Source organism: Rattus rattus, chromosome 16, assembly GCF_011064425.1.
Source record: "Rattus rattus isolate New Zealand chromosome 16, Rrattus_CSIRO_v1, whole genome shotgun sequence".
Lineage (NCBI taxonomy): Eukaryota > Metazoa > Chordata > Mammalia > Rodentia > Muridae > Rattus > Rattus rattus.
Genome location: NC_046169.1, coordinates 31,036,726 through 31,140,754, shown reverse-complemented (window position 1 = coordinate 31,140,754; position 104,029 = coordinate 31,036,726). Strand labels below are relative to the sequence as shown.

Below are 104,029 nucleotides of genomic sequence, written 5' to 3'. Positions count from 1 at the left end.
GCTCCGAAAAAAAGAAAAGGAAAAAAAAAAAAGATTCTTGTTGTTAGACGCATTCTGCTCTGTCAATTGCCCAGAATTCTGCCCTTCCGTGGTCAGAACTGAAGAGCTGCTTCTCGACGCAGACCGAATGACGTCACGTACGGCTGACGTCATGTACAACTCAGGGTGGATTTCACTTCTCCCTTTACAGGGAAGCATCTTCCAAACTCTTCCCAATTTCAGGTTGGCCATGCAAGGTTTTTTTTTTTTTATTAACTGTTTCAATAATAAAACTTGATTTAAATTCATTCGTTTAAGTCTTCTCTTTGATTCCTTTGTTTCAGAAGAGTCCCAAATCTTAATGAATTCATTCACTTTCTCCGTCATAGGTGGTGCGAACACAGACAATAATCAGATGGTTTGAGCAATGAAAACTTGAAACCTGCGGTACATATCATGACGAAGGCAGGTGATGCTCTGAGGTCCCTTACTGGGAGAATTTGGCTTACACGGGAAGAGCAGAGTGTTCTACCCGAAGAAGGAAAAATTTAGCTAAAATTTGCAGAGAAACTCCTTGTTAACTAGAATTCCAAATGGGGCAGGGTAGAGCATTCCAGGTACTGATAACAGCATGTGTCCTACCAGGGGTCCTTATCACAAGCCTGATAAGGAATATGCTAAAACAGGATGGTAGCCTTAACTGGTTTTAAGCAAGAACCTGGTAAGATCGCATTTAACATCTAAAAGCTCACTCTGAACCAGGCCTGGTGGCTCATACCTCCCAGCTCTTGGAGACAGAGGAAGGCAGATCTCTGAGTTCAAGGCCAACCTGGTCTACATGGAAAATTCCAGGCCAGCCAAAGGAACATAGGGAGACCCTATCTCAACACACACAACAAATGAATAGAAACAAAAGATCATTCTGGGGGCTGGGGATTTAGCTCAGTGGTAGAGCGCTTACCTAGGAAGCAAAAGGCCCTGGGTTCGGTCCCCAGCTCCGAAAAAAAGAAAAAAAAAAAAAAAAAAGATCATTCTGGAGTAGAAGGTTGAGCTCATTGGAGGAACTTGTCTTGTGTGTTTGAAGCTCCAGGTTTGAGATTTAGTACTGACAGGGAAAAAAAGAAATCACCGTGTAGAAAATATGAGTGAAGGTAGATATGGTTTTAGTTTTTATTTCAGTCTTTCCTGAAACTTTTTCCTCCCCTTACCTTGCTCCTCTCAGAAAGCCACAAAAGGACAAGCATCCAGAGAAAAGTGGGGATGGGCTCTGGTGGGCTTTGATTTTAGAAATGTCCCCACTCTGGATTGGTGAGAATACTGAGTTTCAGGCCAGGGACAGACTTATGCATCACGTGGAGACATGAAAAGCAATCAACAGGGGTTGGGGATTTAGTTCAGTGGTAGAGCGCTTGCCTAGCAAGCTCAAGGCCCTGGGTTTGGTCCTCAGCTCCAAAAAAAAAAAAAAAAAAAAAAAAAAAAAAAAAAAAAAGCAATCAACAGAATCCACCAGAGCATCCCTGCTCACTTATGGAACTGACCAAATAAACCTAATTCGTTCTTCCTCAGAATTGGGTCTCTTTTCTAGTTAGCATCAGTGGTCAAGTGGACACATCAAAAAAAAAAAATCATCTGAGAGGAAAGCTTCAATCCACAAGACTGGCTTGTGGGCATGTCTTCGGGGGGGATCGTCTGGGTTACTAGTAGATGTGAGAGGGCCCAGTCCACTGTGGGCGGTACAATCCCTAGGCAGGTGGTCCTGGGCTGTACAAGAGCTATCTAAGCATGAGCCTGTGAATATGTGAACCAAGTAAGAATCAGTAAGCAGGGCTGGAGAGATGGCTCAGTGGTTAAGAGCCCCGACTGCTCTTCCAGAGGTCCTGAGTTCAATTCCCAGCAACCACATGGTGGCTCACAACCATCTGTAATGAGATCTGATGCCCTCTTCTGGTGTGTCTGAAGACAGCTACAGTGTACTTATATATGATAAATGAATAAATCTTTAAAAAAAAAGAATCAGTAAGCAGTGTCCCTCCATGGTCTCTGCTCAGGTCTTCTCTATCATCCCTCTTTGATGGATCACAACCTCCCCAAGTTGCCCTTAGTCGAGAGTGTTTTATTACAGCAACAGAGAGAGAGAGACTGGAACTGCACTTCACCCTCCAGATACTGCAAAGCCAGCGAATTATTCACCCAGCTTTGGGTAAAAAGCTCATGCGACCCTGATGGCATGTGGTGATCTCTTCCCTTGAGTTGCCCTTTCCAGAGCTGTGAGTACCTGTGGGTGATGAATTGTTGCTGATCTTAGCCGTTCAGTGCTGGGTGTTGTGTGGTTGTGGTTTTCCTCCTATTATCTCACAGAGCCTGGGATCCCATTTTTCAAAACAGAGCTCGGAGAGAAGCAGACTACATAGATTCAACTGCAATCTTGGGGGCCTGACAGGGCTGTGAGGTGTGGGCAGGCCCCACTAGCTGAAATAAAGTAATATATCTAGTGAGATCCCGCTGAGACCTGACCCATTCTCCAGACTGACAAGAAAGTACATGAAGACCAAATGGGGAAGGGCTGAGAAAAGTCTTAAATGGGACAAGGGGGCTGTCTGGTAGAAAAGTCTTAAAAGGCAGAAAGGTTAAGGCTAGGCTGAGTTACATGGGGTTGGGGGGGTTTTTAGCTCAGTGGTAGAGCGCTTGCCTGGGAAGCGCAAGGCCCTGGGTTGGGTCCCCAGCTCAAAAAAAAAAGAACAAAAAAAGAGAAAAGGGCATAGGTGGTGTCTGCAATTCCAACCTTGGAAGGTAGAGACAGTGTGCTCCCAGAGCAAGCTGGCCAGTGAGGCTGTATCTGTGAGCCCTGGGTTTGACTGAGAGGCCCCTCCTCCGTGAATTCAGATGAAAGGACAAAGAAACTGAATTTCCACATCAACCCTGGGCCTCCATGGGCATGACCGTGCACACATGCCTATAAATACGCAAAATATGCAAAACACATATAAACACACACAGAAGACAGGAGAAGGGGAAGAGTAGAACACTCTTGGGCGAGGAGATTTAGAGAGAGAGAGAGAGAGAGAGAGAGAGAGAGAGAGAGAGAAGAGAAGAAAGAAGAAGAAGAAGAAGAAGAAGAAGAGGAAGAGGAGGGAGGAGGAGGAGGAGGAGGAGGAGGAGGAAGGAAGGAAGAAGAAGAAGAAGAAGAAGAAGAAGAAGAAGAAGAAGAAGAAGAAGAAGAAGAAGAAGAAGAAGAAGAAGAAGAAGAGAGAATGAGAATATAACTTAACATATGGAAAGCCCTGACTTCAAGTCCCAGCACTGCAAGTAACAACCCTGGGCTCACTGGTGGAAGGGGGAACCCTAGGGAGGCGACATCATTTAGAAGTCTGCTGGACCACATGGGTGACCCAATAAGCCACCCGGTGCTGACAGAAAGGAAGAGAAGAATCTGAAAACACTTTCAAAACATTTTCTTGCTGAGCATGATAGCATGCACCTCTAATCCCAGCACTCAGGAGGCAGAGGCAGGTGGATCTCTGTGAGTTCAATGCCAGCCTGGTCTACAGAGTGGGTTCCAGGACAGCCAAAGCTACATAGTGAGGCCCTGTCTCAAAAACAAAACAAGCAAAGAGAAATCAAGCAATCGATATAGATCGTTAAGATGGCCTCAACTGCTGTCTTAGTTAGGGTTTCATTCCTGGGAAGAGACACCATGACCAAGGCAACTCTTACTAAGGAAAACATTTAATTGGGGCTGGTGTACAGTTTCAGAGGTTCAATCCAGTCATCACAGAGGGAAGCATAGCAGTATGCAGGCAGATGTGATGCAGGAGGAGTCAAGAGCTCTACATCTTCATCCAAAAGCAGTCAGGAGGAACCTCTCCTCCACAAGCAGCCAGGAGGAGACTGTCTACCACAGGTAGCCAGGAGGAGGCTCTGGATCACACTGGCCAGACTTGAGCGTAGATATGAGACCTCTAAGCCCCTCCTCCACAGTGATACACTTTCTCTAACAAGGCTACACCTCCTCCAATAAGGCCATACTTCTTAATGGTGCCACTCCCTGGGCCAAGCGTATTCAAACCACCACACTCCACTCCCTGGCTCCAATAGGCTTGTTTGAACACATGAGTCTGTGGGGGCCATATCTAGCCGTCACACAATGCAAAATACAGTTAGTCCAGTTTCAAAAGTCCCCATAGTCTATCACAGTCTTAACAACGTTTAAAAATTCAAAGTCTCTTCTGAGATTCATGTACTCTCTTAACTGTATTCTCCTATAAATCAAAAAGCAGATCATATACTTCCAACACCACAGGATATATATTACCATTCCAAAATGTCACGGTGAGGAAATACCGAACCAAAGCAAGACCCCAAACCAGATGTGCAAACCTTAAACTGTGCTTCTCCATGTCCAATTTCAACTCCTTTCCATCTTTGCTGACTGCAGCACAGTTCTTTCTCTTGGGCTGGTTCCACTCCCTATTAGCAGCTTTCCATGGCTGATATCCCATGACTTTGGTATCTCTAACATCTTGGGGTCTCCAAGGCAACTTCAATGTCACAGCTTCTTGTTCCAATGTCTGGTATCCACACATGATCCTTTGGGCTCCTCCAAAGGGTTTGGGTCACTTCTCCAGCTCTGCCCTCTGTAGTACCTTGGGCTCTGGCTGTGCCCACTCCACCGCTGCTACTGTTCTTGGTGGTCATCCCATGGTGCTGGCATCTCCAAATGCTGGGGTCTTCTGCTGCAAACAGGCTGAACCTTCATCAGTACCTTCATCAATAGCCTCTCATAGGCTCTCTTCATGGTGCCAAGACTCAACTTCTTTGCATGAGCCCTTCGGTCCTGGGCCTTCAACTGCCACTGAGTCTGCACCTTCATCAATGGCCTCTCCTGGCCTCTCTCAGTGCCAAACCTCAGCTGTTCTCCCTGACCCCTTCATGGCTTCAAACCCAGTACCACCTGAGTGATTCTTACACATCACCAGGTCCAGTTGCCTGCATGAGGTTCTTCTCTGGAACACAGCTTCTTTATACTCTCAGAACACTCTTTCCAGAAGATTTCGCCTCAATGATGCTGGTCTCTTCTTAATCACCACTAACTTTTTTTAGCACCAGTAACCAAAATCAATTGTCCCTGTACACCCTCCCACCCGCTTCTATTCTCGACTCTAACCCCAGAGCTACATGGCCAAAGCTGCCGAATTCTGCTGCTTGCCAGTCCTGGAACCTGGTCCCCTTGTTCTATTACGGCTTCACAAGTTTTCGGTTTTCGGTGATTTCCTTTACTGCCTAAGCGTGGCTGTCCTGGAACTTGCTCTGTAGACTGACTTTGAACTCCTCCTCCTAACAGTGAACAACACCTCCTAACAGTACCACTTCCCAAGGGCCAAACATATCCACACCATCATGGCTGGCAAACCTGTCATTACAGCAAGGCCAGTCCAGGATACACAGTGAGACATTGTCTTTAAATAAAAAGCTCAACAGACAGAAAAATAAATGAGTCCTATCGTCAACACTTGTAATGGCTCCTGTTGGTGGTCAACTTGGCTACATCTGGAATTAACCAAAACCTGAACATGGAGGGCACAACTGCGAGTCATTTTTAGCTTACTTGGAAGTAGGAAGATCTACTTCTAGCCCAGATCTTTGAGGCAAAAGGACACACCACCTTTAATCCAGATAGTTTGAGCTGGGGAAACTAAGCTCTAATCTCTCCCACACTTTCTGCTGAAAAACCTCTTAAAAAAAAAAACAAAAACAAAAACAAAAAACAAGGAAGAGGGAAGCTTTTGCTCATGCCTTCCTTGCTGGCAAGTTCATTTCCTCTCCACCGGCATCAGAGTCTATGACTTCAGGTTCCAGTGTGAATGGAAGACCAGCTGAGACATCCAGCCTCATGAACTGCTTGCTACTGGATTCTTGGACTTTCTGTTCACAGCCGGCCATTGTTGGAGTAGCTGTACCACACCCTGTAAGTCATTCTAATAAATCCTTTATATAGCAGGCAGAGCATTCTGTAAGTTCTGTTACTGTCGAGAACCCTGACTAATACAACGCCAAATACATGTTTAGGTAGATGAGGAACAGCCTGGCTCCTCCTTGGCACACGAATGTGTCGTGGAAAAGGACAAACCCAATCCTTAAGAGATGTCAGAAAAGGTTAGTGGATCCCTGTTATCCAGAAATCAAACAAAGGCTCTCTCGCACATTTTCCTATATGAATTTGTTCTTGTCTAAGTCAACAAAACCATGCTGAGTAAGCACTCTATGACGGCGCTACACCCTTAGCCCTTGGTCCTCGTTCTCCTGTGTGTTTGTGGGTGTGGCATGCATGTGGGTGACATGTGTACACACTCAGGTGCTCCTGGAGGCCACAGGATTCATGCTGGGTGTTCACGCTCTCCTCCGTGTTCCCTCGAGGCAGGGTGTCTCTCTCGTGGAACCATGACTTGGACTCCTTAACTGCAGGGCCCAAGCAATCCTCCTCTCTATGCCCACAGCACTGGTTTATAGGCACAACTACCGTGAGGCCTGGCTTTTAACATGGCTTTTGGGGATTTGAACTCAGGTCTTCACACTTGCTTGGCAAGAGCCCAGACCTGCTGAGTCCTCTCCCCAGCCCGAAGTCCTTAGGGTTTTGTTTGTTGTTGTTGTTGTTGTTGTGTTGTTTTGTTTTGTTTTAAGATAAGGCTTTGCTATGTAGCACAGGCTAGCCCTTGAACTCAGGCTCCTCATGACTCATGCTCCTGAATGTTGGGGTTACAGACATGGGCCATCACAGCCTGTGGCGTGACAAATAATTCTGAATACAAAAATCTAATATTCGAGTTTAGTGATTCCATAAAGAGCTGAACATAGACTCGTCCCACGAGTCATCAGTTCTGCTTCTAGGCACACGCCCTGTGGCTGAGGGGAATCACTCAGGACTGTTTGAGCAGCAGTTAACCAGAGCGGTTAATAAGTAAAAACTAACAGGATCTGGGAGGAGCTGGGAAGGGAAGAATATGGTGAAAAGATACTGTATAAATTCCCCCCCCCAGAAAAATAACAATATTGTCTGAGTAAAAACAACCTGAAGGAATGAAGGGATTTTCTCTTTTAGACATGGTGTCACAATGTAGACCAGGCTGGCCCATAACTCACTATGTAGATCAGGCTGGCCTTGAACTCACGGGATACTACTACTTCCTCCTCCTCCTCTGCCTCCCCCCACCCCCATTTTCCATTCCCTTCCTTCTCTTTTCCATTTCCTTTCTTTTCTTCCCTTCTGAGTCTCAATCTCAGGTTTGGTTTGATTGAATACTACCAATGCGTCCATATTTCATTTGGAAAATATTCTACTGGGAATGACATCTTGGTCAGGAAGCCAGGAAAGGGGGAGAATGGAACGTTTAAGGAAAGACAGAGCTGGGACTGGCAGAGATGGGCTAAACCAATGGTGGAGGCATTACGGAAATCTTACTTTTGGCTTTGTTGGTGTGGAATTGCAGGCTTTCCCTACCCTGAGGCATTGATTTGGTCCTCATCCTGCAGCTCCTCAGATAAGATACGAAGGACAAAGTCCACAGACTTCAGCTCCCTGGGGGTGAGCCAGACTGGCAGGCAGATGTGCCCTGTACCTGCAGAGTCCAGGATCCTGCCGTTCTCTGGGGTAGCCTTTGCTGGCCCAGGTTCCCCTGGGTTGGCTATGGTGACACTGCAAAGCAGAGTGACTCTGTAACCAAGCACAGAGGAATCCCACCTTGTAAGCCCAAAGCCAGAATCCCACAGCCAAGACGTGAAAGACGGGAGCATTCGTTGCCCACAGCAGGCAAGGAGACCACAGGGTTATTTCTAAAGTGACACCCTGTGGGACAAAGAGGCATAAGGGCGACACATGTATTTCTCAGCACGCTCCCTTTAGGAGTTCGTCCTGCACACGCTGAGCTAAGGAGTGCATTCTTGAATATGTTCAGTTTAAGGTCCCGATTTTACAAAGAAAAGAGAGTGGAAGGAATTTAGGGTGTGCTTACCTCCAAGTCGTGGAGATCAAAGGAATGGACAATAACACCTCAAGCCATTATCACCTAAGTCGTTTGTTTGACTTTTATTCTAGGTTTGGGCGCTTTGCCTGCATGTATACATGTGTATCTGGTGCTATCGGATGTCAGGAGAAAGGGTCAGACCTACTGAAACTGGGGTTACAGATAGTTGTAAACCACCACGCTGGTGCTGGGAACCGAACCCAGGTCCTCTCGAAACCAGCAAGTGGCCTTAACCATTGAGCCATCTCTCCAGCTTGCTTTGTTCCTATTGCTTTGGCTTTCATTTCCCTTCTTAGACGGACCTAGCTATCCTGCCTTGCATGTGTATCTGTGCAGCGTGTGCACGCCTGGTGCCCGAGGAAGCAGCACGGGCATCCGTTCCGAAGACAGCATGGCTGGATTCTCTGCATCTGGTGTCACGGCTTGTTGTGAGCTCCTATGTGGACGCTGGGAACCAAACCTGGGCTCTCTGGGAGAGCAACGAGTTCACTTAACTACTAAGCTGTCTCTCTGGCCTCTTGGTGTTTTGTTTGCTTTTAAACACACTTTATTCACTCTGCGTGTGTGTGCCTGGCTTTACATGTACCATGGTGTATACATGTGGTCAGAGGACAACACATTGATCGAGTCAGCTCTCTCCTACCAGTGTATAGCTTCTGGGGGCAGAACTCAGTTGCCCAGCTAGTGACAAGCACCTGAGGTGACACTGAGCCATCTCTCTGGCCCTGCCAGAAAGTCTTAGCTGAGGTAAAAGAGAGGCTCCTTTGAAGGTGCATTAGCCCCAGAGGCTCCCCCTAAAGGTGTGTGTCTTGCTTGCTTGGCAAGTTGGGAAACTGCCACACCAGTCAGTACAGTGGGCTATCACTGTGTTTTGCTGGGTGAAGACTTCTGAATGGAGCCCAGAGGCCCCCATCAAGAAAGGGTTGGGATGGACTGACTGTTCTGGAAATGAAGGAGGCACCTTGAGGAAAGCGGGCAGCCGAAGCAGCTGTCTGAGAAACAGATCCACACACGGAATCGGAGCAGAAAGGGGTGAGGAGAGCAAACAGAAGGTTTTAGAAGAAGGCGGAGTCCTCTTGGGAAACCGACTCCAACTAACTTGGATCTACAGAAACCTACAGTTACAAAATAAATAACTGGATGGGTACGCGGGTCTTGTTTTACGATGGGATTGGTGAGACAGATTCCTTTCAATAGCATTTGAGTGAAATTGCTGGAGGCTGACTCTTCTGTCTTTGAGATAGACGCCGTGACCATAGCAACTCTTATAAAGGAAAACGTTCGACTGGGGCTGGCTTACAGTTCCGGAGACTTAGTCCATTATCATCATTGGAAGACATTTGGTGTGCAGGCAGACATGGTGCTGGAGGAGGAGCTAAGAGTTCTAGAACTTGATCTACAGGCAGCAGTGGGAGACTGACATACTAGGCCTATCTTGAACATAGGGTACCTCAAAGCCTTCCTCCAACAAGGCCACACCCACTCCAACAAGGCCACACCCATCCCAACGAGGCCACACCCATCCCAACAAGGCCACACCCACTCCAACAAGGCCACACCCATCCCAACAGGGTGATTTCCTCCTTCCTACTACTCCTTGTGGCCCAAGCATTCAAATACAAGAGTCTAGGGAGCCATTCCTATTCAAACCAACACACTATGTAACCCAGGCTGAACTGAAACTTGTTATGTTGCTCAGGCTGGTCTTGAACTTACAATTCTCCTTCGAAGACAGAGGAGCTATCCAGAGCTCTGCTCTGAGCTACATAGACCTGTCTAGAATTCATCTTGGTTTTCTTATGCGTGAAAGGAGAGATTGGGTCTGAATATGATCTCTTGGGTCCTCTTCATTTTAAAATGCTCTCTCCACTGTAAAATAAAAAGTTCGATTTATACTTGACATTAATATATAGAATTAAAGATAACAAAAACACTACAAGTCAAAGCGGGTAGACAAAACCAAAACGGAGCTTCCAACAGAAAGAAGCCTGCGGCTCTACAGGATTCATCAGGAAACTGGAAAGCTGAGAAAAGTAATCTAATCACTGAGCTTGGCACGCTGAAGAGCGGTGGCAACGATCGTAGGAAATCAGAGGGAAATACTAGGGTGGAAATCCGTGAAATGAAAATTTCAGAAAGCCAAAAGCTGATCTCATAAAAAAAGACTATGAAGATAGAAGGGTTTCAGAGGTGTGTCTAGGAAAAAAGCACAGAAGAGACTTTCTAAAGCACCAAGACTATTACAGACACTCATGGTGAGGAACCCGAGCGGTTTTCCCTGGCCGCTCTGACTCATCTGCATTGTCCGCTGTCTGCCTCTTGGCACTGGAATAAAAGCTCCCAGAGACAAGGACTTTTTGTCTCCTTCGTTCACAGAGAAACCGAGGCCCAGCCGTGGCTAGCACGGGCCACAGCTGAGCATCTTCTGCATACATACATGCAGGCCTCCACTAGGCCGACATACTGAGGCTGTGCAGGCCCCTCCTAAACGAGCCTTTCTGTTCGTCTCTGGCGGCTCTGCCCAGCTAGAAGAGAAAGTGGAACTAGGGAAAGGTCAGGGGATCAGGGTCTATCAATGGCTCATTGTCACTGAACCTTGCTTGTTGCTCGGAGCCACTGGAGAACTATGAATGCCTGGCTCAGAGAGACACGACTGGGCACGTCATACGTCAGAGACGCAAAGAAGGAAAATAAGAGGTTTCTGAACATTTTTAAATGCTGAATTACCGTATAATCAAGTGAATGTATGCCCAGGAAAAGAACAGAAAACGCATTCAAGGGGTCCCGTGGGTTGTGTTCATAACAGCATGGCTTACGAAGGAGGGAAGCAAGCCAGTGTCTCCCAGTGAATCAATGGATAAACAACATGTGGCAAAGCCACCCGATGGAATGGCATTCGGCCACGAAAAGGGCAGAATATTGATTCACACAAAAACAGTGGATAAATCTCAAAGCGCCGTGTTGAATGAAGAAACATGCCAGGTCACACATCACAAACCTATTTATAGGAAATATCCAGAAAGGATAAGTCCATGGAAACAGAGAGAAAGCCAGAGTATGGGTTGTCAGAACCCAGGGGACAGGAAAACGGGGGCTGACGGTTTTACGGAAACAAGGCTTCTGTTCGGGGTAATGAGGCTTAGCACGTGATACGCATTTGTAATCCTGGCACTCAGGCAGAGGCTAAGCAGGAGAGTTACAAGTTCAAGGCCTGTAGGTTGATGGCTTTATGCAGGAAGGCAGGTACAGAATAGAACGAGGCCTGTCATTGGACGAGAAGGAAGGATGGGCAGGACAAAAGTTTTAGGAAAAGGAGAGGGACCCAGAACAGGAGGGAGGTGGATCATGGAGAAGGAGCTGGGAGAACATGGCGGCAGATGTTAAGATTCTTCTCTGCATGGGTTGGGGATTTAGCTCAGCGGAAGAGCGCTTGCCTAGCGAGCGCAAGGCCCTGGGTTCGGTCCCCAGCTCCAAAAAAAAAAAAAAAAAGATTCTTCTCTGCGCATAGTTACAGGCTGTTATGACTATTTTTAAGGGATGGGTGTGTACAGGACTTTGTGCTGTCTAGATGGGCAAATTATATCTTATCAATTAGATCAGAGGTTATCGTGTGGTGCGTTCTTTCATGTGGAGACTTAATTGAGTTCAAGAGAATATGTGGTGGTGGGACGCGCCAAGCCCACCACGGAATTGGGATGTGTGTGTCTGGTGTGGTAACAACCTGCGAAGGGAACTTCGAGTGAAAGCAAAAGAGCGCGGCTCGAGGACCGCCTGGGTCAGAGAGTACTTGGGGGCAGGCAGTATGGAGCCGCTGAGATAAATTAGCGTGCCATTTTCCTTTTTTACCGCAACAAAGGCCAGCCTGGGACACACAGGAAGACCATGTCTCAAAAATTAAACAGCCTAATTTAATACTTACATTCTGAGGAATGGACAGTGGGAAAATACTAGTCTCAAACCATTATGTGTCTGTACTAGCAGAAGTCTGTGTTTACAGTGAAAACCCTGCAATTTATCATATACAAGAGCCTCTCCGGTTAAGAGCACTGACTGCTCTCCCAGAGGTCCTGAGTTCAATTCCCAGCAACCACATGGTGGCTCACAACCATCTGTAATGGGATCTGATGCCCTCTTCTGGTGTGTCTGCTGGTTACAGTATGCTCATAAAAATAAAAAAAAATAAATCTTTAAAAACAAAACAAAACAGGAGCCTCTCGTCTGAGATAACCCAACCGCGGATCCATAACATGGCGTGCTTCTTTTGAATTAATTTGGGGTTGGTGCGTGTTCAGAAACCTTTCCCTGTTGCCATTTTCCCCCCACAAAGCCTACATTGAACTCTGCAATCCCTGGAGAATAATAACCACAGTTTAGGAAGTTCTTCTGATAGTCTGTTAATATTTCTTTAATTCATGTGTTGGAAAGAATCGAGTTGTTTTTGAAAAAAAAAAAAGTTTCCAGCCAAGAATATGCTTTATTCTAGTTCACCAATAGAAAATAGACTTACTGGGGTTGGGGATTTAGCTCAGTGGTAGAGCGCTTGCCTAGCAAGCGCAAGGCCCTGGGTTCAGTCCCCAGCTCCGAAAAAAAAAGAAAAGAAAAAAAAATACACTTACTGATGGAATTTTAACATATTAAGTATTGGACCTCTATTCTGCTCCAGTCACAGCCAGAGTGTTCCCCTGCGTGCAAGGGTGAACAGGGACATGTTGGCAGCAAGCCTCTTGCGTATCGCTGACTCTCGCTCGGTGGTCGCTTATGTGATGTTGCAGCCATATGAACAATGCCAACCAGCCAGGGCTTCCAGGGACTAAGCCGCTACCCAAAGACTATACATGGACTGACCCTGGGCTCCAACTGCATAGGTAGCAATGAATAGCCTAGTAAGAGCACCAGTGGAAGGGGAAGCCCTTGGTCCTGCCAAGACTGAAGCCCCAGTGAACGTGATTGTTGGGGGAAGGGCGGTAATGGGGGGGGGATGGGGAGGGGAACACCCATATAGAAGGAAAAGGGGAGGGGTTAGGGGATGTTGGCGTGGAAACCGGGAAAGGGAATAACATTTGAAATGTAAATAATAAATACCCAATTTAATAAAGACGGAAAAAAAAAAGACGGGGAAGGAGTAGGGAAAACCTGGGGGTGCGCCTAAAATCCCAACACTCGAAAGGCTAAGATAGGAGACCTGTTGGGGGTTCAAGGTTAGAGTGAGGTACAAAGTGGGGTTTGTTTTATTATTTATTTATTTATTTACTTATTATTTACTGTAGTTTTGTGGTTTCATTTAAACACAAAACATCCATGCAGGCCATCTATTCATCTTCTCCACTGCGTAGGCTGGCGCTGGGATTGGTGACTCTGAAGGTCAGCTGTGCCGCTCTCTCTACGATGGCTTTTCGGTTCTTAGAGGACACACCGTGAGCAACCTCAGCCCAGTCAGATTTGTTGCCCACCAGCAGCACTTCCAGCTCCTTGACATTGTGTACCAGAAACTTCCGGAAGCCGCTAGGCAGCACGTGATTGGTTTTCTTGTTGCCATGGTAACCAATGTTGGGCATCAGGATCTGGCCCTTGAATTTTTCTCTGCACTCTATTGCTGATACCTCTGGGTTTCTGCCAGTTCCTCTTAATTTTGACATATCAGTCTGACTGGGGTGGGAGGAACTTCTTGGTTCTCTTTTTGATGATCTCAGGCTTCACCAGAGGCCAGAGGGCAGCAGCCATGATGCCACAAAATGTGGCAACCGTCTCATTGGTAGTACAGGGGAAGAAGGTGGTTTTTGTTTTATTTTAGAAATTTTTGAGACAGGCCCTTACTACATAGCCCTGGCTGGCTAGGAATTCTGTACATACATCAAGCTAGCCTCAAACTCTTAGAGACCAGCCTGCTTCTGCATCCAGAGTACTGTATTTAAAGGGATGCGCGGCCATACTGGGCTTACTGGGTGATTTTTAAGACTCTGGGCTATTGAGTGAGAATTTTTGTCTCAAACTAAATAAATGAGCCTGTCATTTGGTAAAGTGCTTGCAGTGAACAGAAGAACCTGAGTTCGGATTCTAAGTTTACTCATATAGAAAGTCAAGCACAGAGGGGCAGACTGTCATTCTGCAGCTGACAGGGGAGGCTGACAGGAGGATCCCTGGGGCTGCCTGGCCAGCCCTTCTAGCCAATCAGTGAAAGGAAAAAACAAAAAACAAACGGAAAAGCAATTGATGAAGACACCCAATGTTGACCTGGTCTCCACATTCACATGAACCCTCCCGGCAAATTCTAAAACCCTAAGAGAATTCTTTGGGATTAGCCTGGGTTGTAGCATGTAGTTTCTACTATCCTGATTTAAGCTCTAGTCGGACCCTGCTATCAGCCCTGCCCAGGTTCCCTTGGGTTCGCGGATGAAACACACACACACACACACACACACACACACACACACCGAGACACACATACATGTTTATACATGCTCACACATGCTCATACACGTGAGTGCACACACACACTTTATCTTTTTTTTTTTTTGGTTCTTTTTTTTTTTTTTTTGGAGCTGGGGACCCGAACCCAGGGCCTTGCGCTTCCTAGGCAAGCGCTCTACCACTGAGCTAAATCCCCAACTCCCACTTTATCTTATTTTTAATATGCTTTTAGCTCAATACCCGGGCTTTCCCAAGCCTCCCTCCACTATCGCACCCTTCTTTCCACTCCCATCTCAACATCGACCTCTAAATCTGCCCTCACTTTAGTTACTCAGTTACCTTTAGTCATAGCTCAGCAGTCCTGCCTCGTCTGTCCAACCATTGGCTGCTTGATTGATCATCTTTATTGGTCAATCAAGAACCAACTGGGGAACAGGACCTTGAGCATTCATTTCCGATCAGAGCGTCAGAACCAACCCATATATATATATATGCAGGCTTAGAGATTATTCTTACCTACATTCAAATAACCAAAACCCAAAAATAAAATGTGGTTGAGGGTTCCATAGTCTTGTGATCCTTCTCTCTTAGCTGCCAGCTTTAACAACTATTTTATCTTAGGACAGAGATGGAGAGAGGCCCAAGAAACAGGAAAACCAAGGCGACTCGAAGGGCTTATCAGATATAATGAGTTTGAGTTTTTATCATCAGTAAAGCAAGAGTCTGAATACCAATCGCTACTATGATGCTTTGCAAACAGAAATTGTTGCTAAGAGCCAAAGGAGCCTGGGTCCCCAGTGTGTCTAGGTCAGGGCAGTTAGAGGCTGTTTACTTTGCTAACAATGGCTGAGGGACTGGAAAGAGTAACACAGACTCCCTTTCTATTTGTCTTCAGACCAAAAGCAAACAATTAAAAAAAAGCAGATGGGTTTTTATAAGGAGATGAGCCCCGTCCAAGGCACACACAACTCCCATAGCCTTGTTTTGTTTTGGTTCAAATCCTCCCCTAAGTTTGAAGCTGTACTGACAGGAGCACAAGATGTTCACCTTGAGAAGCTACACTTCCTGTTGGCTCTTGCAACAGCCCTTCTTTCCCAGAAGATCTAGATCAGCTTTAAACAGTCCGTACTCCACTTAGCTACCATTTCCAGAAGGAAACACAAAATGCTTGGAATGGACAAGGGGACATGGGGTGGGGTCAATCAGTTACCCTCAACCTTAGTTTTTGAGTCAAGGTCTCTCCCTGAACTTGGAGCTCACTGGGTTACCTGAGATGTCCAATAAACACCAGGGATCCCCACGTCTCTGCTTTTCCCAGTGCTGGGTTTGCAGACACACTCCATTCTTGGGTGTAAGGGATCTGAATCCATGATGTTATATTTTCCAAGACAAGTACTTTGCCAAGTGAGCCATCTCCCCAGCCCCCCAAACTCCAGATTTTTAACCCTATCCTCCCTAAAAGAGAATACATTCTTCTAGGTGCTTTCTTGAAGTTGGCTAGATTAAGTCAAAATGTCAGCAATCACTCCCATTTACATTCAGGCTTTCTTTTCTTTTCTTGGAGGGAGCAGGATCTCACCCCGTGACCAAGCTGGCCTGACTAACAATCCTCTAACTCAGCCTGCAGGGTCCTGGAACTGTAGGCATACACTACACACCTGACCTCGGCATCTGCTTCTCCAGTGTGAGCACTAAAAGTGCCCATAGCCCAGGGGAGACTAGACAGCTAGTCACCTAAGGCTGCCCGTCATTGGCAGCCGAACCTTACCCAACAGGCACACCCTAAGTGGGATCGGCACTGTAAGTTTTCAAGGGGAATCTGTGTAGCTTCGGTGTAGTTCACAGCCTTTGACTCTGGGCTGTTCCCTCTTAGCACTTCATTTTCTCTGTTACGTGATTCTGTAATTCCCCACCCATCAGATAGGAGGAATGCTGGCAGAACAGAAATCTGCCAATGGGCTTCTGCCTACAGTATATAGGGAACGTTTACATCCCAAAGAGACAACCATCTTTTAAAATAAATGAAAAGAGCTGAGCGGACATTTCTCCAGCAATGTACGAATGACCAATAAGAACATGAGAGGAAGCATCACGTGGTGTCTGTCCTTATGATGTTATCAATCACTATGAAAATGCAAATGAAACAGGTAAACACATATATATCCAAGTATCGGTGGATTATATCCATATTAGTTTATTTCGGGGCAACTAAAGGATGTTAAAGATTTATTTACTTTATGTGAGTACACTGTCCCTGTCTTCAGACATACCAGAAGAAGGCATCTGGTCTCATTACAGATGGTTGTGAGCCACCATGTGGTTGCTGGGATTTGAACTCAGGACCTCTGCAAGAGCAGTCAGTGCTCTAACCACTGAGCCACCTCTCCAGGCCCTAAAGAATGTTAAATAGTGATGATATATTTAGCCTCTTTGTGCCAAGTGAGCGAACCTTCCATCTTTAAATGCCTAGGCATTCCGGTATTCTTTTGTGAGCGACACTTGGGAGCAGTGGTAATTGTTTCTTTTGACAAGCCCTTGTGGCTGTATACCACAGTGGCAAATGCCAGCCTTTGAATGCTCAACAACCAAATGACACCCTAAAGCATACCTGGGTGTGTCAATGGCCCCAGACTCTTGGCTCTGCTTTTTTATAGAGATCCATTTCTTTTTATGGACTGCTAATTTATTTATTGCTTCTTACTATTAGCTGCCTCAGGCTGTGCCTCCCACTTCTGCCTAATTTTCTGCATTCATACAAACATTTGTTCTAACACCTACATCTCTGGTGACATTTTCAATCTGTTGGATCCTAGCACCAACAACCAGCGTTTTTTTGTTTTTGTGTGTGTGTGTGTGTGTGTGTGTGTGTGTGAGAGAGAGAGAGAGAGAGAGAGAGAGAGAGAGAGAGAGAGAGAGAGAGAGAGAAGGTTTTGCATAGCCCAAGATAGCCTCAAACTTCATAGGTAGTCAAGGATGCCCCTGAACTCTGGATCCTCCGACGCTATCTCCGAGTGCTGGGATTACAGATGTGTGCCGAGGTGCCCAGCGCCCTGTTTATGTGATTCTAAATTTTAGAAGGCTTACATTTAGAGACAAGTACTCAGCAGTAAAGTACTTGCTCTGCCTGGGTTTGATACTCAGCACGAACATTTACTGTAAGGTTATATAGGCAGGCTCTTTCCAGAACAAAAGCGAACCAAGAGGGCAGGGCAAGGATGTGGGACCTCAGCAGAAAGCCGGACACCCTATTCTCAGCCCCGCTCTCCTATGCTAATCTGTTTCACTTTGGCCTTTACAGCCGGCCTTTCCGCCCTCTTCTGTAGGTGACGCTTATGTCAACGGTTCCAGATGCCTGCAGAGAACAAAGAGCTCCCTATACCAAACGCCCAAGAGACTCAGACTGGTCAGGCTTGGGGCAGGCTGCCATCTGTGACCCAATCAGCTGTGGCCAGGGGGATAAGGTCAAACAACAATAAAAAAAAAAAAAAAAAAAAAATGGCTGCCGGGCCACCCATGGGAAAGGGACAAAACAAAAAAAGGGAGGGAAGAAATGGCTTAGCAACTGACATAGAAACCAAATATTCATATTCACTATTTAAACTGTTTTACCTAAAATAAACACACCCTTTGTGAGGTCTTGGGGAGTGCACTCTGTGAGTAAACAAGGGTTCTGGGGCTGCTGTTTTAAGTTACCAACCTTTTGTTTCTCCTCCTGCCTTGACTGTTTACTCCTGACTCCTCCTTTACTATTATTACTAGGCAGATATAACACAATGCCACGACATTTGATCTCTCAAAAGGTACTACTTGGCAGGTGAGGTGGTAGGTGCTTGTAACCCAGGCACTTGGAAGGCAGAGGCAGAAAGGATACAAGTTATCCTCCACTAGAAAGCAAGTTTAAGGCTAGCCTGGGCTACATGAGATCCTGTCGCAAACAAAATATATAACCTTTTTTAAAAATTATCTAGGAGGGTAGGGAGATTCCTGCCCTGAAAACATAGGACCTGAGTTTGCTCCCCAGAACACGCATAAAAACTAGACGTGGCAGCATACACCTGTAATTCCAGCACTTGGAAGGTGGAGACAGGTGGATTCTTGGGGCTCACTAAACAGTCAGCTTAGCCAAACTGGCAACTCTTCAGTTGTAGTGGGAAATCTTGTCTCAAATACCCATGTGGGAATCCAGGTAGTGGTGAAGCACGCCTTTAATCGCAGCACTCAGTAGGCAGAGGCAGACGGGGTCTCTGCAAGTTTGAGGCCAGCCTGGTCTACAGAGTTCCAGGACAGCCAGGAATACATACTGAAAACTCTTGTTTAGAAAAATCTCTCTGGCTTCTACAAGTACATACTTGTACTGGCATAAACATAGCATGTACACACACACACACACACACACACACACACACCCTGCCCCAGAACTTGTGATCCTCCTGCTGCCTGGACTCCCAAGAGCTGGCGTTACTACACTACCATGCTCGGCCATGGGTCTTGGCAGAAGCTTCTCCATTCATTTCATGGGAGACAATTAGGTTATCTTCTTCCTGGTTTTTTGTTTTTTTTTTAAAGATTTATTCATTTATTATATATAAGTACACTGTAGCTGTCTTCAGATACACCAGAAGAGGGCATCGGATCTCATTACAGATGGTTGTGAGCCACCATGTGGTTGCTGGGAATTGAACTCAGGACCTCTGGAAGAGCAGTCAGTGCTCTTAACCACTGAGCCATCTCTCCAGCCCTTCTTCCTGGTTTTTTTTTTGTTTGTTTGTTTGTTTTTGGTTTTTTTTTTTTTTTTTGTTTTTTTTTGTTTTTTTTTTTTTTTTTTTTTTTTGGTTCTTTTTTTCGGAGCTGGGGACCAAACCCAGGGCCTTGCGCTTCCTAGGTAAGCGCTCTACTACTGAGCTAAATCCCCAACCCCTCTTCCTGGTTTTTTATAAGTGCTGCTATGAACATTCCTATGAGGTTTGGTGGAAACAATCTTTTTTTTAAATCTCTGTAGCATAGGGTGTGGTGTCTGTAATCCCAGGGCTCAGGAGGCTCCAGGAGGAAGGAAACTGCAAATCCCAGGCTAGTGTGGGCTGCAGCGTGAGATGCCAGGACCCTCTCTCCTGGCCACCACCGCCAGATCCCTTCTGCTCTGCATGCAACCGGTCCACCCAGCCAAGTCTTTCACATCTGTCTCCAGGGTCTAGCCTTGGAAATGGATGGAACTATGAAAGAGATGATACTGAGGGGTGCTAGAGAGATGGCTCAGTGGTTAGGAGCACTGACTGCTCTTCCAGAGGTCCTGAGTTCAATTCCCAGCAACCACATGGTGGCTCACAACCATCTGTAACCATCGTCATCATTTTAAAACGACAAAAATCTCTCTGAAATAAATACTCAGGACTGGATTTGATGGATTGAGAGTGGTAATTCAGTGTTCACCATTGAATCACCTGAATCACTCCTCCTCCAGGCATCCATTCTTAAAAAATTATTTATTCAGTGGGTGTGGGCAGTGTGTTTGCATGTTATATCCTCACAGCAAGTGCTTGCCTGATGCCCGAGGAGGGAACAAATCCCCTGGGACTAGAGTTACGGTCCATCTTTAAAAAAAAAAAAAAACAAACAAACTAGATTTTATCGTGTGTAGGAGTGTTTTGCCTGTGTGTATGTATGTGCACCTCGGGTATGCCTGTTGCCCACTGAGGGGGAAAGACGATGCCAGATCCAATGAGACTGGAGTCACACAGGTGGTCGAGAGCCTCCGTGCGGTGCACGGAGAGTCAAACCCGTCAGCACTCTTATTTGCGGAGCCAGCTCTACAGCCTGAAGGCCTATCTTTTTTACAAAGCGTTGCGAGTAGGGACGAAATGGTATTTCAATGTGACCGTGTACCTTTTTTTGTTTCTCTAACGACTAATCACACTGTGTACCTTTCGGAGTCCTTCCTAACCATGTAACCCTGGCGGGACTCCAGCTTGTAACGCAGCCAAAGATGATCCTCAACTCCTGGTCCTGCTCCACCTTCCAAGCGCTGAGACTACAGGTGTGCACCTGGGTGGGCGAAGGCTTGTTCGACTTTCTATTGCCTGTTTTTATATCGTGTAACCGTTTTAAGTAACAGTACTTGGAATATTCCAGGTTCTGAGCTTTTATGAGAGGTGCGCTTCCTCTGTTTTATGAGGTCTTTATACTGACTTGCCTCTTTTGAGGCCAAAACTGTAAATCGTGACAAAGTACAGGTACGTTTTTTTCCCTTTTGTTTTGTTTTCTGTGCTTCTGTTTTATCTTTTAAAAAGGGGGGAAAATCGTTTCATAATTCAAGGTTCAAAGTTCTGTACCTAGGTCTTTATTGAAGAGGTTTGAGCTCAGATATTTGTGCCCTTTGTGGCTGTTAGATTTAATTTTATATAACATGGGAGCAGGCATTCAACTTCCGTCTTTTGCAAGAGGCTATCCTCTGGCTGGAGTCATCTGTTGAAGCCTACTCTTTCCTCCTTGGATTGTGCTGGCATCCTTACTGAAAAACTCTTACTGAAAAATCCCTGAGTTGCTCAATACCAACCACGCTCAGTCAAGCACATGACAGACAGAAAAAGCAACTGAACTCGATTAAAATCTGAGATGCGGGGGCTGAAGAAATGGCTCAGGCGTTAAGCTGACACGCTGTCCATGCTGAGGACCAAGGTTCACGTCAAGCACTCAGGTCAGGTGGTCCACACACAGCGCTGCAGCTCCAAGGAATCTTCTCCTGGCCTCTGTGGGAGAACGCACGAAGCCCTCCCAATAAAGGGTTGGGGAAGTGGCTTGGTGGTTAGGAGTGTACTGCTCTTCCAGAGAGCATTGTGGCTTTTGCTTACTGTGTAAAGATTATCCCTGTATTATTCAAATGCTGTTCCCTGGGCTCTTATCTCTGTTGCAGTCAGGACGTTGGCACTGTAAATGCTTATTCTAAGATTCTCCATCTTGGTTCTTCTTTTCTTTCCCACCCCCACCCCCCTTTACAAAACCGTTGTCCCCGCCTTACTTTTTACTGTCCAATTACAGGCCTCGCCTGAACTTGTGCCGGCCCTCACCTGCATATAGACATCAACTTACATCCTCCCGTCTCAAGTGTATGTAAACATTCCTCTCCATTTAGTCTCTTTATCTGTCAATAAAAGCTGATCAACCAATAAAAACTGAGTAGAGAATAGGGCTGGGCTTCTGCCAGTGGGGGAGGGTGGCGTGGGGAGGAGGGAGGGGGAGGAGGGAGGCAAAGAGTAATCACCACCTGGAGAGGGTCCAGGAGATACCATGAGAGCAGCTTGAAGCAGAGACAGCCAGAGCAATAGTAAAAATCCAAGTATCTGGGGGATTTTGGCTGGGAGACAGGCAGATTATCTTAGAGAATCAGAACGGATTAAGAACTGCTTAGATACTGTGCTGCAAAGCCTATTAAATGAATCTAATAGTTTCCGTCTCATTTGAGAGCTGGCTAGGATAGAGAAGAAAACCTTAACACTTGTGAAAATGGCTCATGACACACATCAGGTAGTTTATGACTGCCCACAACTCCAGTCCCACGGGATCCAGTGTCCCCCGGCACATGTGTCATACGCACACAAGTACCCGTAACAGAAAATAAGTCCTTTAAAAATGAATACATGATTTTTTTAAAGATATCACAAAATAAGAAGCAGTCAGGGCTGGCAATGTAACTCCAGAGCCTTTGTCTTGCATATGAAAACGCAGAATGATTAAGAGGGGAATTAAGGAAATGTCACGTGGCTTCTTCTTGTGTCTCAGAATTTTTGTAAACAATGTATTAGGAGGGGGCGGGCACATACCATGGCACACGTGGAAGACATTCATGCAAGTTTGTTCTTCTTCCACCACGGGGGTCCTAGGGATTAAACTCAGGTTGTGAAGTTTGCCAGTATCTATGCCTACTCACTGACTGTAGAGGGAAACAGGGTCTCACTCTATACTTAGAACTCGGTATACAGACCAGGCTGGTTTTGAACTTGTGCCGATCCTCCCAGCTCTGCTTTCAGACTGCTGGGATTAGAGACGCCATACCGGGATGGTATGTTTTTAAGACTAAGCCATAGATTAAAACGTATAATCATTCAAATCGCATGATGAGTCTCTGGTAACACGGCGCTATGATTTGTGTGTGAAGAGTTCTCCTAAAGCCTTCATGTGTTGAAGGGTTCTTCCCCACACGGGAGATAGAACACTTTGAGAGGACTGGATTCTGGGAGCGATATGAGCGAATCCTAACATTGGGAGATGGTACAAAGGAGGGGAAGCCAGTTGGAGTAACTAATTCACTGGAAGCTGGTGTTGGAAAGACACGTCTTGTCCCCATGCCTTTCCATAAGGTCAACTCCACCATGCTCTCTCAGATCAGAGGGGCCAACTCTGATGGAAGCCTCTGAAACCATGAGCCTAGATACATCTTCCTCCCTTTTGTTTCAGGTTTCCGACACAGTGACCAAAAGCTGAAGCGAACACATATGGAATAAAAGATTTGCAAAGGGGTTGGGGATTTAGCTCAGTGGTAGAGCGCTTGCCTAGGAAGCGCAAGGCCCTGGGTTCGGTCCCCAGCTCCGAAAAAAAGAACCAAAAAAAAAAAAAAAAAAAGATTTGCAAAAATGAAAAGAACCGTTTGGAGTCTGATTAGAACCTAAAATCTCTCCTATGTGACCTGCTAGATTTATACTGCACAGGGCTGAGACGCTCTCCTCCTACGCTCACTGCACTGTACCTGGTGTAAGGAAGATACCTATTAACACTTCTTGGATGTATCTGTTACACTAAATATAAAATACCTATAAAAACACGGCTCAAGGGAATGGATGTATGTGACACGTAACAATGGCCTCTTTCCACTCACTGGCTTGAATTTTTCCAGTTCTCCCTAAGCTTGTGATGAGACATCCTCAGTGGCAAGATGGCTTCAAGGACACCTACCATGCTCGGGCTGTTTCCTTTTCTCAGAGGCAACTAAGTTATCGGACTTGGGGCAGGGACACCGCCTGACTTCAGTTCTAGGAGGGTATATGGTGGCATGTGTGGCTGACTACTACAGACGTCCCTTGGTTCTCTAGGAATGTAACTCTTACCCACGTTCCCCTGGGGCACGGCTTGTTCTGCATCCAAACTGCTGAGGTGTCCTTTGCAACAGGGAGGAACCCATCTGCCTCTCAATCCTAGGCCTGAGGGGGTCATTACCCTTGTTACTCTCGAGTTGACCCTGCTCCCTGGCCCCCTGCCCCCTGCCCCTGAGGTAATTCGTCCCTTAGGGCTAAGGCACTCTGGCTTGTTAGTCTCGCCCCTTGAGGGGGTCACGGGTCGGGGCGTCACCCCGGGGTGGCGGCGGGGGAGGAGACGCGATCCTCAGGCCGCGCACCGCCTATTTCCGGGCGTCGCAGCGAGCCTGCCCGAGCTGCTGGGCGGAGCTGCGGCCCGGAGCCGGCGGTGGCGAGAGGACCCGCAGTGGCCACGGCGCGGAGCGGTCGGCGGAGCCATGGCGGGCTGCTGCTCCGTGCTCGGGTCCTTCCTGTTCGAGTACGACACGCCGCGCATCGTGCTCATCCGCAGCCGTAAAGTGGGGCTCATGAACCGCGCGGTGCAGCTGCTCATCCTAGCTTACGTCATCGGGTGAGCGGGCCTGGGGAGGGGCCGCGGCTGGGGGAACCCAGACTGCCGGAGACCTGGCAGCGCCCCCTGGCTCGCCCTCGGAGCCCGGGGCACCCGCTGAACCGGCCAAGCCCCTCCTCCTCCTCCCCAAGTTCAAGGGGCAGCGACACGCCCTCGCCGGGCTCTAGCCACCTGGAACCGGCTTGAACGGGACACTGGGGACAACTGGAGGTCTTACGAGCTGAGCCTTGTCTTAGCTAGACCGTCACCCCATCTTTCTTGCACCCTTACCTTCCGACTTGCTCCATGATGCTCTTTGACTTGGTGGAGGGACTGCGCAGGGAGGGCTGAACTCTTAACGCCACAGTCTTCCCTTCGCTTCCAAGGCTCGTGATTTTCATTCGGTACTTTCTGGGTCTGTGGTTTCGGTTCCTTTAAGAAGCGTCTGATAACCCAGGACCCTTGAGATGTCACACTTCCCAAAAGTGTCCTAAGGGGTCACTCACTTCCTTTGCCTTGTTGGATTGGTTGGGAATATGAGTACCTGCCTGATTTTGATTCTAAACTCTGCTCCCCAAATACTGTTTATATATACCCTCCCACCACTTGGCATTATTAAATGGTTAATTTTAATTGGACGCACCTGTAAGAATTTAATACACCCCAGGAGAGGTGGTGAACGCTATCTTGCCTCCGGGACCCAATTTCAAGGTATTCAAGTGTCAACAGCTGCTAGCGTGACAGGTGGATCTGTTTCCTTATTCTTTCTAAAGGGCCTAAAAGCACGGGTCCCTAAACTACACATTGGAATCACCTAGAATCCACAGAAAACATAGATTGCCCGTTCACAAGCTGACACAGAGGGCTTGCCAACCTCAGTGCTGGACCACACTCACCTGAGAAATTTTTGTGTGGTCTTGGATAGATGAATGGGGTTCACAGGTGGTTGGAAAGATGGCTCAGTGGTTAAGAATGCCTAAGACACAGCCTTTAATCCTAGGACTGGGTAGAGGGAGAGGCGGAGGATATCTGTGAGTTCAAAGCCAGCCTGGTCTACCAGAATTACATAGTGTCTCAGATAAATAACAAGCCAGCAGGTCTCCTGCTTGGTGTGAGGTCTGGAGTCTGTTCAGACCGCCTTAGGGCATTCACAAGAGTGCAGGTTTCCCCTCACAAGGTTGCAGGTTCCAGCATCTAGAAGCAGTAGACACTAGGTAGAATTTGCTGACGCCGGGTTTCGGTAACCAATATGTCTGCAATCCCAGCATTTATGTATGGGCCTTGAGGCAGAAAGATGTTGAGTTTAAAGCTAGCCTGGCCTACATGAGATCCTGTCTCCAAACAAGTCCTATGTAGATAAAGTGTGTCTCCCCCAGCTGGGGCCCGAACCCAGGGCCTTGTGCTTGCTAGTCAAGCGCTCTACCGCTGAGCTAAATCCCCAACCCCGATAAAGTGAGTCTTAAGATGAGGCCTTGGATTTATTCAGTCTCTGACACCTGAAACACCTGGACAGTTAGTTTGGACTTGTTGAGTGTCTGAGGGAGTAGTTTCCAGGGTTCAGGATGAACTCTCGAGTAGTGAGATATGCAGCTAGCCAACTCGGATTGGAAGGATCTGGAATCAGGAGCTCTCGGCTTTTGCTTTTCTGGGCTAATCTGTTCACTGATGAGAGTCTGTGGCTGTTGTCATTTTAAGAGGGCCATGTGCAGCCACTGAGTGCTATCTCAATTAAAATGCACTCAAGCTAAAAACAAACAAAAACCAAAAAAAGAAAAAACAACAACAACAAAAAAAAAACCTACTAGGTTTTGAAGGTATTTCCAATATAGTAAACCAAGAAAGTTAAATATCAGTACTTTTCCCCGGGGGATACCAAGGGCCTTTTGCATACCAGACTAGCTTTGTGCTATCGTTTGTTTAAATGCTGCCTTGGTTTTTGATTACGTATCTGTGTATGAGTGAGGGAACATGCCACATGTGGAGGCCAGAGGACAACTTTTAGGAGTCGGTTCCCCCCTTCCATTGTAGGTTCCGGGGATGGAACTCAGGTCCTTAGACCTGCACAGTGTTCACTTTTACCCGCTGAAACCACCCCACCAGCCTGTATTGTGAGAAGGTTGTGGGACTTGGGTTGAACAGGTTCATGTAGCCCAGGCTATCCTACACTGAACTCCCAATCCTGCCTCCATCTCCCAAGTGCAGGAATACGGGTGTACACTACCAAGTCAGTTCCACTCTGATACTTTAGAAATTGATGATGTCTCAGGGTGTTGGAGGCACAGGTCTTTAATCCCATCGCCTGGGGAGACAGAGGAAGGTAGATCTCTTGAGTTCGAGGCTAGCTGGTTCTACAGAATGAGTTTTGGGACAGCCAGGGCTACACAGAGAAATCCTGCCCCCACCCCCAAAAAATTCTATATTGGACCACATAAAAATATGTCATTAATTGTTTCTGTCCTGTTCTTTTCTTCTTTTTTTTTTTTTTTTTTTTTTTTTTTTTTGAGCTGGGGACCCGAACCCAGGGGCCTTGCGCTTGCTGGCAAGCGCCCTACCACTGAGCCAAATCCCCAACCCCTCCTGTTCTTTTCTTTAAAGACAAGATCTGTAATTCTCTGGCGGGTAACATGATATGAGTTCTAGGCTGGTCTAGAACTCATAGCTCTGCCTCTTAGGTGCTGAGATTAGAAGCATTCACCAGCACACCTGTTTCCAATCGTGGACTCTTACCGTGGAACTACGCTCCCTACCCTACCCTCCTGTATTCCATTTCTGTTGGGCAGCATAGTGGTGGGGTCTCCTTACACAGAAGCGCCTGTCCCGATCGATCACCTCTAAATCAATAGTGCTTTCACTTTCACCCATCGTCACCACGACCAACATTGACTCATGGTATAAATTCAGGACTTGGTTTTTGTTTTTTTTTTCTTTTTTTTTTTTTCGGAGCTGGGGACCGAACCCAGGGCCTTGCGCTTGCTAGGCAAGCGCTCTACCACTGAGCTACATCCCCAACCCCTCAGGACTTGGTTTTAAGCTTTTAGCTTTGTTGTTTTGAGACAGAGCCCAGCTCTGCAGCCTGGGTAACCCTGCACTCACTAAGGAACCCAGGCTGGCCTAGGAATCCGCAAAGTGAGTTTATGCCTTGGCCTCCTGAGTGCTAGGAGACTCATCACACCCTGGCCTTTCTTTGTTAACTTCCTGGCTCCATTAATCTTGGTGAAACGTGGTGACCTCTTTCTGGGTGAAGCGAGTCTCTCCTCAGAATTCCCTGTGATCTTCTCCACGTGACGAGCAAATAACTAAGCCTGTGGTGATGGCGTCCTCTCCCCTTCCTGATTCAGCACCTCGGTGTACAGAGTCAGGAAACCCTCTTTCTGCCCTCACCTCTCCACCAGAGTGGATTACAGGGAAGCACTGGTGCTGTTGGCTTCCTGGAAGCCCCGTAGGAGAGGACGCGGTGGGAGAGAAACCATCTTAAGGATGGGCAGAGGATCGAGGATCAAACAAACCCAGGAGTAACCCAAGAGCCAGGCAGTAGGGGTGCACACCTTTAGTCCCAGCACTCAGCACGCAGAGGCCAACGGATCTCTGATTGGAAGCCAGCCTGGTCTACAGAGTAGGTTGCAAGGCAGCCAGGGCTACAAAGAGAAACCCGATTTTAAGAAAGAGAGAGAGAGAGAGAGAGAGAGAGAGAGAGAGAAGGTAACCGAGTTCCTATTTCTGAAGTCGCTCGAGGTGTATCTGGAGCAACACAGACTGTAGCAATGTGACGGCAGCTTAGCAATGTTCAGACTGCCTGGCAGTGCTTAAGATAACTGCTCTCTTCTTATTAACTTATCTCCCTGAAACCCTGTGAAGTTCTGTTATCCTTCAGTGTAAAGGCAGGACAAGCTGAGGTGCGAAGCAATTAAGTGACCCAGTGCAGTGACCTCGTCACACAGACAGATGCCTTCAGGTGTGTAGTTAACTCAGCCCAGGGGCAATGCCCTTCCTTCAGAAGGAACAGGAGATGACCAGAATCCCTGAGGGGAAAAGATGGGACTGTAAAACATTTCCCCGAGGGGCTGAGGGGAGAGCTCAGACAGTGAAGTACTCAATGCACAAAGCTGGACGACCAGAGTTTGATCCCTGAATGAGGTGCTGAATCACACGCCTGTAATCCCAGCCCTGGGGAGGCAGACACAGCTAGGACCCTGGGACTCAATGGCTTAGCCTAATCATCCAGCCCCAGTTAGATCCTGTCTCAAAGAGACTAGGTGGAAGCCAGCCGTGGCGGCAGCGCGTGTCCTTAATCCCAGCACTCAGGAGGCAGAAGCAGGTGAATTTTAGGGAGTTCAAGGCCAGCCTGGGCTATAGTGAATACCATCAGGGTCCACACAGCAAGACTGTGTCTGAAAAAGTGCTTGCTAGGCTGATGTAGAAGTGCACGCCTTTAGTCCCGGTAATCGGAAGGCAGAGGCAGGCAAATCTCTGTGAGTTCGAGGCCAGCCTGGTTTACAGAGGACAGCCAGGGCTACTCAGAGAAACCCTGTCTAAAAAAAAAAAAAAAAAAAAAAAACCAAAGTGACTGCTATTACAAGCCCAACAACTTGAATCTGGTCCCCAGAATCTGCGAGGGAGAAAATCAACTTCTAAAAGTTGTCGTCTGACTTTGACATGGGAGCCGCACCCACCCACAAATACCCACACACTACACACCAACCAACAGCTGGGTAGAGCGGCTCACCCTACAGTCCCAGCGCTTGGGAGTCTGAGGTGGGAAGATTGCTACCTTAGAGTCTGAGTCTACCCTGAGCCTCAAAGCCGGCACCTGATCAGCCAGGGCTACGTAGCAAAAGCCTGTCTTAAACACCCAAAGTTGCCTCAAAGATAAGGTTCTCTTGTCTGGAGACAATAGCGTCTCAGAAGTTTTTCTGGCTTGGGTTCAAATCCCTCCCCTGCCGCTTGCCAGCGATATGACCATAGGAGCGCTTGGCTTAGACATTCTTTGTCCCTGCTCCTATCTATACATTGTAGGTAAGAACAAAGCTGGGGGGTTGGGGATTTGGCTCAGTGGTAGAGCGCTTGTCTAGGAAGCGCAAGGTCCTGGGTTCAATCCCCAGCTCCGAAAAAAAAAAAAAAAAAAAAAACAAAGCTATGTGCCCCATAAAGTGGTTGGGACTAAGTGACCTACTGTGTGCAAATCAAGCGGAAACTATTGTTCTAATAACCTACTATTGGTGAGTCCCATAGATCAGAGTGTTTATAGAGGCTCTTCAGACATCCAGGAATAAAGGTAACGTTCACTCTGCATCTCCTGGATACTCAACGACTGAGCTTGCCAATCCCGACCTTCATTTCCCACAAAATAACCAGTGGGGCTACTACGCCTCTTCACGGTAGCGGAGGGTAGACGTTGGGCAGCTTTTTCCAGTCACATAGTCGGTAAATGCCACACTTCAGTCCTGTGGCTATTGGAGACTCCACAGTGCCAGTTCGAATTTACCGTCCCGGGGGTTGGGGATTTAGCTCAGTGGTAGAGCACTTGCCTAGCAAGCGGAAGGCCCTGGATTCGGTCCTCAGCTCCGGAAAAGGAAAAAAAAAAAAAAAAAGAAAAAAGAAAAAAAAATTTACCGTCCCTATGACCTACTGTCTTTCGCAGGTGGGTGTTCGTGTGGGAAAAGGGCTACCAGGAAACGGACTCCGTGGTCAGCTCAGTGACAACCAAAGCCAAAGGTGTGGCTGTGACCAACACCTCTCAGCTTGGATTCCGGATCTGGGACGTGGCGGACTATGTGATTCCAGCTCAGGTATGGCTTGGAGTGACATCTGTGCGCAGGAAGCCCTTTGCTGACTTTGTCCACCTACAGTGAGTGGCCCCAGTTCGCCACCTCCAGGCCCAGGTTGTTTTAGCCCAAGCAGGCAATACAGCCACCAGATCTCCCTGGGATGTCATTTCTTCCACAGAACCCTTGAGAGCTCTAGAGAGAGCTCTGTGGTGTGGCTGGCTCCAACCCAATACTCTGTCTTTCCCACACCTTCCTGTCTCCAAGCTCTCGAGAGTAAGGAAGCAGAGGTCTTTAGTCTTGGGAGGTGAATCTGGAAACAGTACCTTCTGTGTTATGGGTTTACTCTCCTATCTTACACCCACAAGGTAAAGCTTGTCAGAGGGTATAAAGAACAAAAACGAACCACCCTGCAGTTAAAGATCACACACCCAAACTGGAAGGAAATGGTCAAATGATTCCACCAGGAACAGAGAGAAAGGTATCGCTGCCTGAGACATCCTAATCTATACCCCGTCAATCCACACGGACGCACGTTAACGTTTCAGTCTCTTTTTTTCTAGTGCCAGAGGCCTCACACATGCTAGGCAAGCACTCTACTGCTGAGTCAGATCTCCAGCCCAAAAGCTGCAGGTTAAACGTTGACTCGGCTATGGGCCCCTTGGCCAGGCCCCGCCCTCCAGTCACCTTCCACAGGGCTCGTGTGCTGACAGCTGATGGGCTGGCTTGGTGTGTTTGGTGGCCACATTGAGTGAGCTGTGAGCACTTAGCTTGGAGCTAGGAGAGGGAAAGCAAGGACTTCAAGCTAGTCTCTTCCAAAGGACCTGGGTTCAGTTTTCAGCACCTCTGTGGTGGCTCACAACCATTGGCAGTTCCCCAGTTCTAGGGGATCTGATGGCCTCTTCTGACTTCTGCTGATACCATTATGTTACTGGCTCCCAGACTCTTCTCTAGAGTCTTTTGGTATTTATTTGTTTTCGAATGTCTCACTATGTTTGCCCTGATCTGATGAACCCAGAACTTACTGTGTAAACAGATCGGCCTTGAACTCACAGATCCTTCTGTCTCAGCTTCTTGCTCTAATTAAAGGCATACACACCACCACACCCAGCCTTTAGCATGCTCCCCTCCCAACCCCCTCCTCCAGCCAAGGAGCGAACCCAGGACCTTGCGCTTGCTAGGCGATCATCCTACCACTGAGCTAAATTCCCAGCCCCTTTGGCATGAACAAGTGCCTGTGTGTGTTCCTGCAGTGTAGCACCTGTGTGCAGTACCAGCAGAAGTCAGATGGCGTCAGATCCCCCTGGAACTGGGGTTGCAGGATAGTTGTGAGCTGCCTGGTAGGCGCTGGGAGCTGGATCCAGGTTCTCTAGAGGAGCAGCCAGTGCTCTTAGCCGCAGAGGCATCTCTCCAGCCCCTACTTCTTCTCTGTATGTGTGGAATTGGACATGGATTCCAGGGCCTTGTGACTGCTAGGCTAGTAGTCTACCACTGACCTACGTCCCCACCCTCCCCAGCATGTTTTCGAGGTCTGCGTAAGCAGCGAGCGTGTATCAGCATCTTACCACGCTTATGGCCAAAGGCTAATTCCATTGAATGGATAGAACATAGCTAGTTTTCCAGACGCTTTAGGCCTTTGGCTTGTTTCTACCTTTCGCCTGTTGTGGAAGTGCTGTTAGAAACATTTTTGTGCAGCCGTCTGTTTCGGGTGCTTTTTTTACTCCCTATTTTATCTCTATGTTATAAAACTCCATGGAGGTTTAACAAGGGACCATAGATTTGTTTTTTAAATTGTGTTCTTAAAATAATAATAATGTTATTAATAATATTTAATTATTAATAATAAAATCAATGTTATTATTGTTACTATTTTAGATGTTTGAGAGTTTTGCTTAGATAGGTCAGAAGAGGGCAATCAGATCCCTTGGAACTGAAGTTGCAGATGCTTTCGAGCCACCTGGGGTGGGTGTGAGGAACTGAACTTGTATTCTCTGCAGAAGCAGCCGGTGTCCTTAACCTCAGAGCCCCCTCTCCGTCTCCTTCAATTACATTCTTAAGGAAATTTCTGGACAGGTTTCCTGGTGCAAACCTGTAATCCCAGCCCTTGGGTAGTGGAGACAGGAGGATCAGGAGATCAAGAGCAGCTTGGGCTATATACAGTTGGAGGCCACCCTGGGCTACGTGAGACCCTGTCTCAGTCGCCCCTCCTCCACACAAAAAAGGACTGACTGACTTTCTTTCTTTCTTTCTTTCTTTCTTTCTTTCTTTCTTTCTTTCTTTCTCTCTCTCTCTTTCTTTCTTTCTTCCTTTCTTCCTTTCTTCTTTCTTTCTTTCATGTTCTCTTTGACTTCTAGCTTTCTGATTGTTAATACTCAAATGCTTTCCTTGTTTTAGGTATATCTTATTTGATTTTATATGTATAGGTGTTTTGCCTTGCATGTATGTCTGCACACTTCTTTTGTGCCTGGTGCCTGTGGAGGCCAGAAAAAGGTGGCAGGTTCCTTGGAACTAGAGTCATTGACCCTTGTGAGCCGCCAATCTAGATGCCGGGAATCGAACTCTGGAAGAGCAGCCAGTACCCTTAACCACGGAGCGATCACTCCAGCCCCATCTGCCTGCCTTCTCGGCCCCACTCACCTCTTCTTAGGGAGACTCAATAGGGTTCTCTCCTCCCCACAGGAGGAAAACTCCCTCTTCATCATGACCAACATGATCGTCACCGTGAACCAGACACAGAGCACCTGTCCAGAGGTAGGTGGCTCTTTGGGAAAGCCCCTCGGTGCTCCACACCGGCGACTGCTCGTGGCAAAGTGTGTACAGGCCACACGGAACCTGTCTGTGTCCATCCCTTTTCCAGATTCCTGATAAGACCAGCATTTGTAATTCAGACGCCGACTGCACTCCCGGCTCCGTGGACACCCACAGCAGTGGTAGGGATGAGTAGCTCGTGCAGCTGGGACATCTCGGCCGATGCTGGACCTGGGGAAAGTCACACTTCCTGTGGCGCATCTGCAATAGAGAAATTGCAGAAATAAGACTCTGCCCCACCCACTTCCCCACCCCGGGACACAGCTCAATGGTAGAGAGCACAGGCTTGGCTAAGATGAGCCCCTCCCCCACTGTGTGAACCTAGGGGAACCTGCTGTGAGAGCAGTTCCAGGGGCCTTCTTAGCCTTCCCTGTGTTGCGCCCCTCTCTGTGACTCCATGTCACTTTGGCAGCTCTGTGGCCAGCCCTGAGGCAGCCCCTCTTGTTCCACTTCCATTTTGAGACACGGTCTAAATCCTCTAACTTACTAAAGATGGCTGCCCAGGATCCTCTGGGTGTCCTAGTGTACCACACAGGGATAGAAGATGGGCGACAAGACTCCCATGCCCCCGGACCTGCCCTCTCTTCACAGGAGTTGGGACTGGAAGATGTGTTCCTTTCAATGAGTCTGTGAAGACCTGTGAGGTGGCCGCATGGTGCCCAGTGGAGAACGACGTTGGCGTGCCAACGTGAGTCCTACCCAAGGCTCCCAACCTTGGTTTTCAGCCTGGAGGGAGGTGACAGAGAGGGTGAGGTGAGCCTCTGTGCTGAATTCTGTGTGCACTCTTGTCCCGAGTGGGGCTGTTCTACCCCGAGAGAGTGGTTGTCAACCACAGATCGAGGAGACCACAAGGGTTTGTCACTTGCGACAAGGCTGCAGGTGGCTTACGTGTGCTGGAGCACTGTCCGTTGCAAATAGCCGATAGGAAACAGTTCTCCGGTTTTGGTCTTTTTTCCCCCTTTATTTTTTCCTTGGGGTGGGGGTTCTTTTTTGTGACACAGGGTTTCTCTGTGTAGCCCTGGTTGTCCTTGAACTCACTCTGTAGACCAGGCTGGGTTCGAATTCAGAGATCTGCCTGCCTCTGCCTCCCAAGTGCTGGGATGAAAGATGTGCGTAACCACCATTCCGCTGGTCTATTTTTTTTTTTTTTAAAGAGCCTCATTATATACCCTGGGATGGCTTTGAATTTTTTTAAATAATTTTTAATTACATCTGTGTGTGTATACATAACAAGGTTTGGAAAATTAACTTGCGAGTCGTCTCTCTCCTCCTGCCATTTCGGACCAGGAATGGAAGTCCAATCCTTTGGCGCTGCAGCCCATTACTTTACCCCCTGAGCAGTGTCAGCAGCCACGCCCTGAACTCTTGATCTCCTGCCTCAGCTTTCTAAGTATTGGGAATACCGGCATAAGCTATCATAACCTGGCTTGGGGTGTCTCAGGCACCGTGCCCACATACACCCAACCCCAACCCCCACACACACATCCAGCGCATTTCAGTTAGTCCATCTAACAGAAAAGACTGAGCCAAGCTATATCCGGGGATCACAGAGGACCAGGTCCCTTCTGCCTCTGCCTTCCTCAAGGTAGCTTCTTCTGCAGCCCTGGGCTTATGTCTCCCATCCTGTTTGTGCAGCCTGGACGTGTCCGTCACTGTGTCACCTGTGACTCTCAACCCATAATATGACCTTTGCTTCTTAGCTTGGACTTGGGTCACATATCTGCCTCTGGAGCTGGGTCCACCATCAATACAGCCCAAAAAGTACAGGCTGAGGCGGGGGCAGGCGTAGCTTGCAAAGGAAACTGGGGGCTCTGTTGCCAAGGAAATGAGGTAGTGAAATCACAAAAGCTACATCATAAACAATAGAGGTTCCAGGGGCCCTGGGCACCATCTCCCCAGTCACTTCTGTGCTTGGCACGGGTGGAGGCAGAGGCTGCACGTAGAGACCTGCATGTAGCCTGGGTTTCTGTGGTGTTCCGTCCTGTGGGAGACCTGAGGAGCAGGAAGCTGTGGCCGCTCAGCCTGGATGTGCTGCCCCTGGGGGAACCCTGTCAGCTCAGGCACAGGGGAGCAGCAAAAGGAGAGGGATCCTGGGGTTTGGGTCCTGGAAAGGATCTTTGAGAACTGGAGTGTCCAAGCTGGGGCCACTGGCCACTGGCCGCTGTTGAGGTTTTTTGAGATACCGGGTCTAAAGTAACGTGTACCATTGATGTGACATGTTGTGGCTTCTGAAAACTACGACCGAGACAAATGGCCTAATATCTGGTTATATTAGCCACATAATATATTCCAAGTCCTGTGACATGTTGGGATAGTATATACTAAATGTCACTTCCCTTTTACATTTAAAAAAATTTTTTTAAAGATTTATTTTTTTATTTTATGTACAGCATTCTGCCTGCATGTGTGACTGCAGGCCAGAAGAGGGCACCAGACCCCATTACAGATGGTTGTGAGCCACCATGTGGTTGCTGGGAATTGAACTCATGACCTCTGGAAGAGCAGTCAGTGCTCTTAACCACTGAGCCATCTCTCCAGCCCACATTTAAAAATTTCTTAAAGAGGCTGGGCATGACAGTGCATGCCTTTAATCCCGGCACTCAGGAGGTAGAGGGAGGTAGATTTCTTGTGAATTTGAGGCCAGCCTGGTCTGTGTAGTGAGTTCCAGGACAGCCAGGGCTATGTAAAGAAACCTTCCCTCAAAACCACAAATTAATTAGTTAATTATATTTCTTCAAGATTCTTTTTAAAAATTGCATGTGTATGTCTATCAAGTGCCTGCGGTACCCAGATCTGGAGTTAAAAGCAGCTGCGGTCCCCCTGACCTCAGGTGAAAGGGTCCCTAACCACTGAGCTGCCTCTTACCATGTCCTTTACTTACAAAAAGCTTTTCAAATGAAAATATAATACCATTTCTCTCCCTTCCTCCATCCACTCCTCCTGTATAACTGCCCTCTCAAAGGCTTGCTTTTATTGTTATTCTACACACACACACACACACACACACACACACACACACAGACACACACACACACACGCACGCACCGGCACAGACACACACAGATACACACAGACACAGACGCACACACACACACACACACAAATATAACCTGGTCTGCCAGGCCAGTAAGGTGGCTCAGCAGAAAAGGCCACTTGCAGCTGAGCCGAGTTCTAGTCCTAGAACGCACATGGTTGAAGGAGGGAACCAGCTTGCACTGGTCGTCTGACCTCTGTGCATGAACACAGGGTTAATTTTTTGTGTAAATGTGGCCTCCAGAAAACTTGAAGTGTGGTGTAGAAACAGCCATGGTGGTGCGTGCCCGGGATTCCAGCACTCAGGAAGCTTAGGCAGGGGGGTGGCAAGTCCAAGACCAGTCTGGGTGATCTATGGAGACTCTGTCCAAAGAAATAAGAAATCACACTGGGTGGTGATGGCGCACGCCGTTAACCCCAGCACTCAGGCATCAAGGGCAGGTGGGATCTCTATGAGTTTGGGGCCAGCCTGGTTGGTCTACAGAGTTCCAGGACAGCCAGGACTACACAGTGAAACCCTGTCTCCAGAAATCTAAACACTGGAAAGAGAAGAAATCACACGGCTAAAGTTGTGTTTGATAACGTATTTAGACCAGACAGCACCGTTTCAGGTCTGAGAAGTCACACGAAAAGGTTGTGCTTCTGGCACAGGCTTCTGAGCCTCCTGCTGTAGAGGTGTGCTTGGGGTTCACTGGCCAGCTAGCCTAGTCTGATTGGTGAGCTCCAGGCCAATAAGAGACCTTGTCTCAGCGATGGATTGTGTTCATGAGGAAGACACCTCCAGGTATGCATGCAGACATAAAACCTGCATGCACAACAAGGCACTTAAAGGAGATGTCTCCATTCCTTCTTATTCAGTCCCTTCCTTTGAGTCAAGGAGGAAACCCTGACTTCGGATATCTTGGTTATCACCTCCTGATTTGTGTATCTTACTAAGAATCAGATCCAGACCACACACCCTGCACAGACAATCATATTAACTACAAGTTTTAACATCACTTCTCTGGGAGTTAATTGAGAGCAGCTCAATTTTTATGGATGCATACTAACTGTGGTATGCCCATACAATGGAATATTACTTTGCCTTTAAAAAGAATGAGGTTCGGGTTGGGGATTTAGCTCAGCGGTAGAGCACTTGCCTAGCGAGCGCAAGGCCCTGGGTTCGGTCCCCAGCTCCGAAAAAAAGAAAAAAAAAAAAAAAGAATGAGGTTCACCTAAGAACTTCCTCCGAATAGGTAACCCTCCTGGCTCACTCTTCCCAGTGCTGGCAGAGCAGATATGAGCCATAACGGACTAAAGGGGCTCATTTTTTTTTCCTTTTTTTCGGAGCTGGGGACCGAACCCAGGGCCTTGCACTTGCTAGGCAAGCGCTCTACCACTGAGCTAAATCCCCAACCCCAGGGGGCTCATTTTTAAATGGCTAATGCTCTTTAGTTGAATCTCACTTCATTTGTGAAAAAGAAAAGAGCTGCTTATAGGGTACACCAGTATTAGGGGTACGATACAGAAAAATGACATAAATGGAAAAACCCTGTCGTGACTCCTCCCTCTGGATAAGGAATGGGGACTTCGAGTTTGAACCAGCTCCAGGCCCTCACTTAGCATCAGAAGTGTCCCGCTCGCCCCCCCCACCCCACCCCCCACCCCCGGTCAAGTGGCCCTTGGTGGCTTTGCTGCTGATGCGTGGCTGAGATGAGCGGCTCCATTTATAACTTCAAAGGTCTCGTCTGCTTCAGCTGAGGCCTCCTCCACAGAGGGGGTCAGACCGACCCTTCTGGGTTCTTACAGAACGAGTCACTTTGGGAACAGACTCACCTTGTATTGTCAGCCGCAGGCTGAGGTGGCACCTTTTAGAGCTCTCTGGCAGTACGGTTTCCTTGTCAGCAAGAATGTCCCTGCTGGTGAACTCCTCTGTGTTTTGACTTATAAAACCAGATCTAGCAAGCACCCATAACCCACGAACACCTTCAAAGGCAAACAGGACAGCAGCTGCTGGGGGAGTCACAGTGGTCACAGCCAGCACCCTGTCCATTGAACACTTTGGACAGGAAGTTCTGCCCCTTCAGAGGAAGGCCTGGTGACCTAGTGTGACACAAAAGAGAATAGAAAATGCCAGATGCTCCCATTCTCCGTGCCGGAGTGGCACTGTGAACGGTCGGGAAGGGAAGGGTTGCACAGCCATGCGCGCGTGTATAATAACCATTACAGTTCTCTTCCAGGCCGGCTTTCTTAAAGGCTGCAGAAAACTTCACCCTCTTGGTAAAGAACAACATCTGGTACCCCAAGTTTAACTTCAGCAAGTAAGTGGGGGCCGGGCACGTGCATTCTCAAGCCTCTCGATAGAACTTCAGGCTCTCTCTCCCCCTGAGGTTGTCCCGCTCAGACTCTCTGCTTCCTCCCTGACTTCAGGAGGAACATCCTCCCCAACATCACCACGTCCTACCTCAAATCGTGCATTTACAATGCTCAAACGGATCCCTTCTGCCCCATATTCCGTCTTGGCACAATCGTGGAGGACGCGGGACATAGCTTCCAGGAGATGGCAGTTGAGGTAGGTGGCCAGCATGGCTTCTCGTATCTTCTCGGCCCCAGCATGGGCCTGAGTTCTTGAAAGCCTAGCTTTTCTCTCCTGCTTTCCCCCACAGGGAGGCATCATGGGTATCCAGATCAAGTGGGACTGCAACCTGGACAGAGCCGCCTCCCTTTGCCTGCCCAGATATTCCTTCCGGCGCCTGGACACCCGGGACCTGGAACACAATGTGTCTCCTGGCTACAATTTCAGGTACACCCACATGGTAGGAGGACGCACAAATGTGGGTCGAGCCTGGGCTGCACCGTGAGAGCTGCATTCAAATCTGCTGTCTGAGAATGCTGCCCTCTCCGTCTCCCTGGGACCTAGGAACAGACAACACGGAACGGCCTGAAAGAACAGATTTTTATTCTCTGAGAGTTCTGAAACCCGAAGCCTGTAGTCTGCATTGCTGTAAACTCTATGGTCAGACCCTTCCTTCCTCAAGTGTTTGGCAGCTATAGCAGCCCTTGGCTTATGCATGTGTCACCGCCTCTGTGGTCATGTGGTTTTCTTCCCCATTATGTCCCCTCTGTGTAGCGAAGGATCACCTTGAAATCCTGAACCCCCACTATCCCCCCAAGTGCTGCGTTTAGAGGTATGCACTCCCACATCCGCCTTCTCTGTCCTTTTTACGGATGGCCAGGAACTTGCTGTGTAGACCAGGCTGGTTCAAACTCCAGAAATAGGACTGCCTTAGCCTCCTGAGTGCTGGGTTGAAGGTGTACCTGGCCTAGTCTCTCTTCTTGTACATGAGATTTAGGGTCAACCTTAATCTAGCACGACTTCACTTTAATTACATCTGCAAAATAAGGTCACCTTTGCGGGATGTAGGTGGAGATGAACTTTAGAAGGGACACTATTAAATCCAGGAGACCCTGGGAAGGTGAAGAGAGGTCTGAGAAGCCCCTTTGCCATTTTCTAAAAGCAGTCAAATCCTGTGTACAGTTAAGGAGCATTTGCTAGGTCGGGTTTTTAAAGTTGCCCTTGACTCCCCCTAGTGGTAGCTTGTGGTATCAACATTGCGTGGGGTAGTGAGAAGAAGACTAGGGCAGCTAGCTATTCGAACTCTCCCCGGGGGGTCAGATTTGTATTGTCCCATCCCTGTTCCTGCAGGGTCCTTAGGGACCACTGTGGAGACCTCCAGCTTGGGTTGGAATCCTAGAGCTGAGATGTTGACAGATCCCACAGGACACCCAGCCCCTCGCCTCTGCCTGCACCAGTCTCCCCTGAGGGTCCCCAGCCTGGACCATAACATAGAAGTTGTGGACCGCATAAACCCCAGGCTTCAGGCCTGAGGTTCTGGAGAATGCTCACTAAGGCTGGGGCGTCGCAGAACAGCAGTTGGGGCGAGCTTTCTTCAGAGCTAATGAGGATCTAAAACCGAGTGGTTGCCTATTTAAGAACAGATTGACCTTTTAGTTCCTGGACTGCTGGGGTTACAGACTTCCCTGGCTTGCACTCTGTAGCTTGGAGGGTGGGTTGTATAGCTGTTATGTCAGCTCAGTTGTGTATCTCAACCCACCCAGCAGATGGTAGCCAGAGAGGAGCCCTGAGGCATGGCGTATCCCACCTGGAGCCAAGCTTCCAGGCTGAGGCGAGCGACCGGGCTGGCTCGGTCCCCATCCTTCAATGCAGTCCTGCAGATCCCCACCGGCTGAAGAGTTCTCTGTTAGCACGCAGGGTTCAGAAAAGCCATTCAGATCAAGAGGCTTCCCATCCTGGGGGAGGATGCTGATGGAAGGGGAGTCACTCTGCTCCTCCATAGGGCTCCTGGTCCCTCCTGCCACATGCCTCACAATAACCGGGAGGCTGGCCCGCGGTGCTTGGTGTCTGTGAAGCCACCAGAGCAGCCCATTAGCCAAGACCAGTTGTGCCCGGGGACCCGGGTCCGGCTCTAACGGTCTCCCCATCCCCTCCCGTCTCTGCCTCCAGGTTTGCCAAGTACTACAGGGACCTGGCCGGCAACGAGCAGCGCACACTCACCAAGGCATACGGCATCCGCTTTGACATCATCGTGTTTGGAAAGGTGGGCCCTCCTTTGAGCCCCGCTTGGAGAGCGAGCCTCCCACTGTCCTCCTTTCCGTCATCACCCCCGTCTCCTCCTGTCTTACGCAGGCTGGGAAGTTTGACATCATCCCTACCATGATCAACGTTGGCTCTGGCTTGGCGCTCCTCGGGGTGGTGAGTGGCTAGAGTTGTTTCCCCGTCTGGGCCTTTCCCGCTTAGTGAGCACTGTCCGTCCCCTAACCTTAGACTTGACTACACCAGATGCCTCTAGGGGCGAGGAGGAAGATTCCCTAGAAACCCCACCTCTGAGACCAAGCCCCACGGTCAGAGTCTAGTCTGATCCAGAGAAATGGAGATGCCTTTCCTCCCTGGTCGATTAGACCTCCAAGGAAGAGGGTCTTAGAAAGCGACGGCTAAAACAAAAATCCTGGTTCGTTCTGTGCTAAATCAGGCGACGGTGCTCTGTGACGTCATAGTCCTCTACTGCATGAAGAAGAAATACTACTACCGGGACAAGAAATATAAGTATGTGGAGGACTACGAGCAGGTAGGCACCTGTACCCGGGACGGGCGCGAAGTGCGACACCTTGCCTTTGTCTCTTGTCCCCATGGAGACCACCAAGCGAAGGCCCCCCCTACATACAAAGGCTGGCACCGGCCAGCGGATCACCCCAGCTACACCTGTGCTAGCATGTATTTCCTTTCTTCAGCTGGGCTCCCTCTCTAAAACCCAGCTGTCTTTCACCTTGGCACTTACCGCAGTCACACCTTGACTGGGATAGTGGGCAGCAGGCCAGCATCTCCATCCACACCGTGCACACGCTCCTCTTGTGGAATGAGGGGTTTGTACCCTACTGTGAGACCCTCCAGAACCAACTCGAGACCTCTCTGTTGTTCCAGATCCTTCCATAAGCCCTCAGGAAAAGCACCAAGCTGCTGTCCGCCGTCCGTCGGTGGCTGGGCACATGGTGGCAACACAGTCTGGGTAGTTACTGGTTCTCTCCTCTTCGCAGGGTCTTTCGGGGGAGATGAACCAGTGACGCCTAACGCTACATTTCCACCCCGCTCGGCCCGCGAAGCAGAAAGATGGGGAGAGATGGCTACTGTGTCTGTCACTCTAGAGAAAGCTCCAGGGTTTCAGCTCAGTTCTCCACTCCACAAATACTCAGGGTTGCCCAAGCACGTCTCATTGAGCCCGGTTCTGCTCTGCTGCTCAGATGGGCTTCGGATACAAGATCCTCCTGCTTCCGCCTCTAGGAATGCTGGGATCATACACGTTCACTGCAACGCCCATTTCCCATGGGAGTTTTGGCATTTTTTACATTTTACCTTTCCTTTGTATACATCTAAGGCTGGCCTCAGACGCAAGACGTTCTTCCACCCTATACACCCTTTTAATCTCACTGTGTGTGGGAAGGGGGTCGTTTGCACACGACGCACGGTGGATGTCCGGTGTGCTGTTGGTTGGGCCACCTGTGGCTTATACAGTGTGAGCGTATGGAGGTAGGCGGGGTCTGAGAGCAGAGACACTGCTGTGGCTTACGTACAGGCCCAGGCCTCTGAGGCACAGCGGCTCTGTCCACGCACTTTATTTCTAAGGAAGGAGGCTCTCCCAGGTGCTGTCAGCAGGCCTGGGACACTATTCCTCTTCCTTATAATCAGAGAAGTTGTCCTTGTAGCAAAGGCAGGGTTAGCTTTTCCTTTTATAAGGGCTGTGTTGAAACGACCTAGGACCAAACATTAAAAGAAATAATTTTTTAAAGATCCTTGTCTGTTGTCTCTCGGCGTGTGAGCCGTCCCCTAAACCTTAGATTAGCCGTCCCCATAACCTTCTGTTATGAAAGTTGTCAACGTACGAATGGAGTCACCAAAGAAGTGGTCAGGCTGGGGTGGGAGGTCTTTGTGTGGTATCTGCCTGGTAGTAAGTGAGTGGTGTATATGCACGGTCTTGCAGTGAGGGCCACTTCTAGGAGCAGCTAGAGTCCCTAACCACTGCTTTGGTCACTGCCCGAGATAAATGAGTGACCAGAACTTGTCCCTCACAACAACAGGATGTAGGTCTTCTTTTACCTTTCAAAGTTTGCCTTGGCTGTCTGGCTGTACCTACATGCCACCTCTGTCCTGCCCTGGCCCACAGGGCACTCAACATCCCGCACTGCACCCTCCACCATCTCTAAAGAGGCTCTTTGCCTTGGAGAACCTCCTGCTGTCGGTATTTGATTGTGACAGCCTCTGCGGTAAATTCTACGGTGGGCTAGCCTGCCATACTCAGGAGAGCTCAGACTGCTTCTGGCAAGAAGTTTTGTTTTTAAATGTGCTGAGGTTAGGGGAGGCAAGGCTTATGAAATGGTTTTTAACAAAACTCTGGTTTGTGTGGCTTTTTTGTTTTGTTTTGTTTTTTTGGGAAAGGTTTTCTCTGTGTAGCTTTGGTCATCTTGGAACTCAAGCTGTAGACTAGGCTGGCTCCGAGCTCACGCCTGCCTCTGCCTCTGCCTCTAAGTGCTGAGATTAAAAGGGTTGGGGATTTAGCTCAGTGGTAGAGCACTTGCCTAGCAAATGCAAGGCCCTGGGTTCAGTCCCCAGCTCCGAAAAAAAAAAAAAAAAAAAAAGCGTGCATCACCACTGCTGGTCTGTTGTAAGAGGTCACATCATGGCTGGAGAGGGCTCTGTGGTTAAGAGCCCCTGCTGTCCTTACAGAGGACCTGAATTTGGTTTCCTGCACTCACATCAGGAGTGTCACAACTGACTGTAACTCCACCTCTAAGGGGATCTGACCTCTGCCTCTCTCCTTCACAGGCAACCATGACACATGCATACACAGACAGACAGACAGACAGACAGACAGACAGACACACACACACACACACACACACACACACACACACACACAGGGATGTTTCTTTTTTTAGGTTCCATGTAAACACAGATCAAATGGAACGGGACGTTTTAGGGATGCTGGTACGGTTAGACTATATCCCCACCCCACCCCCCAAATTCACATCTTAGAAACTGGATCTCTAGTGTGAGAAGATGAGGAGAGGCAGCCTCTGGGAAGGGACTGAGCCACAAACACTCCTTCACGAATGGGTTTAAGGGCTTTATCAAAAGGGCTGCGTGCTGGCTGGTTTTGTGTGTCGACTTGACACAAGCTGGAGTTATCACAGAGAAAGGAGTCTCAGTTGTGGAAAGGCCTCCATGAGACCCAGCTGTAAGGCATTTTCTCAATTAGTGATCAAGGAGGAAGGACCCAGCCCACTGTGGGTGGTGCCGTCCCTGGGGGCTGGTCGTCTTGGGTTCTATAAGAAAGCAAGCTGAGCAAGCCAGTAAGTGACATCCCTCCATGGCCTCTGCATCAGCTCCTGCTTCCTGCCCTGCTTGAGTTCCAGTCCCGACTTACTTTGGTGATGAACAACAATGTGGAAGTGTAAGCTGAATAAACCCTTTCCTCCCCAACTTGCTTCTTGGTCCTGATGTTTGTGCAGGAACAGTAACCCTGACTAAGACAGGCTTAACAGGGGGACCCATGCCTTCGTGGTCCTTCTGTGTGTTAGCATCATCCTAGAAACAGAGGCGGCCTCAGCAGACCTAGTATCTGCAGGAATGGTGTCCTTGGCTTCCAGACATTTCGAGAGTTTCTATTTGGAAATCAGGCCAGTTTGGGGCACTCTGTTACATCAACAGTCCCAGTCTGGGTCATGCTTTGTTCACTAAGAAGCCATGATGACGCCACCTCACTTTAGGGTGTGAGGGATGGATATTTGGGGTACTGTTTACTTTGCTCATCCAGGGCCATCTTGTATTCAGTGGCATCTACTCACTGGTACAGCCTGGTACTACCTCGTAAGTGTGGGAGTCAGTGACAGGATCTCTCACTCGTATGACTTCCTGGAGCCCCTACAGCCTGCGCAGTGACGAGCCCTGAGAAATGGCTTCTCCACACCCTCAGGTTCTCCACGGCATTTCTAGACAGGAACCTTCTCTTGGCTCCCGGCCTCTGTTCCTTCCTTCTAGGTAGACTCTCACTATGCAGCCCAGACTGGCCTTGAACTTGGAATCCTCCTGCCTCTACTTCCCAAGTACCGGGATGACAGGCATGCATACCACACCTAACAACAGCCCATATTTCCACAGCATGGATTGGGACTTCTCAGATTTCGCCTCCTGTGCCCCCTCTCCCCCATAACAGAGAGTAAAGAGTCCAGATGTCCCCCTATCCAACCTCACGCTCCCACCACTGGGTGGCGCTCACCCGGGAGCAGTTTACGTGGGACCCCAGAATGTGCATCCTACCCTGCTTCCGAGAACTGTGGACGTGTCTGGTCTCAGAACTGCACTGAATAACGACACCCTAGGACATGCCTACAGGAAGGAATCCACCAGCTAGCTGGGTGAGCTGTGACTTGGCCATCTGTCTTGCTGTCAACGTGTGGGAAGGAACACCACCAAGGAACGGCCACCAACCGAAGAGCCCCCCCGAGAGGCCCAGGCTTCGCACCATTTTGCTGTCTGTTTATTTTCAAGTTTACAGAGAAGCTCGATCACCTGTGGAAAAAAACAACCGAAAGCTCGTCTTGGAAGTTCATGTTCTTGTAAGTGATAAATACATAGTATTTAACTTTATACACCTGATAAAAGGGAAGTGCATAGTAGAGAGGTCAAGGGGTAATCAAACAGAAGCGGAGGGCACTGGTCACCAGATATGAAAGTCCAAAGTCCCACGGAACTCGGCCCACAGAGCTGGAGAAGACGGAAACCAACCATCTTCCCTAGCACCTCGGGAGCAAACGGAGGCGGTGGTTCCTCGTTGGCAATGTTGTGCCCTCTGGAAGATGGGCGAGAGCTGCAGGCCTAACGGGGCGTCGACTTGAACAGATGTTCTCCCAAGTCCACAAAGGTCCAAGGACGAGAATTCTGTCCTGTGGAGAGGCCGGACCAGTAGGCAGGTGGCCTCTGCAGCCCCATGGGAGAAGAAGGGCTCTGTATGGTGTCCGGGAGCCTGTGAGACCCATGGGGGAGGCAATAAAGACAGAAAAAGAGGAACGGGGCTTTGTGCTTCCTTCGAGGCCATAGGTGCAGGCCAAGGTTGCTTATACAGGAATCGTGGGTGAACCAGCCACGGAAGGACTCATGGGCATCCCATCTGCCCGGGGAGAAAAGCCACTCTGACAGCTTCTCTCCTCGCTAATGTTGCTTTTACAAACAATGCTTGTGCTCTGATGCGCTGGTTCTGGCTGGACCTCTTATACTCCCCACGGCAGCTAGCTGGGCTGGATGGGGCGTGCGGGAGGGTGGGAGGGGAGGGGTCACTCCTTTCCACAGCCTTCTTTGGTGATTCGTTAAGAAAAAAGTTACCCATGCAGACCTCTCAGTTCCTTCTGCCTGACCAGCTGGTGCTGTCTGATTGCTGGCAATCCTAAGACATCCTGGGACTGTGCCGTGGTCTGGAGAAACGAACGGCATTGCCCAGAAGGGGTGTGTAAACACAAGAAGAATTCTGCAGTGCTCTGTCTGTATAAGCCACTAGGGCAGGCCACTCAGCCAAGCCAGGGTCCAGGCAGATAGGCTGGGACTGAGCTGTATGACCTGGTGGCTTTAACCACAAGGTGCTTATTGCAAACTAACCGAACCCCATCTTTGGCCAGAAGGGGTAGAGCCACTGGATTGTTTCTCCTTAGACTTTAAAAAGGGAAAGTGACAGGAAGTCCTTGGTCACACAGACCCTCCCCACACAGCAGTCTTTGCCCAAATTCTAACTGCTTATGTGGCTAGGGAAAGTGGCTACACCACAATCAAGAGCTTAAGAAACCCTATGGAAGCCAGGAATGCCTGGACTCTGCACAAGCCAGAAGGCCGTCTTCTGGGCCCCAGTACTAGCAAGAGGGCAATCACCAGATCATTCCGAAGCCCTGGAAACCAGTCTGGAAGACCCCTTGAGCTTCCTGTTTTCTCCTGGGGCCCTGGAGAAAACTTCAACCCAAACTTCAACCAAACTTCCAATGTTGGCTTAAAGTTAAAAAGGTTCAGGATTGCTCTCTAGGCCTCCGGCTACAAAAAAAAAAAAACAAAAACAAAAACAAAAAAAAAAAAAAAAAAAAAAAAAAAAAAAAACACGAAGGCCCAGTGCCCTGAGCAACGTTCTGGGTTTTGACACTTTGCTCTACAATGGCACCCTGATATCACTGTGGTTCGCACTGAAGCTTCGACTAAGGATAGTCATTTGTGCCTACGCTGGGTGACGACCTTGCCTAAGTGGCCCACAGGAAACTGAGGTTTCAGTGACTGTGTGGAAGAGGAAAGAAAGCTTACAGCCTCTAGAATACACAAGTAGTGTGTGCACAGGCACAGGTTTCATTGGCTCTCCGTCCCTGTCACACAGCCGTAGGGAGGGGCACAGATCCTGGAAGCCTCGCTATGTAACTTCTGAACTGCTCCAGAGTTCTGGCTAGTTGAAGACTTGGAGACGTCTGTCGAGCCTTAAGCCATGTACTATACATGAAAGAGCAGATGTCACCCTGAAGTTTTTTTGCCAATTTACAGACAGAGTTAGCTTAGCTGACGACCTCAGAAACCCATTTTGAGCAGCTAACATGAAGAAATGTGTCCGGCCCTCCCCCTCGCCCCGGACAAACCTTTGCCACCACTGTGGCTTAATGTCTTTCGGAGTTGCAAAGTACCCCTTGAACATTTCAACGTCAAGCCCTTTTAGTTTTCCTGACTATAAGTTTACCCATTAAAAAAAAAAAAAAAAAAAAAACACTTAAAAAGTCCTCATTACAAACGAATGACATCGAAGGTTCCTGCAGCTACTGAGGGCTAGCCCTGTCTTTCCACGGTCCTGGAAGGTGCCCAGGCATGGGGTTTGTATGTGGGTCGCACCGATCCTTCTAATCCCCCTCAGTGTAGCCCTAGCCGGTTTCCCCACTCGATTCCATGAAGCTCAAACCCCACATACATTCACCTGGTCCATCTGACATGGTTCTGAATCCACAATGGGGGTGGGGGTGGGTGGGGTTTTTTGTTTGTTTGTTTGTTCTTTTGTTTTTTGGCATAAAAACGTTTTAAAAAGAAATTGTCCCAAAATGCATGTTGGTTTCGGTTTGCAACTCCTCACACCCGCCGGTCCGGCCAGCCAGCGGCCAAAGTCGACGACGACGTCATGGAGTCTTTTTTTTTTTTCTTTGTCCCCTTAAACAACAAAGGGAGAGAAAAAAAGAAAAGAAAAGAAAAACCACAAGAAAAACAACAGCAACAACGAAAAGAAACAAAAACAAAAACAAAAAACTGATAACCAGAGATGACAGTCAAGGCTCTACACACGTGCTTGGTTTCCGTAGGACATGCTGCTATGGAAACGCAGGGTGCAGCAGCCCCGTGCAGGGCCACACAGCCAGGCATGCGAGGTCAGGTGGTCCGCGCAGCTACTCCGGCTCCATGGCCTCCTCGGGCTGCAGTGGAGGCGTGCGTGGCGGGGAGCCAGGGGCCGGAGCCCCGCGACTTTCCACGCAGGGACCACCTTTCACAAGAGCACTTCCTCCTCCCCCACAGGGGCTGGCTCTGGGCCCCGGAGGCTGTCTTCGCTGCCTTGCTTCCTGCTCGCCGAACAGAAAATCAGCATTAAGGCTTGGAGAAATCATGGCCGAGCCCTGACCGACTCCCACCTTTGCATGCCTCTGCTCCCAAGTGTTAGAGCTGCTCTTTTAGAGGCTCTCCCCGTTTCTACTGTTCACTTCAAATATTTCAAAGCCGACTTGGCCTCCCCTATAGAGAAGCAAGATTTACCTGAAAGACCAAAGAACCATAGAACAGGTGCCAAGGTACCTATGGAACACCCCAAATCACCATAGGGTCCCCCAGTGGGCTGTGTTCTCTGAGGTCTACAGAGCACTCTCTCCTTTCTCTACCCTCTAGGCTAGGAGTGTCTGTAGAGCCCAAACTGTGACGCCACTGTTAAGTCCTGGGACAGTGGCAAGGACGTGAATTGGTCCGGTACATGGGACCTTCAGGAAAAGCCTTCAACACCCAGCCTACCACCCTAGGCTCACAGGAAGACTCTTGGGAAGGAAGGGAAGACCACCCCCTTCTCAGAAGAGTCCCTCATAACCCCACTAGACCTGCCGGGTGTGCAAGCCATGGATGGGGTTCACCAGACGGAAGGGGAGCCCTGTGGAGTGGACTCAGCTCCAGGCTTCCTTCGAGCAGAGTTTACCTGTGAGGAAAAGCCTTGCCACTCAGGGCTACTGTCCAACTCTCAACAATGATCTGTGTACTCTACCCAAACGGGGGACTCTGTCCCTACACAGGGATGGTAAACTGATACCCACGTGTCCCTAAGGAAGAACCACCTACATTTGGGAGTTACGTTATCTGGTCTTTTTATTTCCAGAGGTGACTTCCTGGGAAGAATATCTTCCCCTAAAGGTGCAGACAGGCCTAGGCCCAGGATCTCCCACGAATAAGCCCTACAAATATCCAGCCCTCACAGGTAACCTAGGTGATGCTGTGTCCCCTGAGTAAGGAAAGGAGGGGCTGAATAGCACTGAGGGGAGCTCAAGTCTGTTGGAATACTGCCATGTTGATCTCACTGAAAACAAACAAACAAAAAGAAACAAAGGACAGGCTGGCCCACAGTCCAGTTAGGCAAGTCCTCAAGAGAAAGGGTCCCATGCCTCATGAACACAGAGGTGGGCTACAGGTCATCTGGGAACAAGATGGGGATAAGGCAGCCATCTGCCTAGCTGCTAATTCAGACACATCTTCCTGGCTCTCCTCTCAAAACACCAGTCCCAAACGGCAGGTGTTTTCTTACAACACCCGAGCCCCTGGCTCCTAGGATACAGGAGCCTCATGAATGCCCTCAGATAAGGCCATTCCCAACGAAGAGAAAAGCAATTCCCACTTGATTCAAAGGACCACAGCAAGTTCATTCGTTCCTGACAGCCTACACAGAAACGCTGTCCACCAATGGATCCAAATATTGCCGTCCAGCTAAATACTACTCAGTTATGAAAAGGCAGGGAGTGCTGGCACGTGCTGCACCGTGGGCGAGCCTTGAAGACACGTCGCAGAGACAGGCCAGACATGAAAGGCCACATGCTGCACCACCCATTTACAAAAGCCCTGCAGAATGGACAAAGCCGTAGAAAATTGGCCGGGCACCAGTGAATGCTGGGAAATGAGACTTGGGTGGATGCAGCTCGGAGGACACAGGTCCCCTCTGGGGCTGAAACTACTCTGGTGGCCAGGAGACTCCACCGCACACTATACAGTGATGGGCTACGGAGTGTTAATTATTTGTGGGTAGAACAGAGCTTCCCGTTTGCTTCTCGGGGCTGGGGATGACGAAACCCACGGCTTGGTGCGTGCGCTTCACCAAAGAGCTACGGCCCCAGCCTTTGACAAAGCCGCTGTGTGTCTGTGTTCATGTTCACATGTGTATGCGGGCCAGAAGTTAACTGGAGGCCATTCCCCCAGGTACTGTCTGAGGAAAAACTTTGTTCTTTGATGCTAGGCTAAACAGTGACTTCTAGGAATCGGCCTGTCTCCACCTCCCGAGGAAACTCATGCCGCTACCTGGCATTTTACAGAGCACCGAACTCAAGACCTCATGCTTGCCTGAGAAACATTAACAAACGAATGATCCCCCTGACCCTCATAAGCTAGTTTTAACAACAGAAGCAGGGGTTGGGGATTTAGCTTAGTGGTAGAGCGCTTGCCTAGCAAGCACAAGGCCCTGTTGGTCCCCAGCTCCGAAAAAAAAAAAAAAAAAAAAAAAAAAAAAAAAAAACAACAGAAGCGGCTGAAAGGAGTTCCCGGTAGACTCTGGCAACCTTATCAGGGTCAGTGAGAAGGACCCAGGGATCTCTACCCTAATCCAGGCCCCCGGGGGAGCAGGGTTACCAAACAAGCCCACCCAACCTTACAGGGACAAAAGCGTTCATCTGCTTCAGAAGTTGTAGGTTGCGCTGGCCTAGATACGCAGGCAGGAAGGAGAAAGATCTAGATCCTGCTAAGGTTATTTCTAGCTTTTAACCCACCCGAGGAGCCGTGGTGAGGAGCCACAGAGTGCAGCAGGCCTGACCTACGCTCCGTGTGCATAATTAGATCGCAGCCCCAGAGCCACGAACGGACTCTCATTGCCAGTGACGTGCACGAGTGTGCGGCTATCCAGCGGGGCCTGCAGACCTGGGTGAGTTCACAGGCATTCCGGGTGGAGCGCCATGCACCACAGCCCAGCCCGCATGCAGGACGAGCCGCGGGACCCAAGCCCCTGGATGCCCCTCACTGTAACCCCAGACGCCCTCGGTGAGCCAGGCACAGCAGCCCAGGCTGAAGGCACATCTGCCTGCTGGAGACGCCCGCGTGCTCTGCAGCTGCCCGCCCCCAGGCCCCAGCGGAGGGAGGCAACGGTACAGGCAGGTAGACAGCAGGCATTACCTTGGGCTCAGACAAGGGCTCCCACTCCCTGGTTGGTTTTTTGCTGGAATTGCCAGAGGAAGGGAAAAGGGAAGTGAGAAGAGACCTTGGGGATGCCCCCAAACTCGAGACAGTAGACCCCCTGCATTTTCCAGAGAGCCTGTACCAGCGTGGGCATTTTGAGCAGGTAAATGGACCCGTGTATTTGCCTAGAAAGTCCCAGGGTGAAACCATTTGGCTCGTCCGTCACGCGTTCCTGCGGCCACAGAGCGCTACCACCCAGAGACCCCCCAGTGAAAGAGTAAGTCCTCAGAGGAAGGTAGAGCTCCAGGGTGGGTACACTGCCAACAGGTGGATGCTGGCTGTGTAGGGGCAGCCCAGACATAGCTTCTAGTACCCCTCCCCAACACTGGAAGGAAGATGGCGGTCACTCACGTGAGCAGGTTTCCGGGTGCTGACAAGGAACGCTCCTCTCGCCGGCTACCTTCAAATGGGTTCCCAAAAGAGCGTTTCCGAATCATGGTCTTCACTAGGATCTGAGGGAGGAGAAGGAAGAGCAATGATGGCTGGGCCACACAGGGAGACTCCACATACCATCTCCCCCTCTCTGGTCCCTGCCAGCTCCCATGATTCTCGCAGACCCTTCCTACCCAGAAGCTGCCAGCCAGAGCCATCCTGAGCCTAGGGACAGCTTGTTGCCTGGCTCCCCTAAGATCCAAACTCCTGGCTTTAATGTGTGGTTTGTCCTAATTCGGTTCCAGCCTACACAACCTCAAGACCCTGTGGTCCAGAGCTGGCTGTGTCATTGCTGGAAGTCGCCCGGGACCACCCTACTCCACTCCAACAAGAAACAAGCTTTCATATCATAATTCTTGGGGAAGAGATGATGTGTGTTCAAAACTGAGATGGGATTCACACAGAGACACTTACCATTGTAAGAGTTCAGAACCTCTAAAGCCTGCCAAAACCTACGGATGCTCAAGTCCCTTACACAGATTTCAGTATCTGTCTATAACCTTGGCATATTCCCCAGTGTACTTAACCCATCTCTAACTACTTATAACACAGAACGCTATACAGCTGACATTTAGACCCTATCAGTTAGGGCATGACAACAAGTCAGGTCTACATGTGTGATCCAAACCTCATTTTCCAGTCTCAGGTATTTTTGGCCAGTGGTCGGTTGCATTTATGATGTGGAAACCAAGTACCATGCAACTGAATGGTCTTAGTTCATGCACATCACCTTGATCCAGTTTTGGATTTATATTACCCTGAGGGAAAACCCCATACCTGCATCCTTTCCCTACAGCCCTTGGGAACCTCGAATCTTCCTGTCTGTATGGATTCACTCAGTCTGGGCCCTCCCTATAATAGAACGTACACTGGCCTTTTGCGTCTGTTTCTCTTTTTTTTTTTTTTGGTTCTTTTTTTTTGGAGCTGGGGATCGAACCCAGGGCTTGAGTCTGTTTCTTAATTAAAACATTTTGTGTGTATGAATGCCTTCCCTGCATGTATGTGTGTGCACTGTGTACACGCCCTGCCTGCACATATGTGTGTGCACTATGTACATGCCTGGATACATGTATGTGTGTGCACTGTATATAAGCCTGGATGCACATGTGTGCACTGTGTACATGCCCTGTCTGCACATATGTGTGTGCACTGTGTACATGCCTGGATACATGTATGTGTGTGCACTGTATATAAGCCTGGATGCACATGTGTGCACTGTGTACATGCCCTGTCTGCACATATGTGTGTGCACTGTGTACATGCCTAGATGCATGTATGTGTGCATTGTGCACATGCCTTGCCTGCATATATGTGTGTAACTTTATATATATAGCCTGGATGCATGTATGTGCACTGTGTACATGCCTTTTGCCTGCACATATGCGTGTGTGCTGTGTACATCCTTGTCTATACATATGTGTGAACCATGTACATGCCTGGATGCATGTATGTGTGTACACTGTGTACATGCCTGGTCACAGAAGAGGGTGCCAATTCCCATGGAAATATAGTTGTAGATAGATGTGGGCTGCCATGTGGGTGTAAGAGCAGGAAGTGTCCTTAACCACTGAGCCATCTCTCCAGTTCCTACAAAGGGTTTTAAGTCTGTGCATCACACGCATGCCCGGTACCTACAGAAGCCGGAAGTGTCAGACCCCCTGGAACTGGAGTCACTCAGAGTTGTGAGCTGTCACATGCGTGGGTGCTGGGAACTGAATCTGGAAGGAGGAGCAGCCAGTGCTCCTAACTGCTAAGCCATCTTTCCAGCCCCTACAAAAGTTTTCGGATCTTTTCTGTGTGGTGGTGGTGGTGTGCACATGCACGCATGGAGGTCAGAGGTCCACCCTGCTGTTAAGGCCTCTCCCTCCACCTTGTTTGAGAGAGGGTCTCTCTAGCTTTTCACTGCTGTGTATGCCAGGCTGGCTGGCAAGAGCCTTTCCAGAGGATTCCCCTATCTGCCTCACACCTCCTAGCAAGGGTGTTCTGACATTACTCTGACTTTTGACATGGGCTCTGGGGACCTGAACTCAAGTTGTTGGGCTTGTGTGGCATCCCAAACATGTCTGTAAGTCCAGCTCCGAGGGGCCTGACACCCTCCTCTGGTCTCCACGTGTGCATGAACGTTCACACAAGCAACTAGAATTTTAAAAATACTCAAACGTAAAGGAAGGAGGGGGGAGCACTGATTTACAATGTGGTTGAAATACTCAGATGTCCACCAGCTAGAAAGTGTAAGACTGGTGGCGCAAAGTTTAAGACTGGTGGAGCATCTATGAAGGAACAAGCACCAATACTACCACAACACAGGGCAGCCTTGGGAATGTGACACTAGCAAAGGAAGCCAGACACAAAAGGCCACACAGTACAGAATCCCACTGATACCAAGTGTCCAGCACAGATCAACAGAGGAAAAAAGCAGAGTGGTAGCCACCTGCCATGGGGAGGGGAGGGGTGGGGAACTGGGGTTTGGGAGAGGATTGTGCTGCAAGTGTCCCGAATGCCAATAAATAGAGAAGACACACACACACACACACACACACACACACACACACACACACACACCACACACCGGATAGCATGACAGCTCCCAGCACAGCAAAGTGCCAAGGGATTCTGGGTCGAGCCAGCTCCTTCCCTCTGAGCCTTGGGAGGTGTTCCTCCCTAGTTGCCCTTCCCCATGCCTCTGATCCCACAGGGAGGTTGCGCTCTGGGTCCATCTTTCTTATGAGGTTGGAGCCTCAAGAACCGGTGCCAGCTCATCTTTGTCATCTCAAGCCTGGCATGTGACAGGCACTCAGTATTTCCCAAGGGACAGGTGCATAGAGAAGGCTAGACCTCATAACCACGCCCCACACACACCCCTCCCTGCTCCAGCTCGCCTAATCCTAACCCTGCAGGCTCTCCTGTGCTCTCGGAACCACATTCCTTCAGCAGTGTGGGCTTTCTGGAAGCTTCTGCCTGTCACTTTGTCCCCTCTCAGCAGGTTACACCCCACCTTTCTGCATTCATCCGTTTTTTTTCTTTTCTTCTAATTTTTGTTTATGTGATTGAGTGGTTTGCCTGAGTAGAGTTCGTGTGTACGTGTGTGCGTGTGTACGTGCGTGCGTGCATACCACTGGCATTGCCGGTGCCTGCAAAGGCCAGAAGAGGCTTCAGGTCCCCTAGAAGTGGAGCTGTGGGTCCTCTGAGACTCAAAGCGGGGTCCTCTGCAAGAACAGCCAGTGCTCTCAATCCCCGAGCCTCCCCTCGCTCCAGCCCCTTTATTTACTTAAGAGAAGACCCTTTTCGATCCATGGCAGGGCCTAGTGTCCCTATCTCAGAGACATTCCCTGCAGCCCCTCCACTGAACCAGACAAGTACTCCTTGGCATGACCATCTCCCAAGGAAGGCAGGGAACACGTGGGTGGCGCTCACAGCTCTTCCCTGAGGAACCACTTACAAATGGCTAAAGAAGCATTTCTCCACGGAAAAATACCTACTGCAGACCCCCAGGCCAGACGCTTTCCCCCAAGAGTGTCTGGGGAACACAACTACCCACAGTGGAATGGGGTCCGACTCAACTTCCTCTCCCACCACAGGCACAGGACCTGGGAGTGAAGAGTAGACTAGGAAGGGCGAGTGGGCGTGGTTATGTGAGTGGGCGTGGTCATGCGGAGCCCCGGGCTGGAGAAGAAACACGGATGACTGCCCAGCCCTGGAGCTCAAGTTCCAAAGGAGGCAAGAGTCAGTATGGGATAAGCAGGAGAGAGCAGGTAAGCAAACAGCAGGAGTCAACTCTCAAATTCCCAAAGGGACCCTTGAGCCCAGTCCTAACTTTGCAGAGCCCAGGGCCTGCTAGTCTCCGGGGGTGGGGCGGCGACTCAAGCCGGCAAAACATAATCTGGGCTTCTGATTATGAAGGGTATGGGTGCTTAGAGCATGAACCCCTGGGCCTCCCATCTCTCTCCGAGGGCCAGAAACCCTCCTAAGAGGCTGGCAGTGGGGTAGCTCCTACAGTCTCCAAGGTGAAGACTACTCCTTCAAGCTTCCTTTTCCAGGGGCAAAACCCAGATTCAAGACCACAAAAAGGAGTCCAGTGTCTTCCCAGCAAAACCCTGTGTTGCAAGATCTGGAAGAACTTTCTGCAGTGGGAGGTGGGAACCCCTGACCCTGAGAAACACATGGGAAATGTGGGTCGCTCCTAGTTAGCTGCTCCAGAGACCAAAAACCTCACCAGCTGGGGACCCCATCTTGGATGCTTTGACTCCAAGTGATTGCAACTCTGGCCTGTTTGTCCTCATCTTCCTGGCTCCTCTCCCCTAATGTGCTCTGAAAGCAGGAATTTAAAGAGCAGTACGGTGCCTGCAGTGGGTTGCCCGGCTCTACAGAAATACCGGAATCCCAGGGTTACCTAGCCTGAGTGGCTGAGTCAGGAGTAGCCCCCAACAGGATCCTGATAGGCATCTAGCCTGCGGCCAGCCCTGCCCTCTCTAGCCCTGCCTCAGGCTCTCTCAGCTCCTGCTCTTGGTCGGTGGGCCTGCCCGCCTTACCACAGTTGCCAGGCTGGGAATGTGTTTGACTGAATTCTCGACCTCCTCTTCGGTCACCTCGACCAGTGTGCAGTTCTCGTCCTCCGACGGCAGTGGCTCGGCCCCGTGCCTCGTGACCCAAGGGTGCAGCTTCAACGAATGACAGGAGGGGTAAGGGACAGGTGCCACTGGTTCCTGAGAGGCCCTGTCAGCGAGCAGAGCCAAGGAGGGCATGCAGGAGGGAGAGGCCAGGGCCTGGGGTCTGGCATGCGGGAGGAGCTTGGGATCTAGGCATAGAGGTGGTGAGTGAGACGGGAGGAAATGAGAAAAGGCACAGATGGAGAACGGGAGGGGCCGCAGTGCTGTGATGTGTGCAGAGACAGTTCTCCACCCCACCCCCAAACCCCCATCATGAAAGGAACAACCAGATTTTGGCATTAGCTTGGCCCAGCTACCCAGGAGCGGCCGCTGATCCCCGCCAACTCTCCTGACAACAGAGGCGCTGCTCTGAACAAATGTTTCCCCAGTCCACAGAAGAGGAAACAGAGTCATGGTAGGTCCAGATGGAAGGGCACACTCACAAGGGGACCCAGGCCCCCTCTCCAGGGTCCAAGTCCTTATCTGGGACTTCTGGGCCCTCTTAGACACCCGTGCGATTCAAGTGAGCCAGGCACTTGAGAAGCCCAGGAGCGCGCTCGAGATTTCTTTCTTTCTGTTTTCAGATTCGGTCTCAGAGTGGGCTCTGACCCACTACGTAGCTGAGGGACAACCTTAAATTTCTGACCCTGCCTCTACCCGCAAAACGCTGTGATTGTAGGCATGCATTAACACCACCCAGTATACGGAATCAGAGACAAGAGCCCAGGGCTTCACGCTTACCAATTCTATCAACGGAGCAACATCCCAAGCCTCATCTTGAGATTTTTTTTTAAAACGGTCAGATGTGCATATGTGCCATCGACAGGGGTGTGTGGGGTGTTGGGCGAGGTCTCTGCTGATGGTACTTTCTACCCCAAGGTAGAAGTCATCAAGGAAAGGATGAACTGCCCACTAACATTCCCTGACTCTGTTGTTCCTCCAAGGGACTGGCCCATATCTTCAACAGGGCCATGAGAGGACAGCCCAGAGCCCAGAACACACAGAGGCCCCAAGATCACTCTTTGAGAGGCGGACGCCATCAGCACAAGCTAATGGGAGCAAGCACAGGCAGCCCAGCTGATTGGTCACGGACCCCATTCCCTCATCACAGTGGATGTAACCAGCAACACTCGTCCCTGCCCGAAGCAGCACCCAGCAGCCCAGAGGCTCCAGGACGTGGAAGGCGGTGATGCAGGAGGGTGTGGTGCTATGGAGAGGTCTGAGCCAAAAACGTTTCCAAGCACAGGACACCGGCCTTCACAGCCAGTAGCAGCCAAGTACCTTGATTTCAGGCACCACGATCCTGGACTCTGGGTTCTTGTCCAACATCCGGGTGATCAGATCTTTCAAGTCTTCGGCTATGTCAGGCCTGGGGATGACGACAGTCACAGGTAGGTCACAGAAAACTCAAGAATCCTGACCACTAAGGAATCAGGAGGTGGCGTGATCAACAGAGAGGCACTACTCACTGGTCTGGAAACTCCAGGGCCTGACTCTTGATCTTACTGTGCAAACACATGATTCGTTCATCCATGAAAGGGCACTGTGGAGAGGCCAGGGAGTGTGGTGCTCAGTGGTTGCCACCTGTATCCTTCAGAGCCCATCTGTGCTGTGTCGTTCCTCAGGGATCACAGCAGTGGCCCAGGCTGGGGAGGGGCCAGGACCTATTCCCCTTCACTCTGCCCCCAGATCAGTAGAGGATGGGAATGTCTAGTAGGTGTCAAGCCCTTACCGACCACACTACTGACCTGCTTTGTTTCGAAGCTTCAATTTCCTACTGACACAAAAGCAAACACTCTTCCCCTCCCACCTACCCAGAGAGCAATAAGGAAGCTGAGAGTAATATGTGTGTGCACATGTGTGAGTGTGAGTGTGTCTGTGTGTGTGATTACGAGTGTGTGTTTGTATGTGTGATTATGTGTGAGAAAGAGTGTGTGTGTGTGTGATTATGAGTGTATGTGTGATTGTGTGTGTGTGTGAGATAGAGAAAGAGACAGAGTGTGTGTGTGTGTGTGTGAGATAGAGAAAGAGACAGAGAGAGTGTATGTGTGATTATGAGTGTTTATATGTGTGTGTGTGAGAGAGAGAGTGTGTGTGTGATTATGAGTGTCTGTATGTGTGATTGTGTGTGTGTATGTGTGAGATAGAGAAAGAGATAGAGAGAGTGTATGTGTGATTATGAGTGTTTATATGTGTATGTGTGTGTGTATGATTATGAGAGTGTATGTGTGTGTGATTATGAGTGTTTGTATGTGTGTGTATGTGTGTGAGAGAGTGTGTGTGTGTGTGTGTGTGATTATGAGAGTGTATGTGTGTATGATTGAGTGTTTGTATGTATGATTGTGTGTGAGAAAGAGAGACAGAGTGTGTGTGTGTGTGTGTGTGTGTGTGTGTGTGAGTGTGTGTGTTAGTTATGAGGATTTACCCTGGTTCAGGAGCCATAGGAGACTTTGTGTGACTACACACAGCCAATCCATGGTGCCCTCTACCTAAAATGATCTCCCCATCAAGTGCATGGCTTTTGGCTTTTTCTCTCCAGTCATGTCTGACCAAAACTGCCTATGAGTGGTCCCCTGCCGAGCAGACCTACCTCATTCTTGCCAACCACGCCATCCCTAGCTGGGCACCTAATCTGACAAGACAGTCATTTACTGATAATTCCTTTCCACTGAATCCTCAATGACACCGGCTTAGGGCTTCCTGGCTGGCTCTTTCTCAGAATGTCCTTGGCACAGTAAAGATCTACTGAACTAATGAAAATTCAGGTTGGTTCCGTCTAACCTCTCAGGGCTAGGGTGCAGCTCGGTGGTTCAAAGGGTGCTTAGTATGCACAAGGCCTGGGTTTGACTGACATCCGAGAGAAGGTAGGAATGATGAAAACAGACATATGGATACTATAATATGGTGGAAGAATCCAGGTGGTGGGGTTATGGAGTGGGTGTAGTGGTTGGAATATGTTTGGCACATAGGAAGTGGCACTATTAGGAGGTGTGGCCTTGCTGGAATGGGTGTGGCCTTATTGGAGGAAGTGCATCACTATGGGCCTGAGTTCTGAAGCTTCGCCCAGTGCTCTTGGTTGACTCTGCCCAGAGTCAGTCTCTCTTGGTTGCCTTCTAATCAAGATGCAGAACTCTGAAGTCCTCTACCAGCATGGTGCCTTCCTGCACCCTGCCATGCTTCCTGCTATGATAATAATGGACTGAACCTCTAAAACTGTAAGCCAGCCCCAGCTAAATGTTTACTCTTATAAGAGTTGCCTTAGTCATGGTGTCTCTTTATAGTAATGGAAACCCTAAGTAAGACATGGGTTTTTACTACAGAATTTACTCAACCTTATGTTGAACTGAAAATTGTTCTAAAGATATACTTTTTATTATATATGTGTGTGTGTGTGTGCGTGTGTGTGTGTTGTGTGTGTGTGTGTCTGCATGTAAATATGTGCCACTTGAGTGCAGTGCCCTGGGAGACCAGTAGAGGGAGGGAGAAACCCTGGAACTCAAGTTTAAGCCCCTTGTGAGCAGTCGTAGAGATGTTGGGAACCAACCTGTCCTCTCTGCGTGCTCTCTGCTAGGCCATCTCAGCCCCAAGAAAAAAATTTCCAAACAAATACTGAGGGAAAATAGTCTTTAAAAAAAAAAAAAGATAAAATTATTCCTTCCCTCCCTCCTCCACCTTCCTTCTTCCTTCCTTCCTTTGAGGCAGAATCTCTCTCTCTTTACCCCTAGTGGTCCTGAAAGTCTGAAAACCAGACTGGCCTCAAATTCAGAGATCCCCCTGCCTCTGCTTCCCAGGTACCGGGATTAAAAGTGTGTCCCAGCCACCATGCCAGGCTTTGAGACACAATTTGTAAGCTTTCCTCTACAGGAGCACAAGCTCAAAAAGGAAAGGTGCAAAAATCAGACTGAACTTTACAGTTAAAAGAGGTGCCTTTCCAGGCATAGCGGGGCATGCCTTTCATCCCAGCACTCTGGAGGCAGAAGTAAGAGGACCTCTGTAAGTTGAAGGTCAGCCTGGTCTACAAAATGAATTCCAGGAAAGCCAGGGCTACAGAGAAACCAAAACAAACAAAACCAAAAACACTCCCTAAGTCAATAATGCTCTACAAACCATGGTTCCCATTCTATCCCTGGCAAGAGTAGCTAGGAACACCGATGTAAAGAACATCAAATCAGTACTAAGCTGCAAAGAATACAGTGATTGATTAGTGATGTCTGTCTCAGGCTCAGGAATAGACAGAGGTAGTACAGTGTGCATTTGCCTTAAACTCATCAAGTATCTACAATCTCCACAGTCTTTGTTGATCCTCCTGTTTCTTTCGACCATTTCCATACAAATGAAAACACTGTAGAGATATGCAGATTCCAAAGAATATCTTTTTTTAATCTATTCATTCAGCTGTGGAGATGTAATCTGCAAATGACAACTGTCTCCTTGCAAGGCAACCAGCCATTCACAACACTCAGAAGACAGGACACACCACCTCTTACCTGACCAAAAACAAAGCAGTATAGTGTCACACCCATGGCCCAAACATCCAAGGCCTGCAAGGGAAAGAGAGCTCAGTGTGATGAGTTGTTTTTGCAGGTCCAATAACTAAGTCTCCAACCTCCCTGGCTAAACCACCTTCTCTTAATCTACACAGGTGGAACAAAGCCTGTTTCTTAGCACTGTTGGTTGGGACGACACACAGGCCTGGCCAAGGACAGCACAGCACCCTGCAGCCATAGTGGTTGGTTTGAATTTCTTTGCTGTTGCTGTTCAGTGAGCAAAGCTACAGAGCTGATCACCTGATGAGAAGCAATCTGTAGAGTCTGGTGCCTGACCCTCTTCCAGGGCAACCAGCTCAGGAGAATGGAGACAGAGCTGGGGAGATACCAATCCTCGAGTGAGTTCCTGGGTCTGGCTGGTCCTATTCACCAGCTACATGACCCAGTGCACTCGCTAAATGTGTGTCTCTTACACTTAGAACCCAAGGACGCTGATACAGGCAGAACTCTGCACACCCAAACCTACCTTTCCGGAGAAGATCTTCCGGGTCTCTGAGAGCGACTCTGGTGCCATGAAGGCAGGCGTGCCCACGGTGTTAGACAGCAAGGCGTCGCTGCCCTTGAACTCATTGCTCACACCGAAGTCGGCTATCTTGATGTGCCCGTCCTCCCCCACTAGGAGGTTGGAAGGTTTGATGTCCCGGTGAATGATCTTCTGGTAGTGTACTAGATACAGAGGACACCAATGGACAATGGAGGAGAGAGGGAGGGAAAGCCCATGAAAATCTCCACTTGGCCATGCAGCCCAACATGTCCCTGATGCCTCATGTCCCAAGCCCCAGGTGCCCTCCCCAGACATTCTAGGAAAGACAAGGGGAAAGCACGTTTAAGGACCTTTACATCACTCTCAACACACCAACCATCGATAGCGATGTTTAACCACCTGTCACAACCTATAAATAGTTTCTGTTGACTTGGGCTTCTAGCCAGGCACACTGGGACCTGTAACAGTCAAGCACAACTCCCCTAACCAATGGCTAAGGCTCATCATGGCCAGCAAGGCAACCTAAGCCAGGCTCCTGAAGGATGAACCACGGCACAGAACGTGGGCCTTAGCTTCTCGGTGGACACACGCATCAGACAATACTATGTATGGTCTGGAAGTCCCAACCTAGGGTAATGATGAACTTGGTGGTGTAGAAAGAGCAAAGGTTTAGGACTTCACTCTACATTTATCCTGATTAAATGTCAAAACCAAGGGGGATGGGGGCGGGCTGGAGAGATGGCTCAGCGGTTAAGAGCACTGGCTGCTCTTCCAGAGGTCCTGAGTTCAATTCCCAGCAACCACATGGTGGCTCACAACCATCTGTAAAGAGATCCGATGCCCTCTTCCGGTGTGTCTGAAGACAGCTACAGTGTACTCATAATAAATAAATAAATGTTAAAAAAAAAAAAAAAGGTGGGGTGGGATGGGGTGGGGTGGGGCAATGGTGGTGTATGCCTTTAATCCCAGCAGAGGCTAACAGACCGCTGTGAGTTTGAGACCAGCCTGGTCTACATAGTGAGTTCCAGGATAGCCAGAAAAACCCTATCTCCAAAAAAAAAGAAAAATGAGACAACTATCCCATATATGATAGGCAGGGGTAAAAGTCACCAATGGGCAACAAGAACCCAACAGAGCCATTGGGAGCAACAGAGACTTTTTCTCACAGATGAGGGTAGCAGGAGGATAACAGGACCCCCATCCCAGGCAGCTGGATGGGGAGGGAGATTATGCAAATGGAGCCCTCGCTATGCCTGGTCTCCATAGAAAGGGCTGGACTCTCGAAAGACACCAGTGTGCAAGGCAGATGGCTCAGTCAGGAAAGCGCTCAAAGGCATGAGATCCGAGTTTGGTCCCCAGCACCCATTTGGAGGCCAAAACACAAAACCACAAAACCAGCTGAGCGTGGTGTGCACTCGGAATCCCCACACGAGGCCTCACTGGCCAGCCTCGCTTGTGAGCCCCGGGCCAATGAAAGACACTGCCCGCAATTCCAAATAGACTGTCTTTGCAGTCTATCACAACCTGTTAATAAAGAGGTTATTCTCATCGTAAAAATGGGTGAAACTGTTAAAACAAGGTAGAGAGCTCCTGAGGGAAGACATTGAGCCTCCACGTGCAGAAGCCTATGTTCTTCTACTGCCCCGGGACAGCCCCGTCTGTGGCCCACGCAGTCCTGTGTCCCCACCCTCCCCCTTTGCTCCAGCAGGGAAAGGAGATACTTTCCATTCCTACCCACTGGCTGTGATGCTAACTTTCCCAGAGGAGCAGCGGCTCCCCCCCATCCCCACCCCGCCCCCAGGGTGTGGCTTACAGTACTCAATGCCTTTGATCAGATCCTGGAAGTAGAACCGGGCCTGGTCTTCCGACAGTGGCTTGAGGGTGGGAACCTCCATCACAGGCCTGAAAGGGTGGGACACTGCGTGTAAACAATGTAAACCGGATGCGGCTAGCCCTGGCCCGCGCTCTCCCTCAGAGCCCAGCTCCCCGTCCCTCAGCCTTCAAGTGCAGAAGCCTGGCACTGGGCCCGGGAGACAAACACTCACCCTTGGTTGACCAGTTCAAACACTGTGGGGAAGAGAAGGGAGAAGCTGTCATCTGGAGGCACAGTGAATCCACCTCCCTCCTCCTCACCTACCCCACCTCCAGGGAGGGCTGAGGAGACGACAGCCCGGTCTGCTGAACACAGGCTGCTCAACATCACCAAGTGCTCGCTACCGAGGAGGAAACGGACAGCCTGCTGGCCCAGGGCCTACTTGGACTTTATTTCTAGGACTCAGAATAGTCAAGGAAATGTTGTGCCTGTGGTGCAGGTCTCTAATCCCTGCTACTTAAGGAGCTAAGGCCAGCTGGGGCTATAGAGTGAATAGAAGAGTAGCCTCGTCAACTCAGGGAGTCCTGTCTCCAAAGCTGTATCTGGGGATTTCAATGATACAGAGCAATGCTGGCATAGCATACATTGGGCTTCCGGTTTGAGCCCCAGGAATGGATCACACACACACACACACACACACACACACACACTCTCTCTCTCTCTCTCTCTCTCTCTCTCTCTCTCTCTCTCTCTCTCTCCCTGAGATACACAAACTCAGAGAGACACACAGACATCACACACACACACATACACACACACACACACACACACACACACATTCTCTCTCTCTCTCCCCGAGATACACAAACTCAGAGAGACACACAGACATCACACACACACACAGAGACATACACACACACACACATTCTCTCTCTCTCTCCCCGAGATACACAAACTCAGAGAAACACAGACATCACACATACATACACACGCACTCACACACACACACCACACTCTCATACCATATACAAACACTACATCACACAGACACATGCACACACACATCACACTCTTATACCACATACAAACACTACACACCACAAATGCACAAACATGCATATGAACACATGTGCTCATACACACACACACACACACACACACACACACACACACACACACACACACACACCACACAGGGCCTTGGGGACAGAACCCAGACCTTGCACATCTGAGACAAGCGCACTGCCACTGACCTGTATGTTCTCCTGTTTTTCTTTAAATTGACTCATTTCTAATTTTGCCCCTTCCTTCAGGGGTCTCACTCTGCAGCCTCTGGCTGGCCTGGCAGACACAAATATAGATCCTTTGCCTCTGCTCCTCAGTGCTGGGATTAAAGGCGTGTGCCGCCATCCCTGATGTCCTCACCATTTATAAATGAGTCTCTGACGACACAGCTGAGCGTTTGTCTGGAATTGTCCCCAGGTCTCTGAGGGTCCCACGAGGCTTCCCAAACTCACCATCCTTACTCCTGGCTCCTCTCCCTACTTGTCTAGCACCAGCCTTTTTATTTTTGAAGTTCTTAAAGCCTTAGGGCTTTTCTGCCTGTTCCTCCCTCTGCCCAGCTGCCCTTCCCCACATTAACGTGGCCAGATCTTTGACATTCGGGTGTTTGATGCTCACCTCCTATGTGATATGGTGTGTCCACTGTCCCTGACATCACCCTAATTAACTGCCCTCAAAATATCTAAACTTCTCATTTATCTAATTACTGACACTATCTTTCCTGTCTAAGATAGCAGCTATAAAGCTCTCCTCTTTCTGATCATGCTGTCCTCGGTGCCTAGAACAGGTGTGAGTACACAGTAGGTGCTCAATATAGAGCCACAAATGAACACATAAGAGATCTAGATGTTAAAGGTCCCAGCAAGCTCTTTTTTCCCTGCTGGAACCGCGGAGGCTGTACCAGAGAAGAAAAAGAAGGTTGCCGCTACGCCAGGAACCCTTAAGAAGAAAAAGGTTCCTGCTGTGCCAGAAACCCTTGAGAAAAAGCGAAGGAATTTCGCAGAGTTGAAGGTGAGGCGTCTGAGGAAGAAGTTTGTCCTGAAGACATTGCGGAAGGCAAGGAGGAAGCTCATCTAGGAGAGGGCAAAGCACTCTCACAAGGAGTGCAGGCAGACGGACTGAATTGAGATTCACATGGCTAGGATTGCAAGGAATGCTGGGAACTTCTATGCGCCCCGCAGAACCAGAATTAGCCTTTGGCACCAGGATCCGAGGCACCAATGGAGTTAGCCCAAAGGTGTGCAAGGTGTTATAACTGCTGTCTCCGGCAGATCCTCAATGGCACCTTTGTTAAGCTCCACAAGGCTTCCATTAACATGCTGAGGATTGTGGAACCGCACATTGCATGGGGATACCCCAACATGAAGCAAGTAAATGAGCTCATCTACAAGCGAGGCTATGGCGAAATCAATAAAAAGCGCATTGTCTTGACAGATAGTTATAACTCCTTGATTGCTCGATCTCCTGGTAAATTTGGCATTATCTGCATGGAGGATCTAATTCATGAGATCTGTATAGTTGGGAAACGCTTCAAGGAAGCAAATAACTTCCTATGGCCCTTCAAACTATCTTCCCCACGAGGTGCAATGAACAAAAAGACAACTCACTCTGTAGAAGGTGGAGATCCTGGCAACAGGGAAGACCAGATAAACAGGCTTATTAGACGATGAACTAAGGTATTGCCCGTGGTATTTTTATAATCTGGTCAGTTAATAAACAGTCACGGCTTGGCAAACTGGAAAAAAAAAAGTCCTAGCAAGAACTCCTTGCTACGCCCTGCTTTAAACCAGATGTGTGGGCTCCTATGGGGTGCAGCTGGGCCAGGAAAGAGGAACCTGTCCTTGGTGGTTCCAGGGCTACAGCTATCCAGAGAGGACGCCTAGGCACTGGCAAATGCAGCTAGCTGCTTCAAGGTGGATGGAAGGAAGCAATCTTACCCATGTACAGATGGTCCTCGTTAGGGTCATCCAGGACCTGACGGCACAGCCATCCAGGGACAGGAGCAAGGAGAGAAAGAACAAATATGAGTGAGGGGAAGTAGGAGTGCATGATAGCCTGTGCCCATACGTGGGGAGCATTCCCACCTTGGGGGGGGGGAGCTTCCCACCCACAGAGGGAATACTTCACACCCTCAGGAGGGAGCATTTCCCACCCACAGAGGGAACACTTCACACCCTTAGGAGGGAGCACTTCCCACTAACAGGGAGGACTCCCATTCACAGGGGGAGCACTTATGAACCACAGGAGGGAGCACTTCACACCCTCAGGAGGGAGCACTTCACACTCACAGGGGGAGCACTTCCCATCCTCAAAGGGGGGGGGCATTCCCAACCCACAGGAGGGAGCACTTCACACCCATAGAAGGAGCACCTTACACCCTCTGGAGGGAGCACTCCCCACTCATGGGAGAGAGCACCTCCCATCCTTTTTCCTAGTCAAGACAAAAGACAGAAATTCCCAGAGTATGAGAGTCAAGTGCACCTGTCCTCAATGTCTAGAACACTCTGAAGAGAAGAACAGCAGGGCAGAGTAAGTTCTCCCCAGAAATGCCCCACTTCCAGATGCCAAGCCAGCCCATCTCCTAGGACATGCTCTGGGTTTCAGGGTAAAACTTAAGCTCCACTTGAACTCAAAAAGTGGACCCATTCCTCCCAACCCGACCAGGACATGACTCCATGCCTGCTCCTGCCTCTCTCCAATGGGCAGCCTCAAACTTGTTCACTTTTGATTATCTTGGTGATGTCCAGTACTGCCTGGGCACACAGTAGGTACCCAAGAAACACTGATATATAAAACAGAATGATTGTGTGGTCTTGCTGAGTTGGGTCAGATGCACGGGGTACTGGGGAGAAAAAGATCCCACTAGGTCTCAGTGCTACCTCAGGCCATGCTCCATGGGGCTTCTGCTAAGATGGCCGACTCCAGCATTGGGGGATTGAGATCGGGAACACAGCATGGCCTTAGGACAAAAGGTAACTGCTTACAGCTACTCTCTTCTCTCTTTTGGGGAGAGAGACAGGGATGGGCAGAACCCCCAGCTAGACTAGGCTGCCTGTCTCTTCCACATCACCCACCTTCCCCAGCACCCTAGATGCACAAGACCGCAGGCACACCACCTGGCCATTCCATCCGGAACTCTGAGCCCTCCTGTGATGGAAAGTTAGACCCAGGACGCACGCAGAGTTCTGTGGCCATGGGTCTCTAGGCAAAGAGTGACAATGGTGTCCCAATCCCAAAGGGAAGGTTATGTTCTCCACAGAGGCTCGGGACCCTTACACATGTGGTCCCTCCCCGGCCCCTGCAAGTCCTTCCCTGTTGTCTCTGCTAACCAAGGAATAGCTAAGGCCATTTCAAAGATTATTCTCTCCACAAAGTCCTCCCTGCCTCATTCAGACAGTTGACACAATCCTTTAGGTGACAACCTTGACCCGAGGGGCTCCAGATTAGATCTGCACCTCTTGTGGACTCCCCAAGTCACCTTCAGAGGGTCTACCAGATAAAAACTATTTTTACTTTCAGACTAAGACACCACCGGCCTTTCACTGTCCTTCCCTACTGGTATCCACTGTCCAGAAGGCACAAGACAGCGTCACCAGAGGCTGAAGGCCAAAGCAGAGAGTCTAGATGCCTTTTAGAAAGTCAACGTTAACGAAGAAGAGCAACAACAGTAGCAGCAGCAGCAGCAACAATGTATAAAATACATCCTTTTTTTTCCTATGTTAGGGATAGCAGACTCAGTCAGTAAAGTGGTAAAGTGCTTTCCTTACAAACACAGACTTTAGTCCAGCCCCCAGAGTCAATGTAACAAACCTGGTAACTGCTAGAGAGATGGCTCTAGAACGAAGAGCCTGTACCTGAGCCAGGCTGTGGTGGTGCCCACCTTCAATCCCAGCACTTGGGAGGCAGAGGCAGGTGGGTTTCTGTGAGTTGGAGGCCAGCCTGGTCTATAGAGCCAGTTCCAGCACAGCCAGGGCTACTGGGGAAACCCCGTCTCCACAGTGGAGTTCAATTCCCAGCATCCACCTCACACAACCACCTGTAACTCCAGTTCTAGGGGATCTGACGTCTCTGGTACCAGCATGCACATACTCCCCCCCCATATAGACATAATTAGAAATTAAATAATAAATCCTTCTAAAAAGTGAAGCATGGTGGCACATGCTTAGAAGACAGAGACAGGTGGCTCCCTGGGGGCTGCTGGCCAGATAGCCTAGCCTTGTTGGTGAGCTCAGCACTTCCTGAGGAATGACACCCAAGACTGATTTCTGTTCTCCACAAGCGTGTGCACACGTGCGCACTCACACACCCTCGAAGTTGCTTTTCGTAAAAACATACCACTCTTAGTCATATACAACAGGGTTACTGTTTTTCAAGAACTTAATAAAGAATTTAAAATGCTGTCATTTTCTGGTTTTGACTTTGGGGTTTGCTGGTTTGGTTGAGACAGGACTGCTCGGACGGCAGGCTGACCCTGACCTTCTGAATCTCTAATCTCCATCTCAAGCATTGAGAGTCCAGGTGCGTCCGGCGCTGGTTTATAGGTTAATGGGATACACAGGAATCAGTGTAACCGGTGTGAGTGAACTGGCAAACCGTTAGTCCGGGTTAGCGATAACGTCCCCCTGGTACACATTCCCAGGCAGCATGCACTGCTCCACCCCCAACACGCACATACCCATGCCCTCACCCCAACACACACACATACCCATACCCCCACCCCAACACACACATACCCATGCCCTCACCCCAACACACACACATACCCATACCCCCACCCCAACACACACATACCCATGCTCTCACCCCAACACACGCGAACCCATGCCCTCACCCCAACACACACATACCCATACCCTCACCCCAACACACACATACCCATGCCCTCACCCCCTCCCTGGCTACCACAGTACAGCTTGGCCTCGGACTCAACACGAAGAAGCCAGCTGAACACCCTCTGCAAACAGCCTCCAGCCGAGATCGATCTTTCTCTGTATTAAGTTGTTTTTCCAAGAATTCCTTACAATGACTACAAGCCAACACGGAGTTTTCCAGAATGTTTAAAGTCCATCAAGTCATCTTGAGACAAAAACCAAACCAAACCAAACCAAACCTGAGAACTGGTAACACTGAAGCAAAGGTTGGCTAAATATAGTGCGGGCTGAACCTGGCCCCTCCCATGCTTACAGAGGAGGGCTCTCTGGAGCACAGTCCCGCTTTCTTACTGCTTTGTTTGTTTTTGCGACGAGCTCTTGCTATGCAGCCCTGGCTAGCCTGGAATTCATTATATCTACGAGGGCCACCTCAAATTCACAAGAGATCCGACTCCCTCTGCCTTCTGAGTGCTGGGATTAAAAGTAGGTGCTACTATCCCCAGCGCTATTGTTTGCGGTTGTTTGTGGTTGTTTTTGTCTTGTGTGTGTTTATGCACATTACACCTTTACGTGGGTTCTGGGGATCGAACCCAGATCCTTGGGCTTCTGTCATCAGGAGCCAAGTGCCTTTGCCCACTGAGTTATCTCACCGGACTTCCCTGGTTTGTATGTGTAGCTACTTCTGTGGCCCAGCTACCTGCAGGTATAGTAGAAAAACAACCAACTTCAGAGAGAAAGAAGTAGGGACTGGAGAGATGGCTCAGCGGTTAAGAGCACTGATTGCTCCCCCAGAGGTCCTGAGTTCAAATCCCAGCAACCACATGGTGGCTCACAACCATCTGTAAAGAGATCCGATGCCCTCTTCTGGTGTGTCTGAAGACAGTGACAGTGTGCTTATATATAATAAACAAATAAATATCTTAGAGAGAGAGAGAGGAAGGTAGGTAAAGGGCAAGCCTCGGAACCCTCGGCCTCAACTTTTGCATCTGTAAAATGGGGGTGAAAGGCAGCTTCAAGGAAGCAAGTTCCTCAGCCTTGAGGCAGCTGTCTACTGTGACTTGACTCTAGGAATCCTAGCAATGAAGGGTCTAGATATTACCAAAGCCGGGGCTAGACCATCAGCCCCGCCCTCCCTCCCTCCTCACCTCCACCAGCTTCACCACGTTGGGGTGATCCAGCTTCTTGAGGATGGCAATTTCCTGATACACCTGCTCGATGGGGCCCCTGGGCTGGATGCAGCCCCCTGGAGCTGGGCGAGTACCTCGAGGTGGGGGGCGACCTGCAGGAAGCACAAAGAATTAGGGCAGAGACCTTCCTCTGCAGAGGGCATCTGCTCTTGATAATTCCCCTGCTACTGGAAATCAGGGAGGCGGAATTCCCCAGGCCTCTCGTTCATCCTGTAAATCTCTTTCCTGTCACACGCCCAATCCAAAGTGACAGAAGCTCACTGAGGATGCTGGTCCTGCCCAGCTCCCTCACCATCCCAGGGACGTGGTTGGGGTGTAGCTCAGCGGGTAGAATGCTTGCCTAACACGCACAGAGTCCTGGGATGAATCCCAGTGCTGCATAAAACAGGGTGTGATGATGCATCCCTAAACTCTTAGTATTTGGAGGGGAGAGGCAGGAAGATCAGAAGTTCAAGGTCATCCTTTACTACAAAGCAAGTGGGAGAAGGCCAGTCTGAATTCCACGCGATGCTATCCCAAAAGGAAAAGAAGAACCACACATAACCAAAAACCAAACCTAACCAAAAAAAAAAAACAAAAAAAAACAAAGAAAACTTCATGCAAATCAATCACTTCTCCTCTTTGGGGCCCAGTTTTCACACTGCATAAAACAGACCCAAACATTATCCCTCTCCTCCGTGCACAGAAATGGTTACAGGTGCCCCAGAGAGCCAAGGAGAGAAAACAAAAAGACAGTCAATGAGAGAAAGGACGAGCGAGCTGTGCCAGGATGGGGTGTTACTCAGTGGACACTCGAGAATGTGAAGACCAACAGTCAGACCCGTTACATCTGCACCCCGTGTGAGAATGCAGGATCAGCGAAACAGAACGCAGCTGTGACCAAGCCTGGGCAAGGAAGATGGGCAGATGCAGCTGCTGAAAAGGGTGTGCAAGGAAAAGCAGCTGAGTTAGCCTCAGCGTGGGACACGGGAGGAGCACACCTGACATCCGTCAGGAAGCTGAGCGGGAGGATCCAAAGGTCTGGGGCTAGCCCGGAGTAGTTTGCACAGAGGAACAGATGTGTGGTGACCGGGTCGACAGGTGGCTGCCACGCCCACCTGCAGCCTGGCTTCCTGGGTACCATCACCAGTGAATGACTGAGCTCTGGGAATCCAAACTCCATCTACATGACAAGCACTTTAGCCACTGAGCTATCTCCCTGGCCCCATTAGTATTTTACTTTTGATGCAAGTGTTGCTATCCTGGAGATCACTGTATAGACCAAGCTGGCCTTGAACTCACAGATTCACCTACTTCTGCCTGCCAAGTGCTAAGATTAAAGAAGTGTACACCACCATGCCAAGCCCAATATTTAACTGTTAAAAAAAATTCAACATTTTTAATGTGTTTTAGTGGCCTACTTTTTAAAATTATTCTTCCTTTTCATGTGTGTGGTTTTTTTGCAAGAGGGTGTCATGGGGCTAGCCTTGTACCTGACTCTCCTCCCTCCACATCCCGAGTGCTAGGGTTCCAGGCTTGTTTTCCATGCACTCTGATTACTTTGGTGGTTTTTTAAGTACCATTGCCACCAGGTAACTGCAGAAGATGATGTTGCTCTTTCCAAAATTCCGATTCGTCCTCCTGCTAATGTACTTACATAAATGGCTTTTGTACAGTAAGCGATGTTTTGTGTCTGGTCTCTTTCGCTTAGCACGCTTTCACTCACGGAATAGCAAACATTATTACCCTTTGATGGCTACATATTAATCCACCATATGCATACACATCTTACTTAATAGGCCACTAGAGTTGCTTCCACTCCACGGATATTGCGAATAGCGTTACTAGCCCGCATGTGCGGATAAGCTTTGTGTCTCTTTCATTCTCTTGGACACTAGAGAGAAGTTGCTGGGTTCTAAGTTGTAACGATTGATACTGGTAACTAGAAAGAATCTAGAATCACCTGAGAGATGGCCTCTGGAGGATTTTCTTTGATGCACTAATTGAGGTGAGAAGGACTTGCCCACCCTGGGTGGCACCATTCCCTAGGTGGGAATCCTGGTATACATAAGCAGAGAAGGGTGCTAAACACTAGCATTCATTCTTCTCTGCTTCCTGACTCTGGACACAATGTAACCAGCCTCCTCAAGCTCTTCTTTGAAGTCCCAAATAGCAGCCAAAGTGAAAGATTTCCTCTTTAAATTGATTTTGTCAGTCTTTGATCAGGACACCAGGAAAAGAAACAAAGACACTGGTAACTCCAGGTTCAGCTTTTTGATTATTTATTTCTTCTGGGGTGCATACGCTACAGAACGAATGTGAAGGTCAGAGGATAACTTGTAGGAGTGGGTTCTGTCCTGCCCTTACAGGGCCTTAGGAATCAAACTCAGGGGATCAGTCTTGGGGCAAGTGCCTTTTCTGCTGAGCCATCTCTCCTGCCCTCAAACTCAGCTTCCAAAGTCTTAAATGAAAACAAATGAGCTCTCAGGGGAGGTCCTGTATGGGATGTGGTGTCTCTTCCCAGAGTCTCTCTGCTGGACATCACATTCACCTGGCTCTGTCCCCACACCTTAGAACAAAGGTCAGCAACACTCACGTGGAAAGCCGGCCTGTCGGATCAGCTTCTTTTTGGACAGCACTTTCATTGCCTGCAGAAGAACAGACCCCCAAGTCCAGTTAAAGGAGATGGTTAGGTTCTCTCCTCTCCAGCCTCACTGAACTCCCAGACCCTTGGCACCTCAGGACAGGGTAGTGAGCGCCTCGCATCACCAGCAGAAGCAAGCTGCTACTGGGCTACGTGGAGACAAGACACCTGGAGTTGTGCCAGTGCCAAGCCTGCCGTACGCCCGAGGTTCCTTGTCAGCAGACTCAGCTGGGAAGCACTAAGCTCATGACTCGTGCCACTGGGTCAGACAGTGAGCCAGAACCAGAGCAATGGGCCAAAGAAGGGTATGATGGCTGCCTGCCCAAAGTCGTGCTGTTGGCTTACATCTGAACCGACACCACCTACTCCAGAGGCTCAACTACAAGGGCTCATCTATTGACTTGTTTGGGGACTGTGAAAGAGGTATGGAAGACACCAGGCCATCTGGTGTTGTTTCTGCCTAAATGACCTAAGAATAAAATGGGAGAATAAATACCCAAACCTCAATCAGAGCTGGGAGCTTAGTGCTGAGTGCTGGGAGCCGAGTGCTGGGAGCTGAGTGCTAAGAACTGAATGGTGGGAACTGAGTAGTGGGAGCTGAGTACTAGGAGCTGAGTGCTGGGAGCTGAGTGCTGGGAGCTGAGTGCTGAGAGCTGAGTGCTAGGAGCTGAGTGCTGGGAGCTGAGTGCTGGGAGCTGAGTGCTGGGAGCTGAGTGCTGGGAGCTGAGTGCTGGGAGCTGAGTGCTGAGGCTGAGTGCTGGGAGCTGAGTGCTGAGGCTGAGTGCTGGGCTGAGTGCTGGGAAAGGAGCTGAGTGGGGAGCTTTCCTTTAGCTGAGTGCTGGGATGGGGAGCTGAGTGCTGGGAAAGGGGCTTTCCTTTAGATGGGATGGGGATACTCACATAATAAGTATTGTCATTTTCATTGTAGGCCAGCTTGACAACGCCATAGGAGCCCTGGATAAAGAGATGCATGTGATGTAGTAGCCAGAAGCCATGCTGTATGAGTTGAGGACTCTGCCAGGCTACAGGCTGCAGCTCACTGGGCAAGCGTACTGACTGAGACTGCACTCTGTTGGACTTGCCATGTCTGGAATCTAAATCAGCTGCTAACACTTCAATGGGAAGAACTAAGATAAAAACCCGGGTCTGAGAAACCTGGAAACTCTGCTGAACATGTAAATATTATCTGTGAGGCTGTTGCCCAGTCCCGGAAGCTTCTAGCCTCTTCTCTAGGCCTAGAATGTTCTCAGCCTCTGAGGCTTGCTGCTGAATAAGCTCACCCTTGTTAGCTCTTTCTGAAGTCTGAGCTGTTCTGGCTCAAAACTCCTCTCCAAGCTGACTGATTCAGTCTGGCTTCTCTCTCGGCCTCCCACTGAATTGCTCTGCTTGGCCTCAAACTAACTCTGGCAATCTGTTCTAATCTCCTGTCTCCTCCTCTGGCTCTTTCTGTCTTCCCCTGTGTCTAGCTTGCTCTCCCTTCAACCTGTCTCTGAAAAACTCTCCCCTTCTCTCTGCACTGCTCCCTTAAGTAGCTTCCCTTCCCTCTCTTGTCAAGACAGTTGGGCGGATCCTATTCTGTCAAATAGTCCTCTGATTCGTCACTTTGTCTGCCACTCAATTAGACATCATTTTCGAACATGGGTGCTTCATTCTACACAACTTTGCCTTCATTGTTTGGGATTTAAGGTGTGTACTAAGTGTGCTAAGCCACACCACAGCTAGAAAAACTTTTTTTTTTTCAGTAAATAACACAATCTCTGGGTTCTTGTGATCAGATATCCTGCAACACCACTCAGGTCTCATATCTAAGCAGCTTCACGCAGGGGGCCATCCTCCAAGGCTTACCAGTTAGCTTCAGTCCTCACTACTCCTTATGGGCTTACACTTACCATACTTAGGCCAGTGATGCTAACATATCTTCTATTAGCGTTTGAGTTTCTAGTCCCTCAGTGATACTAACAAAAACGGATGGGGCAAGGGGAGCCCCATTAATGTGATGGGGACTATCACCATGGCGATGGAGGAATTCTCCGGAAGTTTTCTGAACTGCAGAAACACATCTAATTTTAACACTATAAATTAAAAAAAGGTTAGGCGTGGTGCTGCACACTTTCAGTCCAGGCTCTTGGAAGGCAGAGGCAGGAGGATCTCTGAGTCTGAGGCCATCCTGGTCTACAGAGTGAGTCCTAGACTAGCCCGAGCTACATAGTGAGACCCTATCTCAAAAGGTATTTTTTTGAAAGAAGGGTTGGTAAGATGGCTGATTAGGTAAAAATCCACCTATAATCTCAGTGCTGGGTGGGGGTGGGCAACACAGAATACCTCGGGCTTCTGGCTAGTTTTGCAGAATCTCTGAGCTTCATGATCAGTGAGAGACCATATCTCCAAGAATAAAGTGGAGAGGTACTGAGAAAAGACATCTGTCATAAACCTTTAGCCTACACACATGCACGCACACACCCCCACACCACACACACACACACACACCACACCACACACACACACACACACACACACACACACACACACACCACACACACACACACACACCATACACACACACACACACACACCACACACACACACACACACACACACACACATACCACACACACACTACCGCACACACACACACCACATACCACACACACACACACACACACACCACACACACACACACCACACACACATACACACACACCACACACACACACACACACACACACACACACACACACATACACACTATTAATGACAAAACCCTTTCACCCCACCAGCCTTGCCTCCAAAGGTCCCTCTCTTCCCGGCTCTACTGATCCCATCCAGGGTGTCGGGGACATCCCTGGTCCAGGTACAAAGGTGGCCGAGAGCCCCTGGAACATTTACCTTTCCAATTTCATCCTTCAGCGTGTACTGATTCAGCTGCACACAGTCCTGGAAAACAAAGAGAGGCACAGGTGAGACGGATCTCACCAAAATAATAATGACTGCAAAGTCAAGGAGCACCCCAATTCCCTGCCCTCCCCCTATTAAAGAATACATATTGGGAATGGGGGATGGCTCAGGCGATGAACTGTCTGCCACACAAGCAAGAGGACCTGGTATGACCCTGGGAGCCTACATAGAAAGGCAGGTATAGGGGAACACGCCTGCAATCCCAGCAGTGGGAGTCAGAGACTGGGGGGATGTGGGGGTCCCTGGGCACACTGGCCAGCCAGGCTAATCAACACACCAAGGTACCCATGAGAAACTGTTTTAGAAGAACAAGACTCTCATCTGTAACCTCATGACAGCCTGATCTCTGGTCTCCACACGCACTCATTATACATGTGCACCTGTGCACACATGAACACACACACACACACACCAACATACAAAGAGAATATATACTAGTTTTGTTATTATGGGGGGTCAGCACTAAGGATCACACTCAGGGCCTTATGCATGCTAGACACTTTACCACTAAGCTGCACCCTCAGCCCACCCTGGGTTATACAGCTGAAGCCCTGTGTCAGAGAAAGAGAGACAGAAGGTGAGGTAGGAAGATCAGGAGACCAAAAATCATCCTGTTACATGGTGAGCTCGAAGTCAGTCTAGGCTATGAGACCGTGTCTCAAAAAAGAAAAAAAAAAAATTGCCTGAGCTAAAACAATTCACAACACACACACACACACACACTGGCAGACACCATGCAGGAGCAGCTACAGTAGACAAGTGAGCCTCCTGGAGATGGCCCAGCGTTTTGCTCACTGCCATGGGTGTACCTTGGAGAGGCCCAGCCCCAGGGCTCTGTCCCAGGATTGCTTCCTGCTCCTGATGTGCCTTCACTGTTTGTCACTATTATGGTCCTCATATATCTGACCTGGTGTGATTGTCCTGGGAAGACTGTCACTGCCTATAGCCTGGTGTGCTCACTTCCTGGGTGACAGCCCCTTCTGGTGGGCAATCTGCCTGCAGATCAACGTGAAGTGAACTTTCATAAAAATAATAGTTTAGGTGAATTAATGATTTTATGGAATTGCCAATTTGGTTTAAGTACTTTTAGGAAGTTAGGGTATTTGATAGAGCGTTTAAGGAGATGGTTTAAGTTGTTTTAACAGACTGTGCCCCTCCTTGTAGAAGGTGTGCAAAGGCTGCATAGGTTAGAAAAGGAGCACAAGGGGTTGGGGATTTAGCTCAGTGGTAGAGCACTTGCCTAGCAAGCACAAGGTCCTGGGTTCGGTCCCCAGCTCCAAAAAAAAGAACCAAAAAAAAAGAAAAGAAAGAAAAGGAGCACAAGTGTGCTTTCCTTACATGTTATAAGCATGTAACCGTACTAGGGAGAAACATAGGCTTCAGACAAGTTAATGATCAAAGAAAACATTCATTCTAGGTTGGGTCTGAGTTCCTGGACTTGGAGTATAGGGATGTGGCCATGTCCCTTGTCATAACCATGAAAAGACAGGTTATGAGTAAAGAGTAAATAATTCTGTTATGATGTAAGACTAGAGAACCATGATTACCCAGTTTAGCTGAACACGACTTAACAAATAAGGCGTAAGAGAGATGATGATCCGCTTCTTGGTAAAGACAAAATGTCACCAGGTAAGCATAGGAAAAGAGCTGCAACATAGACTGGCTTGCTAAACTCTGCTAACCAACGGCAAAAGGATTACTGCTTTGGGGTTATATTGAACTTAGAAAAAGAGATGAGAAATATTTACACACACACACAAACACACACACACCACAATGTAAACACACATAATACACACACACAAACACACCCCACAATGTAAACACACATAATGCACACACACACAAATACACATACAAACACACACACACACACACACACACACACACACACACACACACGAAAATGGTTGAAGCCTACTGATTGGTAAGCCTCCATCCACCAAATATGTGTGTTTATGTATATATGTAAAGTGGTTGGAACTTTGCTTTAGCCACTCAATGTGTGAATGTGTGTATGTATGTGTGTGTGTGTGTGTGTGTGTGTGTGTGTGTGTGTATGAGACATTATTAGCACTTGTCTTGCTTCATCCGCTCAGTGTGTGTGTGTGTGTGTGTATGTGTGTGTGTGTGTGTGTGAGAGAGAGAGAGAGAGATTTTCTCCCCTTTTTTCTTTTCCTCCTGGCTGCCCCCCATCCCCCCAAGTTTAAAGAGTTAAGAAAGTCTCTTCCCTGGGTTCAGTCCCCAGCTCCGAAAAAAAAAAAAAAAAAAAAAAAAGACAGTCTCTGGATGGTCAGAGGGAGTGCCGGCCACAATGGATCACGTTTTATCTCCTCAGAGGAAAGTCTGTTGAATGATCAGCTGCTGATTCTATGCCCTTGCCTCAGTTTCCCTTGACCTGTCGAAGCTGGCCTTCAACAACACATACACTGACACACTCACTCATGCACACACTCACACACACACACCTCACACACATGTACACAGATACACACACACATACATATATACACACCTCACACACATGCATATACACTTACATACTCACACACATCTCACACACATGCACATAGACACACACACTCACACATACATCTCACACATACATACACAGCACATACATACACACCCCACACCCACAGACACACACATATACACACCATACCACACTCACACACACATCTCACACATATATATACACACCTCACACACATGCAGACACACACTCACATACACACATCTCACACACATGCACATAGACACATACACACTCACACATGCTCACACACACTCACCCACACATCTCACACACACATACACACCCCACACCCACAGACACACACATATATACACACCATACCACGCTCACACACACATCGCACACATACATACACACCACATACATATACACACCTCACACACATGCACAGACACACACTCACATACTCACACACATCTCACACACATGCACATAGACACACACACTCACACATGCTCACCCACACATCACACACACACACACACACACATGCTCACGCACACACACACTCACATGCTCACACACACACTCACACATGCTCACACACACACTCACCCACACATCTCACATACACATACACACCCCACACCCACAGACACACACATATATACGCACCACACCACACTCACACACCCATTAGACTAAGGACCCACAATACATAAAGAACACTCACAACCCAAATAGAAAAACGAGCATAACAGAAATGATACAATGTGAGCAGGTCATATTTATGTATTAAAAATATGTGTATATTCAACAAAAACTAGAGAAAGAGAGGCCATGAACCAGGTGGTCGTAGTGCATGCTTTTCATTTCAGCACTGGGTAGGCAAAGGCAGAGGCAAGTGGATCCGAGTTCAAGGCCAGCCTGGTCTACAGAGTGAGTTCTAAGACAGCCAGGGCTACACAGAGAAACCCTGTCTCCAGATTCCCCTCCATGAACTGGAGAGAGAGCAGGCGGAGGAGGGGCACATGGGAGGGGTTAGAAGGAGGAAAGGAGAATGATATAATTTCAAAATATAAAAATTATTATTAAAAAAAACAAGCAATGAATAGCCTAGTAAGAGCACCAGTGGAAGGGGAAGCCCTTAGTCCTGCCAAGACTGAACCCCCAGTGAACATGATTGTTGGGGGGAGGGCGGTAATGGGGGGGGGAGGAGGTTAGGGGATGTTGGCCCGAAAGGGAATAACAGTCGAAATGTAAATAAGAAACACCCAAGTTAATAAAGACGGAAAAAAAAAAAAAAAAAACAAAAAAACGAGCAAAAGGTCTGAACAGGCGCTTCTTTAAAGGAGACGGATAAATGGTTAACAAGCATGAAGAACCATTGAATACATGCGTATGAAAGCCACGCCAAGCCAGAAAAGGACGGGTAGTCAGGCGAGTGCTGGGGAGAATACAGAGCTCACAGTTACGCATACAGCTGCCAGAACAGGACGTGGGGCGTGGGCAGCCCCCCTGAAAACGACTTCCCTCCCTCTCTCTCCACTCTCCCTCCTTTCATACACGATCCCATCTATTCCCGGCTGACCACAAACATGCTATTTAAGAGTGTGGTGGTGCACACCTTTAATCTCAGCACCCAGGAGGCAGAAGAAGGCAAATCTCTGTGAATTAAGGACAGGCTCATCTACATAGAGAGTTCCAGGACAGACAGGGACTATATAGTCACACAGACCTTGTTTCCAAAAAGAAAAAAAATGCAAACACAGGTAGCCTTGCATGGTGGATAAATACTGCAAAAGTTGTGGGTTACTGAATTAAAATCTCAGTGCTACCCTCCTCTACAGGGGCCAGGTCAGAGATGTCCCAGAGGCCCCCAAGACAACATAGGTTATTTATTACCGCTGCTCTTGGGTTCCCATAAGTAGACGGTAAAACTACTACTGACGACACAATACACTTCGGCTAACGACAGAGAAGCCAAGCTACAACCTCCACCCTGTTGGCTCGCTTTCATAGTTGCCTGAAGGGGCCATGCAGGCCACTGGGGGAGGGAAGTCATCACAGTATCACCCAGCAGCAAACTCTGTGCGCTCTAACACTGACCCGATACAATGCGGTACGGAGGTTGTGAAGGAAACCCATGCTTGCTGACTGGTTCTGAGGCCTGCTCCACACGAGGGGATTCAAGCTTGGCATCGTAGAGCTGGGCGATGGCGCTCAGCTGCGAAAGGTCACAGGTCCTACAAGGAAACCTGCTGCTGTTGTTTGGCTTGAATGGCGTGTTGTCAAACTGCCTTCTCATGTTTATGTTTACTCCCATAATTTAGAGCTGCTCTCCAACTTGGCCGGAGAAGTATCTCTCTGCAGTGGGCGGCTGCTAACACAGAGACCCGTGACTGGTCCAAGCACTGAGCATAAGTGACCAGTGAGTATTCGGCTCTGAGAATATCTCAAAAGGGGACACAAGTCAATGTAAGAACCAGGGGACAGGGAGGAGGGCTGTGAAAGGCTATCTTTAGGATAGGACACGACCACTGGACTCAGGAGCTTGCCGCAACCATGGTCACCTGCACAAGATCAGTTACTATCCCAAAGGCAGTTGCCTTCCCCAGCTCGAGGGCAAGAGGCCGAAGGTGAAAAGGAGCTAGGGTAGAAGAGGGTTGAGGGATTTAGCTCAGTGGTAGAGCGATTGCCTAGCAAGCGCAAGGCCCTGGGTTCGGTCCCCAGCTCCGAAAAAAAGAAAAAAAAAAAAAAAAGATACAATGTTGACATGTGTGAATTTGTCAAATAAAAGACTAACCTGTTAGAAAAGCAGGATACTTGGGGGTGGGGGGGGGTGGAGCCTGAACTGCTGGTCCTCCTGCCTCATCTCTTGGGATCATCATGAGGTGTTAGGGGTGGAACCTGGGGCTTCGTACACGCTAAGCAAGCACCCTGTCAACTGAGCTACAGCGACAGCCCCACCAGCTGCTTAACATCCTCATCCCAGCACCCGGCGTCTGTTTCTAGGACTACCCAAGAGAAATAAAAACGATTCAGTAATAAAAAGGAACCAACATCAGCAAGGCCAGGTGGCACGAGCCTGTCATCGCAGCCCTCAGCAGGTACAGGTAGGTGAGTGTGAGGCCAGCGGGGAGACAATGAGATCATGTCTCAAAAAAAAAAGTTTACGTAGTAAATGAAGACCATCAACTCCCAGTAAACATGTCTCGCGGTGTCTGCAGGGAACCGTTGCAGATACCAAGCAAGAAGAGCTAAAGTCCCTCAGAGAAAATGGCACGCACGGCAATGTGCCAGTACAGAATACGCCCCTTATACATCCCCTCTCGCATACATTTCCACACTAGGAAACAGACAGCTCTTCTGGCCTGGAGCCACTTACAGAACTTGCAATGATCCTCTTGTCTCTGCCTCCTGAATTCTGGGATTACAGCATACCCAGCCCTCTTCCCTCAGATTTTTTTTTTAAAGATTTATTTATTTTATGCATATGAGTACACTGTCGCTGTCTTTAGACACACCAGAAGAGGGCATGGGATCCCATGACAGATGGTTGTGAGCCACCATGTGGTTGCTGGGAATTGAACTCAGGGCCTCTGGAAGAGCAGTCAGTGCTCTTAACCGCTGAGCTATCTTTCCGACCCTGCTTCCCTCATATCCTATTTTATTATATTTATGTTTGTGTTGGTCTGTGTCAGATGCCCCCACAGGTCAGAAAATGGCATCGGACCCTCTGGAGTTGAAGTTAAAGGGGGTTGTAAGCCTCCATGCGGGTGCTGGGAGCAGAACTGGGGTCCTCTGCAAGAGTAGCCATTCCTCTTCCACTGAACCGCTCTCCTGCTACACACACATTCACACACACTCATACACACACACACACTCATGCACACTCACACACACACTCACCCATACTCAGACATTCACACACACTCACCCATACTCAGACATTCACACACACTCACAAACACACTCAAACACTCACACTCACACACACTCTCATACACTCACATGCAAACTCATACATGCACACACTCACACACACACACTCATACTCACACACTCACACTCTCATACACTCACACCCACGTGTACTCACACACACATGAACACTAACACGCTCACGCGAGCACACACACACACACACACTTTAACTCATTCCCAAGCTGCTTATGTATTTAATACAATGTCACTGTTATGTAAGTCATTCTACCCCGGTGCTCTGAGGCAATAACTATTTAAATTATCATTTAATGACAAGAGAAAAAAAATAGCCCGCACAGCCTCATAGTTGCGATTTTTTTTTCCCTTCCGAATATTTTCAAGGTTGGCTGGATCTGCAGCTATCGGGGCCAGGAGCGTATCCAACGGCACGGATAGATCTCAACATCATTACGCTGGAGAGGAAGCTGAGCTAATGGAGCACTCGAACGGGCAGTGAACCTGCTGACACAAAATCCTACAACCTGCAAACTAATCTAAAACGCTAATTTTTTTTTTTAGAGAAAAAAGAAAAAGGCAGTTTGGAATGCCAGGAGTGGCTGCACACACCTGTTATCTCGGCGTTCGAGAGTCTGGGGAAGGGGGTCATACAAAGTTCAAAGCCAGCCTGGGCTACATAGATCCTGTCGATGGCAAAGAAATGAAACGGACTCAGTTCAGCAGCTACTGGGGAAGGAGCGTGAAGGACGCGGCCAGCAGGTAAGAGATACCCTCCGTCTGACTGAAAAGTTTTCCCAGGAGCAGTCAAAGAGGAAAAAAACGAACGTTTGCCCGGTGAGAACGTGGGGGGTGGCGGGGATGTTTACTTTGTTGCTTTTGAGGCTTCATCTCAGTCTGCGGCCTCTAATGTCCTTCGGGTCATCCTCCCCCTCCCCATCTACCCCACCAAGGCTCACTCAGCGCACGCACCAACCTGCAAACCCGTGATGGAGACGTGGTGCGACTCCACTGTGGGCCGCCGGGGCATCCGGGGAGAGGACTGTGGGGAGCTGGCTGGTGAGTAGGACAGGGATGGGCAGATGCAGCGTCCATTCATGTCCAGGCTGCTGCTGGACGCCGGCCCGCCCTGGGACGGCTCCTGGAGGGACATCTTGCGACCAGAAAGCAGGGACCGTGACTCAGGTTCCGAGGCATCCAGAGGGAGTTCCTGGCCATCGGCCTCCAGGGGCTGGTCTCGGGCCAGGCTGAGGTCCACGCCCCGGCCTGGTTCACACTCGGTGACCACGATGAAGGATTCCATGCCCAAGTGGATGCTTAAGGATGAGAGTCCCCGCAGTGCCTCGCAGGGCTTCTGGCTTTCCCGGCTGACACCCCCGCTTCCCAGCTCATCCTGGGGGGCCGCCCGGTCGCTGGTGGGCTGGCTAGAGACACATGATGACATGGTGTGTGTACCAACTTCATCGGCCAGGCCGGAGCACTTCCATCAGCAGTAGAGCTGCCTGCAGAAAGAGAGAAACAACCGTCAGCCAGGCAGGGACAGAGAAAGGAGTCCGTCCTCCGGGCCAGGCTAGTGACTGATTGGAGCACACGGTTAAGATCCTTAAAAACATCTTTCTGCCCAGTATGGTGGTATAGCGCTTGGGAATCTAAGGCAGGAGTATTGCCAGGAATTAAAGGCTAGCCTGGGCTACACAGTAAACACCAGGCTAGATTGTGCTACAGAGCAAGACTCTGTCTCAAAAAAAAAAAAAAAAAAAAAAAAAAACAAAAAAAAAAAAAAAAATAAATTTTGTAGCCAGTGTTCTGGTGGCACATGTCTATAATCCCAGATCTCAGAAGGTCAGGAGTTCAAGGTCTGCCTGGTCTGCACAACACCAGCTATCTTTGAAAAAAATAAATATTGGGGCTGGAGAGATTGCTCAGTGGTTAGAGCACTGACTGCTCTTCCAGAGGCCCTGAGTTCAATTCCCAGCAACCACATGGTGGCTCACAACCATCAGTAACTCCAGTTCCAAGGGGAACCGATGCTCTTGTCTGACCTTCAAAGACACCAGGCACACAGTGCACAGACACATATGCAGGCAAAAACACTCATTCGCAAATCTTTAAGAAATGGGGGAGGGACAATGTACTCTTTTGCATTTCTTCTCACACATCATGACAAGAAATTTAAATTCAATTCTTTTTTTTTTCAATTTTTCATTATATATAAGTACACTGTAGCTGTCTTCAGACACACCAGAAGAGGGCATCAGATCCCCATTACAGATAGTTGTGAACCACCCTGTGGTTGCTGGGATTTGAACTCAAGGCCTCTAGAAAAACGGTCAGTGTTCTTAACCACTGAGCCATCTCTCCAGCCCTAAATTCAATTCTTATATGAAGAAAGTATAAGGAGCCCCAAGAGACAGGATTGGCAGCTAACTGCAGTGTTGCCAAGCAGGGGCAGGGGCAGGGGCAGGGGCAGGGGCAGGGGGATGAGGGAGAGAAAATATTAAATGAGGCAGGGGCAGGGGCAGGGCAGGGCAGGTTAACCTCAGGCAGGGGTAGTAGTAGACTTTTAAATCATTTTCTTTTTTGAAGTAAACAGGACTACACAGAAAGTTCCAGGACAGCCAGACACACACACACACACACACACACACACACACACACACAGAGTTCTTTAAAGAATTAAATCAGTAATTAGGGGCTTGGGGATTTAGCTCAGTGGTAGAGCACTTGCCTAGGAAGCGCAAGGCCCTGGGTTCGGTCCCCAGCTCCGAAAAAAAGAACCAAAAAAAAAACCAAAAAAAAAAAAAAAAAAAGAATTAGTAATTACAGTGGTGGAGAGATGGCTCAGAGGTTCTGAGTTAAGAACACATGGTGACTGCTCTTCCAGAGGTCCTGAGTTCAATTCCCAGCAACCACATGGTGGCTCACAGCCATCTGTAAGGGATCTGATGCCCCAGAGGTCCTGGCATGTCTGAAGTTAGCTAAGACAGGTACTTATATATAATAAATAAATAAATCTTTAAAGGAAAAAAGAGAACTAGTAATTATCTATTTCTTAAATGCTAGGTAGGCCAAATGAAACCCTTCTACCCGTATCATCCATGCCTCACTGCAGTGACTTCTCCCACGGACTGGTAAGATGTCCTAAGCCCCCTGTGCTGTGGTGGGGTAAGTGGGGTGCACATCTCAGGCCCGCCCAGGCTGTAGACTGAGACCCTCTCAAAACAAACAGGCTGGGGAGACTGCAGCTCAGTGGTAAGAGTGTCTGCCCCATGGGCATGAGAACCTGAGTTCAAATCCCTAGCACCACCTAAGAAACCAAGATGGCTGCCGGAAGGTGGTTCCTCAAAACGGCAGAGGCTTTCCGTGTGCTCTGTACCTAGGAGCTCTACCAGCTCTCATCCTAGGACCTGAGGAGGGAGGCAGCAGATGAATAGATACCCATAAGCATTAGCTATGGCTACCACACAGAGGAGAAAACATCACACCAAGCATAAGCCCGGTCCCAAGAGGCCTCGAATGGCGTAATTCCACGGAAATGAAATTTCCATACTAGGCAAATCCAGGGAGACAGGCAGATTAGCGGTTACCTAGGACTACGGAGGAGCGTTCTGGAGGGCAATGCAGTGACTGCGAGATAGGTGCAGGGTTTCATCTTGGCAAAAATGTCTTGGAATTAGACAGGGTGGAGACTTCACAACCCAGTGCATGTACTGAATGCAGTGAACCGATCTCATCGGAGTTCATCTGCCAGGCGTGGTAGCCCACGCCTTTATTCCCAGCACACTCCAGAGATGGAGCTAGGGGGGCTTCTGGGAGATGCAGGCCATCCAGGCAAGACAGAATTACACAGTGAGACCCTGTCTCAATTTTAAAGGGAAAGGGGGGTTAATTAGAGGGCTAGGGTAGCTTGCAGCAAAGTTCCTAACTAGGATTTGAGGAGCCTTTGACTCTCCCTCAGCACCCCCACACCCCCAATTCATTTTAAGTCCTCTAATCTCTTTTGTTTGTTTTTGTTTTTCCAGACAGGGCCTCTCTGTGTAGCCCTGGTGGTCCTGGAACTCACTCTGTAGACCAGGTTGTCCTCGAACTCACAGAAACCCATCTGCCTCTGCCTCCCGAGTGCTGGGATCAAAGGTGTACGCCATGAGGTCCGGCCTCAAGGGAACTTTTAGATCAGTTGGAGAGAGGAAAAGAGAGGGTGGGGGGAGATTGGCACACACCTCCAGGTTGTCAATTCCCACCAGCCCTGGGAGGGAATATTAACCTTTCGCTCACGTGTTTGACAAATGCTGGTGGACAAATGTCACAGGCACTGAGTTAAATCCGTGCGTCGGCAATGCGTGGTGGCAGCTGTGTGCTCACCAAGGAGGGTCTCCTTAGGCCTGGGAAAACAGTGGGTGCTGACTGCCATTTCAGTGAGTAACATGGCTTCCAGGGTCACCCGCGGGAAGGAGGACTTGAGAGGGAGTAGCATGAAGTCAGGGCTCCCTGGAGATGTTGTCTGGCCCTCTAAATCGACCTTTCAGAAACATCTATTGTAACAACAGTGGGGAATCCTCCAATCAGAAAACCCCTGGCATTCTCAGCCGTCACCGGTGCCTACAGATGAACACCATTCATGATTTTTTTTTAAAGTGTTGGATTTTCTTGGTTGGAAGTTTGATTTGATTTGACTTGGTTATCTGTTCTAAGAAAGAGGAGAAAGAACATAAAGTTGGCGGGGGGGGGGTACCTGGGAGGAATTGAAGGAAAAAAAATGATAAAGATATATTGTATGAAATGTATTTTCAATAAAGAAGAAAAAATACAATAAAGAGCCGGGGAGATGGTTTAGTGGGTAAGAGTGCTTGCTGCACAAGTGTGAAGGCCTGAGTTCAAATCCCAGCACCCACACTAAAAGCTCGGTGTGACCTAAGGGTATTTATAACCCCAGCACTATGAGGGCAGAGACAGGAGGCTCGCTGACTGCCAGCCTAGCTGTGGGGTCAGAGAAAAAAAGCCTGTCCCAAGGGAATAAGGTGAGCGTGAGAGAGAGGAGAGCCCTTGTCCGTCTCCGGCTTGAGTGCAAACACGTGCACCCACATACATTGCATATACCACACACAAACAAACCCCAACAAAGTCAACCATGTGACAAGGTGCTCAGCCTGGCTTACAGGAAGAGAAGTACACATGAAAACAGCCAGCAGCCGCTGCACTTCCTCAGGAAGCTGGCCATGGAAGGCCCATATGACCTGTCATTCTTCCCATTGGTACGCACTCAAAAAAAAACAAAAAAAAAAAAAACGGAACGCAGGGCTTCAGACCCCTGCATAGCAACAGCCATGGCGTCGCTAGTCACGACTGCTAAACGGTGGACGGAACCCCGTCTATCAAAGGATAAGTGGGCCTACAGAACGTGGTAGGTCACATGAGAGTCAGAGCAGGAAGGCAAGTCTGACCCACAACCAGTGAGTGGCACCCAGGATGGTCAAATTCGATTGGACGCGGGGGTGGGGGTGGGGCCAGTGAGCACAGCGCGTAAAGCCCTGGGCTCCACCCCCAACATTGCACAACCTGCGCGCTGGTGCTTGCTCGGCAACAGGCAGTTAAGAGCAGAAGTTCAAGGTCACCTTTAGCCACTCAGTGAGCGAGTTTGAGGTAGCCTGGACTACATGAGAACCTGAATTCAAAACCGGAAGGGAAGAAAGCAGCACAGTGGTGGGCCGGGTTAAGGGGAGAGAATGAGGAAGTCCAAACTCAAGGGAGGAGCCCAACACGGTGGACAAGCTTGAGGCCACTGAATTGTAAAAACCAGTGAAGATGGCCATTTTCACTGTATGTCAAAAGTTTTTTTTTTTTTTTTTTTAGATCCAGTGAAGATGGCCCACTTAAACATTGCCCGGTTATCCATCCCTGAGAACATTAATAACAACCTGTAAATACACAGAGCAGAATCTTAACATCACCTGCCATCTTGTCCTGCCACGGCTTCTCAGCCCCTCTCACGTATATAGTTTTTATTTATGTGCGTGTCAATGCCTGTGCCACTGGAGCGCAGGTGTCATGAAGACCGGAAAGGGCACGAGCTCCCTTAGAGCTGGTTCTGAGCTGCCAGACTTAAACTCAGGTCCCGTGTAAAAGTACAACGACTGAGCCATCTTTCCGGCCCTGGAGATGAATTTCCAGAAGAGAGTGAGTAAGCAGCCATGCTAGGAGTAATATGCCACGCCTCAGTACCGACGAAGACATCACCAGCTATGCTCCTGCCTCAGCTTCCCTGTCAGTGGAGTTCCGCACTCTCTGCAGCCTGCCTAATGTTATCTTACATATCCTGATGTGATCCTCACCTTCCAAAAGAGAAAAGCGGGGCTCCGAGGCCACAGCCTGGACTTATCCTCTGCCCAGCTTGCCTTAAAATTTTCTCTCTGCCTCAGTTTCCTCATCTTTAAACTGGGCAGCTTCTGCATAGTCACGGCGAGCAGACGTGCACTCTGATCACATGACTGAAGTGCTAAGAAGCTAGTCTTTAGATACAATGTCTATGAACAGCTGAGCAAGGTAGTCTTTGATACAATGTCTATGAACGGCAGGGGCTGTGTTCCAGAATCTTCCTGAGTGCCTACAGTCCTCGAGAGTCCACCTGCAATTCCATGGATTCCACAACCGTGACCCAGACAGCCCAGGGCAGGCAGGCGACCTATATCCTTCCTCTCGGAGCCACTTCTATTGGGACTACAAGTGTTCCTGAAAAGAAAACCAGACTTGGCAGTGCCTGCGAAAGTCAATGGGGATTTTTTTTTTTCCTCGCCAACAGAAAAACAATTGCTTATCGATCTCTACTCCAGGCCAAGGACACCAAGCCATCCGCCTGGACGAAGCCGCTTTTAATCAAGTCTCCTTGGCCAGCCGGTGTCTGGCCTGGGCCTCCCTTGTCGCTGCTTCTGACGCAGGCTTGGCCTTCAAGGTCTGAAGGAAGGAGGAGAACAGAGCACTAGGACTGGGGCTAGGGCTGCCAGGGAAGGAAAGTTAGGCCCACCCAGGTCTAGGCTATGTGGAAGGATCGTGTCCCAACTCTACAATCTAAGCCAGTACTCGGAATTGTTTAGGGACCAGAGACCTTACAAGAATCCAATGAAGTTACCAACACTTTCCGTAGCAAAGAAAAAAAAATTAACCATAAATGCAATAGTTTGGCATAAAAGATTGTACTAAAAATGCTTTAAGTCCCAGCAGGCACCAGGCATGGAGTGACTCCCTGTGGTTGTGTAATTCCCCCAGGACAAGCCCTCTACAAGGAAGGGCAGGGATCGGAACACAGGATTGAAGAGGACATTCCTACAAGCTGCTCAGGTTTGACAAAATGCCAGCAGCCCAGGCTGAGCCTGGCAGTTCACCGTGAATCACAAGAACTGCCCCACCCGGAAGCCCCCTGCGCCCCGCCCCCCCCAGGGCACCCAGTGGAGCCGCCAGACCCTTCCTGGAGCAGATGGAGCCAGTCCCCAGCCAGGATGAGAGGAATGTTCCATCCTCTGCCAGGAAGCCAAGTGGCACAGGCCTCCAGGAAGCGCTTGACCATTTCCTTTCCTGGGGGCCATTTCCAACCAGCAACTGCCGCCTGCCAAATGCTGAGCCGGGCGGAGCTGGGCCACGCTGAGCCAAGCTGAGCCACTACCCGGGCTGTGGTGTGCATAACAAGTCGCAGGTAGGCTTCAAAATCAGAGACGCACCTTCCTCGGAGTCCATCAGGGTCCCCAGAGCACCTCTTCCCTGGCTCCAAGACCAAAAAAAAAAAAAGGGGAGGGGTGCGAATCAGCTCCACAGATCCCACCAAGACCAGAACGATACCATCCCAGAGTCAGGAAACAGCCACATCCTCTCTCACCTGGGGAAACTGAGGCCCTAGAGGAAAATTCATTTCACTCGTCTGTTCTTTTAACAGTCAATTAGGGATGAAGATCAATTGGGAGATTGCTTATCAAGTATGCAAGAGGTCCTGGGTCCCCAGCGCGGCTGTGAATCAGGCACAGTGGTGCACGCCTGAAATACTGTGGAGGTGCAGGCATGGAAGACGGTCAAGGTCTCAAGGGTCATCCTCAGCTAGACCACAAATACAAGGCTAGCCAGGGCTACACAGTGAGAGCGTGTCAATCAAACACACACACACACCCCCAAAACCAAACCCCCGAAGGGTCAAATCACTCCAAGTGATTATGGAGGGTCCCTAAATGGGATTTCTGGAGCAAGGGAGCAACAATCTCATGAAACATTTAAAAGGAGAGGACCCAGTGCCACAACACAAACGGGGGTGCGGTGGGGGCTGGGGGTTCGGACAGCCAGACTAATACACAAGAGAATAGAAGAGAGGCAACTGGCGACGCAGAAGGGAGCTGGGGGTGGGGGGCATCAAGGACGTCTGTCCTGGGAAGTATTTTCCCTTCCTAATTAAAATAATAAATTTCTGAAGCAGAGCCTCACTGTGAGGCACAGGCTAGCTCTGTGATCCGCCTGCCTCGGCCTCCTGACTGTGAGGATTACAGACGCCACCACAGTGCCATGCCTGCAGTGAATGTGTGAGCGCGAAGACCGGGAGTTCAGCCCCACAGCGCCCTCATAAGAAAGCCCGGTGTGACTGCCAAATGGTGTGCGTGCTAGGGTTCAGTGAGAGACCTTGTCTCAAACAATCAAGGTGAAACAATGGAGAAAGATCTCAGGGGCTGGAGGGATGGCTCAGTGGTTAAGAGCACTGACTGCTCTTCCAGAGGTCCTGAGTTCAATTCCCAGCAACCACATGGTGGCTCACAACCATCTGTAATGAGATCCGATGCCCTCTTCTGGTGTGTCTGAAGACAGCTACAGTGTAGTCATATATAATGAATAAATACATCTTTAAAAAAGGAAGAAAGATCTCAGCCAGTCAAGTCATCAAACACCTTTAGTCCCAACACTCAGGAGGCAGAGAAACGCTGTCTCAAACAAACAAACAGATACATTTTTTAAAACATTTAAAGATTACCGATTTACCTAGAGTCACACGGTAACTTAAGTATCCTTAAAACAGGTCAGAGTGGGTCGGGCTGGAGAGATGGCTCAGTTGTTGTTGACCGCTTTTCCAAAGGTCCTTTTTTTCCTAACCATCTGTAATGGAATCTACCACTGAGTGTCTAAATGACCCCAACCCCAGTTGTTGTTTTTTTTTTTTTTTTGTTTTTTTTTTTTGTTTTGTTTTTGTTTTTCCCCAGATGCCTAAAGTGGAACCTAGGGTCTCTGTAAACGTCCCGGTCTGTGATTTCCAAGAAAAAAAAACCCTAAAAGTTATGGACAGAGCCTTGCAAAGGTCCCAAACTGTCTCCTGAGTAAAGTACAGGCTGGGTCAAAATCTTAACATAAGTCATGTGGCTGCCATCCTAGGAACTCAATCTATTTGGGGAGACCAAAGGGAGCAGCCTCCGACTGTACCGGGAACAAATACCCAGACTGGACACAGCAACACAGCCTGACTGGCTGGGGAGAATGCAGTTCTGAATTCGCCACTGAATTCTCAGGCCTAGAACTTTCTAGAATACAGAGACGAAGGTGGTGGGGAGAGATCCACTCCAGCAATACACAGTCTGGCCAATCAGAGACCAGGGGGCCCTATCTTGCCCTCCCACATGGCTCTCCCTCCCTCATCCTGCTCGTCTAAATCCACCTTCTTCCTTCTCCAGCCTCAAGTGTACAACCCCCTAAGCCGGGACAAATCAGGAAACCGGGTCTACAGGGCCACCTGTCCCTCACACCTGGACCCAGAATGGGGAACAAGGGCTGAAATTAACAGAAAGGCAAGATCTCCCTCTCTTCCACCGGCTTTGAAGGCAACAGCACAATGGAGTTAGGAAGGTATGGTGGCTCATGAATCCCAGCGCAAGGGAGGCAGAGGCAGGATGCTCTTTTAAGTTCACACAGCCAGTCTGGACCACAAAGCAGGATCCTGCCTCTGCCAAACTGAACCAGGGAATGAGCTCCCTGCCCCGCCCTCCTATCTAACCATTGACTCCCCTTTAAGGGTTCCCTAACAGAACCACCCACCTTGGCTTTCCCTCAATTCTGCCCGCTGCTCAACCTCTCAGGGCAGAGGGCAAGATCCTGGCCTCCCCTCCTCGCCCCCACTTCTTGCTCCTTTCCAGGTTGGAATTAGCATTTTTATCTCGGTAACAGCCATCTCTCAACTATTTACAGCCTCCAGGATAAAAGGAGGCAACACAGAAATAGTACCTCAGCAGCTTGGGTGTGGGGGCACGACAGAAGCTTCCAGTTTTCTCTTTCTCCCTTTCCAAAAGGGAGAGATAGCCTAAGATATGGCTCATCTGTTGCACGGGTCTCCCCAGCAGCTCGGAGACTCCCACAAGGAGCAGGTCCCAGCACCCGTGAGCTCTCACAGTGCAGCATCTGTTCCCAGACCCCCAAACAGGGGGTTGAATGTTGCAGAGCCCAGCTGAGTACAAGGCAGCAGCACCCTGTCCAGTTCCTGTCACGCCCAGGGCCTCCTTCCTGCCTTGTGAAATACCAATCAGTCCAAACAAACAAAGCAGAACCAAACTTTGCCATTTCTCTGGGCTTAAAATGTTTTATAATTGGAAGAAAAAAAAGAATGAAAGAAAGAAAAATCAGCTAGGCACGGTGGTGTCTGCATGCAGGAGGCAGAGATGGAAGGTCAAGAGATCAAAGCCAGACTGGGCTACAGAGTGAGACCCTGTCTCCCAGAAGAGGAAAAGAAAGAGAAGCCCATATATGGGAAACAACACAAATGTCTGTCATGATAAATAAACCAGGTGTAGTCTGCTTGGAGCGTGGAATATTATTCAGCCATCAAAAAGGAAGGAAGCGTAGAAGATGTGATTCTGAGTGGAGCCAGACACAAAAGACCTCCTATTGTATAAGATGCGACCCACAGGCATCCAAAGTACACTAATCCCAGAGAAAGCAGATGTGTGGGTGCCAGGGGCTGGAGGGAGGGATGCCTGGAACAAGGAGTGATGGTTTATTAGGTACAGGATTTCCTTTTGAGGGGATAAAAATGCTCTGAAACTAGACAGAGGGAACAGACTACAACACTGTAAGTGTCCTAAATGCCACTGGGAGGAACCTCGCCTCGTTTTTTTTTTTTTTTTAAGGATTGGAGAACCGAGTCTGATGGTGGAGGGCTTGCTAGCAAAGTGTACCAGGCAAGCACCCTACCACCTGAGCCACATCCCCAGTCTAAGAGGTCCTAGAGAATCAGAGAGAGAGAAACATCTAAATCCTCAGCTTCCAAGGATGGAGGATAGGTGCGAACCGAGAGAGAGCACTGCAGCCTGAGAACCACCTCGGGACTCTCTCACCCACCCGTCCAAGGACTCTCACTCAGAGGACCCGTGTGAAAGTGCACACGTGCAGAGCCTCAGGATGGAGGAAAGACAGCGGCCCTAGCCACGGTCCACATCCAATCGCAAAGTCCCTCAGTTGAGTCGGATCCCACCCTATTCCCTCTACCTAACCCCTCAACTTTTCAGCCCATCTCTGAAGGCTTGGCATAACAGACACCTCCTCCAGGGAGCCTCTGGGATTCACTCCTCTCAGAACAGATTTCTCCAGAAATAGCACCCTGTGGCTTGCTCCCTCTCCACTCCCTCAGCCCTTGAGGCTTGTGGCATTTCTCAGCATCTCCCTCCTGGCATTTGAGGTAGGGACATTCTTACAGGACATTTGGCTTTCCTTAGTTCCTGCCCACTAAACTCCATGAGCGCTTAGTCTCATTTTGACAAGCCAAAAGTCCCTCCCACGTGTTTCCAAATGCTCACCAGGAGGGTGGGACTGTCCTCTGAGAAATACTGCATAGTTATTAGCCCAACTAGCGACTGCAGAGAAAGACAAGCCTGAGTCCTCCTCACAGGACAGCAGGACGCCTGTGTCTTCATACACAGCCCAGTAAACAGGCCTGGGCTTCCCCCACAAGAAGGAAAGGGAAGCCCTGCATTGTCTGTGTGTGATCCTGGCTAAGTTAACTAACTGCTCTGAGCCATTTAGTCCCAGGAACCTCAGACTCCTGTTCTCAACCTCAGTGACCAAAAACTCCCCACCACATAGGATATGGGTCAGCATTAAATGAGATAACCCAGGCATTTGCCACATAGCAAGAACTCAGTAAATGTTACTTAGGGGGTGGGAGTGTGGTTCGTTGGTAGAGGGTGTGCTTAGTAGCATGCTCATGGCACTGGGTTCTATCCCCAGCATGGATGATAAAGGTAACTAAGATCATCCAAAGAAGGGGCTCATCAGATGGTGGCTTTGATGAAGCAGTTAAGAGCAGCAGATTGTACAGGAGGAGGATCGGGCAAACTGAAGCAGCTTCTGCACACCACCACACAATCTATTCTGAAACTGCAGTGTCTGTGGGCTTGGGAGCGGTGGCAGCCCCTGCCACTTCCAAAGAACAAAGGAGTAGGGAGTTGGGAGGCAGAGCAATCCTCCTCTCGGTCCTGTGGGGGCAGAGTCGGGAGGAGGAGTAAAAGACATCATTAATGCCCCAGGGCACCTGAAGTTTCTACTCCAAGACTGGGGGACCGCACAGAAGAGGCTGAGGAAGGTAAAAGCTGCATCTAGGGTAACGAATGAAGAGCACGACCCACCCCACCCCCAGGTCAGGAGGCTCCTTCTTTGCCCAAGGCACCTGAGATGTCCTCCACCCCCTGCTCCATCCCTCTGCAAAGTGCCACCTCTTCCTCTCCAAGTGAGAGCAGCCGGGGAGGAGGCTGACAGAGCTGTGAAAACACCCCGCTTCCCAAACTGGGCATCCAGGGGGTGGGGAGAACCCTGGCAAAGCCCCGGTGATACCAGGGCACCAACCCCAGGGCAGAGCCAGAGGGAGCCGGGCATGCACTCTTCATGCACCGCTCGCTGCAGCCCTGAGGTAAATTTAGGTCAAAAGGATCAAGTCGGCCTGTGAGGTCGGGGTGATGAGAGGGCAGACTCCCGGCCAAGCCTCTAGGACCCCGGTCCCCGAGTGCCTTGCAGCCTGCGGGGGTGGGACACTCCCGCGCGCTCAGGTTCCGCACCTGTCAAGCGCCAGGGGTGGCCTAGGCCGTCGCCGGGATCCGGGATCGCCCCGGCCGGCGGACCTCGGTGCGGAACTCCAGGCCGGCTCCTGCCGCCGGGGCCCGAGCACCGCCCCACTCGGGAGGCCCGGGGAAAGGGGGCGCAGCCCTCCACGTGGCGGGACGCGGGGCGGCGCACGTGGGGTCCCCTCGGGGCCCGCCTCTGGGCTGTGTCTGCCGGCCCCGCGCGCGTCCGGGACCCGGAGACCCACAGGGAGGTTGCGTCCCCCCACTCAGCCCGGCCCGCCTCGGGTCAGCTCACCTGGGCTCCGCGCCGCCGCCTCCCGCGCTCTGCGCCCCCGGCTCGGCTTGGCTCGGCTCGGCTCGGTCCGGTTCGGCTCTCCACGGGAGGAGCCGCCCGGGCTTCGGCTCGCGCGCGGCGGCGCCTCGGGCTCCGTGCTGATTGGCCAAGGACCCGGCGTGGAGCGCGCGTACCCGCCGCAGCCTCGGCCGCGCGCGCCGGGTCCCGCGGAGACTTAAGTAGCGGCGGGGCGGAGGCGAGGTTGGGGGGGGGAGGAGAAGGCGGCCGGCGGCAGGAAGCGAGGCCGGGCTCGCCCGCGCAGGGGCGCACAGGCCGCAAGTTTGGGAGTGGGTCTCAGTTCCTGCCAGCTGCTCCACGCTGCTTTGTTCCTGAGCGTGGAGAAGTTCCCCGGAGGCGACGGGGGAAAACCCAGGAGCCGTCTGGCGGTTCCCTCCCTGGATTTCGGGGCAACGCCCATTATGGGGAAACCCTTTCCGCAGCCGCCTCCCCACCGACCACTGCTGCAGGCTCGCCCTAAAATGCATCACTCTCTCCGAACGACCCAGTGAAGTTCTAGGTCTCCCCACAAGGCTGACCAAACACTCTTCCCCTTTTTGACGTTTTACTTTACTGGAGCCTAAAAGCTCGTTTAGTCTCCCAGTTGGGTAACAACAGAGAAAGAAAAGGGTATTTCAAGGGCTCCCTGACCCGGTGGCCTTGGATGTGGGGGGTCAGTGAACGCAGTCTTGGATGTCCCTGCTGGCAGCCAAAAGGGAATCAGAGTTGAGATGTCAAATTCACCAAGGTTTCAAAGCTCTTTTGTCAGCTGGGTCCATTTCCAGCCCTCAATAAATTATTTCAATATTCCTAGGCTGGGCACTCACAAACAGTTCCCAGGACCGGACAAATAAACTCAATGAACGTTCTAATGAGATGGTCGCCCCTGATACTGCTCAACGGGTTTGCATTTCTTTGTTAGTGTAGCAAATAGAGCAAGACGAGGCGGAATAGTACACAGTAGTTAAAAGGGCAGATCTACTTGTACCCACACGGAAAGAAAAACAAAATCATGGAGAGTGAGACAGCAACCTGCCAGATGCAGAATCAGGCAGAGTTTGCGTGCCTTTTTAAGCTCCACTCTTGGAGTGACTTCCTGAGGAGACGTGAACTAAACGTCTATTCACCCCAAATAGGGCGCCAACAACAGATCAAAGACACAATTCCATCCAAGCCCAGCTTGGCGAACCAGTGAGTTTATTGGGCTTACTCATCTCCAGCGCGGATGGTGGCTTGCCAAAAGCTGCATAGGGGGGAGGTAAGATAGGTGGGGTGTCTCCTTCGATTACCTCCTCCTCTTACATACTTTAGCATCTCCCGGGGCTATGTGCTCTTGGAGGTGGGCAGCGGAGGGAAGGAGGGAGAGCAACTAATGACTCTCTCCCCATTCCTTCCCTGGAGGATCGATAACAGCCGCCCTCCAGGAAGGGACCTGTGCAGAGGCAGGCACAGCTGCTCTGATTTCAAAAGGGTAGTGGCATGTTCTATGACCTCCACACGCTACATGCTTTTAGACACATGCAAAAGTCAAAGAGAACTGGGTCACGTTAGATTCAGACACCAAGTAGAAAGTAGGCAGCTAGAAGGGGTTGCTCAGAGGGAGGGTACTTACCTAGCTTGTAGGAGATACTTGCATGGTACAAAAGTAAAGGAAGGGCGCTGGAGAGTTGACCCAGTAGTTACAAGCACCAGCTGCTCTTGCGGAGGACCTAGGTTCGATTCCCAGCGCCCACAAGATGGGTTACAACCCTCTGGAACCCCAGTCCCAGGGGATCTGACGCCCTCTTCTGGCCTTCTCAGGCAGAGCATGCATGTGGTTCACAGACATACATTCAGGAAAACCAGCTGTTCACATGAAATAAAAAGAAAGGGAGGGGGGTTGGGGATTTAGCTCAGTGGTAGAGTGCTTGCCTAGCAAGCGCAAGGCCCTGGGTTCAGTCCCCAGCTTCGAAAAAAAAGAAAAGAAAAAAAAATTAAAAAGAAAGGGAGGTGGGTCAGGTGTGGTGGCACACTCACCTTTAACCCGGGTACTTGGGAGGCAGGGGCAGGAGGAGGATCGCCACCAGTTCAAGGTCAGCCTGGTCCACATAGGAAGTTCTAGGTCTATATAGACCCTGATTTCCAAAAGGGACAAAACAATAATAATAAAGTAAATGAAGGAAGGAAGGAAGGAAGGAAGGAAGGATATGAATTGAGGGCAGAGAAGGGGACAGAGAGTATAGGAAGATGTCATGTCTGTTTTATTTCCTCTATAAATGGCTGTAAAATAAATTGCAAAAATAGTCAATGTCGAATAGTGGGTACACAGTTCTGTATTGCTCTATACCATTACACCCCCTCCCCAAGTGTGTAGCAGGGCAAGTGGGCGGGGCCTTTGGGGTCATTAATGGTAACACACGTGTTGGCAAACTTTCTTCGTAAAAGACCATCAGGTCAACATGTCAGGCTCTACCCCATGCTCTCAACAGAGACAGCGCAACTCTGCCATTTGGCAGATCCAGACAATGATGAGTCAATGGCTATGGCAGTGTCTCAATAAAACTTTTTTTATAAGCATCACGGGGTGACGTTCATACAAGGACGTCAAGGACCTTGCCCTTTCCTGTGCCTTGCCCTTTAGGAGGGCACTCCATGAAGCAGCCTCCATCTCCATCTCGGAGGTCGTCATCCATGAGGGGGGGCACTTTTGAAGTGAGGCAGCTATGCAGAGGTCCCCCATGTTCCTCTAAGTAAATCCAAAGGATGGCCTGCAGGGGGTGCCGGGGGAGGGTACCGGGGGGATACTTGGGCAACTGCTTTCCTAAGGTAACCAACACAGACCCTGGTTTCCTTTCCTGTCATTTGTTAACATTTATAATTCTATCCGAGTATGTCATGCTTTACTAGGTTGCCCATGCTTTATTATAACGCTGTAGGTAACACAGGCAGAAACCCAGTGTAAAGTTAAACACTATAGAAAGGTTTAGGGGCTGGAAAGATGGCTCAGTGGTAAGAGCACTGACTGCTCTTCCAGAGGTCCTGAGTTCAAATCCCAGCAACCACATGGTGGCTCACAACCATCAGTAATGGGATCCGATGCCCTCTTCTGGTGTGTCTGAAGACAGCTACGGTGTACTCATATATAATAAATAAATCTTTTTTAAAAAAAGAAAAGAAAGGTTTAAAATGCCCATACAAGGGCTGGAAAGATGTTTCGACAGTTACGAGAACTCATTGATCTTTCAGAGGGCCCAGGTTCGATTCCCAGCACCCACATGATAGCTCACCACCAGGTGTAAGGTCAGTTCTAGGGGATCTGACTCCCTCTTCTGACCTCCATGAGCTCTTGGATTGTTTGATGTCCAGTCGTCTTCCTCACTCTTTCCTTCTCCATTCAAGTTGTTTTGTGGTGCTGGGGAATCAAACCAAGGGTCTCGCCTATGCTAAGTAAACACTTCACTGCCAAGTTGAAGGATCTGAGCTCGACTCATGGGCTTTGCTTTACAGATGAACTGTAAATTCCTGGGGTCTGGGCAGGCGCCACAGCCACACCCCAAACATTTGCATAACTCAGCATACAGGTGGGAAGGCAGTGCCACTGAGCTGAGATGGATTTCATTCACCCACTAATTACCTGTAATTATCTGTGAGCATGGGCCGTTGACTTGATCTCTCCCAGTTTGACTTCAGCAGCTATCAGATTGGGATAATAGCACCGCTGAGCTCATAGACCTGCCCCGGGGTTTCAATGCGAGGGTGTGTGTGAAGACATTAGCTCAGAGCCTGGTACCAGAGTGCTCACTGGGGCTAACTCCCGATATACTTAGCACGGTGCTAAGAATCCCATCAATTTGTGTGCCTTTCTTATTAAAGCAAATTAGAACAAAGTGCAGAACACTGTAATTGCCTGTCACTGCCATTCAGTTCCTCTTGTGCTAGGAGCCATCCCACACAAAGAAACCAATTTCTTCTCCGAGATACGAAAACAAGAGTTAGCGTCGCGTTTTTCAACTCCCCCTCCAAGAACGCCCGAAAACCCTATTCTAGGCAAACAGATCTTGTTGTCCTGACAACATAGATTGCCAGGAAAATAAGTAAACACGACATCTGAGTCTTTTTTTTTTTTCTTTAAGGAAAACTTAAACCCTGAGGAGGGTGTAAGGCATGGAGATTTAAGACTTTATCATTTTTCTTTCCCACGTGGATAGCTTCATAATGTCCTTCTTTCATGGTTTGCCCCTCCTTCCTGAGCTAGCCTGCGTTCCGCCCCTGTTGTTCACGGGAATGTTCTGAGTATCTAGAACAAAAGAATGGGATTCACATCGCCAATGAACTTGATTCGTGGGGTTCTTTATCTTCAACAGAGCAACAGCTAAAAGAGGCCTTGAAAGCTACCTTCTACCGGCAACGAGATAAATAGCTTTCTAAGTCCTCAATACAAACAGCATTGTAAAAGATGTCAGGGATGGTTTATGAGAGGGTTCTTCATCTGTCTCTGCAAACATTTGCAGAAAGAAAAACATCAGGACACAACTGAATACTCGGAACAAGTAGAAAAAAAGTCCAGGCATCAGGTGAAGGCAAAGACGTCGGCCTGGGGACAGAGGAGAGGCATGTACGGTAGAGGCTGTCACACCAGGGACTGAATGTCTTTCTGGTCCTTAGCACTGACGGGGCTCACTCAGGCCATGAGGTCAGAGCTCAGTTTCCTTGTTAGTAAAACGAGGAAGGCACTGTGCTTCAAGATGACGAAAAAGTTCTTAGTGGTGTCTGGTGCACGATGGCTTCTAGAGAAATGGTATTATTGGTCCACAAAAAGGTAATGTTCACAGAAACATCACAAGACCGTTCTAAACAGTGGGATCTGGGTAAGGCTGAGAACATTATGTTCCCAATTCTACAACCTGCTATTTATAAGACCTTGAGCAAGGGACTTCCTCTCTCTCTGTCCCAATGCCATCTGTTAAACTGAATGAACATAGCTGCCCAGGCTTTAAGACTGTTCTGAAGGTGAACTATAAGGTTGGTATTAAAAAAATTCTTTTTTAATTCATATGTCTGTGTCACACGTGGACAGGTGCCTAAAAGACAGCCTTGTCTCTCCTGGAGCTATAAAGTCAAATGCAATTTTGTGTTGCCCAGTGTAGGGGTGCTGGGAAGTAAACTTGAGTCCTCTGGAAGTGCAAGTGCCCTTAACCACTGAGCCATCTCTCTAACCCCAGACATGTAACTATTTGTGTAAAGAACTCAGAACAGGCCATTCTGTACATTTTAGCCATTCTTATCCAGGTCAGGAAACAGGCCACTAGATCTACCGGGATAGAGTGCCCACTGTTTTGAGTCAAAACACCTTCCCCCTTTTCTTTTTCTTTTTTTTTTTTTTTTAAAGATTTAGTTATTATTTATTATATATAAGTACACTGTAGCTGTCTTCAGATACACCAGAAGAGGGCATCGGATCTCTTTACAGATGGTTGTGAGCCACCATGTGGTTGCTGGGAATTGAACTCATGACCTCTGGAAGAGCAGTTGGGTGCTCTTAACCGCTGAGCCATCTCTCCAGCCCCTTCCCCTTTTCTTTGAGGATAATTTCTTTTTTTTTTTTTTTTTTTTTTTTTTTTGAGCTGGGGACCGAACCGAGGGCCTTGTGCTTGCTAGGCAAGCCCTCTACCACTGAGCTAAATCCCCAACCCCAATTTCTTTTTTTTTTAAAAAAGATTTATTTATTTATTATATATAAGTACACTGTCGCTGTCTTCAGACACACCAGAAGAGGGCATTGGATCTAAAGTACACTGTCGCTGTCTTCAGACACACCAGAGGAGGACATTAGATCCCATTACAGATGGTTGTGAGCCGGGTTGGGGGATTTAGCTCAGTGGTAGAGCACTGCCCTAGCAAGCACAAACCCTGGATTCGGTCCCCAGCCCCAAAAAAAAAAAAAAAAAAAAAAAAAAAAAAAAAAAAAAAAAAGGACAAATGGTTGTGAGCCACCATGTGGTTGCTGGGAATTGAACTCAGGACCTCTGGAAGAGCAGTCAGTGCTCTTAACTCCTGAGCCATCTCTCCAGCCCCCTTGAGGAAAATTTCTGAAGACCACTGGGATAGACCCGAATGCTCAATGGCTACAAAGCTTTCAATTCTTTCTCACCAGACCCCTTTCCCGTTTAATCCATTGTGAGACCTTTAATGTGAAGTCGCCTGGAATTACGCCATTACGTAACATAATTACTGGCTTCCTTCTGCCACCACACACTCCATTAGGGAAAAATCTTAAAAGCCAGTCGGCTGTCACCCAGATAGTTGTGTCACTCTTGGGGTCACTTTTGATAGTGCCACTTTCCATTTGACACACTGTCTGCCCCTGAAGAACAGCCTGGGAGGCGGAGTCACCGGTGAGCTAAGGGCTGCTTCCCTGCTGAGATGTCCATCAGCTGAGAGCAGGGTGGCCAGGGAGCTGTGTGAATGAAATCAGGCGTGGCTCGGTAGCAGTGAGTGTAACTACATCACTTTGTGCCCAGGAACTCTGGATCACACACACACACACACACACACACACACACACACACACACACACACACACACACACACACACTAATTTTTTAAACGCCTTAGCTAGCTCAAAAGCTGTGCAGTTCTAACCCTCTGACCCCGGCTATCATAGATTTTCCTCCAGTACTCCTGAATCTAAATCTATGATCTTTGCTGCCCTGTTCCTTGTGTGTGTGGGGTAGTCTTTCCTGCCTAAGATGCTTCTGGGCAGTCCTTTTAGGGACTGCACTCCTCCTCACCTATATTTTGGATGATTTTCCTTCTGCAGTTATAAATCTGATCGTCTCCCTTCAAAACATGGTTCCTCCTTTCTCCCTCCTCCTAGCCCTCAAAAATCTAAGGGTTCCACCCTGTCTCCTTTCGCCTGCCCATTGGTTGCTGGCATCTTTATTGATTGATCAAAAACCAACTGGGAATGAGAACCATGAGCATTTGGACATGCAGATTCCCGATGAAATCAAAGCAGTAGAACCAATCTCCAACATGGTTCTACGTCCAAACGGCCTCGGTACTTGGATCTAAGATGCAGTGGTGTGCTGGTTTAAAATCAGAGCTGTGGAGGCAGAGGCAGGCAGATCTCTCAGTTTGAGGCCAGCCTGGCCTACACAGTAAATTCTAGGCCAGTCAGGGTGGATATGAGACATTATTGTTACCATTTTTATCTTTTTTTTATAGGAGAAAGGGTGGTGATTAAAGCCCCATCCTCATGACCACACTCAGTTGTGGTGTCACAGCCCAGCACCAGGAAATTTTATGCCAGAAACCTCTCGTTTTTCATTTTTCCTACACATTCCAGTCAGTTCTGATCCGTCCTGACAGCTCTGGGGTTTAATGTTGATGCATGTGGAGTCCAGCTAGCGCAGTAAATGGGAACAAGGACTGGTGGCGTAGCTCAGTGGTAGGACACATGCTCCGCATGTGTGTGACGCTGGATAAGCTAACACTGTCTCCCCTCCCCGCCTCAAGCAGGGATCAGCCAACTGCAGTGGCGCAGACCTGTTTACACAGGACTCCAGGGAGGTTGAGGTAGGAAGATCTAAGTTTGAGGTCAGCCTGGGCTACAGTGTCTAAGAAAAACCAAACATAAAAGGAAATAAACTCACCATCTAGTTTCTCGCTGGGAGAAATTTTTTTTAAACTACACAGCCATTATTGTGATTACATTTCTACAAATACAACCTCCACAGAAATTAAAGCAAAGATTTTTTTTTTTTTTTTAAACATCAACACTCGGATTCGTGTCTCTCCTTCTATCGTAAGCCTGTCTCCAGAGCAGCTGTCTTTGGCCAGCAAACACTCCCTGGCGATGGAGTTGTTTTTCATTGCTTCAGAGAGAAACTGTTTCTCATTAGAAGGTTTAAATATAACAGAGAAAGAGCCAATGACAGAAGCTGCAAAATCTGGTTGGTTCCTTGTGGCTTCAGAAGAGCTGCTGTGTGTAGGCTGCTTTGGCCTTAAAACATAGGCATTTATTTGCCTGTGTGAAGGGGTAAGAAATTCATGAACGCACAATGACAGCGGACTCTCTTTTAACTGTCAGATTGAGGTGTGTAAATGACAGTGTTTAAGAGAGCTTCTAGACGCCCCCTCCACACTTCTTTCCCACATGCATGCAGAGGAACAACAACAAAACAAACAAAAAGTCCCCCCAAAAAACAAAAAATAATACACTATTGGTCTTAATACCACAAAATAAAGATACCTTCTTCTTCTTTTATCTCCAGTCACGTGTGCTGTGAACAACCACACACAAGGCCTGGCTCAGACTGACAACAGGGGACGCTGCAGAAGTAAACCAAAGATTCGTGAAAGCATGTGGGGGTGGGGCTGGGGGCTGGAGGGGCTGGCACTATAGCACAGTGGGAGAGCGCTTGTCAGACATGGGCAAGGCCCTTGGTTGGATCCTCATCCCTGACAGAAAACCAACCCAGTAAACCTTTTATGGGGTGTGACTGGCATGTGTCACGTGTGGTCATGTGCACAGTGGTCAGAGGACAACTACGTGGACTCAGTTTTCTTCCATCTTTTCTACGGGTGCAGGGGACGACCCTTGGGATGTTTGATCTGTGAGAGGCTCCTGTACCTCATGATTCATTTTTGCCGACCTGACACTTTTTTTTTAAATGTGGTTTTGTGGGCACATTTTGGGAGAGGGGAGGCAGAGACAGAAGCTAGGTCTCCTCCGTCAGCCTCCACCTGACCGCGTCTCTGGCGCCCACCGATTCTGCTCCTCCGCCTCCGGAGGGCTGGGGTGGCAGTCAGCAGAAATGTCTCCCCTCACTTTGATGTGGCATCTGGAAATCCAAATTCTGGCCCTTGAAATGGAATCCCATTGTGTAGTAGGGGCTGGCCTTGAAGACAGCAGCCTGCCT

General features: G+C 49.3%; 2 protein-coding genes and 2 pseudogenes across 3 annotated transcripts; 2 read left to right on the top strand and 2 right to left on the bottom strand.

Annotated features, from left to right (window-relative positions):
* Positions 1 to 13,306: 13,306 nt before the first annotated feature.
* Positions 13,307 to 13,776, bottom strand: LOC116885314 (annotated as a pseudogene).
* Positions 13,777 to 23,809: 10,033 nt separating this feature from the next.
* On the top strand, positions 23,810 to 41,963 carry P2rx4 (purinergic receptor P2X 4). Its single transcript, XM_032886574.1, has 12 exons — positions 23,810 to 24,038; positions 29,656 to 29,803; positions 32,459 to 32,530; positions 32,637 to 32,709; positions 33,179 to 33,275; positions 37,840 to 37,920; positions 38,030 to 38,171; positions 38,266 to 38,402; positions 40,125 to 40,218; positions 40,308 to 40,373; positions 40,651 to 40,746; positions 41,213 to 41,963. The coding sequence occupies exons 1-12, from the start codon at positions 23,905 to 23,907 to the stop codon at positions 41,237 to 41,239; spliced, it is 1,167 nt and encodes a 388-aa protein (XP_032742465.1). The 5' UTR covers positions 23,810 to 23,904; the 3' UTR covers positions 41,240 to 41,963.
* A 5,400-nt stretch (positions 41,964 to 47,363) lies between these two features.
* On the bottom strand, positions 47,364 to 95,218 carry Camkk2 (calcium/calmodulin dependent protein kinase kinase 2). Of its 2 annotated transcripts, XM_032886559.1 has the most exons (17): positions 95,091 to 95,218; positions 82,714 to 83,239; positions 75,248 to 75,295; positions 73,262 to 73,315; positions 72,314 to 72,365; positions 69,697 to 69,830; positions 65,618 to 65,654; positions 62,851 to 62,872; positions 62,619 to 62,707; positions 60,788 to 60,987; positions 60,262 to 60,315; positions 57,244 to 57,317; positions 57,056 to 57,143; positions 55,658 to 55,786; positions 51,048 to 51,148; positions 50,634 to 50,676; positions 47,364 to 47,788 (listed from the first exon to the last, which is right to left on the bottom strand). In XM_032886559.1, exons 2-17 carry the CDS (start codon positions 83,179 to 83,181, stop codon positions 47,618 to 47,620), a joined length of 1,764 nt encoding a protein of 587 aa, XP_032742450.1. In that variant the 5' UTR covers positions 83,182 to 83,239; positions 95,091 to 95,218; the 3' UTR covers positions 47,364 to 47,617. The 2 variants fall into 2 exon arrangements, with proteins under 2 accessions (XP_032742450.1, XP_032742451.1); XM_032886560.1 differs by lacking the exon at positions 50,634 to 50,676 and having other exon boundaries at positions 47,391 to 47,788.
* LOC116885832 lies at positions 64,527 to 65,409 on the top strand (annotated as a pseudogene).
* Positions 95,219 to 104,029: the final 8,811 nt, after the last annotated feature.

Coding starts and splice junctions, on each gene's coding strand:
- P2rx4 (XM_032886574.1), top strand. CDS start 23,905: ATGGCGGGCTGCTGCTCCGTGCTCGGGTCCTTCCTGTTCGAGTACGAC. Junction 33,276..37,839: donor AACGACGTTGGCGTGCCAAC/GTGAGTCCTACC, acceptor GTTCTCTTCCAG/GCCGGCTTTCTTAAAGGCTG. Junction 40,747..41,212: donor ATGTGGAGGACTACGAGCAG/GTAGGCACCTGT, acceptor TCCTCTTCGCAG/GGTCTTTCGGGGGAGATGAA.
- Camkk2 (XM_032886559.1), bottom strand. CDS start 83,181: ATGTCATCATGTGTCTCTAGCCAGCCCACCAGCGACCGGGCGGCCCCC. Junction 55,787..57,055: donor TCGTGGTGCCTGAAATCAAG/GTACTTGGCTGC, acceptor CATTCGTTGAAG/CTGCACCCTTGGGTCACGAG. Junction 51,149..55,657: donor TTCCCAGCCTGGCAACTGTG/GTAAGGCGGGCA, acceptor CTCCTCCCTCAG/ATCCTAGTGAAGACCATGAT.